This window comes from Protomyctophum parallelum, assembly GCF_964188405.1.
Source record: "Protomyctophum parallelum genome assembly, chromosome: 14".
NCBI classification, from domain to species: domain Eukaryota; kingdom Metazoa; phylum Chordata; class Actinopteri; order Myctophiformes; family Myctophidae; genus Protomyctophum; species Protomyctophum parallelum.
Genome location: NC_139709.1, coordinates 41777019 through 41921197, shown reverse-complemented (window position 1 = coordinate 41921197; position 144179 = coordinate 41777019). Strand labels below are relative to the sequence as shown.

General features: G+C 41.2%; 10 protein-coding genes across 12 annotated transcripts; 6 read left to right on the top strand and 4 right to left on the bottom strand.

Annotated features, from left to right (window-relative positions):
- Positions 1 to 956: 956 nt before the first annotated feature.
- On the bottom strand, positions 957 to 24589 carry ranbp3b (RAN binding protein 3b). Of its 2 annotated transcripts, none has more exons than XM_083782031.1 (17): positions 24538 to 24589; positions 19873 to 19928; positions 19119 to 19155; positions 18914 to 19003; positions 18746 to 18817; positions 17246 to 17311; positions 14433 to 14525; positions 13987 to 14096; positions 13459 to 13575; positions 12361 to 12461; positions 10793 to 10865; positions 10214 to 10310; positions 9723 to 9847; positions 9461 to 9581; positions 8641 to 8783; positions 6682 to 6874; positions 957 to 2437 (listed from the first exon to the last, which is right to left on the bottom strand). In XM_083782031.1, the coding sequence occupies exons 1-17, from the start codon at positions 24557 to 24559 to the stop codon at positions 2388 to 2390; spliced, it is 1566 nt and encodes a 521-aa protein (XP_083638157.1). In that variant the 5' UTR covers positions 24560 to 24589; the 3' UTR covers positions 957 to 2387. The 2 variants fall into 2 exon arrangements, with proteins under 2 accessions (XP_083638157.1, XP_083638156.1); XM_083782030.1 differs by lacking the exon at positions 24538 to 24589 and adding an exon at positions 23710 to 23753.
- Positions 24590 to 33619: 9030 nt separating this feature from the next.
- ccl25a (chemokine (C-C motif) ligand 25a) lies at positions 33620 to 35728 on the top strand. Its single transcript, XM_083781289.1, has 5 exons — positions 33620 to 33691; positions 34122 to 34208; positions 34488 to 34605; positions 34725 to 34830; positions 34917 to 35728. Exons 2-5 carry the CDS (start codon positions 34142 to 34144, stop codon positions 34962 to 34964), a joined length of 339 nt encoding a protein of 112 aa, XP_083637415.1. The 5' UTR covers positions 33620 to 33691; positions 34122 to 34141; the 3' UTR covers positions 34965 to 35728.
- Positions 35729 to 39330: 3602 nt separating this feature from the next.
- On the bottom strand, positions 39331 to 42246 carry LOC310871326 (serine/threonine-protein kinase NIM1-like; the record flags this gene model as incomplete). Its single annotated transcript, XM_083782812.1, has 3 exons — positions 39331 to 40224; positions 40381 to 40646; positions 42024 to 42246. The coding sequence occupies 3 exons, from the start codon at positions 42244 to 42246 to the stop codon at positions 39484 to 39486; spliced, it is 1230 nt and encodes a 409-aa protein (XP_083638938.1). The 3' UTR covers positions 39331 to 39483.
- A 4999-nt stretch (positions 42247 to 47245) lies between these two features.
- Positions 47246 to 50772, top strand: pnhd (pinhead; the record flags this gene model as incomplete). The annotated part of the gene is made up of 4 exons (XM_083782811.1): positions 47246 to 47351; positions 48098 to 48279; positions 50004 to 50062; positions 50622 to 50772. The coding sequence occupies 4 exons, from the start codon at positions 47246 to 47248 to the stop codon at positions 50770 to 50772; spliced, it is 498 nt and encodes a 165-aa protein (XP_083638937.1).
- A 4012-nt stretch (positions 50773 to 54784) lies between these two features.
- admp (anti-dorsalizing morphogenic protein) lies at positions 54785 to 56925 on the top strand (the record flags this gene model as incomplete). Its single annotated transcript, XM_083782810.1, has 5 exons — positions 54785 to 55208; positions 55336 to 55472; positions 55687 to 55806; positions 55949 to 56141; positions 56498 to 56925. The coding sequence occupies exons 1-5, from the start codon at positions 54914 to 54916 to the stop codon at positions 56923 to 56925; spliced, it is 1173 nt and encodes a 390-aa protein (XP_083638936.1). The 5' UTR covers positions 54785 to 54913.
- A 3612-nt stretch (positions 56926 to 60537) lies between these two features.
- cib3 (calcium and integrin binding family member 3) lies at positions 60538 to 66498 on the top strand. Its single transcript, XM_083781709.1, has 7 exons — positions 60538 to 60645; positions 61492 to 61608; positions 62276 to 62310; positions 62595 to 62706; positions 63615 to 63762; positions 65948 to 66143; positions 66382 to 66498. The coding sequence occupies exons 2-7, from the start codon at positions 61558 to 61560 to the stop codon at positions 66401 to 66403; spliced, it is 564 nt and encodes a 187-aa protein (XP_083637835.1). The 5' UTR covers positions 60538 to 60645; positions 61492 to 61557; the 3' UTR covers positions 66404 to 66498.
- Positions 66499 to 67846: 1348 nt separating this feature from the next.
- On the bottom strand, positions 67847 to 74596 carry LOC310870938 (ras-related protein Rab-8A-like). The gene is made up of 8 exons (XM_083782321.1): positions 74456 to 74596; positions 73616 to 73676; positions 73404 to 73464; positions 73159 to 73236; positions 72959 to 73048; positions 72770 to 72835; positions 70394 to 70444; positions 67847 to 69882 (listed from the first exon to the last, which is right to left on the bottom strand). Exons 1-8 carry the CDS (start codon positions 74577 to 74579, stop codon positions 69793 to 69795), a joined length of 621 nt encoding a protein of 206 aa, XP_083638447.1. The 5' UTR covers positions 74580 to 74596; the 3' UTR covers positions 67847 to 69792.
- A 754-nt stretch (positions 74597 to 75350) lies between these two features.
- tpm4b (tropomyosin 4b) lies at positions 75351 to 87370 on the bottom strand. Of its 2 annotated transcripts, XM_083782903.1 has the most exons (9): positions 87054 to 87370; positions 84485 to 84610; positions 80690 to 80823; positions 79794 to 79911; positions 79605 to 79675; positions 78236 to 78311; positions 77353 to 77415; positions 76240 to 76309; positions 75351 to 75693 (listed from the first exon to the last, which is right to left on the bottom strand). In XM_083782903.1, the coding sequence occupies exons 1-9, from the start codon at positions 87165 to 87167 to the stop codon at positions 75611 to 75613; spliced, it is 855 nt and encodes a 284-aa protein (XP_083639029.1). In that variant the 5' UTR covers positions 87168 to 87370; the 3' UTR covers positions 75351 to 75610. The 2 variants fall into 2 exon arrangements, with proteins under 2 accessions (XP_083639029.1, XP_083639030.1); XM_083782904.1 differs by lacking the exons at positions 84485 to 84610; positions 87054 to 87370 and adding an exon at positions 81987 to 82493.
- A 10026-nt stretch (positions 87371 to 97396) lies between these two features.
- On the top strand, positions 97397 to 102674 carry LOC310870449 (lipoprotein lipase). Its single transcript, XM_083781680.1, has 10 exons — positions 97397 to 97619; positions 97959 to 98146; positions 98338 to 98517; positions 99222 to 99333; positions 99722 to 99955; positions 100432 to 100674; positions 100885 to 101005; positions 101192 to 101365; positions 101595 to 101705; positions 101795 to 102674. The coding sequence occupies exons 1-10, from the start codon at positions 97526 to 97528 to the stop codon at positions 101904 to 101906; spliced, it is 1569 nt and encodes a 522-aa protein (XP_083637806.1). The 5' UTR covers positions 97397 to 97525; the 3' UTR covers positions 101907 to 102674.
- Positions 102675 to 112566: 9892 nt separating this feature from the next.
- ap1m1 (adaptor related protein complex 1 subunit mu 1) lies at positions 112567 to 125601 on the top strand. Its single transcript, XM_083782960.1, has 12 exons — positions 112567 to 112725; positions 113914 to 114070; positions 114245 to 114312; positions 114433 to 114563; positions 115024 to 115171; positions 116289 to 116415; positions 116923 to 117065; positions 117482 to 117553; positions 117872 to 118030; positions 119045 to 119170; positions 124354 to 124429; positions 124829 to 125601. The coding sequence occupies exons 1-12, from the start codon at positions 112684 to 112686 to the stop codon at positions 124849 to 124851; spliced, it is 1272 nt and encodes a 423-aa protein (XP_083639086.1). The 5' UTR covers positions 112567 to 112683; the 3' UTR covers positions 124852 to 125601.
- Positions 125602 to 144179: the final 18578 nt, after the last annotated feature.

The following is a 144179-nucleotide window of genomic DNA, read 5'->3' as shown; positions in this document are numbered from 1 at the left end:
AGGTGTAAGTATGAAGGACTAGTAGCATGTTAAAGTTTGTGCTATTGCCATAGAGAATGCATTGGGCGTTTAAGTTAAATAACTCAGAAAATACAAAACATTTCAAAGTAAAAAAGTTCCAGCATGTGTCTTCACAGTAAGCTTCAGGTTAGGATACATGGCTCTGCATGTCACAACTTTCACAAGGTCCCTTATCTAGGTGCCGGTCCCATTGTAATCCCACAAAAGCAAGATATTGAATCTATGTAGCTTACTGTAGGCTACCTAATACTAAAGTATTAAGGACTCCTGAGTCCTGAGCTTATCGTCAAAGCAACAATTAGGTGCTACTGAGAAAAACTCTCAAAAAGTAGGCCCTACATGAAATGTACTTGATTATAATTTTGAGGTGTGTTTTCTTTTTTACTTTACTGGAGTATTTCACATTTTCAATACTTACTCCCTTGCATCTCAGAGCTACCGGTAAATAGTTTTACTTCCGTACAATGATTTGAAACATGTTATTTTGCGCCACATCGTGAGTTTGTAGGTTATTATCCAATAGTATTTTGACTTTTAGCACAATGTTTTTCATGGAATACTTTTGTACATTTCAAGTAGGCCTACAGGACTTTTACTTGTAACAGAGTAGTTCTACTTTATCCTTTCTTCCACCAATGCTTATGAGCATTGGCTCAGGGGTAGAACTGGTAGAGCAGCAAGATGGCAACGAGGTTCCCAGTTCGATCCTGGGCTCCCCCAGTTAGTGTTGAAGTGTCCTTGAGCAAAACTCTGAACCCCTAATTGCTCCCGATGTGCAGGTTGGTGCCGCAGCCTTGCATGGTTTCCTCCACAATCGGTGTGTGAATGGGTGAATGTAATGCACAATCTATGTAAAGCGCCTTGGATAAAGGCACTATACAAATGCACCATTTACCGTTAAACTGTGTAACTTGCTGGGAAAAAATAAAATGGGGTCTGTCCAAAATGTTTTATTTTGTAAAGGGGCAGTCGGAGGAGTTGAGAAACATGGTGCGCTACGAAATGATAATATATTCAAATGTACATGACATTCAAGGGTATTACAGTTATCACTCAAAACGTTTCCACACAAAATAAGTGTTCAAACATGTTTTTCCCCAAATGAAAATTGATAAAAAGTTTCTATAATATTTTCAAAATAAAAAATGTATCAACACAATATAAACCTTCAGGATGTTGGGAAGAAAAAAAAACGTTACATGAGTTACATGCAGAATGCCGGTGAATGTTGAAATAATTTCTGGTTTGACAAAAATATTTTAACCAAAGGAAAAAAACAAAACAAAAAAAACATGAACGATGAATGCATCTTTATTAATCTGAGAACAGGTGAATCATTTTGCCCTCATACACATTTTCATTAGGAGCCAGCATCATGTTTAGTCCTTTTATTCACTATAGTGTAGGTCAATAGGAAATATAAGAAACTGCTATTTTCAATGACTCAGTGGTCCTGGCTAGCCTTTACAAACAGTGCATATGTGTTAAAGATGCCTCGTGGAAACGACAGATAAATCACGGCAACACTTATTTTACAATGGCCTCACTCTAGTGTGTTGATCTACCTGTGGAAGAGAATAGTAAAGCATCCTCCTGTGCATACTTAAGATGCAAATATTGATCATAGTGGAAACGTGAACAAATTAGCACTTGCAGTGTTAGGGTGGTTTTCACTGAGTACTAACAGCAGAATGATGCACTTAAAAACAGCTTTTCATCAGTTAACACAAACATCTTTATTTTTTATCAGAATAAGACCACTGTGAAATCAAGTGTTACACCTAAGTTACACTTGTCAGATGCGGAGGACTTAAAACGTTGAAACGACCTGTACAATTAGTCAAATACATCGTGAATGAAGCTCCTCTGGAAGTGTGTCTCCCGAGAGGCACAGCCGTAGAGAGTGAAGTAAAAAGGTCCCAAAGTAGTAGAAACTGCAGTCTTGACATGTGCCATACATTTTTCTTTTTAAATGTAGAGGAAAAACACCCTTACACTCATCAATATGATGAGCAGACAAGTCCCAAACCAAAAGCTTTGAAAGTCTTTTATTTTTGCTATCGAAAAAAAAAAAAAAAAAAATTATAATACTCGAAAACAAAAATAAAACACAAAACGGAGGGGGAGAGGGACAGTAACGACTCCAGATATTACGCTGAATGCAGAGTAGATGAAACTGCACGAGTTGGGTGAGACACTCCGGCACAGGGAGGGAGGGGTTATTTCCTGGAGCTAGACTTCTAAATATCCAAAAAAGTACTGGTCTGGAGGACCCACATTGGTCAAGGGGGGTGTCCATTGAGATGCCTACAGTAAAATGCCCCAACAGTAGCATCTTAACAGCAGGCCGTCGTACAGCGTTGACGCTATGTGCTTCCTGCTGCTCCTTGCTGGCTCTCTCCTCCCTCTGAATTTCCTGTAGGGAAGGAGGAGGCATGAGGTTAACAGTGCTTGGAAAATTATGTATAACATAGGTCTGTATAATTAATCAGGTCAAGTATGGAAATCTCAGGCTCGACTAGCGTACTTGCAAAAGAACATAAGGCTGAAGCATTTAATGTTGGATGGAGCGCTGTTTCAGACAGCCCATCTAGAATTTCTAGCCTACAAACCAAACTGTAACTGTCATTTCTCAACCGTTTCGGAAGAGGGAAGGCTTGCTGGAACCGGGCCAGCCCCCTGGGCATGTTCCTGGGGCTCTGGATGTTCCGGGGACCCCCGTACGGTAACGGTTGATGGATAAAAATGTATATGTTGTTTACACGTCATGTCAAGTTGGTCACTTCATCATATTCTGTTTGTCAACAAAGCTAGAACTTTGGCCCCAGACCGTGTTCCATCTTAGGTCATTCATATTTGTTAGGTTAGGAAGCTCTGATCATCTTTTTACTCCTACACTACTGCCCGTTTACACAGGGTTGTTCATCTTATCCTATTAATGTCAGGTCACCATGCACATGCCCTATTTTATTATTTTATATTATTGCGGACCGACAACGTGGGACATTGTCACATTACGGATATGAACTATTTATCAACCAATGAATTGATAAACAATCTGACGTCATATGTAGTATTAAGCCAGGAACAATACTGTGAAGAGGAGAGTTCCGTTCGAATCCATATTGGAACTTTTGATCACTCTAAATTATATTGTAATAGTACTATCTGAACTTTTAATACATTTATCTGTGAATTGAATTTATTACCTACTAAAACATTGTAAAACCTGAAACCTTTCTCAGAAACTTCTATTTTTTTATGGTCTTGGTACATTCAGGATTTAAAGGGCAATTAACTCATTTTTAAGGTAAAGTATTACAGTATTCACCTAGGTATCAATTTTTACAGAACAATGGTAACGGTCATTTCTCGACCGTTTCGAACGTGGGAAGGGTCGTCGGAACCTGGCCGGCCCCCTGGGCGAGTTCCGCCATATCTCCTCACCGCCTGCACCAATCGCTCCCACTTTTCACACAGGCATTGACCATAAAAATATGGAGGTCTTAACGAAGCCCTTTTTCCAATTTAACAAATTATGAATTAATAATGAATTTATTTGTGAATCAAATCAGGGCGCAGTACCCCCCCCGCGGCCACAAGGTGGGTACTGCGCCCGTCTCACAACGGGTAAGGGCTAGTCTATATAACTTCAGTTAACTTGCCATATCCTTAAATGTTTTATTAGATCATCGCACAATATAGCTTGTTGCACTGCAATCTCATTAAACCCAGCTGGGTGAATAATAACTAATCAACGTCACCTTGACCATGGTAAATGCTACATATAACTATGTAAACGCTACAGGTGACGTAAACTATAAGAAAGGAATTATGATGACCACGCAACGTTATAGTCCACTGTACAGGCCATTTGGTGTGCTGTGTCACACAGCACACCTCATTGTTATATGCCCAAAAAAAACGAATCTGTAAGCTGTCGACAGCGACATGTCATGATTGGTGCATTGCTGGGCTTGTATGTCTTATTTTGGACACCGTCTGTGACGCACATTACGCCTACTAGATTATAGCCAAGTTGACTGTTGACAGTTGTCAAACTCTGTTTCGAGACTGTTGCATGATGAATGATGAAAGAGTTGCATAATTTGCGAACGGGGACAATATTGGACATAACTGTCAAGACTGTCTAGATGCCCACGGTAAAACTCTGGCTTTTTGGGGTATTCGGGCCTAACATTATGGTATTTGTTAGGGTCTGGCCGAGCTTCGGGAAGGCCAAGTTAGGGTAGGGCTGGGCTTTAATTTTCAGGCCTGATGAAAACTTTAATTGAACGGTCAAATTATGTAGTGGCATGCGTACTACAAAGTGCATTTCACATTTCACACTGTACTATTTTTACTAGCAAATGCAAGTACCTGCTGTCGAGCCCTGTGAACATGCATCACAAATTACTTTCTCCTTTAACTACAGATTGGCTAGATTCCACAATAGAAAATTATCTTTATCTTCATATAAGATCACCTGGGATTTTAGTTATTGTGATATATCTTAGTCTTTTTGTGCTCTTAAAGGTTTTATTACACGTGATACAAACTTCTGAATATTAAACTGGTATATTATGGACTAGTCGAGTACATTATGGACTAATTCTACATATACCCTGTAAGGCTGTCCCCAAACATTCAAGGTTCGAATGTTCGCTCGTTAGGGTTGGCACTCGAATCTTAATTAATGGGCTTGAACCATTTGTTTTTTTAATATTATTTTTATTTAAAAAAATATTATCTTTATTAATTTATTTTTCCTTTTTTATTAACTTGAAAATATATCTCGGCGAGAATGCGATTTGAACATGTAAGAAAAAAGGTTTCTAGTGCATTCCTGTCAGAAGTTATGATTTTTTAAAGAAATCTCTCCTTGTTCTGCTGTGCACATTCATTTGGTGATTGGAGACTGACACACACACACACACACACACACACACACACACACACACACACACACACACACACACACACACACACACACACACACACACACACACACACACACACACACACACACACACACACACACACACACACACACACACACACACACACACACACACACACACACACACACACACACACACACGCAGATAGGGGGAACTGTTCTTACTAGTAGCAGCCATAATATATTAGCATATGCTCTCTAGCATGATAGCATCACATAGCCAAAAAGAAGTGAACTCTGATCATTGTTAAGCAAAACGGTCACGGAGGATCTGCTTTTTCCCTGTGCCCACTTCTTCTGAAGCCGCATTCATATACAGGTGGAACAAATTAACAAGGAACAGCTAACGAGCAACACGCAGATGAGCTGTTTTCGTGGTGTGTGTGTGTGTTGTGAGAGACGAGAGAGATTGATAAAGAGCGGGGGAGACGCGCTGCGCTCTGATCGAGACGGATATCTCAATGGTTATTTTTTTAATTAATTAGAAAAGTGTGTGTGTGTGTGTGTGTGTGTGTGTTGGGAGAGAAGAGAGGGTGAGACGCGCTGTGCGCTCTGATCGAGACGGTTATTTTTCTAATTAATTAGAAACAAATGGTCCGAATGTTCACTCGGAAATTCCTGTCGAAGTTCGAGTCCTAAAATAAGGGCTAGGGTACAGCCTTAATACCCTGGCCCCTGGGGTATAAAACATAACCCAGGGAATAGTTTTGCGGGCGATGAAATTTGGGCTGTTACAACGGTTTGATTCCTGCCAGGCCTGGCCATTTGCTGCATGTCATTCCTCTCTCTCCCCATGATTCCCGTCTGTACTGTACCAAATAAAGACGCTGAAGGACCCCCAAAAATTACTTGGAAAATAAAAATAAAAAAAATACGCCAGCCCTACAGTCAACACAGCCTCAGCTGCACAAATCTAGCATGACATCAACAAACAGAGCAAGCAGCAGTAGAAGCAAACAAATTCTGATTTCGGACATAACAAACGTCTGACAATAGAGCACCGAAGTCCTGACGTAACTCGCTCATCCCTTCGATTCCCCTGGTTCGCGGAAGTAATTTCTCTATGGAGAATAACATGGGGTGATCTTAATATCGTCTACTATAAGCGTTGTGGTCCAAAAATAAACAAGCTGTCTCGGCGTTATTGTCAGGGAGGTGTCTCTGTATCGTTTGCAACAGTCAGTCACTCATATATGATAGAGTCTGCTTCTAGCTAAAATGTAACTAATTCAGTAGCAGTAACATTAGCGTTTTCTCTCAGTCAGTTGATTCTTCATATCCATATGAGTGAAGCGGCCGGGATGACATGTTTATTTTTCAAACACAGTTCTTATATGAAGCAATCTAAAAATCCTCCTATGGCGATTTCAATGCAACTAAAAAAATACATGAACCTGGGGACTGACGCCCTCTACTGAAAGTGACGTCAGACTTCGGTGCTCTATAACAGTCTCTTTATGAAGTGTTATGGGTTGCAACCAGACTGGCAGAGTGGAAAATTAAGCAGCCAAACCTTCACAAATATTCTTCTACTCTACCAGGCCTATTGGCAGGTAAACAAACCACCAAACACAATTTGGGAGATTCTGTTCAATTCTACATATATCAAGTTGGCTGAAATGATTTTAATAAATTAAATAAAAACGTTATACACACACACACACACACACACACACACACACACACACACAGTGACTAACCTGTAGCTGGATTAGAGGCTGAGGCCGTGTTGGCCACCTCATCCTCGTCACTGTCGTCCTCGTTGGATTGGGGGACCTCTGCCTCCAGGATGGCTGCTGCCGGAGCCTCAGCCTCCTGCTCCGCACGGCTCTTCAGGGCCAGAATACGGTGGTGCAGTGCTGCGGCCAGCTGCCCTGTGTCTTTAGAGCTGGCCTGAGGGAACAGTGATGGCCAGTAAGTGAAACGTACACACAAATTGATGCGTGCGCCTTCTTCAGTGTGCCTTTATTCTGGGATAAATCAGGTTACACATAATCGTCAACTCATTCACTGCCGGGGTTGTTTGATTTGCAGTGAAAGGACGTCCGCCGGAAGTTTTATTTTGAAATTCACCCTGGTGAACCGAAATTCTGAGAAAAACGCTGCTAAAGACCACGCTTATAATTAGGGGTGCACGATTATGAAATTATGACAGATATCCGATCACCGATTATTTATTGATGCAAACAATCAATAAATGTACTCTTTTTCCAAATGTCTGTTTGGTTTTTTTGCAACTGAATGGCTGGAAAAGAGAAATTAACAGTTTACATAGTACATGCATAAACTTTCCTTAATGATTATATCTGGTTTCAGTATTTATTTGTGATGTATTTTCATTATTATGGTTATTGTAGCAGTCAATTTGTATTGGGGGTGGGGAGGGGGGCGGGGGTCACGAGACACTGCCAAAGCATTTCTGCGGGCCCCCGGCCAAAAACGTTGAGAACCCCTGAGTTACAGCACTGCTCAACAGAACATTGCACAGAGGTTCACATTTGAGAGAAAGTGTTATTCTTTTATAGCTCATTGCTGCATTGTTTTTGTTTTGCTGTTGAAAGTTGATGGTAAGCCCCTCTCTCTCTCACTAACCCTGCTATGATGAAAAATAGTATGAAATGACTACAGGCATTAATGTGGCCTATGAAACTTCAGGTTATTAGTCTTACACTGTTATTCATTATGTGTGTTGCCTAAAATAATTTGCCTCTGCTCTTAATGCAGCCCCCCTTGGCCCCTTATAAATTTCACTGTGTGTTGTAGTAGCCGTTGCTACACTCCAGTAAAGTACTCATTGCTTTGATGTTAACGAGGCAATCACGTTCGTGTTGAAGACATATCCTCCGCTCCCCCCCAGTATCACTTCACTACTCTAAAATAATTTAAGATGTACAGAAACCTTCTCCAAGTTCTGTTCTTAAGTTATTTGCTGTTTGACTAGTCGGCCTACTGCTATTACGGCATACAGCTTCTCTCCAAGTCTCAATGCACCGTGCGTGCTGCCGTGCTCTGCACCCAGCAGCGTGTGTGTGAAGGGCTCAACAGCTTTGCCTCTTAAAGAGACGGGGAGACAGCCCACTCTGCAAGTACTAAACTATTGACATATTATTGCGTCAACAGCATCAGTGAAAACAATAGTTATTTTGAGATCGGATCGATACCAATACGGCATAAATAGGCCGATATCGGCAGATTAGAAAATTATAGCATGCACCTTTACTTATAATGTAAGTGAACGGAGGGGAAACACCCCCCCCCCCCCCCCCCCCCCATGACAACAGCTGGCCTGCGGACACACAGAGCACATTTGGTCTATTAACCCATTCTGAACGGGCACCCATTTTGGTGTCAGCATCATGTTATGCTTTAGCTATTGAAAAATAGCAGATCTACAAGCTCATATCGCGCCACCGAGTGGCGCGATACGAGCTTGTAGGTCTGCTATTTTTTTTTTTATCGAAGAACGACTGACATTTTTAGAATCTGATCTCAGGTCAGAATGGGTTAATCAGACCAGTGTGTGTCCAGTGGAAACCTCGAGTGAATCTGATCTCAGGTCAGAATGGGTTAATCCTAACTCAAGGTGGCAATGCCGTCGGGTCAAATTGCCATCAGAGAGAAACTGTCCAGATGTGTCCTGCTCTGCAAAGACCTCATACCGATATTAGGAAGACCTTGACACCCTGGTCCTCTGTGTCCATGGCAGTGATGCGTACACTCTTGTCGCCGGCTTTGTCCACCTGCATCTGGGGCCACAGCTTGGTGTTGAGGATCAGCCGCAGGCTGCCCTGGGTCCTCATGACTGGATAGAGAGAGAGAGAGAGAGACACCTTTCCGTCAGGATGCTGAACTACATTTTTGTTGCATTTTCTTCCATATTTTTATATATATATATATACATACATATACACACACACACACACACACACACACACACACACACACACACACACACACACACACACACACACACACACACACACACACACACACACACACACACACACACACACACACACACACACACACACACACACACACACACACACACACACACACACACACACACTTTTTTTTAAACCAGCCTAAATGTGTTCAAACACCTTAGGCTTAAACTACAACTGAATATTGTTGTCGTTATCACAATACTGCGTAATTTCATGGTCCTGCTGATTCGCTGATCTTTACAAGATGATGTGGTGATGGATGAGGCTTTGCAAAGGTTATGCATGGATCATCCATGTCAGACTGTCATCCTTTGCGTGGCAAAATGGAGACGGACAAATTAGACTGGGATCAATTCGCATTGAAATGAGAAGCCTCTTGTAACAACTCCGCCCAGAGAAGCTTGTTGAATCACAATAAACTGTTGAAAACCAAATTTAATTGAAGGCCAATGACTTGGCGTGAAAAAAAGAGGTAAATACAATAAAACAAGTGAGAAAGTTCCATTTACTTATTATTCTGCAGTGTGATTACCTAGACGTGACTGTAGCGTGCCGTTGTCTGTGGATGCCATGTCATTGAGCCTCAGTAGACCTCGACCCCGCTCTATCCACGACTGAGCCAGCTTCTCAAACACAAATAACTTGCACTGTATCTAAGGAAACAAAGAGGGCAAACAAACCATACATCTCAAAACTGCTTTCACTGCATACTTATTAACTATGTGACAAGGACAAGGACCAACGAATGCCTCATCTAACTATGTGACAAGGACAAGGACCATCGAATGCCTCACCTGTAATACATTGCTTTCCGATTCCTCGCCCGTTTTCACATCGACTTTCTCTAAGATGCACTTCTTGGCTGTGGCTTTGGTGTACGCTGCTGCAGACTCCTCCAAAGACTCCGTCACACTGTTCACTATGTACCAAAAAGAAAAGAGAATATTAGAAAATCAGCACTTGGCCACGGAGGGAAGTTGCAGTATAACATATTTGTGTAGCTCAAATAGTCGTTTGACATTTAAACTAGTATCCAAATTTGATATTTGACTGAAAATGTCAGTGAGGAGTTGGACGTCCCAATAATCCGACAGCCATGAATCCGACAGTAACCCTATCCCCAAACCCTAAACATAACCACACGCAGAGTCTTAACCGGGCACGTAATGTTGGACTAACGGGATGCGCCGTGATATTCAATTTACACTATTTGTCCAGGTCTGGGAAACGTAATGACTTTTATTTGTACAGAGATTTGTGGTATTAGTTGTATTTGTCTGTTTACCCTTCTCTGGGGTGGCTTCCTGCGAGGAGGATTCTGACACGATAGCAGACGACACGTCTTTATTTTCCTCACATGATGACTCACCCTTGGGGGGACTCTGAAAGAACATAATGAATGAATGAATGAATTTTATTTGTATAGCACCTTTCCAAACGTATAGTTACAAAGTGCTTTACAGACAGGTTATAAAAACAGTAATCATAAAAACAACAAAACATCAGGACATCAGATATAATAAAGCATGAAGAAAATAACAGGTCAATAAAACAATAAAAAGCAATATTAGGAAAAACACTTGGCATACAGATGTTTTTAAAAGCGTTTTAAAAGAAGGCACTGATTCTGCTAATCTAAGAGCCAAAGGCAGGGAGTTCCAGAGCAAAGGTGCCCGAGCCGCAAAGGCCCGGCCACCCCGAGTGACCAGACGCGTTGCAGGAGGAACTAGGAGGGCCCTCCCCATAAGGCAACATACCGCATTAGGAACTCATGCAAAAACCTGTCATTAACGGGCTTGGCAGTGTGGTACAAGGAAACTGACAAAAAACAGCAGCAGAAGAAAATTAAAACAGAACTACTCACCAGAACTCGTTCAGACATGTTCTGTCCAAAGACAAATTTTGCTCCATCTGTATTATTTGTGGGATTTTTTGAACTGCAAGGGCAGAGGTGACAAACGAGTTAATACAAATCAACTGACGACACTTCATATTTGTGTTGGTTGCTTTCGGTTTGATTTTTGTTTTTTAAGTGGATGGGCATGAATAACTTAAAGCTGCAATCCATAACATTTTAGTGGATATGAGTACCGTATTTTATTTCAAAGCTTGGTTGAATGCTTGTTTCTGATTGATCACTGAATTCAGTGGTGTGTTATTTCTCCATAATGACATCTGGGCCCACAGACGGCTGTCTAATCGAAGGCTCAGTCAGAGCGCCACCTGCTGTGCTGCTTGATTGTTGCCATACCCAACATGGCAGCCATACAATGTCGTTTAGAGCCAAACATTGAAGCGAGAAATAGACAAGGCAGTCAAATATATTCTATTTTATTTGACCAACACTTCCTGTTTTACGAGACGACAAATTGCACTGGACGTGATAACAGAGATCTCCTACTGCTCTTCTATTGAGACATTTAGATCCTGTGGTCAGGTAGCACCACTACTGGTTGACAAGAGGTTAAACTCAAATGGAAACTAGAAAATGTGCTCCTGCCTGATGGAGGGGAAAGGAACTGGTTGGAATAACGTGTTCCTTCCACGCGCTACCGTCCAACCAGGGAAACTCCCCCCTGTCAGGTGTAAAGGAGCAACTTGGACACTCAGGCATGAAGGAAGCATGAGTTCAAGTCCGTTGCTCTCCCCTTGTCCCCCATATATGGGGACTAGGTTGGTGGAGGGTGTGTAGAACCCAGGATCACATTAGATGATTGACTCAGGGGTGAAAAATGGGTTACAAAATCGTGGGATAAAAAAATATATTTTAGAAAATGTGCTCCTCGGAGCAAAGGTGTCCACCAGGTCAGGTAGGTTTTGGGGGCCAGCAATGTTCGGAAAGCAGCAATCAGGATGGAGCATGAAAAGTCAGACGGATCCATCTCGATCACTTGACTAGAGATAATGTATACCGATTTGTGTGATGTTTGGAATACTTGTAGGAGTAAAATATAAAAAAAAGAATTCCACGGAAATCACTTGCCGTCTTCATGATTTGAGGCATTTTGTTCAAAATGGAACACTCCTACAAACTTTGGAAGCCAATCAGGATTGAATATGAAAACAGAGATTGGTACTGTGTACCAATTTGCGTGATGGTTTCCTGGTGGTGCCATAACTGGCCCATGTGAAATTTTTGGGGCAGAGGTTCTACTCTGGCATCCAGGGAGTGTGTGTGTACAGTTTCGCTGCGATCCAGCCAGCGGTCCTGGAGATTAGCTGTTCACAGACAGAGACACACGGACGGACGGACATAGTCTCCCCATGCCTTCAGCCTGGTGGAGACGATAACTCGCATCCACAAATGTGCTTAGCCAGGAGCCAGGCTCAAATCTCAGGTAGGATACGAAATTGCAGCTTTAATTAATATAATGGAATTGAACACAAATCAAAACAGTTCAAAGGTACCAGTCCTCCAGCCTGACACTTTACCTGGGGGTGGAGATGTATTGTAAGAAGTAATTAGTTCCTTCTGACTGTGAATCCGCTGCTACTCCGTCCTTCAACTTGTCTTCTGTACTGTTCTCTTCCAACTATAGAGGAAAGACATGTTAACACCCTGATCGGCATAAACAGAGTTCTTAGTCCTATCAAATAGTTACGCCCAGCACTCAGGATGGAGATTAATAAAAGGACGGAGATGCATCGATATCAAAACCGATCGCATCGCTCCACAGGCTGGGAGCGTCTGTTGGGCAACATTCGATGTCATTTCCGGTTGGGACGTCATCCAAACGCAAATGTTCCAAACACGATCACCGGATAATCAGAAATGACCTCTGAACATCGGTGAATAGTTCAAAACAAACGGACAGCGGCATAGTTTCCAAGAAAAGAGCGTGCAAAGGCCGTGACTAAAACAGAAGCTAGTGCGGGGAGGGCCCTGGCAACCGTACATAGCAACCGGAGCGGCTCCAAAACTGAAACACAGCGAGGCAATTTATTGCGATATCAAACGAGCCTGCTCGTCATGACTACCCAGCGTAATTAATTTATAGGTGTACCTGTCCTAGGGATCCAATGTGTTAATGGAAGCACATGACAGAGGCAGTGTGAACCTTAACCATGGGTATAAACACAAAACTTAAAAAATGACTCAATAGAGCACCGAAGTCCTGACGTCACTCGCTCATCACCTGGTTCACGGAAGTACTTTCTCTATGGAGAATAACATGGGGTCATCTGTCTCTGTTATTGTCAGGGGGTGTCTATCGTTTACAACAGTCAGGCACTCATATTTGATAGTCTGTTTCTAGCAAAAATGTAACTAATTCAGCAGCAGTAACATTAGCGTTTTCTCTCAGTCAGTTCATTCTTCATATCCAGTTCTTATATGAGGTGATCTAAAATCCCCCTATGGGGATTACAATGAAAATTAAATGTACATGAACCCGTGGACTTGGCGCCCTCTATCGATATCGACGTCAGACTTCGGTGCTCTATACATTTAAAATAAAACAGGATAGACAAAGCAATTTGGGGAATGGAATACAAATCACAACAGGAAGAGAAATCAAAATGTGAGAAAACCTTTGCTCTGTCTTTGATATTCTGACCAAATACAAAACTGGACGCTACATCAGACTCCTTTTCCCCTCCGATCTCATCTATGTTGTCACTTGCTCCATCTTCCTGTCTTTCATGTTTCTAGAAGGAGACAGACGCACATCATGGTCACTTCATCATAGCCAAATGAGTCTTTTCCATCTCACCCGCACATTTGTTATTTATTTAATCACCTTAACCCATTCTGACCGGGCACCCATTTTGGTGTCGGCATCATGTTATGCTTTAGCTATTGAAAAATAGCAGATCTACAAGCTCATATCGCGCCACCGAGTGGCGCGATACGAGCTTGTAGGTCTGCTATTTTTGAAAAATCGAAGAACGACTGACATTTTTTAAAATCTGATCTCAGGTCAGAATGGGTTAATCAGACCAGTGGGTGTCCAGTGGAAACCTCGTGTGAATCTGATCTCAGGTCAGAATGGGTTAATGTTGTTATTCGTGTTTTTTATTCCTCAGCTTTAAATGTATAAATAAACTGTGCGCCTTCACCTGTGATTTGGCCAAGCTGGCCAAGTGCTCCGTGTTGTTCAGAAAGAGGGACTGGGTCCCATGTGCTCCGTCTGATGACTTCTTCATTCCGTTGGTCCCACAGCTGGAGTCTATGGGAGGGGAGGGGAGAGAGAGGGTGAGAGTGAGGGCTGATTTTACATGATATTCTGTAGTGACTGCACTACTTTTTCTGTGGAATTTAAAATAAGTTAATAAGAAATTTGAATATATTTCAATTGGCTTTCATCAATCCATTTTCCGATGAGGTTTGGTCCCAGTGTTCTGTCTGTTGCGTTTATTAAATTGTAGACAAAAAAAAAGAAAACATTGTGGAGATAATATGAACTTAGTAAAGACAGATATACAGGCACATAACATCAGAGATAAAACAGGTATTCGTTGATGCCAATAGACTCAACATGTTCTAAGACAAGGTTTTTGCTTACTTGACTCTGCGTGGCTCTTGGACGGAGGTGGCTGCAGCACGGCCGGGCGGAGAACGCTGCGCTGCAGCTCCTTGGGCTTCTGACTCGGGACCCCTGAAACACAAACAGGTAACACGTTTGGTTCTGAAGGTGCCGTATGCATTCTAGATTCAACTTTGACAAAGACCATAGCAAGTCAGAGACAGCATAAGCTCAGTGGCGGCATCTTCAGATTTTTGCTTGCCCTATTTGAATGTCTTGATGTACTTTAGGGTACCAATCTTAGGGAACCGACCTTTTACACCATTTAAGTGGTATTTCAATCAGATATATAGTATAATATTTAGCATTTTTGTGACAGACATTCTCCCCTTCCTCCCCACACGCAGGAACAGTTTCAACGTGGGTTTTGACATAGAATAATTTTGGAAATATTCACTTATGCACAAGATCGGTGATCGGTCCCAAAAAACCTGATCGGAGCATCCCACCCGCCTTTTCCTCTTGCTTTTAGCCCCATGTGAGGTTGCCCCATAATTTATACTTGGCATGTCCACTCTATCATTTTAAAATCATTTTACAGTGTTTTTATCTGTTTTGTCCAGTTTGTCTTTGTTTTAGTTGTATAATTTGACGTGATTCATGCGTTTTACACTGGTTATGATGCTTTTTGTTTGGTCATCTACCTCAAATGAAAAGCACTTTGAGTCGAGTTGTCTTTAAATGTGCTATATAATTAAATGTGACTAGACTACTCGATGAGTAGACCACTAGTATACATACCAGTCCAATACGTTATTGTAGCGTAAATGTGGGGAGGCACACTTAGTTTAGACTAGTCATTGGTTAGACATAAGGTTGGTGAGGGGTGCGTTAAGACGACCGGATTAAGGTTGGTGAGGGGTGCGTTAAGGGTTGGGAAAGGGTTAAGGTTAGGTTTAGGTGTGCTGCCCCGTGGGAGGTTAGGGTTAGGGTGAGGATTTGAGATAGGTTGTAGGATTAATGACTGGTCTAACCAATGACTAGTCTAAACTAAGTACTGCACCGGTAAATGTGAATAAAGGAGGCTGTATACTTAGAAGTCAAACTTCTGGAGCACTGTGGAGCAAATGACACTCCGTTTTGCCTTCTCACGGTGTTGGTGTGTAGATCTTTCTAGTTTTTGGATACCCCCCTCGCAGCAATTGGTCCAAATCATATGGTTGGTTGCGACACGATTGCAGCCTGGGTTTCATTCATTTGGGTCATTCAATGCTTTGCCTATATAGCAACCGCATCGAGTCGTTGAGGCAATATCGTTCTATTACAATTCTAATATAAATATGACTGTGACTCAAGATTAATACTTTTGAGGAAAAAGTTCTTGAACTAGTGCAAGACTGCATAATTATCCTCAAATGATTAATCGCGCAGATTTTAAAGACCATGAAATGTACTCAAATTCCTGGCAGGAAATTTCTTTTTCTTTTCATTGTGTACTTGGCTAATGCTAACTAATTTGCTTGGCTAAAAACATGTCATCCCTTTTAAATATATGCAGTTCAGTCTGCTTTTACTTAGGTACTTTTCCATCAAGTGTAAGTATGGGTATTTGTGGTGAGGTTTGTCATTATTGGGTTGTTATATAGCATACTTTAGTGATTTTCTGTGATTCTTAACCCATTTAGGCCTGACGTCGAAATAAATAAAAAGTCTTCTGAAAGAATATTATATTCAAAGATTTGTGCAGCATTTTCACAAATTTTCAAAAATAGCAGACCTACAAGCTCGTAGCGCGCCACTCGGTGGCGCGCTATGAGCTTGTAGATCTGCTATTTTTCAATAGAGCACCGAAGTCCTGACGTAAGTCGCTCATCCCTTCGATTCCCCTGGTTCGCGGAAGTAATTTCTCTATGGAGAATAACATGGGGTGATCTTAATATCGTCTACTATAAGCGTTGTGGTCCAAAAATAAACAAGCTGTCTCTGCGTTATTGTCAGGGAGGTGTCTCTGTATCGTTTGCAACAGTCAGTCACTCATATATGATACAGTCTGCTTCTAGCGAAAATGTAACTAATTCAGTAGCAGTAACATTAGCGTTTTCTCTCAGTCAGTTGATTCTTCATATCCATATGAGTGAAGTGGCCGGAATGACATATTTTTCAAACACAGTTCTTATATGAAGTAATCTAAAAATCCTCCTATGGCGATTTCAATGCAACTAAAAAAAATCACACACGTGTGAACTGAGTGGTGCAATCCCCCCCCCCCCCCCCCCCTCTCTCTCACACTCTCTCTCTCTCATTAGAGACACAGCACTACCCCTCTCACTGTTTCTGGCGCCCCCTACTGCTATTATTAAGTCACATACTCGTGCTCACTTATACATACAAACAAACAAACAGGTACACACACAGGTACACATACACACAGGTACACGGACATTGCTGCTTGTAGGAGGAGTGGTTGCACCACTCAAAAATACATGAACCTGGGGACTGACGCCCTCTACTGAAAGTGACGTCAGACTTCGGTGCTCTATAGCTAAAGTATAACATAATGCTTAGTTAAAACACCAAAAGGGGTTCCCGCCCAGAATGGATTAACAGTGAAACATTCAATGTCTTAGTGAACCTTCATAATGTATGCGCAATTCAATTTATTGTTCAGCCCTAACGTGCATTTTTTTATGTCAACTCAAAACAACCCTATAGACCCTTAAGATATATTAAAGAACAAAAGTCAGACTGAGATCAGCACGTGGAGAAAAGAAATTAACCACTACAAATTATTCCAGGAGACACTTTGTGAAGAATCTGCTTGTGTTTCAAATAAATGTAACTTGATCACCCACCTGAACTCGGTGCCTGTCCATGTATGAGAGTCGGTGGTTTTAAACGGAAACCCACGGGCTTCTCCTCTGGTGGAAGGAAACGAAAAGACATAGCAGAAATGTAAAAACACTGAAACTGGGACTTTCATGGGCAACCTTTAAGGTTACCTTCCATTTGCCTTTCCATCTTTACGGACATGGAACTCATGACCAAGGCAATGCTGCTGAAACTTAGAGATGTAATATGGTCTTAATTTTGTGCCATAGTATGGTGGCCTCAAGGGCCTCCATAATGTACTCTACCAGTCTACCTACATCAGTTAGTTAGGTCTTACCCAAGCTTTTTTATAGGTGCTAGCTATATGTGCTGTAAAACACCTGCACCCTCCATTGTAATTGACAAGTATAAGAATACTCCTTTGGCGCCTGAATTTCCCCAGGGGAATCAATACAAAAAATCATCATGAACAGTACAGATCATAGTGACATCTCATAGGCAGCTTTGACTATGACACTGTACATCAATTTATGATATGGCTCCCTACTGAAATATTTGTTTTAAACAAGGCATGTGTTAAGTGATAAACACAGACGAGCATAAATCGAACCTTATCAAGCTCCGGGGTTTCCTTCTAAAAATGCACACACGCGTGGCGCATGACACTGCAAGCTGCTACAGGTTTAGTTTGGTAACAAAGATCATGTTTCTAACACCTTCAATTACTGTTCCAGGCTTCCAGCAGATGCAAGTGTGGCTAACACCTTTCTACCTCTCTGTCTCAGTTCTCACATCCATCTCTTCTCTCCCAACATTTTCTCTGTATTTTCTTGGCATCCTCTCTCTCTCTCTGAGTACAGAACGACAGGAGGAAATAGTTCAACATTACAACCATAGATATTAAAATAAATAGATGCCTCATTGGTTGCTGAAGTTCGTTGGAGCCATGTGTATCGACAGGAGGGCAGAACAATTTACACTATGGGGCGGAAGTGCGGAAGGCACGCCTACGCTACGCTGCCACTCAAGTGACCCAATCACAGCGCATCTTTTCCGGGACTTATCAGACCCGAACATCCGCTCTGTGACGCATGCGGAAGCTTCTGTGAAGCACCAATGTGGAAGCTTGCCCCCTGTTGGGAGTATTCGCCCCAGAGCCGGAAGAGGTGTCTACCTTAGTTTCTATGTCTATGATTACGACTCCTGAGAAACGAGACGGTGCATCCGACCTGAGTATCAACTCAACTCGGGTTCCCTGAGACAACTACTCGGCTCCAATCACTCGCTGTACAACTTGGGCCCAATTCATCCCCTCATTCTCAACACTTGTTCATCCCTTCCTCAGTGCCGTTATCAATAAATATAGTTATTAGTTTGTTGTGATGCTTGTTAGTTAAAAGTGTGCCATATATAATCTTTACAACACAAGACGTTTATCCTACACTGGTTCTCAAAAAGCACGACTGCTTACAGCAGAGCCTGCTTAAAGGAAGCAAAATGAGTGGCGGTCTGAGATGCCTCACCTGGCTCAGAGTCAGAGTTCCCAGTAGGAGACTGGCAGAAACTTGAGGGCATGAACACATTGTTCTTGGGAACTGCAAAAGAGAGGACAAACGTGATGCTCTGCATACAAATCACCGTCTAGATTACAAACAGTAAAAAGTCAAACGGCTCGCTTGTTTTGCCCTTACCAGAATGTGAGGGTGGGAACTGCTGTGTTAACGATGAGGTTCTCTCCCTTTTCATCGGGGGGCAGTAGCTTCCCTCGTCTTTGTCTGAATCTGGGGAGAAGCAAACATACACACAGATGCTCCAAATGACCCCAGCAGATGATTCATACTGATGTTTGTAAAAGCTATCAGAAAAGGACAGTCTTCATTTGGACATGAAATTTACCTTCTCCATCTTCTGCACTCGATCCCTCCGCCGACCGCTGTGACAGAAGGCAACATATGGGAGGTTATTTATCACAAGTAAGAGTGCAAATGGACCTAATGAAATGTTGATCAAATACAAATAAGGAAGAGATACAGCATACAACAAAAGAGAATTCAGAACTGCTGCTAGATACAAGCAAAGGCAGAGAGCATTGTCCCATACTGAGAATGAATTAAGCAATATTACACAAGGGGGTGGTTTCTGCGCTGCTTTCGGAACTCGCCCTGCGGGTGAGTTCCTGCAGCATCGCAGGCATGCATTAATGACGTTAAACGACCCCCTCGAGTGTAATATTAAAACAGTTAAAACTAAGAGAATCGCTGAAAGATAATATTTTTTCAATGACAGATGTAGTCAAATTTACAACCACAAAATGTCCCAAGAAACTAGCTAGCCTAGCCACCGAGTCTGCTGCGCTCTGAGAGAAAGCAAAGCTGAATTGTTTGTTTTGATTAGGCGTTGAAATAATATGGTTTGAAGCACGGCTAGAAAGCTGTTTCAACCAATCAGATTGCTTCCTCAAAACAACCGTTGTATAATTTGGCTTAGTTTCTGTGTGTGTTTCTGTGTCTTGTTCATTGTACTCCACATAGAAAGCTTAACCTATCTACCATACCATAACATACTTTACAATAAGTTGTGGGGGAAAAGTGAAGGGGTGTATTGTAATGATCTGCAATCACACGGTGTAGATGAACACATGAAGCCTTACCTTCTGTAGTTTATCTTTTTGGAAAACAAACACAGGAGGGGCTATGGCAGGCTTGTCTGTTAAGAAAAGATGTAAGCTAGTTATACAGGTTAAAAGGAAAAGACAGAGAATTTGTCTGACAAGTTCCACTTTATTTCTGGAACATAAATAGCCCAGGCTATACCCCAGTAACATCTTGGCCTAATTTTCGCATCAAAAATAGTTAAAGGGTGACTGCTGAAGCATTTACAAGGACTGTACACGAACATAATTGTCTTGGATGTTGCAAAGAATTGTGCATATTCAGGAAATTCATTCTGACAGCAGAATTGTAGATGCCTCAGATAGATACCATATCAGATCAAAATATCATGACCTCTAATCATGTAAAAGAACATATTAAACAGTGATTCTCAATTATATTTAAGATAGCATCAAAATCAGTTTAACCACTTTAACTTATGTGCTATTTCTGTGTCTTCTGTGGCCAAATGCACATCAATTTGGGGGTCCTTGACATGAAAAGGTTTGAGAACCACTGCAATATTACACCGTTTCTGCAGCAGATCAAACAAATTTGTGGGTTTACTGTGCCACTTCTCTTGTGCAGCTGGCTATAATTAGGAGCCTGTGACACCATACTGCTTAGATAGCATCATGAATGATATCAAGCAGATTAGTTCCAAACTGAATTCAATCCAAAGGGGAATCAGGGAACCCGAGTGCCCCTTTCTATCGAGTAACATTACTCAATAGAAAGGGGCACTCAGGCCTGGACAGTTAGCTCAACCGTGCCACAGGTTCGATGCCCGATCCCGACGGCCTTTGCCGCGTGTCTTCCCCATCTCTCTCCAGTCTATTTTCAACTTTTTATCCCACGATTTTGCAACCCATTTTTTCACCCAGTGTCAATTATCTAATGTAATCCTGGGCGATACACTTCCTTGCCAAACTGGGACTTGACCTCATGCTTCCTCCTATGCATGAGGAGTCCAAGCTGCTTCTTTTCACCCGACAGTGGAGAGTTTCACCGGCCAGACATAGCACGTGGAAGGAACACGTTCCACTCCATCAGGCGCCCCGGCTGGCCAGGGGGAGGCAGTTTAGAGGCCAGGATGTTTTTTTGTGAGGGCACCTCCCGTAGGGGACACGGGGAGAACATGCAAACTCCACACAGAAAGGCCCTTTCACCAACCCCGCCTCTGGTATGGGCACTGATGACACGGAGGAGAGAACACACCCCCAGTGCCCAAAGCATCCCCAGTGGGAATCGAGGCAACAACAGCACTACCAACTGTGCCACTTATCAATAAAGGCAATATCTTAAAAAAGAAGAAAGGGGCACTCAGTGGAGTAGGGCTGCAACATGTAATCAATTTAACAAATTATTTTAAAAGAAATCCATTTAAATAGAGTTGATTTAGATTGTTATTTAGTTTTTTAGGTGAACGTTGCAGGAATGCATAATAGTGTTGAACTGTTGATATGAAATGTAAACTAACTTAGCGCAGTCATTGTTTCATTAACATCTTCTTTGATTTGATTTTGAAAATTAACATTTTCAGCTTTGTGTGAGATGACCACCATGAAGTCCAATAGGGCTAGTTTAGAGGTTCTCAAATTATTTATTTCAACTCAAGGATGCCATGTGTGTACTGTGTACAAAACTACAAATAGAACCATAAAGGGTCCATTTGGTTTCATTTGTACACACAGTTATGGGGTCCTTGAAATTTGAGTCCCTAGACCCCACTTTGAGAACCACTGGGCTAGTTAATTGGACTAAACGATTAAGGCCTATTCATAGTCTGGATTTTCGGTGGTGAGGTGACCACCGCTCAGTGGTGAGCTGACCACCAGAGCTGAAATAACGTTGAGCGGTGGTGAGTAAAAACAGAGCGAAGGGCTGGAGCAGTGGCGGCGGCTAGTGACGTCATGTTGTAGTTCGGTGGTCACCCCACCACCGAAAATCCAGACTATGTATGAGCCTTTAGTTTTAAACGATTATAAATCGATTCGTCCGAATGACTATCGGACCAACGTGTTAATTCGGCACAACCCTACCGCCCTCTGTGTTGTAACTTGTGTGTAGTGCATGCCTTGACATTGTCATTATGCCCATGTACAAAAAGGCACAGGGAAAGGCTAGCTCTAATCCAGAACGTTACGTTAGAGAGTTCTCTCTAACGATCGGTCAGACGCGGTGGTATTCCCATAAACTTCCATTACCGTGTGAGGCCTCCAACTGTAGTAAAAAATAAAGTAGACAATTTTGCTACTCAACGAATCAAAGGCAGCTTTCTGTTGAAAGATTGTTCTCCTTGGTGGGAAACGTCTCAGAACAGAACCCCACCTTTTGTATAAAATCCACTTTTTTAAAACCTTTACAGATCCGGTTAATTAAAATTATATCAAATCTTTATTTACTAAGGTCTATGGGATTAGCACTACGCCTGGTAGAGTGTTCGAGAGAACTCGCCAATGCTCTGGCCCAGAGCTCTAGCTATATTATGACAAAGGATGCTGATTGTAAATACCTTTAGATTTGTACAGGGTCAGTCAGACTAGGAGTGTTTAAGAAGTAGTGAAAATAACCAATCTACAAGCTCACACCATGGCCCGAAGTGATGCGTTGTGAACTAGTGGGTCTGCTATATTTATTAGTTTGGGTGTAAATCTCTTTTGGGTCTTGAGCTTAAAAGTTTGGGAACCACTGCTAAGGCCCCGCTGAGGCCCTGTGTCAACAATTTTGAGGGTGATTGGACATTGGATCCATAATATATACAGTACATTTTGTATATAAAGAACGTCTACTCCAACTCAATTACAGCCAATTCAAACAGTTTTGCACATTTCTCATCTGTGAATGGATCATAGTTCCACTTTTCATAGAGCTAGCCTTTCATAGAGCTATACTCCCCCCAGCCCTGTGCCTTTTCATACATGGGCATAATGATAACAATGTCATTGCATGCAACAGAGAGGGAGGTAGGGTTATGCCTTGTTGCTGAGGTCCTTCAATACATGATTAACATTTGGGATATATTGGATGATGCATGCATTATTTTTGGCATCCCAGCCTCCCACAGATTTAGGATGCCATTTATAGAGTTGCAAGAACCAAAGAATACATAGGAAAGGGGTAAATTGTTCAGTCTATCTAAGTCCTACAATCAAACATAATCAATACTTGGCCTACTGGCACCGTGCACAAGAAATGTGACACTGATCAGTGTAGTAGTTTGTGAGATTAGCCCCAAACACACACACGTGAAAACAATATCACTGGCCTTTGGCCTGGCAGAGATAATTCTGCACAGGGAGGCTACTTCTATAAACATCTTTTAGTCAACCAAGAGAAAAGGGGACAAATTCAGAAAATGAGATAAGAGCCATTTCCACATAATCACAATAGACTGCCTAGCCCTAGGAGGATGCCACCAGAGTGATCACTTTTTTGTCCCACATTAAACAATATTCAGTCCAGTACCAAAACACCGTCTGTGCTACACGAGCACATAATTCTGCTCAGCGCTGATACTTTGCATGAGAACTACTGTCAACACAACACTAGAGGTAGAGGAGCAACATTGGGATCATCATGACATTATACAACGTTATACAACATTATACAACGGTTTGTTGTCCGACAGAGATAAGCCTATTTCAAGAGGCTAGCCCCATAGCTACTGTAGCTACACCCATCAAGTGCCTGCTCGGATGAAACAAGAATGCACTGCATACACATGAACATAGAGATATATTCACCAATACTGGCGCAAACCCTCAAGGCTGAGCCAGATTACCGAATTATAACAAATTAATGGCAAAAAACATGGAATAAGAAACCCATATTACACAATTATGTGATGTATCCTCACTCCATGCATCATGCAGTCATCCAGATGTGTGTACAGTCTTATAACCGTAACCCAAATAACCCGCGTGACGTTCGTTTACATTAACTAACGTTACAAACATGTTGCCATCTGATCCGTTTCAGCACATAGCCGCCACCACCATCGGTTGTCTACTCTACTGGTAGCTTGATTGGCTAAAGTTAGCTTGGTAATGCGCTTGCTGGCCCATGAGTCATCTCGTATCTCATGACATGCAACGCAACAACCAAGCTGGACATAACTGAATAGTTGCCTAAACAAGCAATACGACACTAGTGCAACACGAAAATAAAAAGGAAATGCCATCTGATCGCTCTTCAGCAATTAGACTGAGTCGTCCCCTCTGCTTTGGCTTGCATTATTCCATCTACCCGCCTGAAATGCAACTGCAGAAACCCCCTCACAACTAAGAAGTTTTCAACATTAACTAATTGATTCGACCTCTGGAAGACAACACAAACCAGTCTAGCCTACCCCTAAATCACCATACCAGACACTATTCTATAAATAACCCGGTGCATGTGTGCCAGGAATTAGTTAGCCAGCTAGCGGCGTCCTAACGGCACGCAATTTCATTCCAGGTAATAGCCGAAGCCCTAATGTAAGCTAACGTTTGTGTTGCCTTTCAAACGCAACAGAGCCTCAAATAAAACAATACGTCCATGCCGGTTAATAATCACAAAGATGCGTAGCTGCTGTTTCATTCACTGCCAGTGATATTGTTGTACACGTTTCGTGTATAAACGCCGTAGCCTTTGTTTTGTTTTCTCACACCGCCACTACTCACCTTCGTTTGCCAAGTCCGCCATTTTACTTCTACGCTCACACCCACAACCCACCGCGCAAAGAACACAAGTAGGGTTGCATCTTCACAGTATACTCCAAGTCATTCCTGTTTAAAAGTTTTTATTATTATTATTTAACTTTATATTTTGTTATTTTATTACAATGTAATCTAGATATAATCTACACTTTTGAATTGCTGCATTTTTGTTATTTTCTATTTTCTTTTAATTATAGTGCTAACATAGGTCCTGGCATACTAGCCCAGGATTCAGGATGATGTCCAAAGTGCAGTCCCATTATCAAAGTTTTTTTTTTTCTCCTTTATTTATTATTATTATTTATTTTGTCTTTTACATAAATTTACATAAAGATTAAGACATACATTTTCAGATAGGGTATAGGCCTAGCACCTAACAAAGACAAAAAGCAACTAGAAATGCACTCTCTTGAGATGCCAACTTGCCCCTAGCCCCTTTCGGAACCCTCTGTAAAGCTTTTCTGAAGTTTGGACCTCGCTTTACATAGGGTCCCTGTGCATTTATTCCACGCTCTATGGTAGGCATATGTACCCTCAGTTCAGGCCGTGCTGGCCGGCCTGGTGGTGGTGGTGAGATGATTCAAAAGATGCATAAAGCGGCTATAGGCAATAGACAACGGAAACGTGGGACGTGGTCCCTTGGTCCCTTGGTCCCTGGCTGTTGGACGTCACCGTCATACATACATACATGTATACAGTATACATACATACATACATACATACGAAGCCGATCGCAGTACTTAGTGCATAGACAAAGTGAATAGACAAAGTGCTCCTCGGAGCACAGGTCTCCGCCAGGTCAGGAAGGTTATTGTAGCCTAGCCTCCCCCTGGTGGTGCTATAAAAGGCATGTGAAAAATGCAGGGCAGAGATCAGATTGGTGCAATTATAATAATGTGAATCAGGCTTTTATAACGTTTGAAAAATCAAGTTGCATTTCTTCCTAGTGGTAAAGTGCATGCAACATTTCACGGAAATGTAATCGGACACTGCGTTCATGATTTGAGGCATTTGACTAATCTTGCAAACTTTGGAAGCCAATCTTAGTTATTTTTTATTTAGTAATCTTATTTTACTGTGAGAATTGAGGAGGCATTGAGTATGGGGTGCAGACGTTTAGGCTATCCGACATAACAAAAGTCTTACATGCGCAAATCACCCGTTGCGTCCGCGACATGCGTTGCGTCCGTGTGCGGTTAGAGTTAGGTTAGTAGGCTACTGTTTGGGTAGGGTGTCAGACTAATGACTGTCGGGAGTCTCGGGACGCATGCCATGGCATCATGGGCAGTGTGGTGGCTGCTGTGGGGCCTGTGCCTGGGGGAAGGTGAAAGGGGGATGGCATGTGCTATTCTGGGCATCACCAAACTGCTGGGCCTGAATGTTGTTCTGGACTCCAAAGGAGTTCTCTAGTCTTAGGTACCAATTAGTTTGACTGTCCATTTGTCCAATGTCCATTTCCATTGTAGCTGCCTCGATTGAAGCTGTTGCTGCCACAGTTGCTGCTGCCACCCCTGGCCTTTAACCTCCATGGCGCCTTTTATTTATTATGATGATCATGTATGATGATAATCGTTTTTTGAGCAGTACATGCTAGCCACTCCAACACGTGGCTCATGTGCCCCTGTGAGAATTACTGTAAAATTACTATGACGTCATGTAGTTCATAGTCGGTGCCCCCTTTTATTCTGTATAAACCAACCCTTTTTGAGGGGCGCTATATCCCCTCCAATGTCTGGCTTTCAGAAATGACGTCATGTGGCAGCCAAGTCTATGGAAAACAGGACCCCCCAAAAAACGTAAACAAACTTAAATGTTGAAACGAAATACCATTGAATTAACATTCATGGTATTTATAGTTAAATTTAACGTTGTTTATTTTTTAGGGGTGCTAGCCCCTCCTATGCATAACTTTTAGTGTCTGTGTAAACACAAACATTAAAGCCAAAAGTGAGGACAGAAAAGTGAAGACGCAAATTGTGATTGGCTGGAATGACATTTGTGATGATTTGATTGAGCACGGAATGTGATGTATGATAAGAGCGCCCCTCACTTCACACAGGTGTGATTTTCGAGGGGCACTCCTATACAGCTTTTGACCCCACACAATGAAAGGAGAAATTATGTCAAATGTCCGTGAAATCATGTCCCCACACGTCTCAATATTTGCCATTGACAATGAAAGGAGGCAACAGGCATTCTGATTGGCCAGTATGAGATGATGCATGATGATGTATGATGATAAGAGCGCCCCTCAATTCACACGGGTGTGATTTTTTTGGGGGGACAACCAATTTTCTTCTTGGCTTTGAGAACATGCTTATGCTTATAGGCCTCTGAATGGACTGTTTTAAACTTTTTAAACTTTAACTTCTAGAAACAGCTTTTGTCCCCACACGTCTCAAGATTTGCCACTGACAATGAACAGAGAAATTATGTCAGAATTCCGCTAAATATGACATAAATTAAACATCAAAACATTAACCGCCATTGACATTGAAGGGAAACTTTTTGTCATATGTAAACGAGCAAATCAGCTAACCAATCACAGGCAGCAGGCATTCTGATTGGCCAGTATGAGATGATGCATGATGATGTAAGTGATGATAAGAGCGCCCCTCACTTCACACAGGTGTGATTTTTAATCTTGGCATTAGACAGCAGACTGCTGGGTGAGCGCTGGTGCTTTGGAAAGGGACGACAGATCAACATATCTGCCTGGGTGACAGTAGACTGCTGGGCGAGCGCTGGCGCTTTGGCATGGGTAAGATCTTAATTTTCTGGCCTGTTAAGAACTCTAGTTTTATTTTTTTGTGAGAATTGTATATTTCAACACATTTATCAATTTATTTTTGATTTCTGATTTCTGACAAATCCACCATGCAGGCTGATACTTCTAGGCACATTTTTACATGTACCACTAGATGGGGTAATGTAGCTGACAATAACAGATGCAAAACCTTTTTAATTTCATTGCCTGATAACATTGGCGCTTATCCCCAAATGTCTGAGTAGGCTACGAAAGTGGAATATAAATTCCACAAGACCACCAGAAACCGGTGTGTGCGTATACAGATAACCTCATTATTTTTCAGCTCTTGCTTATTATTCTTTATTTACCCAGGGAAGTAGCTGAGCACAGGTGCTCATTTTCAGCAACGCCCTGCTTAGCAGATTTCTGACTGATTTAACAGGCCTAATACCATTCAGGAAATATGCTGACCAGTGATTTGAATCAATCATATTGAAGTTTTGATGAAACTCATACCAGCTAGCTAGGGTGTGTCGTGTGTGCAACTTGGAACTTGAAGCTACATTAATTATCAGGCTATAATACAAAACTGGAATATGAACAGGAATATTTCTATTGTACAGTAATATGGTGTCATAGGTTTAGCTATACCAGAAAAGAAGTGTGTCAGAAACAAATCCATATTATGTGACGGTGACCTTAGGTGGATTCCAGCAACTCTATAATGTGAAATAGATAGCTGCTGCCGTCTCCCTTGATCTATGGATTGTTTGATGTCTCCCTCAGCTTGATACGGTTACATAACTTATATCTTTCAAGCAAGGATGATAACCCCCTGGAGGGTGAAAAGCTAAAAGAAAAGAAAAAATATATAATAACTAGAAAAAGTGCCCTTCTGGGCACAGGTCTCCACCAGGATTCTTCCTCAGCCTAGTGGGAATATGCGTGCACAGTTTCATCGCAATGGGACGCTGCGTTGAGGAGTTGTGGCGATTTGTACAAAGCGGGCTACTCCTGAAAACTGTAGGAGCCAATCGTGGCCAATCAGGATGGAATATGAGAAATCAAACAAACCTGTCTTGATCACATGACTATGGAGATCATGTGTACCGATTTGCGTGAAATTTGGATAAAATCTGAAGGAGTAATAATAGAAAATGTGTTTTACATATGTGGGCCTCCTGGTGGCGCTATAAAGAGCAGATGTGAAAAATTCCAGACAAAGGTTTGTCCTTGGCCTCTAGGGAGTTGGCATACAAAGTTATCCACAGATCCGTGCAGTTAGAGGTAAAAACACTTTTCGGCCAGTTATAGCGCCACCTTGAGGCTGAGTTGAAATTGTTCATGTGGCATTTGGTCCTCGGACTAGTGGCAATGTGGGTGCACAATTTCAGGGAAATCACGCGATGTGTTCATGATTTGCAGCATTTTGTTTGAAACTGAGCACTCCTGTGAACTTTGGAAGCCAATGTTAACCAATCAGGATGGAGTGTGAGAAATCTGAAAGACCCGTTTCGTTGAATGGCTGTAGAGAGACTGTGTACCAATTTGCGTGATGTTTGGACAAAATCTGTAGGTGTACTGTGCAAAAACTTGTTTTGCACAAAGCGGCCTCCTGGTGGCGCTATAACAGGCCGTTCTGGAAAGTTTGGGGCAGAGGTTCATCGTTGGCATCCAGGGAGTGTGTGTGCAAAATTTGGCATCGACCGGGTTAACAGTGGCCGAGATTAGCTGCTCACGGACACACGGACGGACGGACGGACGGACGGACACACGAACGGACGGACACACGGACGGACGGAGTGCAAAACATACTCTCCCCCCATGCCTTCGGCCTGGTGGAGACAATAATAATAGAATCAGATTAAAGCTGCACTACAGGTTTGAGTGAGGCCCTACTCTTCTACCTAGAATTTGAACCTGGTTTGCTGTGCAAATGCTTTAATGTTATTGTTTACCATTGAGTTAATAGTCTGCTTCCTCAGGGGTTAAATTGAATCTCGAACATCATCTCTGTGAGACGTGACCTTTGATGTCTCAATAAAAGAGCAGTGAGACAAAATACAACAAACCCAATCATATACTGTAAGTTACATACTCAGACTTTTGTGAGCCCTACAGACCTGCTTGATTCAGTATTTAGATGCCTACAAACCCAGTAAATTCAAACTCTTTAATTAATCGAAAATACATTTCTGGTGACTGATATTGTCCTTCTAATGCGTGAGGGGGGTTTATAATTGCACTGTCAAATTTGTACTTGAGTTAAAGTAATGGAGTACTTTCTTTTAAAATACTTTAGTAATAAAAAAGTATTCAAGTAGGCTACAAATTAAAGTAAATAAAATAAATAATAATAAAAATAATAAAAACGATTCAATCAATCAATCAATCAATCAGTATCAGTCAGTATTCATGCAGGCAGGGAAAGCAGACATGCAGACATTTGGGAGTTTAATCAGGATGAAGTGTGAAACTGTGGACAGGATATCACTGTGCAATATCATACAGAGTTTACATGACATCTTGCACCACCAAATATAGAGTCCACAACAATACCTACTGATACTACTCAGGTGCAGGGAGAGCAGCTGGCGAACACAGTCTTAATCTGGCCTTTTTTAACATTGATTTTGACACTAACATTGTTCACGGACCGGACCCCCGTATGAAGTACTGGAGAGATATTGGCCTGAGGACGAACGTAGTTGCCTACCCATAGTGTACGCTCACTAGGCTGCACACGTATACACGTATAGGTGTCGTACAGTACGTATGTACATGCATACACCAGTAAGACGCCTGAGGGCAAGAAGTGACCTCGCCCTTTCACTGGCCATATATGGAGCGTATCTTACAGGGTGTGATGAGGTCAGATCAAGATATGGAATGTCAGAACAGGTCAGCTCCATATATGGAGATCTAAGGGTGGCAGCGGGGGCAGTGTATTGAATTTACAGGGTTTGATGAGAGCACAGGTAGGGCCGGGCCTTAAATTTCGGGCCTGTTGAGAACTTTAGTTTGAACTCTAGTTCTGGCCAGACGATGGTGCCTCTCGTCTGCACTCTCCTCCGTGAGAGTGTGGAGGACGTACTGCTTTGGCAGATCGACGTCTGAACGCTTCCGCCTGGGTGACGTCAGACTGCTGGGCGAGTGCGGTCGCTTTGGCATGGGATGAACTTTGACTAATAAATCACAATGACCTGGGCACCATATATGGGGGCTGATGTCACGTGATGTCATGATGACCTGGGCACCTGGGGGCTTGCCTGGGGTGACCAAGGGGCTGATGTCACGATGACCTGGGGGCTTGCCTGGGGTGACCAAGGGGCTGATGTCACGATGACCTGGGGGCTTGCCTGGGGTGAGCGACGGGGATTTGAGTTACTGTAGGTGATGTGACAGAGTGGCATTGTTTGTTAGGTGTCAAAAACGCAAGGTTTCATAGTTAACTGCGACCTCTGGTCGCAATAATATTACTTTAATATTACGGAAACTAGAGTTTTCAACAGGCCCGAAAATTAAGGCCCGGCCCTACCTGGGCCCTCATCAAACCCTGTACACTCGAGACACTGACACCGCTGCCACCCATAGATCTCCATATTATGCATGGAGCTGACCTTTAGGGCGAGGTCGTTTCTCGCCCTCAGGCGTCTTACTGGTATAATTATTTCTACAGAGTTTCAGATACACAGCCCAAACGTTGGTATTCAACTTAAACAGACAAGTTTGGTGCCAAAGAAAAGATTCACTCGAATTGATTAATGGCTTCACAGACATCTCATTTCAGATGGGTGAAAAAATGACAAATTGACTTGAGCTAAAGCTAAAGCAATATATCATATTGTCTAATGCTGTCATCACATGGACTCCATCCAAGCTGGCTTGGCAGTAGACCATCATCTTCATAAGACCATCATCACAATAACAAACATTATTTCCCATTGTTACCCTTCAGTGCAATTAATCCATCAGGATTCAGGAACAATGAACATGCCGTTCCAACCAGCCAAATTAATTCATAATTTGTGCTGTTACCTTTTTTACCTTTTAGTTTTAAAGTTTTTGCCAAAATACCTCCATAACTTGTAACAGAACTGTGGTTTATCACACACAAGGGCAAGAGATAAGGTGTGACCGTGTGAATAAATCAAACTGATTCAGAAGCATGTGTAGTTGTATGGCAATAACTTGGCTCACCAGTTTCTCACATTCTCCTCTTGAAACTCTGGGTGACAAGTGAGAAGAGGGCAGACAGCACACAGTTCACGGAACATGAACAGCAACACAATCCTAGAGACAGAGGAAATTGAAAGGGCATGTCCATGAAATGCCACTCTGAGTTTTAGCAGCTGGGTGGATGCAAGTGTAAACACATACAACACTATCAAGTGTCCACTCAGATGCTCAAAGACCATTAGTATTAAGTGGCGTGACTAAGCTTTAAAAAAAGAAAATCCTCTTGAAACCAAAAACATGAACCCATTTCTCATGAGTCAGTTGGAAAGAACATAGAAGGCTGCTATGCTATGAAATTGCTGAGAAGTACAAACTGTCAGAACATGAAATGGACTAACTACCACCATTGCCACAATATCGTGTAGTGATGTTGAGGATCTGGCTAATGAGTTCACAATAAGGAGTTATAACTTCTTATTCCTATCACAGGTGCACTGCGCCAAATGCAGACAGTTCCCTTTACAATGTGTGCTTTCTTATTAATCCTGTGATAGGAACCATAATGTGCCTTTTATGGTATGATAAAAGCATAAACCATCTGCCGGGGACTTCCTTAAAATGCAAATGACAGGTACAGGGACATAAAAAATATAGCAAAGATCAGAATATTGAATTTCTTTATATCTGCCTATATGATTTCCAACTGCAGAGTTTAATAGAGATAATATGACTCCTGTGATTCATCCTGCTGTAGTGGTCATGGAGGACAGGATTTCTACTGAAGCAAATAAATATGACATTAACATGTAACAAATTAGCAAAACAAATTTTTGAGCGGTGCTAACCGCTCCCCCGGTGACTTCATGTGGCATCCAAGTCAATGGCAAAATTATTTCCCCCCAGTCTGTCACATGCCACATGGTGGCATTTGCAAAGCAAAGCCACACTGATAACAAGATAGCAAGTACTTCCGACGGACTAATTGAGTCAATACTGTGTGTTTGTTTTGTTTTTATTTCTCTACTTACTTATAATGATAGCTTAAATTGTCTATAAAGGAGTATAACTTATAGAGGGTGATGGATGACAACATTCCGATTCAATCTTTACTAGCATAACCCAACTCAGATACTATTTATATTATTGTAATTATTTTATTTTATTTTTTATTGTTTTATATTGTTTTTGTCATCTTTGTTTAATTTATTTTTTGTATCCTATTGTTTACACTATTTTTTTTCTTTGTGTGTCTGTACTTTTTTTTTCTTTTTTTATATATATTGTGTGAAATTATGACAATAACTGTTGGGGGAGGGATGGGGTAAGGGAGAAAATGAAAGAAGGGTATGTTCAAATGTTTTAATTTGTTGAAACTTTCTACCAATAAAAACATATATTAAAATAAATATATATATTTTCCCGTAACTATAAACGTTTTATTCTGTATAAACCTTTTAGGCCCCAAAACTAAGACGTGATGTATGTATCACGTATATACTCACGAGTATATTTTCACCTTAGGCAACTGAAAACATAAATGTGTCAGCTTCCTAAATCCTAATGTGCCCTTTGGATTGCAGCCCATATATTTTCCTGGGCAGGATTAATAGCTTGCATTGCTAGATCTAAGATCCCTGTGAAACCATTATTTGAATTACTGGTTTTAGGGAGACATTGTACATAAGTGGTCAGATTCAGAAAGAACTAGTTATTACCACTTGAACCCTATATAGTAGCATTCATTTGGGGCTTAAATAGCAGAAATAGCAGATCTACAAGTGTGCAACTCTTCGCAATGCAACGTGTTCTGAGCTTGTATATCTGCTATTATCAGCGAGGCTATTTAGTATAGAGCAAACAGGAGGCACCTAGTATACTGTAGAGCCCTTGGGAATATGATCAACTAAGTATAGGGATCAAGTGGTTATGACAAACCTTTGAACACTAAAAGGCTGCATATGCCAATCACGGAATCGTAGCTAGAACGGCATCCAAATTCAACTTCAACAGGGGAAAAAAAACAAGACTGTTCAGGCTCAGGTACAAAGGTGAGTTGTGAAGCTTAGATGGAAATATGATCCCTTGCAAAACACCCCCACCTTGCTGCTTTATAAGAGTACCTACCTGACCTGTACGTGCAGCCAGAAGCAAGGAAAGAGCTACAATCAATATTCTCTAGGAACATTACAGGTGAGTAACATGTAGAATCAGAAGAATAAATAGGCAACTTAAGTAAAGTGTATATTTTTCTTCAGGTGCGCTCAACAAATTTCAAACTTCAAAACATCATAAATCAAACGATGGGATTTGTTGCATTTATTTAAGGCTGAAAGGAAACGTGGTAGGCTAGTACTCTACTCTTCCTCAAAGGATTAGGCCAACTATTGCAAACAAACGAACAAAGATACGGTACATCAACTTCGATCTAAACAACAGTTTTTAAAAGGGTTTGATACCATGACAAAGAGTTCAGGGGAAAGAAATCAGAGGCTAAAAGTTTGACATTTGAAAGGGCTGCATGGGGCTGGCATGGGAGTAGAATTGGAAAATTCTCTCCAACTGATAAGATTTATGTTTAGTACTGTTATCAATTAATTCTGTCTTACATTATTTTGCAGAGGCTCTTCTCAAGGCAGAACAATGAGGATCAATGTGCTATTCTTCCTACTCATGTTTGCAGCATGTCTCTATGTAACATTGGCACAAGGTAAATTACTATGAATACCATGACTCAGCCTGTAGCATAAAAACGGAAGCAATAGCAGCGCAGAAGGCAAAGATGAAATGTGGTCATTAAAGATTTACAAAACATTCAAGTACAGAAGAAGATACAGTCGATTCCTGGCTTGCATTTCTTAGGGTTATACTACAGATAACTACACTGACTGTATTTTCAATGCATATACACAGTTTTGAAACAATTTTGTTACATTTAGTTGGTACGTATAGATACTGTCTGTAACAGTACTGAATTTTTGGTCCTCAGGTTCCTATAAGGACTGTTGTCTAAAGTATGCCAAAGATGTCAAGAAAGGCCTGCTACCGAGGGTGGTGAAGTACAGGAGGCAAATAGCAGATGGGAGCTGCAACATCCCTGCTATTGTGTAAATATATTTATTCATATATATTTGATAGAAAAAAGGAGAAAAAAGGGATAGATAGATGATAACAGATTAAATCATATTGTTGTCTAATATTTGCAATATTTGCAATAATTATTTAGGCTCACAATGAGGAAGGGGCGCAATTTCTGCGCAAACCCAGACGCAAAGTGGGTCAGTGAACTAATGAAGAAGATTGACATGAAGAAGATTCCCACGTACAAAAAGGTAATAATTAACAATAATGACTTCTGTCTTAACAATTGCATTTAAATGAAAAACTGTGGTTGAAATGGATGCTTTTGTTTATACAGCCCCATCAACCAAGGCGAAAGCCTGAAGGACATCGCCTGCGACAATAGTTCTTAATATTGACTGAGTTCACCCATGGCTGAGTCTTGTTGTAAATCAATATGACATTTATGGAGCCTCACCCTTTGCTATTTGAGGGGTATGGCCATGAACAGTTCTCTGCATTACTTCTGCTTTCAGTTGTGTAATGTTGCTGGTCAAAGGCTTTCTCTGGACACAGCATGGATCGATGTGTAATGTAAGTGTGGGGTGAAAATGTGAGGCTGTTCCAAATGTGGGTTTCGTGTAAATGGTTGCAGGAAAGGTTTAATCATTGGTGATAGACTATAAATTATCTCTAATGATGAAAATAGTATTTGATTGTGTAAAAATCTTTGGTTTAATTTGTAGTCTATCATTTCTCCTTAGAAGTGACCAAAGATTTGCTTTCCAACAAACATGCAATTGCAGTATGTAACTTGTAAGTGACTTAGTAATTAGGATATAAAGGAGAATTTGGAACCTGAAGCCTAAATGTCTTGTTACAAGCACAAAAACCCCAAGGCACTAGGTAGACCTGCTTAGTACAAATGTATTGACAAGCCTTATCAATAAAGGCGAAATTATTTTTGGACTCTCCCATCCTTACAGTAGAGTGCCTTGGAAGACTTTTGTGTCTACAAATGTGTCTCCTGTTTTCCACTGAGAATAGCAGTGGGGGTTTTACTTACAGTCTTGTTATTTTGTTTGTGTATACTGTATGTTGTATCATTATTTTGATAATATACTGTTGCCACTGATGCCATGGAAATAAAGTAAGAAAGCTATAAAAGGATTATGAGGCAAAATTCCCTCTGTGAAGTTATCTCTATATGTTTTACACATTACAATGAAATATCTACAGGTACATGCACACGCTCACACATACACAGACATACAGTATATTCATGCAATTATTATTGCAATTAATTAATATTGTTTTCTAACCTTTCACTCCGTGTTGTTGCTGATTGCTAGCTTTTATGGCTTTCAAATAATGTCCCATGACACAAATTATTGGCACAACTTAAGGAGTGCATAACTCAATATACAGGTCACTGTTACTCCAATGGTTATTTAAGAATTGCAAGTTTAATTATCTCAAAATGTTAAAAAAGCACTCATGTTTAAAGGCATAGTATTTTATTTTGTGCTGTGTGCCTGTGTTTACATAACAAAACTATATATGAAGTATGCCTTTAACTATCAAAAGCTCAGAATTCATTTTAAAAATGAGAGAAAAAATAAACTTTCAACTTTGACCACAACAAATCGCTGTGTAAACAGGGCAATAGTGAGCTAAGAAAGTTTCAACACGGAGCAGCTAAAACACTTGTTATCTCGAGCTTCCTCCACCCTTAATAAGGTAAACAGTAACACCAATGGGCTTGCCTCAAATGCACTTTATGAGGCTGCATAAATGTAATGATCCCACACAATCATGTACTTTCACTTTTACATTTCCTTTTTCTGTGAATAAAGTAAATCTGTCTCCATTTAAGAGTTAAAGGAGAATACGATGCAATTCAACAAGATATATGTAACTTATATAGGCCTACTTATGAAAGCCTTTAGTTACAAGCTTGCTATAGGACAGTATTCTGCTGAAAATTACAATGTGAGATACATGCAAGGCAAGGGTGCCATACTGGGGAGAAAACTCTCAAATCTAAATGATTCAAAGGGTCCAGGGCTGGAAAAGAGCCCTGAGACATGGCAGAGATACTGGTATCTCTCCCAGTTATAGGTGTGCACCATCTAAAATACAGCAGACGTTGGAAACTGCAAGGCTGGCCCTCTGACAACCTATACGGTCCTTATCTAATCTTGATTACGGCAATGTCCTGTTCGGGATAAAAGGCCTGGACAGCTAAGCTCCAGTTCGTGTGAAACTGAGATGCAGGGGTTCTTACCCTCATCGGCCTAAGAGGCCTATTGGCTTCCGGTTGAATTACACAACACCTACAAATGCCTCCTCCTCACCTACAAATCTCACCGCACCCTTGCCCACCACATACCTATCTGACCTCCTCCACCAACACACCTCCTCATGGACCTGCAGTCCACAGACAGAGGTCTCTTCTCCACCCGTGCACCAGCTTATACTTATATACACGTGTTTATGCCCCCCTTGTGATGGGCGTGCAAATGCAGTGAAGAAAAATAATAAAAACAACCATGAGAGCACTGCATCCCATTCACCATGGGATTCAAGACTGGGAGGCCTGTAAGGATCTCCAGTACTTACCCTCTCTGCCTTTCCACTAGCAGTTCTTCTCTTGTTGTCCGACCAGCCATTGAATAGAGCCGCTATACCTGGACCATCGTAACGCACTTCTCTCATGGATAACCATCGCCGAAGCTTGCCGATGGAGGAATTCTCATGTCATCAACACTTTGGCACGGGCCACATTGCAGGATGAGTGTCAAAGCAGGTCCTGCCTGATGGAAGACAGGACAGGGGGCTCTGACTGGAGCGACCTGGTGGCGTCTTCTGCTTGGGTGGTGTGTTGAGGAGGTGGACGGCGACGGTGACCTGAACAGAGAAGCACAAGTGAGACGTGCCCAGGGCACATCCATCTTCCCACATCCAACTAAAATACTGGACAGTATATATACTATAGTTAGGTTAGCTCTGTTAATTTTAAGTCCTCCATAAAGGACAGCTGGAATTGGTTGAGTTGTAGCAGGTTAAATATACGCATTTTTTGTTGTTGCTACTTTAGTAGTCTTGTACGCATAAGGGGTAAGGCTAGATGTGCCCCTTAAGCTCAAAGCACCTTAATGGGTTGTTTTAAATCCAGATACAGTATGTTCATATATTTTGTTTCATGTAATGCATTTTTGTCAATAAAAAACAACCAATCAATATTGATATAGAACTAGTATAAAGTAGGCCTACTACTACTACTAAGCTGGGATGACATTTTCAGGGGGCCCACTAATGCACTAGCTGTGCCCCTGGAAGTAGTGCTCATCACATTACCAATAAAGGTCTCAGTGATTTAAAGCCTACAGTTCCCGTATCTGATCTGACACCATGCTGGATAGCCTCAGAGACTCATGTTCATTCACATTGTTCTGTCGTAACTATACATTTTCATATTCGCAGGCACAGGCAGGAACAACTGGGGCATGCCTGTATACTGTTAATCAAAACAAAAATGAAAAACCTACCTGTACCTGCTGTAACTCACAAGTCACAACATGCTGACGGTTAGAGACTGATGGAGACTGATGAAGACTTGCAAAGCTCCAGTGACCATATTCACAGATATTGCATCTGTGTGCATAGTAGGCTACATATTCACACGCACACGTACACACACGCCACGCACGCACGAGCGGTGTGTGTGCGTGCGTGCATGCATGCGTGCGTAATGTCGGTTAGTCATCAGTTGACAGTTGTAAACAGAACTAATTCTAGGTAGGCTGCCAAATATGCTGAAAGACATTTGTGAGCTAGTCACCAAATCAGATTCCAGGCTATTAATGTCATGGCAGCCTCAATGTTGATGGGAATACTATGGAGAGCTAATTAATGTTGGCCAACAAACTTAAGAAAGCACCTTCTTTGAAGGCCAAATACTCAAGTGTCAACGGTACATTAAAAAGATAATGGTTACCTTTTTTATCCTGTTGATAGGCATATCATTACTGAGGTGAGGAATACCCTAAGCCTAAATTATGATCGCTGTTATGGAATGCTGGGGTGTTAAGAATAGGACATCAAGGGGACTACAGTGGACAGAAAGTAAGAATAATGCATGATTTAAACCACGTTGACGAAACATAACTGAGATCTACAAGCTCACAACACATTGCAGTGTGATGAATTGTGAGCTTAGATCAATTATAATATTACTATAATGTTCCCTTCACTCTGTGAAGTAAACTGTATAGACATTATGAACCTGTGGAACATGTCAAAGAAAAAGTGGCATTTTAATAAATTACACTGTTGAAAAGGATGCATTGTGGACTGCCAGTGACATCTATAACCTGTTTGAATGGCATTTATGCTCTCACAGAATATCACAAAACCCCTGGTGTGGTCTTGTTTTTAAAATTTCGAGTCTGAGTCAAAGCTCATAAAAGTTTCGTCTCATTACTTTATTTGACATTTTTTAAATACCACTTGACGGACGCCTTTATTTAAAGCTCCTCACAGTACAATAAGGGCATGTTACATTTTTGAGTGGTGCAACCACTCCTATAGACAGCTATGTGTGTCCCTGGGTCCCTGAGTCCCTAGGTCTGTCCAAGGCTGGGTGGCTGGGTCTGTCCGAGCACGAAAATAGCACACACACACACACACACACACACACACACACATACACACACACACACAAAGGCCAGGGATGAGGGCTTGTACGGTACGTACAGCACGAGTACAGTACAGTACAGCACCACTCACTTCAGACGTTCCAAAATGCTGTCAGGGAAAAAGCAAAGCTTTTCCCTTTAAGCACGTATACAGGTATGCAGAAACAGAATCCATAGTATTTTTCCAGCCTGCTGTATGTAGGCTAATGGCCTCTTCTCGTCTGTCTACATGATGATGCAAACCACAGACTGGTAATGCTTCCTCTGGTCAGTAGCACTCCCCTGGGAGTCTTTGGGGCTCTGGCTGCTGCAGCCCAAAGCTTCCACAAGCTTCCTCTTCTGGATGCCTCGTAAGAGGATCCGGTAAGTGCCGGTGATGGGGCTCCTCAGGTCTGGACGGTTGTTCTTGAGGAGATGAATGTTGGTGATGCCTAATTCCTCCAGTGCCACCTTTACCTCCAGCTCTACCTCGTTGGGGATGTGTAAAGGACTGGCCAAGTGTCTAGGAGTGAGGACAGAGGTGGGGTATGGCTGGGGGTACTCAATTCCCCTCAGCCAATCGCTGGCCATAATCTGTGGCAAACTGAAGCGATCGGTGGGTGTGGGTCTAAGGATGCTCTTAATAATCTGTTGACATGATTCAGGCACATAGTCAGGGATATAGTAAGAGCCCTGTAGGATGCATATTTTCAGTTTATTCAAGTCTGTGCCGTTGAATGGCATGGTGGCAGTCACCATGAAGTAAAGCATGATGCCAAGGGCCCAAATATCTGTATAATGAGCAACAAAGCTTTGCTCTTTGAACAGCTCTGGCGCTGCGTAAGGTGCAGAGCCACAGAAGGTGTTCAGGGCTTCACCGGGACGGCAGGACGAGCTGAAGCCAAAGTCGCCCACTTTAATGTAATATGTGGTGGTGTAAAATACATTCTCTGCCTTCAGGTCCCGGTGGACAATGTTGCTATCATGCTGGGGGGAAAAGATAGAGAGAAGAGAAGAGAACAGTTTGAAGAAGGTTCACAAGAGACATTACTGAAACCTGTGAGGGCCGGGGTCTCTTAGCACCTCATATTTTTGTCCAAAACAATTGCAGGCCTCTGCTAAGACACTTCCATGCTGACTTACCATGTGTTTCACAGCTGACAGCACTTGAGCAAAAATGAGCTTGCTCTCCAGGTCTGACAGGCGCCCCCTGGTGCTGATACGGGAGAACAGCTCTCCTCCGCTGGCATACTCCATCACCAGATAGAGCCGCTTGAAGGTCTCCACCACCTCGTACAGACACACAATGTTTGGGTGGGCCAGCTTCTCCATGCAGGAGATTTCAGAGGCAAACAGTGTGTGTGGTCTGTTCAGGCGCCACTTATCTAGGATTTTGACTGCCACTCTTTCTGTCCATTTCAACATAGAAGTGACAAGGGAGAGAAGGACAGAGTGATGAGATGAGGCAATGAAAACATTTTCACTTAGTTCTTCCTCTCTCAGTGACCCTGTGAGCAATGCCCATGGTGAGGGTTCAAGCCCTGACAGGGACTGCTCAGAGGTGAAGAGTCCAAACTAACAACAGCAAAGTCTATATAGTTCTTTCTTTCTATTATTTTTCTTTGTTTCTTTGTTTCTTTGTTTCTTTGTTTATTTCTTAATTTCTTTCTTTATTTCTTTCTTTATTTCTTAACTCATTTATTAGTCTTCCTACAGAATATCACTATTAGCTTTTACACAAGGTACATACTATGGGAGCTCAAGACACTTTATAGGTGGAGTAGCAGGCACTTGGTTGATGAGATTAGCCATCGTCTTCTAGGTCCTAGAAGACAATGGCTAATCTCATCCAATCTCATTAGATCCATTAGATTCCTAGAATCTAGGAATCTAATGGATTGAATTGCAGCGTGAGGCTGCAGCCATTGAGCTGACTAAAGAGTCTTCCATGAGGAGGTGTAGAGTTAGAATACCTAGAGCCTGTATCTGACATTAATCATAAAGTTAAGGCAGGTCTCCTGCTAGTGAATCAATCAAGCCATGTTAACAAGTACTTCCCCCCTCAAGGACACTGTCTGGTCAAACGATAGGTAAAATATACAGTGCGGATCACTGTATGGCATTTTAGAAAATATCCTCAGGTTGAGCTGGATAGATGATACATTGTCACAGGGGGATGGCCCAGTGCCATTATATAAATAACAATACATAGGCAAAAAACAAACATGAAGATGAATGTCTTCTCTATGATTAAATCACAAAACCCTGCCCTGTCCCCGCAAAAGTGTCAATCCTGTAACAGTGATGTACAACCCCTGCCCTGGCAAGCCTTGTAAAGCTTGAATACGTTCCTAGGATTCTTTTGTATTTTGTATATATTATTTTAATTAATACATGCCTATATGCCTGGAAGCTGATTGTTCACCCTTCAATAAGAAAGGATGGGCAACATTGTTTGGGCACAATATACAGAAACATCTCGATGTCTTCCCGAAACATAAGGACATCTTTCTACTGCAGAATGTCCTTGACATCAGTCAACTTGATGTATTTATGGCAGCACACTTGCGTGAGCACCAGACATAACGGCTCCAGACCGTTCCATAACCAAAAGGTCACTTCTTCAGCTACTACAGTCCCTGCGACAATAAATGTGTCCATCAGTGACCATGACGTGTCCTTGACCAGTCAACCACCTGACCCAAACCCTTAACATTCGCCATTCTGAGTTTGCCTTTCAGAAAGCAAATAAAACCCCCAAAAGCAAAGGCTAAAATGTCTCTCACCCTTGGTCAAGTCATGAATCCCAAGTCTGACCTGGGAGAAGTTGCCAGCGCCGATCTGCCCTCTCAGCTGGTAAAGCGCCACCCTGCGTCCGAACATCAGCTCACTCTTCACTTTCTCTGAGTGTGTCAGGTCGTGAAGAGCCTTCTCAAAAGCAGTCATCTGTTTCCTCTCCTGGTCCTCGTCTCCAGCCAGCTTTAACTCCATGTTTTCCTCTGCTGTCATACTAACTTCCCTCTGCCCTCAGTCCCTCACTTTCCTCTGCCTCCCTTGGGGGCATGAGGGCAGTGAAGTTTCTTCTTCGCAGTGCAATCTTCTGATGAGACCCTTTCCCTGGGGAGGGGAGGCATGAGCATTGAGAATGTAAAAGTTGCTGAATTATTTCCTGACAATGAACAATGAAACTCATTACTGAATGTGAACCACGACTGCCGGAGCATAATGCTACAATATAGTGAGTGTACTACTCACATAACAGCTTTCCTTTGGTGCTCTTCTCCTTTCTCTCGGCTCTAATGTTGCTTCTGCTGTTTGAAATCATATGACTGGTCTTTTGGTCACCCGAAAATGAACCCTAAAATGTGAATATTACTCCAATGTCACACAAGAATAAGTCACTTCCTTGCATGGCACTGTATAAATCCAAATAGCATTCTTTAGGAATGCTCTGATAGATGTTCCTGGGCCAAACATAACTAGCCATCCTCACTGTCCTCTATGCGGAGCGCTGTGCTTGGACACAGCTTCTCTTGCGGGGCGTCAAGTTCACACACTTCACACAAGTTCACACACTAGTTCACTCCCTCGAAGGCTCCTTCCTCGAAGTCTATCTTGCGTGCCTCTGTAATCCAGCCACTGTACTCAGTTCTAATCCCCAGGTATGGAGCCTGGACTCCTTCCAAGAGGACAGGCTTTGTGGAGGCTTGTTTAAATCCTCAGACAGAAAACCTACAGTATATCACCTGGCCCAGGTAGAAGTAGAGACTGATGGGATTAGCTCTCCACTACAAACTACTGTCTAGTAGTCCTAGAACATCAAAAAGGCCTGGGGGTATGCAGATGAGCTCCATGCTAAACCCCTCATACCTAAACCTCTTTGCCTTGTTTTACTATTTTGAAAAACATTTTTTAATAGTTAAAATAGCCAATCTACAAGCTCACAACGTGTCGATGTAGTTGAACTATTCAACTATTTGGCTAGTTGAACTATTCAAAAATGTTTTTCAAAATGGTGAAAAAAAAAAAAGGAAAAAAAAGGCAAAGAAGTTTAGGGATAAGAGGTTTAGCATGGATGAAAATATAGAGCGAGAGGTCTTCTGTGGTTGACTTTTATGAATAGTTTCATATTGCTATCAGCTTTTTCAGATTGTTGTATGTAGATGATCAGAGTTTGTATCCATCAAATCGATAAAGAATTATGACATTGTAGCAAACAGAAAACAAACTAAAACAATAGAACTTTACTCTTATTATCCTTATGTTTAACCCTAAACATAAAGGAAACAAAAAAGTGGGCCTCTATGTGCACCAAACCTTCAAGGCGGAGTCCCCTAGCCCAGTCGCAGAATTAAATGTGAATTGACGCGACCGGAATGGTTTACCAGGCTAGGAGCCTGAAGTATCCCAGACAGAGACAAGAAGCCAGACGGTCTGGAAGCCAGCCATGTGAGGATCTGTCATTCCCCAGACACTCTGTCTGTCTCTTCTACAGTCCTCTGATATCTACATTGGACCTAGTGTGTAGACAATTGTTGCGGATTAATACTAACGTGTGGGTCACTGCCATTTCTATTCAGTTTTGGTTAAACGTACTATATAAATGAATGCCCTATTACACAGTAATGTTGTCCGAAGTGAGTTACTGTGAGTTATAATGGATTCATAATAATGTTAAAAATATCTTATGTCCCAAAAAACTGTCAATTGGGACGTGAAGTGTCTTCCACATTCAACATTTCTGTAATTGTAAAAATGTAATAAAAAGCATGCTGATTATAGTGAATGAATCATGGGGTGTAGTGTGTGTGTGTGTGTGTGTGTGTGTGTGTGTGTGTGTGTGTGCGTGTTTGCACTAAATGACTGAATAGATCCAACTAATTGTTAACATTAAATCAGAGTTTCGCAAATAATTACAACTCTATTTTGATTAGATTATCACCTTACCAAGTTAATGAAAGGGATTTACAAATGAAACTGCTGTTTGTAATTAACTTAATCAGTATCTGGGACGTTGACGACCATGTGAACGATGATCCGTTGATCCAGGGGGAAAATGAGGGGATCACATTACCATATCAAAAGATGTCAAACTTCTAATGAAGATACACAGGCACAATACAAAGTATTAACAGAACACAGATGTCATGTTGTCAGAATTATAATTAATTCTATAATTATGTTGTAATACATTCATTATATAGGTAAAATCCTTGTAGAAAAGTCCTTCCATTGTTCCATCCAAAATCTCACCAAAATTATGATGTGAAGCTAGAAAATACAATAATTTGTTTATTAACCCCTTTTCTCCCAGCAGAAAATGAAGCTTTGTGGTTTGTAAGGTAGATAGGGTTGGCCATGTGGTGTCAATGTTGAATAAACACAAAGGTGCCAGGGCCCAGGGCCCCATGCTGATCCTGTTTATGTTTAAGCCCTGTTTTGTTTTAAGTGGGTAGGTGTTAAACACCTACCCACTGAGATAAAAGATGATTAATGCCTTTGAATGAGGGGCGGCATTGGCTCAAGCCTACTTAAGCCCTTCATTAGGGGCCTTGATCCCAGTCAACACACACATGCCAGTCAGGCAGTCACCAGGTCTCCCACGGCAGAAGCAGACAGGGGTGAAAAAGACACAATACTTTGAGAGGAATTGCCTTTGAAGTGGTCCCTGCCTGTAAGAGCTTGCATCCATCAAGGCATTTATAAAAGCAATGGGAATTTGATTCATTCTCACTTTTTCAACTCCACGCCACTTGGAAGGACCTTGTGCTCTGGTAACATTTGGGACTAAAATACAGGCAAGCAGAGGGGAAACGCCACACCTGGCAAGGGAATAAATAATAAGGACTACAACCGCAGCCATGGATGTACTGAAGCCATGTGTGCTCCTTCTGTGCGCCCTCAACCTAACCTGTAAGTACTGTTTGCTTTCTTCTGTTGTTGTACCAGTGCTAACAAGCGTTTACACAATGCTGTACCCCCTCCAACGGTATATACTTTCCCCATTTTCAACTGTTTTGGCAATGTAAACGTATGTTTTCTCATACCAATAAAGCTCCTTTGAATTGAATTGAATTGAATTGAATTGCTAGCTATTGTCTAACTCTAACTGTCAGCTCAGATACAGACCTATTGCCAGATAATTGCAATTTGATATGTCTGGGAAAACGTATTATTAGTATTAGGAAAGCATTGACACCCTGAACTGAGCATGTCAGTGTGGTTATGTCTCTAGTCTGTTTCTGCAGCTGTGGAGAACAGATGGGGATTGGGATAATTTCACTTTCAGTTAACCCCCCCCACACACACACACCCTCACACTTTAAAGCCCCAAAACATTTAAAGGATACTTTGACAATTGGAAATGTACCAGTATCCTATATTATTATTAAATATATTATCTCATGTGACATAACTGAAAAATTAATTAATTTACTTCCATTCTGCCATACTGCATGTTTAGGTATACTAATTTCACAATTTGCATTATTAACCCATTTAGGCGTGAGGCCGATTCTCAAAATCCTGACCTAAGTTTTCTGAAAAACTTAAAATATTCATATAGCAGCATCACATTTTTGTAATTTTTTTAATACTGTACATACTGTACAGAACCCCAAAATGGGTTCCCGGCCTGATGGGGGTAAAACACCAAAAGGGGTTCCCGCCAATAATTGTCTTCATTAGAACAACATGCCAATAATATCTATGGTAATATAACTTTTGAAGACAATACAGTTGTAATAAGTTGTATATATATAATTATTTCCCTAAAAAACTGTCTGTGTCGGCCAGGTCAAAGACACGGCTGTCATTTAACCAGTACTGACTGTTATTATGTTACTATTCTCAGTGGCTGGAGTGTTGAACCAACATGTGGATCATAGGAACCTGTTTGCTCAGAGGGCATGCTGCAGAAGACAGAGTCATTTTGTCTACATCGGCCAAGGTAAAAGACCATGCCAACTGTTCCTTAATACTTGCAATGTAATATATTTTGTATTACTACATTTTTACATATTAAAAAGGTTAAAACCATAGGCCTACCTTTCTTTTTCATGTTTCATTTTACTTTTATGCAGTCCAATGTCAAGAAATGTTTTGCTGAAGAAAAAGAGAGATAGATAGTCGGAGGCTAATGTAATATTTTTCACCATATTGTTTAAAATACAGTTATTTTTGCCATGTTCTTCTAGATATCTCTGGAAGCCCAGTCACTGTGGACGTGGGAAAATGCAGGACACATTGCGGTGGAGCACCCAGGACATCACATGCAGCCGTGCAGCCAGAGTACACCAGATATTCCTCAATGCTGGAGTTTCTCAGGAACAAAAAAGTAAGTGCTGCCGTTTCCAAAAGCGCCACAAGGGGGCACTGCAACCTCATTGTTGTCGACCAAGGAGTAAAATAACAAAACGCCAGTGAAGTTATCAGTGAAGGCTTTAAAGTAGGAATGCTAAAGTTTAAACACCAAAGTACCGAAACAATGTAATTCATTAGCAAACAATATCCTGGTCATTGGTATCCACATACTCAACTTTTTATCATTATAGCTGACCATTTAATTGAACAAAAATAATTGTATCACTTTGGAAATGAACTACCGGTATAACATCTGTGGGTTTGACATAGGCCTACTGGGTGACAGCATGTTAGCATAACGATGAAGACAGCATGTTAGCATAACGATGAAGAACTTTCGCTGCGACGAGTTAGTAAACTGGCGAGTTCTCCGGATACCCATCGTGGCCTATATGCTACACACTTTAAAAACTATTTTTGTCCATAATAACATGTTTGGACATGCCTAACCTCTAATGCAATTGCTTGTGTACAGATAAGGACGCGTGGAGCTGTGTCTTCACGGGGAGCAGAGACAGTCGGGCATTTACCTTCATGTGGACCGAACCACGTGTGCGAACCCACTGGGATGCGAGTGGAACGGGTGCTTCTGTTTGAAGGACCGCGGGAGGTGGAAGTCATCGAGGAGTGTCAGTGTGAAAACAAGATGACACACTGTCTCCGCGTCCCCGCCCTGCGGACCTACCTGTTTGAGACACCATACGAGACAGTCATCGACGTGGGAGGATGCTCGACCTTCAAGGGCTCACCAGGTGTGTAGACAACATGTTACATTTTTGTGGGTGTCACCCACCCACAAACAAACACACGAGTAAAGTTGATTATGTAGAACCCGTGGGTCGCGACCCCTCGGGGGGTCGCCAAATTATTTTGGGGGGTCCCCAAATTATTTTCAAAAAAAGAAAAAATATATATTTTTTTGGTTGGCTGAATGGCTGGAAAGTGAAAATTAAGAGTTTACATATAGTGCACATAGTACATGCATACACCTTCCCTAATGATTATATCTGGTTTCAGTATTTATTTATGGTGTATTGTTTCTATTATTAAGGTTATTGTAGCAGTAAATTTATATTGGGGTCGGGAGGGGGTGGGGCGGGGGTCCCGAGACATTGCCAAAGCATTTCCGGGGGTCCCCGGCCAAAAACGTTGAGAACCCCTGGCCTAGAGGCCCTAGGCTAGAGGCCTTCACCCCAAAGGTCCTGGAAATGGTGTCTCAATTTGGACGTGAAGTGTCTTCCACAACATATCTGTAATTGTAAATATGTAATTAAAAGCATGCTGATTATAGTGAATGAATCATGGGTGTAGTGCGCGTGTGCGTGTGTGTGTGTGTGTGTGTGTGTGTGTGTGTGACAAAGTAATTTTATCCATGTCCACTGTTTGCCACCCACATCAGTGCTTTATTACTGCAGGCAATTTGTTTACACGGCCGATGCTTTTATTCTCTTGTGAACATCATATTCAAAGTTTAACATCTGAATTCATATATTCACAGAGGGATTATCCTGTGTTCCAACCACGTTTGGCTCTGCCCTGGTAGAGAGCCCTAATAAAGCAGACCTCATCCAGACAGTGTCTACCTGTGAGATGAAGGAAAGCTGCTACAGGGTTCCATATGTGGAGTACTATTATGAAATAGTAGACCATGCTGATGGAATCAAAGAGGAGAAGCTGAAGGTAAAGTATAGGCTACATATGAGCCTGTTTAATAAATATTGATTAATCTTAATTGTGGATAAAACAAAACTAGAAGTTAAATTTAAGAATGATTTACAACTTTACAACCACAACAAACGATATTTGTCCAGAAGCAAAAATCTTTGCCTGGTCACTTCAAACAGGCTACAAAAGGGACAGACACTATACTATATCTGTCCAATGTCCATACGCAAAAACCTTTTACCTGGACACTACAAACAGACTACAAAAGGGACAGTGGGACCACTTCTTTAATTGCCTTTAACCCATTTAGGCCTGAGGCCGATTCTAAAAATCCTTCTAAGTTTTACGAAAAACTTCAAATATTTATATAGCAGCATAATGTTGTTGTAATTTTTGAATACTGTACATACTGTACAGAACACCAAAATGGGTTCCCGGCCTGAGGGGGTAAAACACCAAAAGTGGTTCCCGCCCAGAATGGGTTGACACTGCAAACATCTGCATATTGCAGATGTTTGCAGTGTCTTAAAGGCAAGGAAGTGATCATTTTTGGTTATTTGTTAAAAGGTTAAAGCACGATATTATTTTGTGTTTTTTCTATCCACCTCTTTAATAAACAGAAAATACTTTTTTCAGGTGGGTTGCAAATTTCAGTTAATCAGGAGAGAGTACCCAATTATCTGATTACATTTTATAGTATTCCACTTCCAATTTTGTCTGCTCGTTTATTTGTTTCATCACTTCTTCTGTTGTCTCCTGTTACTGAACAAATACTCAATGAGTACTATCAGAATTTATAGCAATTTATGTTAACAAACTAAAACCCTACCGTTAGTCTTGAAGTGCCCAGGTATATTATATATTTTCTTTTCTTCTTGGAAACTGTTCCTTATTGTTGAGCACCAAATCCCTTGCATTTAAAAGTTGTCTGATGCTCATTGGACTGTGCATTTGGGAGTACATCTGTCCGTTATGACTAGGGTCATTCTTTTGTAATTAATAAAATGGGGAGGTTCTTGGTCCCAGCTTGGTGTGAGACAGTAATGAAGTATCTTTATTCATCATGTGGGCTTTGAAGCTTGGAAGTCAGCAATCAATCAGCCGAATCCACTGTTTAGTGGCTGGCACCGCACACCAGACTGTTAAGGATATTGTCACACCCGACACCAATACACATTAAATGTTGGGTGATCGTTTCACCATTTATACTTGGAAGGGAATACCTTCCAAGAGTAGTGTAGTGGAAGATAAAACAAATTTGGCTTGTTATTCACAATGGGTTCGTACGCTTTTCCGACATATCAATAGTCTGACAAGCAATATTGTCGCAATACCATTTACAATGTGTTGAGTCTTTGTTTTTGTATCACCTAATGATAGAATTTAGAATTTGTCCAGGAAACGCTATTTAACCTCCTATAAAAGTGTGCATGTCCTCATTGCATAATCATGAATGTATAATTTAATGACATTTATGTGCCTATTTGATAGTTAACAAAAAGTTAAAGGTATTTGTCTGGGTTGAATTTACGGCTGTTGTGTTTGGGTCTCAGTAGCCTGCCTTAACCCCTCCTTGTACAAAAGGTGTGAGCAGCAGAGAGCAAACATGGTGCCTTGCAGGTGTCGAATCAAAGCATTTAGCATGCTGAATGGCAAGGATTCGGCTCACTCAGAAGGGTCAATATTTGTGGCCAGCTGTGAGTGAATAGACCTCTCACTGTGTTGCTAATTTTCTACAGGAAATAGACGTGGGCCGATGTTTGGGAGGCTGCACCGCAGGAAACCGATGCCTTCTCAGGTAAGCATGAACACAGCTGCCAGCATGCTTGACACCATTATGTCTCTCCCTCCTTCCCCGGTCCTCCCCGGTCCTCCCAGCAGTAACTTGTGATCTCTGACACCTTCCAGTATGTCGGTTTGGGGCATGGGGAGGGATTAGTACCCAGTAAAATCCTCAGTGTTCATTTAACAACTACGAGAGTTAAACATAGGGATCCGTTGTTAGACTCTCAACATTAAATTACACCAAGGATTTTGTGGTGTCCCATTTTACTAGTTATTTTGTCATTACAGTTTGAAGTGGTCTGCAGTGCATGTTACATTTATTATATAAATAACACTTGACATAACAAAAAGTATAGGCCTACTGTATATTCTATAGGCTATGTACACGCTACAGTATGTCTCATAACAGATCTTCAGGCCATTCACTCAATTTAAACTTGCATCGCTGTGATTAAGAGTCAGCATCACATGACTTTTTGTGACACTATACTAGTCTATGATGAAGTAGGACATTCATTTACCCCCCAAAATATCATGCTGATTGTGTTTTTCCCACTTATGTCTTCCTTTAGGAGTCCGTCTGATCCGGATATTTGCCACTTGTGGGCTGAAAGGCCATCCAGTTCCTGTGTTCCACGAGGCTACGAGAGCCACACGTTCCTTAATCAGCATGGGCAGATTCGCAATGTCCTTGCCATCACCTCCTGTCTTTGTCAGAACTAAATAATGCACGCTCCATTGAACAACACATGAACTGACATTCTCAAGAACTTAATGCAGTGTAAAGCGTGCATTTACTGTATAGTGTCTCTGTATATAGCTCATTGCCACATGACAACCCTTAAACTTGAAGTTCTGATGTCTTAACAATTTTCTTAAATAGTGCTGTATTATATGTAATATATGTAAAGAAATATATATATAATTTTGTAAATAAATTTTATCTCATAATACTGAGAGTGTGCTTCCAAAATGACAGAAACACATTGATGGATTTTATTTCACAGTATGCAGAATGGGTATACATTTCAAACGAAAGTACAGGTCAATACAAAGACTGCTATATACTTGAGGATAGAACCAGAGAAAGCACAAAGACTTGTTTACATAAGGGTCCTCCATTTTCAATTAATCAGAACATTTAATGACGCACAAATATACACTTATATGAAGCAAAGTTCGCTTCTGTACACCTGTGCGCCGACTCTTGAGGTGGCTGTTGCAAATCTGTCCATTGATTTCGTCTCCCTGCAGCACGAATTAATAAAGAGCAAACTACTGCTAAATGGCACCAAAACTAAAGCTATGTTGTTCACTCCACGAGCTATTTCAGCTCAAATGAGTATCTCAACTCTCGATGGAACTCCCATTGAGTGGGTGGAACGATACAAATACCTTGGCTTTTGGTTGGATAAACACCTTCATTTCAAATTTCATATTGATTCTTTGTGCAAAAAGCTTAAATTCACTCTGGGTTTCTTCTGCAGATTGAAGGCTTGTTTTGCTTGTTCAGCTCGTAAAAAACTTGTCATTGGTCTCTTTCTGTCCCAATTGGATTATGGTGATACCATTTATAGGTTTGCCTGCTCCTCATCCTTGACCAAATTGGATCCCCTATACCATGCTGCATTGAGATTCATAACAAATGCACCTTTCAGAACACATCACTGCACGTTGTATGCTGCAGTCGGTTGGTTCTCATTGGCAGCTCGCAGGCTTCAGCATTGGCATATTTTCATTTATAAAGCCATTCTGGGTGACCTGCCGTCTTATATTTCATCTAAATTCGATCCTGTCCAAAACGGCCTAAACCTCAGGTCAAATGCTTGGCTGCGGTGTGTAGTACCAGCATTCAAATCTGAGGGAGGTAAAAAATGTCTGGCCTTCTTTGGCCCTTGGTCGTGGAATGATCTACAGTCCAGACTAAAACTGGCTTGGAAAGTTCCCTTGAGAACTTTCAAAAGGATCATCTTTGATGTACAATCCAACACTTGCACATGTTTGGATATGTACTAGCCTATGTTCATGCCTATATATTTATTATATCGGCTCAGATTGTGTATATGGTGTATTTTGCCCTGCTACTAAAAAAGTAGGACAGGTGACTTGTTGTATTTATGCATAGGTACTTTAAGGTGTATTATGGATGTTGTATTTGCTGGTTCAATGGGAATTTACACTTCGTGTAGGACAAAAATAGCAGATTTGCTTGTCCACATCTGATGTTTGTGTAAGACGAAAATCTACACTATAGCTGAATATAGGAGGGGCTAGCTCCCCTTAAAAAAGGAAAAAACAAGAAGGGGGTGGGGACTTTGACTTTTTTATACAGGCCTTCGTTTTGCAGCCGCCCGTAGGTGCATTCTGAGAGCAGTTTTGAAGGAGTCTAGGGATTCACATTTCATAATGGATGTTGGTAGGGCGTTTCACAGGGTGAAGTTAATTTAAACCCTTCTTTGAACCGAATCTGGGTTGCACGTGGTTTGTTGAACTATGGCGTTTTCTCACAGGTACATGGGTATCTTGTAGCAAATCTTGTAGACTATGCCCATTGCAAGTTGCTGTACTCTGTCGTCAACCCATAAGCCATTCCAGCCTATCAAAATGGGCAGGGGTGAGGTGGATTCGGAGAGTAAGGCCAAGTCGTAGCCTGACAAGTTTGTTTTGGGAAGTCTGGAGCCTTGTTTTAATGGTCTTTGAGGTGTTGTGGTACCATGATGAGGTGCATGCATAAAACAACCTTGTATGAGGGCTCCTGTTAGGGAGAATTTAGGCCTACTTAAGGGATGTTCATTTTATTTGTTTATTTACTCATTCGTTTATTCATTAAACGATCGAATGTATTAATTAGATTAAAAATAAATGTTAAAAAGCTCTATATTCCTAGTGTTTAACGTGTCTCTCGTCTCTCTTGCACTTTAGACTGAAAATATATAGGCTATAGGCCTACACATTTTATCCATAAGGAGAGAGATGAATGCAGGATATATATACTTTATACATGCAGGATTGCTCGATTGGAGGTGATTATACAAAATTGGAAGTAGCCTAATATACAATTGAAGCTATAAATAGGTTCTCTCTCCTGATCAAATTGGTACCTGGAACTGCAAATATATTAATATTAGTAGTAGGCTATAGTTTTTAACTGGAGAAATGGGGAGACCCATGTTACTGAACAAACACCATGCATAATTATAGAGTTTTTACTATATTTAACGTTTTTGCTTTGACCACAAAAAATAAGTATTCTACACTACACCACCTTCAAGGGGTGATTATGATTGTGTCAAGAGTTTTCATTGTAAGCCAGTTTAATAAAATCCAATACAGTAAAAAGCAAAACCTGTAATATATTACAAGCCTGCCTATCAATTTGAACAGATGTGCACACAATGGACTGTCTTGCAAAACACGTGGCATCCCGATTTTACAGATGTCCCTTAGAAAGAACACGCACATCAAAGTTAATAGCTCCTTATTTTGATATCGTGGTGTGAAACAACAATTTGTGTACTTCTGTGATTCACGCAAAACAAGATACGATTTGCTTGCTAAGTCACGTATAAAGAAACGTTTGATCTGCGTTTTACAATTGTTTTAAGTCAATTCTTCAATTGCTGTTTTTAAGTGAAGATGTGTGAAGATCAAAGGTACTAAATGGGACAGTTCTCAATTCACCAACATCAAAGCGATATAGACTTTGATAGGCATTTTCAAACGAATTTGTACCTTTAATCTAGGCCAGTGACTCTCAGACCTTTTAATTTCAAAGGCCCCCAAATTTAAATGTATTATAGGCCACAGTCAGACACTGGACTTTTATCTCTGGGACCCAATGGACATAGACATTCCTTTACTGTCTAAAACTCTAACCTATAGACTATAGTGAAAGTCTAGTTAAAATAACCTAGTTAAAATTCTTGTACATTATTTAGTTGTTTTTAACATAGGCTATATATATACAAAAATAACTTTCAATATTTAACTGGGCATCGACTGAGACTGTTCTATATAGGCTATTGTGCCATATTTAAGAAAATGATAGCGACACGTTCAGGCTGTATAATAGCTTAATAATAATAATAATAACATCTTCTTCTTCATCATCGTCATCATCAACAACAACAACAATAACGTCATATTATATCCTAGGTACGCCCTTGTGATCTCTGGTCATTTAGCAAGGCCTGCTGACATTATTTATTATTAAGTAAAAAATACCGAATCTATGTTTATCCAGGTGCACATAACTTCTAGCCTAGAAGTTTAGTCATTTAAATGAACCATATAAGCAGCAAACAGCACGTTTCTATTTATTGTAAGTAATTGGTATTCCTGTAAGACACTCCACCCATTATTCTAAATTAATGGATTCATTTAGAAGGTGTTGGCCACCCGTGGTGAGTGCACTTCCTAGAAACACCAGCTCCGCGTATTCTGGCCACAGCATTAGCATTTCCATTCAATGTATAGTCTAAAGCTAAATATGACAAAGACAATATCCCATAATATTCATCCACGAGTTGGAATTTCATAACACAAATCTCGTTTGATTGTTTGTTTTATTCTTTTACAATTTGCCATCAGACGTGGAGAGAATGAGAATGAATAAAATCTCCAATCGGGTTCACACCTTGTTAACAGCGCCATTAGCTTCCCTTTATATTCACTGATGGGTGATTTACATTTGCGACCAAATAGCATCTTTATAGCTGTTTGCTGAGAGGTTGGAGACACTGTAAACGGTTGATATAAAAAGTGGAGCTTCCTCCAGACGCCTTCACACTTCACTCTGCTGGCGGTGTGGCTTGAGGACATTTACGCACAAGGAGACTTACAACTGCAGGCTTTTATTTCCAACATGTTGCTTTTTGTGCTGAGTTGTTGTGCCATGGTCGTGTGCACCGCAGTTGCACGGCCCACGAATTATTTGGAAAACCAATTAAAAGTGGAAAACGAACCAGAGGAGGTTCGCTCGGCGGCTATCAAGAGGCTCCTGGAGGTTTTTGGGATGGAGGATCCACCGATGGCTCGAGGCCACAAGCAGCCTCCTCAGTACATGCTGGATTTATACAACACTGTTGCAGACGTCAACGGCGTTACCAAGGACCCCTATCTTTTGGAGGGGAATACCGTTCGCAGTTTCTTCGACAAACGTAAGCTTGAAATATAATTTATGAATGTCTTATGCTATAGTTTAGTTAACTTATAATACGAACCATACTATATTATTTACAGCAGATGGAACGGCCGGTGTCTAACAATATTATTTGTCTTTTTCAGTGCGCAGTGATCAAGTTCAGTTCAGGTTCAATTTGTCCAATGTTGCGAGAACTGAGAAAATTCTCACTGCCGAGTTGCATCTGTTCAAGTTGAGACCCCAGACATCAACAACGTTCAACAGACATCATTTCTGCCAGGTAATTTAATGCTACAATAATATTAACATTACCTGCCATGATTTTTCATGCTCAGCTAATCAAATTAAGCAATTATAGTTTGGAATTGTGACTCAGCAGACAATTTCTAACATGCAATTAAATCTAAAGTAAGCCTATACACTACATAGATATAGGCCATCAAGCTCAAGCATGGAACTCATAACCAAACTTTCCCCCTCTTTTCTTCATTTAGGTCAGCATTTATCAACTCCTTAATAGCAAGAAAATGAACATTACACAGAAGAAGCTGCTCTCCTCTCGGCTGATCCCCGTCCACTCCACTGGTTGGGAGGTGTTCACCATTACACAAGCTGTAAGTATAGCCTACAGGTCTGCACTCAATGCACAGCAAAATCCTCAGTGTCCATTGATACTGAGGACTTTACTTTGGGAATGTGAACATAACTACTGAATTAATCTGCAATGATGACTTAATGACATTTTGTTCGCTTTAGGTGCGCTCCTGGATGTCAAATGAAGACAGTAACCTGGGTCTTCAGGTGATAGTGAAGACCCTGGGAGGGACCCCCATGGACATGAAGCATCATGTGCGTTTCGCATCAGGACGCAACCACCACCTGAGCAAGCAGCCCATGCTGGTCCTCTTCACTGATGATGGACGCCGTTCAGCTACCCTGGAGAACAAAGGTACACTTCATCGCCATAAGTGAACACAATATCACTGTGCTTTACATTCAGATCTAAGGGCTAGGCTATGGTGGGAATTGGATCAGTACAATTATTGTAATGAGTACAGATTGCTCGGTGCTTGTATCTATATGCTCCATATACCGGTTTAAATCTGTAGTACCTTTTGTTGAGTTGACCATTGCTATTTTCGAACGAAACAAACCAAAGGATACAATGTGTGCCGATAGAACATTGTTGTGACAGTGTCATCGCATGACACTGTCGTACAATGAAGTATAAAATAAGGCTTAGTGGTTAATAAATCTAAACACAGAAACTAATATATACACAATATATACACTCTCTTCCATCAGATCCCAGTGACTCAGTGGACTCTCCCTCCCTGCCCCAGCGCCCCATGAAGGGGGCTGCCTCCCGGGCTGCCCGCTCCTTAGACTACTACGATGAGGAGATCATCACGCCAACGCCATGCAAGCGACAGCCCCTCTATGTGGACTTTGAAGAGATCGGCTGGTCAGGCTGGATCGTCTCCCCACGTGGCTACAACGCCTACCACTGCCAGGGCTCGTGCCCCTTCCCCCTGGGCCAGAACATGAGGCCCACCAACCACGCCACGGTCCAGTCCATCATCAATGCCCTGAAGCTGACCAAGGGCATCGACATGCCATGCTGCGTGCCCGATAAGCTCTTCTCCATCAACCTGCTGTACTTTGATGATGAAGAGAATGTGGTGCTAAAGCAGTATGACGACATGGTGGCAGGGAGTTGCGGCTGCCAATGATGATATGTGTTTGGACAACCAATAAGACTATTAACCAGCCACTGAGGACATAACACAGTCATGTGAACGGAAAGCTACAATGTGAAAATCAGTCACGTTTTATAAAATTGTAACAATCTCTACAAACTATATACAAACTACTAAGTTTTTAGATGCGATAGTAACAGTTGAGTTATGTGCACGATGGCAAGTGGCATTGTAAAATATGTAAATATGCAGAAATTATAATATATAGCCGTGAAGGAAGTAATATCCTGTGAAAGATGTACATGTATATATTATGTTATGATATTAATTAAATCTTAATAAATGTAGAAAAACAAAAAACTAGAGAATGAAAATGTGTCCATTGACATTTATTTATTTTTCGTATAGTGGGGATATACACCCACTCATTTCCGTGCCCTTTTTCCATTGTAGTCTACATCAGGTTTTTATCTCTAATCATCATTTAAGAGCCCAGCTAAAAAGGCCAGCTAAAACAGTAAAAATTGGGCTACAGTTGTTTGAAATTAATTTAATTATATAAAATAAATATGCAATCTGTACATTTTTGAACTGAATAGTTTTGACTATATATTTATTAACGCATGATCTTGAAGAGTTGGTTATACTGTCTCCCTGCTCTTCTATTGGAGAAAAAACATGTCTATACCGGAGAAAGCAGACAGGCTCTATTAGCTCAATGGTAAAAATTCAGATCTTGCGCAGGAACGCCAGGATTCAAATTTGGAGTTACAGATACACAGCACAGCTTTAACTTCATAGTCTTTATTTACAAAGTCTCTATAAATCCTGACAGTTTATCTTTCAATCCAATAGAACAGAGGTTCACATGTCCCCTAGCCTAGCACTTGCTTTTGATTGTCTGTTAATAGGATTAGGACTGAGAGAAACTCTTTAAAGTGAAAAATATATGTTAATTATTTAGAACACTTTCCTGGGGGTCTTATAATATTAAATGCAGGTGAGGTTTACTTGAGAGAGAGATTTCCAACCCACATAAGCTCATGCATATATGGTTAAATTAAGTATAGGGATGTCCCGATCAAATGTTATTTTCAAATCTGGTCTTTACCGTAATTAAAATATTTAACATGTTGCTGTATTGTTATTGGAACAAGCTTTTCAGCAGCTATACTCTATTACGGAAATATTTGATTAGTGATTAGAGACATTTTAGCCACTGGAAAAGGTTTAAAAACTCATTGGCTTAATGACCAATGGCCAATACTGATTAACATATACCTTGATTAGATCCCTAAAATGAAGCCCAGCGGAATGGGTAAATTCACCTGAGAATGGACAAGCATTGCTAAGTGCCAATCCACATCTGTATTTTGCACACAGCAGTGTGTCTGGAGAGAACAAAATTAAGTGTCTAAAGGTGACAAGTCTTCAATGAGTAGTGTGGATTTGAAAATGTATTGTCTCTCTAACTGTCCAGCAGTAGACATGCATTTGGAGCAGGCTTTTGGGTTGACTCTCAGATCATTATTGCTTCCCTATGGCAGGGCCTAAAACCAACCATTGAATGCCTACCATGTCATTAACTACTATTCAGAGGCAAGTATTATAGGAATAACATATGTGAATTATATTTTAAAGCATATAGTCCCTTTAATATAAGGTAATATCAGATTAGTTTTACAGCATTTCCGCTTTACTAAACATTTTACTGGTGAAAGGAAATGTGGAGTGTAGCTATATAAATGTGACATGACATGTGACAAGTCATAAGGTCAATTTGGCTTCTGAGGTCAAACATTAAATTGTAACAGAATGACATTCACATTTTGTACTGATTTTTACTGCTGTTTGTATGTTTATTTTACTGCCACCAATTCACGTTATTGCCAGCACTGCAGCCCCTTAGGTAACTGTTCTATTATACAGAGAGACAGGTGACAAATGAAAATGAAAATATCATGTAAAAAAGGTGTCATGGGCCACCAGAAAAGCTTCAATGTCTTAGCATTGATTGTCCAAGTCTGTTTAACACATCAGTCCAAAATCTCTATGTTGAGACCTGGTGACAATTAACGGAAGTCATGGCATATGACCACCTCCAACCATTACAGATGTGCTATAGTTAACACAGCCATAGCGATTGGTTACAATAATGTTTTATTCGTTTAAATAAGTTACGGAACATTTTAAACTGTTTTAAAATCAATACCTGTAATAGATTGAACAAAAAATAAAATAACAATTGCAATGAGAACCAGAAGAAAATATCACCTGTTAAAATCATACTTTCATCAAATTAGAAGGGAACAGTTAATTTTTTGAAAGATATTTTGATGTTCTACACTACAGTGAGTCTGCACAGAGAGAGTATTACCACCAGAGGGTGATGAAACTTTGATGAAAGTGTTGGGTAACCCCTTTGGATACTATGCCCTAGATCTTGCGCCACCCCTTACCCCTTATCCCTAAACTTATTTGCCATTTTTTACTATTTTAAAACATTTTAAAATAGTATAAATAGCCAATCTACAAGCTAACAACATGTCGATGTACATTGGCTAGTTGAACTATTTTGGAATGTTTTAAAATAGTACAAAATGGCAAATAAGTTTAGGGATAAGGGGTAAAGGGTGGCGCAAGATGGAGCCCATAATCTATGGATACCGGTAGGCCTATATGGAATGAGAATGACAAAAAAGGAATAAATAAAAACAAAGAATTAAAATATAATATTTAAAAATGTGTTTCAAAGATTGGTTTAAATGTATTTTTTCTTATTATATTATATTATAAACCAGGAATAGTCTGGAGAGATGGGGGACAGACAGAATGTAGACGGCGCCCCAGCCTGTGTCTTCCGTGAGGAAGAAGCCCAACAAACCCACGGTGAGGCCATTCAAACCGCAAGTGGAGCCTGCGGCACCACCATGGGCTAGGTGGAGCCTGCAGAACCATTGCGGCTCGAGAATCCACCATTCCTGGGAGTCTGGTGGAATGCACAGGGGCTGGACCTCGTGAGAGCAGGAGTGGACCTGGTGAGACGTAGGAGGGGCCCGGACAGGAATCAACCTACAGAGCCTAGTCCTTCCACGTGCCAGAATAGTGCCTTCCAGTCCCGGCAGAGTTTTTCGGGAGGAACGGATTGTGTGGCCCTAATGGGACTGATCGAGGGTAGCTACTGGTACGTAAGTCAGGACTTGATCACCCCAGCTGGGTCACCCGAGTGAGGGGTATGATGTTGGGAGACACGAAACCCTGATGACCTTGGGATACATCACTGAGAATACGTCCCAGGTGTATCCATGCGATGTAGTTTTGTTTTATATTTTGCATGCTATGATTATGCATGCACACACGCACATACACCCACCCACAATATACTGAAATAAGACCCAGGCTCAGCTGTTTCCTAATGTCACCTCTGACAGCAGCTACAGTGAGAAGAACAAAAGCTTGTGTCCCGAGTAAAGCGATGATATGAGGGATATACTCTGGGATGGTGATCCATGACCAGATGACTTGAAAGACTGTTGTTGTCAGAGCTGTCTGTGGCTTGTCTGTTGACAAAGGGATATTCTTACTATCTGGGTTCTCCAGGCATGTGTCGCTTCCTATTAAAAAATAGTGGATCTGGTCCTGTAGGCAATTTGCTACTGATCGGTCCAGCGGTTTGCGAGATTAGCTTCGAACACACCGACCAACGCTCTTATAGATCACCTGACTCCTGCTGAGTCATGCTGTGAAACATCTGTATGACTGAGATATACTGAGATACTTTTGTTCTAATCTTGGCAAAAGAAATATGATCAAATGTAATGTTTAATTACATTTGTTTGTTGTACATAGAAGCCATATAGCAAGCTTTTCAAAGTTAAAAACAAACAAACAAATACTTCCAATTAGAATAATTTAATAGATGCACGTTATTAGTACTGAAATTAAGTGTAATTGTTTTCCTGTCCTCATGCCTTATTGTCAGCTGCAGGAAACTATTCTTCCTAATAATCCATCTTGTTTGTTCACTACCTTAATAGTATTCCTTTTGTCGTTTGCTCATCATGCATATTATTTGAAAAAGTATAGTGTTGCAACCTTAGCTAATAAATGGAATGCAAGAAAATGGCAATTAAATGTCTGTCTAGCATGTTTGGTTTGCATGAAAAGGGGAAACTATTCTACTTCAAATAACAGCTATAAGATTGGATTTCGTTTAAGTTTAGACCCCTTTTCAAACCATCACATTACTTCTGACCTCTTGCCAAATAAATGCACAACAATGAAATTCTCAGCTAAAACAATGCTTGTCACCCATCAGAAAGCCTAGTCTATTTGTTCTAAAGCAATGTGTAACCTGAGTGCTGAGCGAGGCGTTGGCCATAGTGTTGCACTAAGGGGGTTGATACCACTCGGCATGATGCCGGACGACAGCCCCTGCTCATTGTCAAAGGGGCCGCTATTCACCTTGGTGAAAACGATGAAATGCTGCCATTATAATGGAGAACCAAAGGGCTCTATGGCTGCCTGACACCTGATACCCTCTTTGGCACTGGCACCCCTTCCTTTTGTCCCACTATTTAATATCTGACATATCCACAGGCTGTTCAAAAGCATTTCATGTTGGAGCTGCAATGGCCATGAGCTTAGGAATGTGTCCGCTTAGACATGGGGAATAAGCAGTCCATCTTTACAGCGCAACAGCTAGATGCATATCAGGTTAGTGATACCCCTTTATACTTTTACTTTTACTACTAAAAGAGACATTTGAAACAAATTGCTTGACTCGGTTTGCACAGCGCTGCTATTTCACCAATTGTCTAAATTAGTGATGGGCAATCAGATGGGATCAGAGGTATTGACAGACTTGTCAAACTGCGTTTGTTCGCTTATCTGTTTGCTCACCAAACAGAGGTGACCAAAAGCAGTGAGAGGGACCAGGTGTTTGTGATGTCACAGGTCACAGCCCCCTGTTGGCTGCATTCAAATCAAAAGGCCCCAAAAGGAGGACTGCTGGCATTTGTTGATTTATCACAGCCTCCTCTGAAGTTCAGGGCTCATTTAGAACTGGGGTTCATCTTTAGAAGTTTTCCAATTAACATCAAAGTAGCTACACAATCAAAGGGCTTTGCAGTTCAGAAGAAATTACTGTCATTGCACATTATATGGATACTAAAAAGGACATAAAATGACTGTTAATCTGTAGAAATGTTGCTACGGATATTTGTTTATATTGTAGATAAAATGTATAAATAATGTTTACAACATAAAAAGCTATAGCCTGCAGTTGCATAAAAGTGTATTAACTTTCGTTTCAATCTCATCTATCCCATATTGTTGGTTTCATAGAAGTACATATTATTTAATAACATATATATATTTGCAGGATTGTACATATTTTACAAGAAAGGAAATTATCAGGTAAGTTAATAACAAAATTCTTTAAAAAAAAAGGGGTTTTGGCTTACTAACATGTACTAACTAAATATTATTGTTGCTCAAAGTTTAACAGTTCAATATCAGGAGTCCAATGTGATTACCTTCCAGTAGCCTTCCCTTGAAATCAATTAATAAATACAGTAGTGTGTGTGTGTGTGTGTGTGTGTGTGTGTGTGTATAGTATACTATACACACAAACACAAATGTTATGCAATGTTGTAATCCAATACTAAATGTAGCATTTTTCTAAACGTTTCTTAAAATAGGCTGTTCTATCGCTATCGGGATTTGGCACCACAGCTTGTGCCACTCGACTACACCAGCCAGCCAGATGTGAAGCTACCATATGAGCTGATTGGCAGCATGCCAGAGCTGAAGGTAGATCCAGTGGCCCTCACGCACCCCACAGATCCCGCTCTCCCTGTGTTACTAATTAATAATTAATGGCCAACTAATCGACGGCGGTCCTTGACCGGTTATGTGTTATCCGACTCTTTTAAACTTGAAGAAAGTCCACTCGAGGGGACCCCGGTCAATTATGCGCCTCTTTACACACTGATGACGTGCTTCAAACCAAAAAAGCGGTTCAACTGCAGTTGTAACTCAGGTCCATTTCACTAAGACTACTAGAGGGTTTAAGTGGTTAGGCTTTAGGGACCGTCTGAGAGCAGGGAGGCATTTATGTAATTAACACTATTTTTAACTTTAAATGCAGCAGAAAACTTTAACAGTTTGGCTGCTGATGGCCACAAAACACTTGCCCCGATTTGTTTTGCAGACTGCTCCACCCAGCGGTTCCTGTATTATTTTTTACTGTGGTTAAGATTAGGAATACGTTTAGGGTTAGGTATAGATGTACTGAGGTTAAGTTTAGGAATATGATTAGGTTTAGGAATAGTTTTAGGCCTACTAAGGTTAGGTTTAGGAATAAGGTTAGGTTTAGGCATAGTTTTACTGAGGTTAGGTTTAGGAATAAGGTTAGGTTTAGTTTAGGCATCGTTTTATTGAGGTTACATTTAGGAATAAGGTTAGGTTTAGGCATAGTTTTACTGAGGTTAGATTTAGGCATAGTTTTACTGAGGTTACCTTTAGGAATACCTGGTGGCGACCATTCTGAATATATAAGAAATAAAGGAAGACATACACTTTGGACACTGTTGGTTTGTCTTTCTAACTACATCAAATATTCACAATAGCCTACTGTACATGGCAATAATTAAAAAGAAACAATTCCAATCCCATCATGTTTACCTTTAAGAGCAGTTGTTGCTTTCTCTTGTGATTAGGACAACCCATTCCGTCAAAGGATAGCTGAGGTATTCTCTGAGGATGGAGAAGGAAACATGACTCTGGATGACTTCCTGGATATGTTCTCAGTTCTGAGTGAGATGGCTCCACGTGACCTGAAGGCATTCTATGCTTTTAAAATTTATGGTAAAACATAATTTAATTAATTGTCCAAATGATGTAGCCGCAACAATAACAAAAAGCCAAATATATTGTAGTACCCTAAAACAAAATCAAGACACACTTGGAATTAATTTGTTTTTCTGATTTTGATCAGGATTGGCTAAAGATTTTCTTCCATTTGCAAATTTTGTTAAGGGAAATGGATAACATATTTGAATTGCATTGCCTGAGATAGAATTGTCTTGTTTCTGTATCTATCGTTAAAAGACACATGTTATTCATTGTTATTACTACTATATTGTTCGTCTCTGTCGTGTGGAAACTTTATACTGTATGTCCAAAACTGATACTCTCTTCGCTTCTTTTGATGCTTTTGTGTGTAACTGTAGTATGATCAAGTAGTAAAAAACCCCACAAAACCTTTGAATATGGTTTCTGCCTGACCGGTTTCTGCCCGACAGCAACAATATTTTTATATTTATATTGGAGTAAGTAGTGTCTGCAGTAACAACTATACAATGAATGTACAGTAACTACAATGCCATAACTCTTGCAAACAGAGGGGGCACACCTAAATAAAAGAAGCTATAGAGCATGATGTACAGCCTAGGGAAAGTTATAAATTATTAAATAGCCTATTATTGAGAGGAACGGCTTGTGAAAGCCCAGTTTGTGCTCAGTGCCAGTGTCCCCCTAATTAACCAGCGCCGACAGATGAACTTGTTGCATACACAAAGTCATGGTCATGGGTCAATGAAAGTTTTCATCCATTATTCAAACCCAAAGTTGAAAAAAGGAAGAAAATCTTCAGGTTTTCAGCTACTGTAACTGTAATGAGGGCATAATCAGGGCCGGTTGTAGCCTGCTAGGGTCAGAGTGACATTAGTGTGGGCAGGTATAAATAATATGTAACTTGGGGCGATACATAGCCAAGAGTTTAGAGAAGCTGTATCCATTCCAGAAGGTTCCAGTTCCTGAACAAATGGCACGACAAAACCATGCCAAAATGAGAAGCAGACAAGTATCCATTCCAGAAGGTTCCAGTCCCTGGACAAATGGCACAAAAACATGGCAAATTGACAGCTGGCAAACAGCCAGCTCCTGCCATTGTGCCCTCAGGCCTGTCCAGTTTATGGCTGTGTTTGTGTGGCGTTATTGGATGGGTTCAATGAGGCCTGTCCAGTTTATGGGTGTGTGTTTGTGTGTGGTGTTATTGGATGGGTTCAATGATGGCTGTGTGTTTGTGAGTGGTGTTATTGGATGGGTTCAATGTAAATAATCAGTTATCCTTGGGGTAGTGTTTCTATTTTATTTTACTCTAATTTTAAAAGAACAGAGGTTTGCTGCTACCCTATGGTTGAGTCAGTGAGTAGGTGGAGGGCAGATTGTTTTAACCTAAAATAAAATAGAACTGCTTCATCCATATTTGAACATATAAACATTGTTTTGATCATTTACCAAAAACAGAACTGGCTCCATATCCATGTACCTAGTAGTATATATTATTCAATATTAGCCTCCTGTTTCCTTTGGAAAAGATTCAGACAAATCACCCATAAGGAATTTGGTTGCTCATGTTACTCAAGTCATGACAAACCTCTCACGCTCCGAGAGACACTGAGCAGGAGACAGGTCTACTCTGTACAGAATAGATGCATAGCATGAACAGACAGGCAGACAGGCGTGTAAACACCCAGCGCTCAATGTGTAAACATGCATAGCTTCTGTGCCCCAGCCTACTGTATCATTGCCTTTACAACCGTGTTTTCATTATAGGCTATAGCATTATTAAATTCTAGGTTCTAGAAGATTTTCCTGTATATGCTAATAAATCCTAGTATATCCTATAATACAAGTTCAGTCTCTCTCTCCCTCTATTGATGCACTGGATGTCACTCAGAAAAACATTATAGAAAATTCAACTGTGACATCTCCCAGGCGAAATTAATTGTGTTGACTCAATGTGTCGCTTGTGTCAGCCTACATAAATGGGTGGAAACATCCATAATTATGACAAACAATTTAACAAACAATACCATTCAGAGTTTCAGCTAATGGATTCTCTCACTCTCTCTCTCTCTCTCTCTCTCTCTCTCACACACACACACACACACACACACACACACACACAGACACACACACGTGAATACTGAAACTTGTGGCACTAAAGAATGCATGACCAAACACACTTTGTTTTACTTCCGAAAAGATTTCAACGACGACGACTTCATCTGCAGGTCTGACCTGGAGAAGACCCTGAACAGGCTGACCCGCAACGAGCTGACAGAGGATGAGGTGAAGATGGTGTGTGAGAAAGTGCTGGACGAAGCTGACCTGGATAACGACGGCCGGCTGTCTCTGGAGGACTTCCAGAACATGATTGTCAGAGCGCCGGACTTCCTCAGGTAAAATAGTAATAACAAAACCACCATTTGATTGGGGGAAATATGTTGCCTTAGAGTTGCAGTAGATACATTATTAGTTAATGTATGTGAAGCTGTGTTATTGTATTGGACTATTGTTATACAGTATTGTTAATAATGTTCTTATTTGGGTAGAACTATAACTTTGACCACAAAGAAATGAAACCAGGAGTGGAATAAACCTGGACTATTTTATATTATATTACATTTCTCTCCACAGCACCTTCCACATAAGGATATGATGCCATGCTGCCATACTTCCATCTGTCTTGCACTCAAGAGATGAACTGCTGCATCTGCAAATGTATTAACTAGTTTATACTTCATCATATGACAGTGTTGAGTTTTTCTTTAAAACAGGTTATTTTCCGAAAGCAAGTGTCATCATACCAAGTATAAATTAGGCTTAAAGCTGGCATACCTACAGTATATAAGCCTCCTCGTCTCTGCATTTACAGAATTTCCACCATAATGTGAAAGAGAGGACAATGCCACCAAAGTTAGCTGATATTATGAAGCTTAACGATGCTGAAATATTTACAGTAAGTCTACTGCAAGCCCAGGATGTTTTGTCACTCACACCTGTAAACAGCGGTGTTGAATAATGCTACTCTGGTACTGTACATCCCTCATTGACCCTTCAATCAGGACAAGGCTCATTAATTATGACCGTCAACATTCGTGTTGGCATTTATCAGGCTCAGTTACATCCGTCCATAAAGGAAACATCTGCCAGAATATTTCAATGGGCCATAGAGGGCCAATGGAGGGAGACATTTGTGTCATTAAAGCAGTCACGCTCCATTGTGACACCATAGGGTCAACTGACAATGAGAACTTTCCGCTATCATTCTGACAATTTGCACTCAAACCAGTAAGGACATTTCAGGTGAAATAAAGATGTTTTTCTTTTTTAAGAATCTTATTTTATTAAATCAAAAGTACACATATCTACAAATTGTAGATCCATTTTCCATGTGGTTTTAGAAAGTATACAGTACAATTAAAGAGGTTCTCTTTATGTAATGTGATATTTACAGCGGTTTACTTTGTTGCTCAAAAGTATTTTTTCCTCCTCCTGCATTCTTCGTTTCAGTGAAATAAAAATGTGGTCACTTATAAAACAAGGGAATGTAAATGACATGAATTTAACGACAATCACTAAAAACCAAGAGGGAAGCATTTGACTATAATGCTAAATACAGTCTGCATTGTACATTTAAGATTTAAAGCCATCCTTCAAATGCGGGAACCACAGTTTATCTGCAGCTTAATGGACTCACTCCTACATACTGTACCAATCTTACTAAACCAAGAACTAACTTTCACTGATGAACCACTACAGTTTTCTACTAATGGGGGTCTCACCCTAGATCCTGTTTTGGCTTTAGTGCAACGAAACAAAAAAAATGACGAAACACCCACTTTATCAACTGTGTTGACGAGGATGTCTGAAAACACAAGAGGTCCAAATTTCACAATGCATAGCTCAAATAAGGGAGAAGTTTAGTATTAGGCATTAAGACAAAATGGTTGTGGTGTGGTAGTCATAAGGTCCTTGGATACTGAAAGGTGCAGGCTAGCAAAGAGGATCTCATCTCAAATATTGTGCATCTCGTCAGAAGCTTGTCTTTTAGACAAGGAGCAAATATGGGAAGGACAAAAGAAAAGGAGAGAAAATGCCATCAAATGAAAATGTTTAACACTCACCAAGAGTCAAAGGTTACATCACACATGAATACATTTTAACTTTCATTTAAAAAATAAAATACTGTTTTGATTTTGGATGGTGACAATAGTGTGCCAATGGTGCCACCTAGCTGTCAAACAACAGACTGGACTAACACAATGCTCAGGGGGAAAAAAATAAAACACGTTTAGAGATCGATGTTGACTTGACTTCATAAGCCAAGAAAATATCACATTTTAAGTAAAGCAGAACCTGGCAGAGCAGTAGCACACACAAGTTAGCAAATTCTCATTTTTAACGTCTATACTAACATCCTTCCCAATGAACACAGGGACCTTGGAACAAAAAGGCATGGAATAGCAAAAATGAGCATGTTCATTTATAAAGTTATAGTCAAATTGAAGGAATAACTAGGTATGCCCAATATAGCTACCATTATGATCCATTAGATTATCAATTTGCTTGTGTTGCAAAACTATCACTTGGCACAGACTACACACAAAACACACGTTACTGGTAAAGTGCAAGGAGGATTGCATGGGTAAGACGAGGGAGACCTGTTCACACTGTAACATGTCAGTGACAATGCCGTCAGTCGATACCCCAGAGTGAACTGTATACAGTTTGAATTGCTGCTGCTGAAACCAGAGACGTCATATAGCTTGAACGTGAATCACAGCTAACTGAAGGCTGCTGCACCTCTAAACAGGTCAAATACAATGCAAGCAAACGTGTCTTTACAGTGGTCTAATCCATGGGTATGGATAAGTATAGCAAGTACACAGTAATATTGTGCAAGTACTTAATGCATTATTCATGTACAATTGTGTAGCAACATAACTTATGGTCAGGTTTATAATTATATACATGCTTACAATGGTGTTCCTGTGCGCTTGTAAGACAGAACTGAACATTATGCATTAGGAAGATTTAAGGACTTGCACAGTATTATTCTGTACTTACTGGGACTAACATTGTAATATAAAATGTTATCCATTGTAACAATTATCTGCAAAGCATGAGTTGAAATGTCTTTGATATAAGAAACTATTTTAGAAAACAAAATCATGTAAAACTGGAATATTGTCCTACTGTAAGTGGTGCCAACCAGGCTTCAAGCACTTGAAAGTTACTTAAGGCTAGGAGACACAGACGTGAGGTAAACATCTCCATCATCACAAAATAAGTACATGAATAACGTTAAGGGCACGAGGGCAGGATGTGGAACAGGATCTGTTCTCTTACAGCCACTCCAAATGATTGTCAAGGACTACATGCAAACCAAAAAAGGTAGAATTTGGTTGAATTAAGAATTATTTTTAAAATAAATTCTTCGTTCCTTGACTGCATTATGCTACCGATTCATTACCCTGCCCTTTCCTGAAATAGGATGTAGATGTGCGCAACCGTTTCCTTAGACGACAAGCCAGTCAGCCTCTGGTTGGCATTAGCCACAAGAATGAATGCAGAGGACTAATAAAAATAGATCTAAATATCACATTATTACAATCCCCAAATATTTTAGATCAATTAAATATTTTCATTGTCTAATTAGGGGCTCCACCATTAAAGTTGTGCAACTAGGTGGCTGGAAGAATGACCATGAAGCAGAGAGACTTAACAACAGGAAGGAAGAGCCCGCCTTTTGTGTGATATGTAATATCTGGACAATACTCCCGCAATTGTCCTTCCCCAGTTAATAGGCAGTCCAACCCGTGGAGACGATGGTGTTCTGCAAGTCGAAGGAGCAGCACCAAAAGTCTTCAGAGGAGAACGGAGGGGGAGAGGCTCCCCTCTACCTGCCGGGACAGCTGGGGATGGGACTGGGAGGACAGGCCAGAGTTAGGCAAGGACAGGGCGAGGAAGTAAAGGAGTGCTATAAGCAAGCACAGTCCAGGTGTTACCAGCCTGCTGGTGGCCGGCATCTAAGGCCCTCCGACCTCAGAGCAATGCACAGCGGAAGAAGCTGCTCTTTTTCTGAGGCTCAGAGATCTTGACCCCATGGCTACCCCCCGCCGGCGCGTTACCCTCCTGGAGGACAGACATTAAAAGAGAAAAGAACAGGTCATCGTTCTGCTATTTTTGCGAGGAACTGAGCACATTGAAAGTAGGAATTGAGCACACTGACACTAAGGGTTTCTTCAAAGTGGTTTCTCTTGGGGTGCATACTTAGTTTAGACTAGTCATTGGTTAGACATGGGTTAAGGTTAGGTTTAGGTGTGCTGCCCCGTGGGAGGTTAGGGTTAGGGTGAGGGTTTGAGATAGGTTGTAGTTGTAGGACTAATGACTGGTCTAACCAATGACTAGTCTAAACCAAAAACTGTCTAAACTAAGTACTGCACCCGTTTCTCTTAGCTCAAGCAAGTTGTTTGGGTGCATTTATATACAAACAGAAGTGGAAGTTGCTGGCCAAACCTCAGAACTGTATATGATAGCATAGCGCATAAATACAAATTTGTTCATATAAATAAGCCATTCATATAATCAATATAACAGATAGATGTACGCAGTAAAATAAACTGATAAAAAGGGTAATTCTTACCAATTTTGTGTCCATTTTGGATTTGATATCTCTGGCAAGTGTCAAAAACGCCTACAAGCAAAACAAGGAAATGCAGTTTGAGGAACTACTACTATTTTAAAACGTTTTTTTTAATATTTAATATCATTCCCCACGCAAATCTTTGAGTCATTATAATACAGACACTAAATAAACCCAGGCTCGTTTCTATTCCATGCCAGCTTGGTCCAAATAGACTTTAATTCTGTATTTATTTGGAAGATAAAACAGAAATATGGACAAAGAACTATGACATAGTAAGCTAAACTTATTTGGGTCAAATGCACATTAAAGACAATGGAAAGGAATGTATGGGGGATGGGTAGGGGTTCTTCATGCTCATTGCTTGAAGCAATGTTTTTATTGTGTTTACATGGTGCGACATGGGGTAAAGGGGATTACCGACATTGTGCTTAGAGCTATACATCTCAAGAGAGGTGAAAATGTATATTGAGGCGATCCAAATGACAGTGCCCAGTGCCTAGATCAAAAGGGTAACCGGAGAACTTTATTTAAATTGCACTGAATGGAGAGAGAGAGAGAGAGAGGATAGTTGTTTAGAGTTTACACTAGATGAAGTAGAAATGCTAAAGTTTAAATACCAATACCACTTGTTTCTCCACTTTTCGCTGCGGCAGGTTGGTAAACCAGCAAGTTGTAAAGTAAAATGTGAAGTTGAACCTACACAAGACCAACCCGACACGCATTGTCCATTTTATGGACGTTCTCGGTGATCGACAATACATTACGCTTAAGAGTCAATAATGTGCTTGCCTTTAAAAAAAAGTGGGGATGTGCATATCCGACACGTTTTTTATCATTTGCCACCATTATTTCATTAGGCTGAAACATGATTACAATGGGTAAACAAAAACTGCCGAGTTTTCACTGCACAACAGCACACAAAGTTAACAGGAAAGTATTCTGAAATACTACAGTTAACAGATTGTACATTGCTCTTGGTATTGTTCTCCTTTTCAAAAGCTTTTTCCCTGCAAAACCAAACTGCACGCGAAACATCGGATAAAACATGTGTATTTAGTTACTATAACCTTTTTTATGTATAGAAAATTGTTTATAAACAAGCTGCTAAATAACGAGCCGTCTGCGCGCAGTCCCTTACTGCCCTCTCTGTCCGACTGAGGAGGCTTTGCACTGTGTTCCACTCTGCCAGAAATTACGCGAACATAATAATCTTAATGAAACAGCCTAAACGAACTAGTGCACAAGAACCATGTTGGTACAAATAAGAGATTTCGATAGGGAATCTATATTTTATATACAAAAAATTAACAAGTAAAAAGAAACAACATGTTGCGATGTTTCCTGGTTTTAAAGCGGCTAGTGGTCTCGACTCCTACCAAGCTCCCCGCTTATGTGTTGCTATCGTGGGGCACAGGAGGGGTGTTTGTCTCGATTCCTCCACGTCGCAATAGAGCGTCGCAGTCCCTCCCCCTTTCAGAACAACGAGTGGCCCAGGAAATGAAACCCAATGCATTTTTCCCATAGGCATTTCTTAAAGTATTTATTTAAAGACGGTTACGCCACGGACAAAGCCAACTCGGATCGTGACAAATCATGACAATGAACACAATGTTTTGGGCCGATCAAATAATTTATAAGAAGAAAAACAAAACAAATAGTGTTGTCTCCTGCCTTTATTTTCTTCTTTCTAATGATTTGATCGGCCCAAAATATTGTGTTCATTGTCATGATTTGTCACGATCAGAGTTGGCTTTGTCCGCGGCGTAACCGTCTTTAAATAAATACTTTAAGAAATGCCTATGAGGAAAATGAACGGCGATTTATATATATATATATATATCTTGAGGGGGCGGGACTGCGACGCTCTATACCTCTCCCTTAACCAGGCTACATCTCCCCTCAGCCTATCCCCCACCACTGGTCCACTCCTCAGCCCTGTGTCCTTTTCCCCTGGGAGAGAGTTGGGGAGCGGACTGTCTGCCTGCCACACAGTCCCTGAAGTTCCCCCGCTGTGGTGAGAACCAAGGGAGTGGACTGTGTGGCAGTCAACAATGGTGGACATCGTAAACAAAGTGGAAATGCTAATTTGGAACTGAAGACTGAAGAGGGGGAGGGATTAGTAGTGATGTCATATGATGTCCATACGACATCACTGGTACCACCAAATCAGATGGCCTGTTCTGAGACCAATTTCCATAATAGCCCATATATGATGAGAAGGCCTGATTGTTAAAAATTGTGCATTAGTGTTGAAGAAGACACATAGGGGAGCCCAAAAAATTAAAGTTTAAATTCATGGTAGGACCTTTAAGTTTCCTTCAAAGTTTCTATGTAAAACACACACACACACAACTAAGAGGAAGGGTTACTCACATTTTCCACATTGATATTGGCCTTTGCACTGGTCTCCATGAACTTGATTCCATACTCTAATGCCAGCTGAGTGCAAACAAGAACCATTTAAAAAAAAGAAAAGAAGAGTCAGAAGTCTCATCTCATGAGGGTTAGTATCACACACACAAAATGTTAAAAAATATTCTTAAACTCATAGGAAAGCCTCACCTTTTCTCCCCTCTCTTTCGACACTTGCCTCTTGTCGTTGATGTCACACTTGTTGCCGAGGACCATCTTCTCCACGTCTGCAGACGCATGCTGATGAAGTAGAAAAAGACACAGACATGATAAACATGTCTATCATTCTTCAGCCTCACAGATTTAGTAGTAGTTTTAGTTCAGGCGATGAGGAGTTGCATTAAGGTTACCTCCTCTATATTCCTTATCCAGTTCTTGATGTTTTCAAAGGACTTCTCATTGGTGATGTCGTAGACGAGCATGATGCCCTGCCATCAAAGAAGAAGAAATCAAGTTCTTACCAAAAACATAGGAATGTACAATAGCCATTTATTGTGCATTTGTCAACCCTGACAAGTAACAAACAAGGATGGAGAGTTTGCCAACCACAATAAAATCCCCAAAAGAGGAAGAAGAAGGCAACCAAGACACTTACCATTGCTCCTCTGTAATAGGCTGTTGTTATTGTTCGGAAACGCTCCTGTCCTGCTGTGTCCCTGAAAAGGTCATGTTCAACATTTGACAGTTACAACAGAACATCATGTTCGACATTTTGAGTACAAAAAAAGCTATCCATACAAACTAGTGAAATCTTGTGACAATAAGTAAGTCGGTGGCATTGTATTACTCAATGTCTGAATAACTTACCATATCTGTAACTTGATCTTCTTGCCATCTAGCTCTATTGTTCTAATCTTGAAATCGATGCCTGGAAGGAATACGGGGACAACCACAATAGTCATTATAAGCATAAACTGATGTTTTGATTAATTGAAAACGGTGGGCCCTATTGTAAACAAATGTAATGCTTTATGGTGTCGTCCACTCACAGTTAAGTTTTTTGTATTGAGTTGTACTTGAAATGCACTGTAATTCTGCAAACTGTTACTAAATCAATCAATCAATGTTGAATCGTTGATAGATAGATACCACTACCAGATTGTCAAACAGGGGGATCTACATACAGGGTTAAGTTATTTACTGGTCTGGAACTATAGCCCAGTCATCCACTAGTCATCAAGACAAACTGGACATTAATACATGAAGAGAAGGAATATAACTCGTATAACTGCCACGCATTAATCAGTTAGTGTACTATTTATATCATGACTGTGCGGTTTCAGTCCAGACTGTAGACTGAGCCCAAGTGTTAGCCGCTGTGGGCTAGCTGCTAGCTGTCAAGCAGCTGCCGGGTGTGAGCGTTTATTACAAGCTAATCGGCTCCTCGTTTGTATTAAACAGTCCTCCTGAGTCCTGACACGGCATCATTTAACTGCGAATATATCGCCACACATGTCATGATGAAGTAACCACCAGCAAACACCAGTATCACACCACTGCTAAAGCAGGAAACACAAGTAGCATAGTAGCTAGCTAGCGTAGCTTCCCTTCCCTTTCCAGCAAATAGGCCTGTCCCCCCGTGACAGAATATAGATGTTTTGTAAACACACACGTACAACGGTCAGTTTAGATTATAAAAAGACGTACCTATGGTTGAAATGAACGTTGAGTTAAAGGCATCTTCCGAAAACCTGAAAAGAACACAGGTCTTCCCGACACCGGAGTCCCCGATTAAAAGTAATTTAAACAAATAGTCGTACGTCTTCGCCATTCTTGATATTGCGGAAATCCCGCTTGACGAAGATCTGAACTGAATGTACAGAAAAGACGCCCCCTATCGGTGGCTCACTCATCCACTCCTACTACTGGCTCATTGCCACCAATATAAGGTTCTTTCGTTTTTCAGCATAACAAATGAAGAGTGGGCACCTCAATGTTAAATTACTGTAACCCTGAACTGCTTTTATAGAAATATAGGATAAGCCAGGTGTGATATTTCAGGAGAAAATGGCAATTAATGTAGCCACACAAGATTATTTCAGGAGCAATTAATGTAGCCACACTGTGTGCTTATGAGTGCTGCACACAAACACATAGAGTAGTAAAGAGTACAGTAGGAGGACTACAGATGAAATGTAGCTTTGGCTAACTCTGTCCCATTTACATTGAGGTGAAAACTGACATGTTGATTAATGAGCTTTGTCCCTGTCAAATAAATAAATAAAAGTAGTACACCATGTGGTTTTGAACTTTTTCAGGTCGTGGCCCCCCAAAGTAATCATATTTGAAACTGGGGACAATAAGCAGTTGGAATGTAGGAGTTAAGGCATTACATTTAGATTGCCTCCGGTTCCAGATAAATAGTGAAAATAATATACCTCTTTATTATTTCACAATTTGTGGGGGTTTTGTTATAAAAGGCCATGTCACTTCAATGCCCACCCCCCCACTACACAGAATGAATCATTTTATAGCTCACACATATGTATACTCAAACTACACATACTTGCATAAATACACTCATGCACACAGTACACAATGCTTCAATTGTTCCATGTCAACTTTATTTTTTTGTCTACAACACAATTTACAGCACCAACATTGAATTTCACGTATTGGTAATGGGCCCCAAAACATTATAAAAACATAAATATAAAAAAGGTGGTGGGTAAACAGCCAAAAATAAGCATCTAACCTGGTTATAAAGAATGTACGGAATGTTGAAAATATTTTAAACAACAATTATCACTTTAAATAACCATGGGCCATTGGTTCTTCCCCTTTTCACTCTTCCAGATATTTTCACAAGCTACCCAGCTCTTGGAGTGTTTGGTCCAGGACTTGGTGCATTTCCAGGTTCTCGTCTTTTGCACTTGTAAGGCTCACTGAAATAAAGTGTTGAGATTTAAAACTTATTTGACAATTTGGTTACAAACAATGTAAGATTTGAGCCTAATAACACTAAAAGTAAAACAAACAAACAAACAGGACTGAAACCACAAGATAGATTACAAATATATTTATTGAAGCTTCATATTGACAGAAAGATGAAAAAAGTAAACAGGGAAGAAACAAAAAGAGAAATTGTTTCCAGACAAGGCAGGAGAGACAGGAGGAAGAATCAGGAGTAAAAGCTAGCCGATTTCATACACTTTACAAGGTGTTCATATCATTGAGGGCATGGTCCAGCTCCTCGCTGATAGCCTTGTATTTCAGCTTCTGAGTGTACAATTCATCTGAAGGGCAAAGAGCAGGCAGGTGCAGCAGGGAGAAAGTAGAAGTGACAGGGAAACAATGGAGAGGGAGATTGAAAGAAAGTTAAGAATTATAATAGTTTGGAAAGGTAAAAGTTCAAAAGAGAAACATGGCAGAGCACCACAGGAATGAGAAGGAAAAACATGTTATCTTGAAAATAAATCAATTAAGCGTACCTTCTAGGTCATCAATGCTCTTTTCCAGTTTAGCGACTGTCCGTTCCGCAAACTCGGCACGGGTCTCAGCCTATGGAAAGATGTTAAGATGTTAACTCACCTACTGCACAATCAATCTTTATTTCAGACTAACAAGGTCCATAACAATAAACAATACAGGGGACAACAAAAATTTAAAACAGCAACAAAAACATATACAACTAGATAAAGTGCCCCTCGGGGCACAGGTCAGGGGCAGGTTGTGGCCTCCTGGTGACGCTATAATAGGCCAATGTGAAAAGGGTGCCATTTCTTCTTACGCCTTGGATGGCAATTGTTTGATTTGAAGCATTTTGTTCCAAAAATGCGTTTTGCAAAAATCCACCTGTTGGTGGCACTATAACAGGCCAATGTGAAAAGGGTGGGATATATTCCTTAGCCTAGTAGGAACGTCTGTGAAAGATTTCACGTAAATTGCACGCTGCGTTCATGATGAGGCTTTTTGTTCAAAACGGGCCAATCCTGCAAACTTTGAAAGCCAATGTTAGCCAATTAGGATAGAATATGAAATATCGGACAGATGCGTCTTAAACACATGACTATAGAGATACTGTGTAATGATTTGCGGGATTCTTGGACAGAATCTGGAGGAGTAATATAAAAAAAAATGTTTTTGCAAAATTCAGCCTCAGGTGGCGCTATAACAGGCCGTTCTGGAAGATTTGGGGCAGAGGTTCATCGTTGGCATCCAGGGAGTGGACCCGTCCGGGTTAACGGTGCCGGAGATTAGCTGGTAACAGACGGACAGACACACACACGGACTCACACACGGACGGACGGAGTGCAAAACATACTCTCGCCACGCCTTTGGCCTGGTGGAGACAACCATAGACGTATATCTATGGAGACGACAATCTAAAAAACATAGACACTCTCTCCAGTGTTTCCAGAAACAGGAAGAGTACCTGATGCTGCTCTTCTTAGGCATGGTCAAAATTATTATGATTTCATTGTTTGAGTCATTCAAGCTTATCATAAAACTGTACATTAGATTCCTGAGAACAGCACAGACAGGACATGCATTGTAAAGACTGCATTCCACTTAAAACACAATCAGGAAAGACATGAACTTGCCTCTTTGAGTCTGTCGTTCAGCACCTTGATCTCCTCTTCATATTTGTCTTCTTTCACAGAGTACTACAGAGACAGAAACCACACAATAAAATCAGTTTGTCTTTTTTTTTGTCAAACTCAGCTTACCCACATTTCTAACCATACATAAATATGTATCGTCTACTTTTATATTACGCTTTATGGTAACCGATACCGGACTGAGACAGGCCAAGTTACATTAAATGGCCACTTCACCCCTTTGGCAACCAGATCTTATTTTAAAGATGGAGTGCCATGATTTTTTTCCCACCCTAAAACATGATCATCAGGTCTTATTGTTATATAAGGAGGAAGAAGTTTTTCAAAAAAGTGTACAGTATTTGTTAAATTGTCGTTTTTATGTGGGCACCCCCACCAGTTCATTAAGTATGCCTGGTTTGCCTGGTATGGTGGGTGGTGATCCACCTGAACTTAAGCCACACCCACAGCTGTAGTTGTATGATAAAGAGTTAGGGGAGGGGCTGATAATGTGATGTCACTATATTCTGTTTTTTTCATTGGCACGTCACGTTTGACTGTCAAGGGTTCAGCCTCCAGGAAGAAACCCTAAATACAAAGGGAATACATCATTGCACATAAAAACGACTCCAGGGTGTCTAATGAAGTACTGTCACCTCAAAGACAGGCCCCCAGCTTTGGCTGGCCCCCTTTGAAGCTTCCCCAACTCAGGAGAAGTCCCTCGCCTTTGCATCCAATTAATTAGTTTTCTTCAATAAAATCCTTAAAAACGCATGTGTGGCTGTTTGCTTTTTATGATGATCAAAGATTTCATACATTATCACAGGTGTTTTTTTAATCACAGGTGTTTTTGTCACCTCAGATGAAGAAAATTTAGCTGGCTCACCTTGTCAGACTGAGCCTCTAGAGACTTGAGGTTGTTGGTGACATTCTTCAGCTCCTCCTCCATATCGCCACATTTTCTGCATGATTGAAGAATTATGTCAAAATGAGCATTTACTGAGGTTGAATGGGTTTATTAAAGCCTGTTGCACAATGTATGACTAAGAGTATGTTTCCCATTCAAAGTATGACTGCCAGGGAGTGGATTTTAAATGAAATACTGTCACAAGGCCTTAAGGTGATTTGTCATTGTCTGACTGTCATCAAAGGGAAGATTTACTGCACTTGGCCTACTGCCCTAGACAGTGAAAGCATCAATATGTACTCATTCCAGCTGCTGTGAGACACCAACTACCAACACTAACAGGATATTGTAAATATTACCGCTGTTAATAAAGGCCATGTCAAAAAGACACTAATGTATTATGAATATGGCTTGGTCATGGCATGATGTGACGTTTTATAATGCCTCATGAGCGGGGAAAAAAGTACTTGATACTTAATTACAAGTAAGACGCGCAAACGCGTGAAGCGAACGCAGCTCGTATATTGCAATAACAATTAGTGTGCGTGTGCTACAGCTGCGCCCTCTGGTGGCGGGTGGTGTCACAGCAGGACAGACAGACACACACACACAGACAGACAGACACAGACATGATCTGCAGGGTCTCATAGTTAGTGCTCATTGCGTTCGCAATAAATGCCTCAAATGAAGGGGCACGTAACCACATTTGCCATTGGGCATAATGGAGTATTACATAGCATGTGATACAAGTAATTAAATGAGATACAAAAAATGATTTTTTTATGAAGTTACTCAAGTAATGTTTTGATAGGTACAGTGGAGAGACAGAAACACTAGGGGAGAGACATGCTCAAATGGTCCAGCCAGCCGGGAATCAAACCAGGGCCGTCAGGGATTTGAGCCCATAGACATAGAAAGGTAGACACCTCCTTCGCTGCTGCAAGTCATTGGAGCGACCTTTCTTGCACAGATGGTGGAAGTGCGCCCATAGTTATATGGACATGAGTGTCATGGCAGCATCCAGTCATGTGATTCACGTCCCTTCCTTTCATTACGTTCCTTGGCACCAAGGTGGAAGCTTGCCGTCCACCCCAGAGCCGGAAGAGGCGTCTGTCTACCTTTCTATATCCATGTTTGAGCCCATGAGGTACGTGCCTCAACAACTTTTTGCCGTTTGCTGAAGAGGCACAGAAAGATTTTCCATAATGCTATGCAATACTCCACAATGACAAGTAAACAGATTCTGATGTCCAAAGTTGGCAAAGTTCCCCTTTAGTTGTTAAGACAGGCGCGCATGCACGCACACGCACACACGCGCGCACACACACACACACACACACACACTTACAGTTCTGATATTTCTGCCCTCTCCTCTGCTCTCTCCAGCTCACCCTCCAGGATAACCAGTTTGCGGGCAACCTGAATTGGAAAAACAACCATAATATAAATGTCATTGTTGAACTGTACAACAGAAGACTTAAAATCACTTTTTCGCTCCTCTATTAAGTAACAAAAATAAGAAACCTCTTGTGTTTACCTCCTCATATTTGCGGTCAGCCTCCTCAGCGATGTGTTTGGCTTCTTTCAGTTGCATCTCCTGGATCTCCATCTTCTCTTCATCTTTCATTGCTCTGTTCTCAATCACCTTCATGCCTCTGAAGAGTAACAACATTCGCACAGTTAGACATTATCTCTTAGATTTAAGGTGTTTGCACACTGGTGTTTTTTTTTTTTGGCCGAATATCGGCGTAAAAAATAAATCAACGATGTAAAAAAGAAAAAGAATTCCCTGCCGCCGAATATTTCGTCCGTATACATTTTTTTCAAGTGATAGGATGACATCCCCCATCATATATAACCCTCACCCCTCCTGGGAGGCAGACGTCAGTCCAACGTACCAATAGTCCGACATATGTGGCCGGTTAAGACTCACCTGTGACTCCGACATGTGTGGCCGGTTATGACTCACCCGTGGCTCCGACATGTGTGGCCGGTTAAGACTCACCCATGGCTTTCACGTGCGGTTAGGGTTAGGTTAGGGTAGGGTGTCGGACTGTTAGTACGTCGGACCAAAGATATGCACCTGCCCGTCCCACAGGGCAAAACATCATTATACAATATGCTCTGGCAACACCAAACTGAGATTAGGTCAGATTTCATGTTTTTCAAGAGCCAAATTAGCAAGCCAATCTCTGAACCACTTAGCAATGTTCAGAAATAGCAGATCTACAAGCTCTTACAAACTCAACACATTGCACAATTTTGACTCGATTATGCCTATGACATGCCCAAAATAGGTAGCTCAGGGTTAATGTGCATTGTGCTAAAGTATTTATTTATTTTCATTTTGAGACTAGAACGGAAGCAAGTTTTCCCAGAACTCCAACATCTAAGAACGGTCCAGTTTGGGTTCTACTGAGGCCAGATTCTAACCTCTCGCTCTCATCTGCCGCCTTCTCCGCCTCCTCCAGTTTCTGCAGTGCTGTAGCCAGTCTTTCCTGGGCTCGGTCCAACTCCTCCTCTACCAGCTGGATCCTACGGTTCAGACCTGCCACATCGCCCTCAGCCTGGGGGGAGGCCAGGGAACAAAGAGAGGTCAGAGGTTAAACAGCAATCCTGAAAAACTTGGTGGAACAAGCTTTTGGGGCAACCTATGAAGCCATTACTGTTGAAAACAGACAGCCACAAAATCTATTTACTGGTTTTATAATTAAGCTTTTGTGGTCGTAAGTTATCGAACTGTACTCTAGACTAGAGAAGTGGTTTCTCAAACTTATTTATTTCAAGACTTACTTTACTCAGGCAGGGCCATTTGGTTCCATTTTGTACACTCCTCTGACTCTCATCATTACAGACTACAGACCTGCAAGATCGAAGGGTCCATTTGGAAATTGGAACCCCCTCAAGGAACCCTGAGGGTCCTTGCTTGAGAACCACTGGTCTAGAGGATATTATTAACTATTAGTAAAGCAGCAGACTGTGTGTATTTGATCAACACACCTTTTTTGACAGTTCACCAATGATGGCAAATAGGAGCTGACCTTTTTAACACGGAACTCAACCGTGATCAAGTTGTAGCCTACATGTAATGTAAACATAGTGGCTGTGTGTACTAACAGCATGTTATTTTTCAGTCTGTTTCCTGTGGGACTGATAACACAGATACGTTCTCTTCCTGTGTTGGCTACTAGGGTGGGACTGCAATACTGCATGGGAGCAGGAGAATTGCTCCTCTCTCAAACCCCATTCATTGTTCAGAATGTTTAAAATCCATTAAAGAACTCAGCCTACTTGACAAAAACGACGCCTATTTATTTAAGCACTTGCAAACACACTTTGAACGGGATCATTTATCTATCTATTCGCACTCTAAAGACATGTTTGTTTTACTTTCGATGTCCGATATGACGACCTTACATTACAGTTACAATTGAGACATTGGCGTAAAGTTGCCTAGGCGAGGCTGACGCGCCCTGACCAGGATATTCGAGTTTATGTTTCTTCGTACTGACTGCAGGAAATAGGCGAACTACAAGCTCACAACGAATGGCAAATGAAATGCCTTGTGAGCTTTTTTACGCTATTTTCACATTAAGTGACACTCCCGGGGGTGCTAGACCGCAGTACCTGCCCAGACTTTTAACCATTATTTACTTTGTAACAATTATTACTTAGCCTTCACGTGTAACGCGTGAGTTATCTCCAAGTTCTTAATGATGAAACATCTCACTCTATCTCGTAGTTCTCGTTCCGTGTCCAGATCTCTTTGTATAACCAGTGCGCGATCCTCTGCATCATCCGCTTGTTGCTGAAGAGCTTGGATCTTCTTCTTAATCGCTTCCATTATCCAACGATTTGCTTCTTTCTTTCTTCTTACAGGTAGTTAAAAAATGCGACAAGAAAAAAGGCAACCCCCGGCCCCTTCGAAGCCAATTCGGGTTATTTTAGGAGAAATCCCACCAAATCTACAGTTGATGAGCGAGTTTCTGAAGAAAAGTTGGAGTTCTACTACTGTTTCATTAGACGCAAAACTTCGTTAGGGGGGAATTCAAGGAAGTGCAGATAAAGGGTCGGGAGTTTCCAGGAAATTTATGGTCAGATCATCCAATCCTGGGAAGAAGGCAGAAGCTCGTCTCAAGATGACATCATAGTGACGGGGGAGGAAGGCTGAAGCTCCTAGTCTTTTTCTTTCCTCCACAAAAGAGGTGTGTGAGGAAGGATTTGACTCTGCCATTGTGGACTTATATGGCATGCGTAAAGTGTTGCCTGGTCTGCATTTTTCATGCACTGATTAGTTTGTGTGTGTGTGTGTGTTAGTGTGTGTGTGTGTGTGTGTGTGTGTGTGTGTGTGTGTGTGTGTGTGTGTGTGTGCGTGTGCGTGTGCGTGTGTGTGTGTCCGCAGGCGCGCCAACTCCTAAGTATGTGCCCAGACAAGTCAGTGCAAAACAAACTAATATACAACTACACCCACTTCTACAAAATGAAAGGCCATCCAGAGGTTTACTTCATAGGAGGCTCCCTCACAAAGGAGTTGGACCTAACCGGCTCTAACAAGGTTTCTTAAGTTTCCTCTTGGAATGTAAATTGATTTGGTTGCAGGCATGACCTGCAGCCATTGGGTGGCGACACATTCTTACTAGTGTGCTACACCGACCTATCTGTAATTCTGTATGCATCATGATTGTGATTATAGATTTTATAAAACAGGACTATTTGAAATGATCACACACACACACACATGTATACACATTAATAAGTCATAAGAACATTGGGATTAGACATAGGGTAAAGAGTTTGTGAGCAGATGGGTTAGGTTATCTGTGACGGACATAGTTGTAAACTGACCTTTGACATCAGAGTCCTTATCTGTGCCGTCACTGATATTTGTTTCAGCGATACAACGGTGGATTGCTTTCATTTTACACAAGGTCATGTTTCACAAACACGTGACGTGAGCGCAATTTAAATAAGGCCCTTAATCATATTGAAATGCATGTTTATCATTAGTCAACTCAACCAGGCCAGATCAGCTATACCAACTGGTGACTCAGCCTTTACTGATAGATAAATAAGACCAGAGTGGTGAAATATTTACTCAAACCCGCCCCACTGCCCTTCCTGTCTCGCCCTGCAGCTCTCACAGGAAAATGAGTATACCACAAACTATTTGTTGCAGAGGGCAAAAATATTGCCTGAACCAGTTTGAACAGACATGGTTGCATCTGAGCAATATAAATGTGATCATCACGGTTATTGCCCAGTACGTCAGTCACATGCAGTAGTAGTACATCATAAAATCTCATCATTTATGACGGCATATTGTGTAGCTACATATGCCGTAAAGCCATACAAGGGGAGAATGTCTGCGATATACCCACAGGAAAAAGCCTAGAGCATTGATTTCATAAGACACTGGAGTATGGGTTCTCTGTTTGCTTAAGCTGCATTCCAAAGATTCCTGGGTGGCTACAGGGTAGCCAAGCTTGAGAAATAGCTGTGTTGTTACACAGACCACTGTATGAATCAATGGTAATTAGCAATAAATGAATACATGTGAAGAGAATCAATCATCGCTAAAGGATCAGCATTCGATGTACTTTTTTATTTTCTTCTTCTTCAAATCAGCCCTTTCAGAGAAAGTTGGATTGTGTTCGACCAGTTCGGGTTTAATAGCTGCTATTAGAGCAGATTCAAAAATGGAGGCCTGTAACATGGACTTTACCCACCCTAAGTAGTTCTTATGTGTTTGAGACGGATATGCAAATAATGTCTCTGTTTAATGTATACAAATCTCAGAGATTTGGCCTTGAATGGGCAATCCTTTCGCTAATCTATTGTAATTTGAGAGGGGCAATCTATGCGTTCAAGCCACAACAGTGAGTCACTGTGAGAGTGTGGGTTATAGAATCACCTCGACTGTGAATCACAGTGATAACCGAGTAACTTCAATGTCTTTTCCTCTACCCATTCTAGGCAAGAGATGTGCTGTTTGTACAGCTTGAACTTGCCTTTACAGGTTAAACTATTTAGTATGGAATGTTAACTGGTTCAACAGAAAGCGTTAGATTTTTGCTAATAGTATATGACAAACCCTTAAATGGGCGGTGATGCTGTGAGGTGACTAAAGGCCAGGTGGGTCAGGACTCTTCTAATTTATATGACTGATTAATTGATTGTAGTGTGACTCTTGTTTTAGACAGGTCCTTGCTTGCTTTATGGTGCACTTACGTCTGTGGCCTTTTTCTCAGACAGCTCCAGTTTCTCCTGCGCATCCTTTAGGGCCTCAGAGTACTTGTCCAACTCATCCTCTGTTCCCTTCATCTTTTTCGTCATAGCAAGCAGCTCATCCTCCAACTAAAGGACAGAAAACCAACAAATAGGAGGAAGTCAGGAAGTTTAGTAAAAGCCATGGTATAGTGCTGTGGTTTTTGTGACATTCATAGTCAGGGATGGCCAGGTTAGGTATTTGTCAAACGAATGAGATTTGGAATGTTAATTACCGTAGTAAGAGCTTTCAAACCGTAGCCACTTATAGCGGGACTTTGTTAACACCCATAAGTAGGGGCTTGATAAATACCAACACAGATTTCTCCTTGCTGGTTCTGGATGTTTTACCTGGTTTGCTGGGTGTATTGATACTGAAGACAAATAGTATTTGTAGTGTTTGAATGCGGAAAACACAAATTGACACATCAGTCACCCCTGCAAAATAATAATAAAACATCGAGTGCTCCAGCATTTTATTTGAGTAGTCTCTTTTGAAGTGCCTAGGTAACTTTCTTGTAGTGTAGTTTGTGCCCTGTCTCAGTCTCATGCTCTGAGGTTGACTCCCCCACTGGAGCCAAGAATAGCAAAGCGAGCATCACTTAGCACTGTTGGACCTCTTGCCACCCAAACACACTACACAGATCTGCAATAACCTCCTAGGATTCCCCCAAGACTTGCCCTTGATGTCCAAGATATGCTGGCGAGTGCATGTGTCATGGGAGCTTGACAACTGTCAATACCTTGCACTCTCTGTGCATGAGGGACCTAAACTGGATTCCTTCCATTCTTTCTAATGTAGATCCTAGCAGTGCATGTGTCACACCAGCTTCCCCACGCTCTGGCATCCCCGCCCTGCTGACATCATCTCCCACAGTGCCGTAATTGCCTTGACTTAGACGCCTCACGCGTATTATTACACCTCTAACTTCTTGATTTGCTTTTCTCATGTGGTTCCACAAGGCATGCTTTATCTATACACACCTCCTTGAAATATCAAGTCATCTACCATTGCCCCACCACTGATCATTTTGATGATGATGCGAGAGTGTGGACTTCATGAATTGCCGCTTTACAATTCACATTAAAGACACACCTGCCTTTAGCTCAGTCTAAGGTTGCCCCATGGTTTACATTTTGTTAAGTCCACTAAATGTTTTTTTTATTACATGTATTTGAATACCCTTTACAGTACTTCAATTTATTTTATTTCTTTTTTTCTTTTTAGTTTTTACCTTTTATAATGTTTATAATGTATGAGTTTTAAACCTTAGTCTTGCTATTGTGGATTATGATTTATTATGTTTTATGTAGTCAATGGTCATCCTATAGGTCGGAAAGCACTTAAAGTAAACTCCTATATTATTTAATGTAGCCTAAGCCTATCAGCTACAATCCGGCCGATCACTTTTGGCGTCTTCACTTTTCTGCCCTCACCTTTTATCCTCAATATGGACTTTGCTCAGCCAATCAACTCATTGCTATGGGGTGATCAGCCAATCAAATCATTGTGTTTGTGTTCACACAAACAGACAATGCTGTGCTGGGCATAGGAGGGGATAGCGCCCCTCAAAACAGATGATTTGAATAAGTTGATAATCAAGTCTTAGAACTAAATATGGGCATGTTTCTGGTCCCCCCATTTCCATCATTCCATGTACCTCTCTCCTGATCAGTTATCTCCTGACCCTTCGTAAGCAATCAATCTATGATCACATTTATAATGGTGACATAGAGTTGGAAGTGAAGCTTATTCTGGTCAACCTACAGTAAGTGATGCTGTGTCCCCATGGTCCTGTAACTCCTCACCACCACCACCACCACCAAAGTGGTCGTGGGGAGCAGGGCGGCAGCTGGGTTAGTCCGATTTTATTCAGGCTTCCATGTCTCAGTAATCCCTTTGGTGTACTCAGTATGTGATGTCTCTAGCAGCCATCAGTCTGCCATTCTGTCTGTACGTCCCTGTGGGGCATCCTCCTCCTGGCCACCAGGAGAACACTGGGCTTGTGGGCTCAACCTCAGCTGTTCAGCATCATTTGTTGCTCTGAGAGATGCTTGACATATTTGTTTTTTGGGGAGGACGGTGGGAGGTGGGGCGGAGGGTCTCACAACTGATTGTAATGTTATGGTTTGTTTATACAGTATACATATAAATATATGTATATGAGAGAGAGAGAGAGAGAGAGAGAGAGAGAGAGAGAGAAAGAAAGAAAGAAGAAAGGTATATGAGACATTTAAGTGAAACTTATTTAAATGATCCTAAGGTGGATTACTAGTGTCATTAAGACGTTAAAATAAGCATTCAAAAATGAATTCCTTCCTATCTATATAGTCTGAGGTAGAAAGTAGCATGTAGACAATAACACAAGTAAAGGATTTTCATTAGAATTAGATTTACAGACAGCATACACATATACACAAATAATGTGTAACCCTAACCCTAATGTAATGTCACACGCTTCCAGGACAGCTTTAACACTGACTGGACCCATCCATCCTGCAAACTCCACCAGTCCCACCAACACAGTCTCACCAGTTTGCACTTATCCTCTGCTGCCTTCTTGTCAGACTCGGCCTGCTCTGCCCTGTCGATGGCATTCTCCTTGTCCAATTTCAGCATCTGCATCTTCTTCTTTATGGCCTCCATGATGACGGTTGGGATTCCCTTTGAGTGTCCTTCGCAAAGGTCCTGATAGAGAGGGAGAAGCCAGTGGCCACGGGAGGGGACGAGAGAAGCAGAGACGATAGTGGAGCAAAGGAGGAGAGGATGCAAACTGAGCCCTCAGTACAGCTCCTGCTGCTTTCAACTTGTCTGGAGGTTTTGGAAACGGCCCCAGTCCCCAGTGACAGCCCTTTCCAGCCGTCTACCCCTTTTTGCCAATCCCCGCCCTGGCTACCCCGAGAACTTACTATACCCCCCCCACAACCACTACCTCCCTTCCTTGCCCTCCCCTCCCTGTATAATCTAAACCTCTCAAGAGCTCTCAGGAGAAATGTCTCAGTATAGCGGCGTTGGTAATATTCTGCCTATCTCCTTATTTGGATTGTTTTTTCTTCACCTTTTTTTCTTTTTTTAAGCAAGAGAAGAATAACAGATAGTAAAGAGTGAGGCCCAAAACTCTGGAAACCCAAAAGGACCTTGTTTCAATTAACAGAGCTGCAATCGGAGTCACTGAACACTGTGTGTGTGTGTGTGTGTGTGTGTGTGTGTGTGTGTGTGTGTGTGTGTGTGTGTGTGTGTGTGTGTGTGTGTGTGTGTGTGTGTGTCGATGTTGGAGCAGAGGAATGTTCAAAATTGATGTTAATACCAGAGTTGGTTGGAAAGGACATAGTTGTCATTCTAATGCTGAATGAAAAAGAACTCTGTGGAAAGAAAGGACCCAGCCAAAGAAAATGAAGAGAAAGAGTTCTCTACTTGAGGCTTTTACAGTCAAGCTATAAAGGCATAAACTACAGCTCTTCAGCAATTAAGATCTATTTAATTACTACTGTCTACACTTAGATTGGTTTCCTGGAATTCCTACAGCATTCAGTATAATTGTACTTGTCTTCCAGAGTGGTTGGCATAGAAATAAATTGTATGATAGATTAGAGAGACCAAGCTTTTGATACTATATGTTCATCCATAGCCACACTTACACAACCGAGAAGGAAAACATTATACATCTGTAAGGAAGACAGAGAAGAAGACCTAACAGTGCCTATGGCAGTGTTTCACCCAAAAAGAAATAAAGAAAAATCAGCTTTTTCTCGTCAGTACGAGAAAAAGCAACATACATATTGAGCAATAAGGGGACATCAAATAAACTACCACAGTCCTCAGGACACTAACGATTAAAAAAGGTGATGTTTGTACTTACATGGGTAGGTTTGTGTGTCTATAGTGACGTCAACCCTGACGAGTATGCTTGTGTTGCAGCTTAGCTTTTACCAGTAGCTTTAGCTACAATTAAGGAATGGCAAAGACAGCAATCCTCAATACGGTACAGTGGCACTTGAACATGAGGACAAGTTATACAGCATTTGTGGTTTATCTGTAATTATAATTGTATGTCCTACAAAGCAACAATTAATCACTTGCCTTATTGCCTATCACAATAACATCCCTTCATAAGTTAAAGTCATGTTAACTGTCAATCCAACCAATGATGACTTTAGATAATAGTACTACTACTAATACTCAACGCACTTACAGTAACAAGCATTGCTAGATGTTCTATTGGTCAATTTGATGCCACATCAATTGTTTGTGTATTTAGTTTCGTTGTTGTTTTCCCCGCAGGTATTTATGTGACCCCTAGCTGCAGGTCTTGTTTGTCCATGGTATACTGCAGTGGGAAACTGACGCATGTAGCAGGTAAACCCCACCAAATGACATCATGATCTGTCTGTGCCCACAGGCACTTGAAACATGGGAAGCAACTATGTCACACCATGATGTGCCTGCAATGATCATGACAGAAATGACAGGTGGATCGCTAGAGAGCCTTTCCGACTTAGATGGATTAACACTGTGTAATCATAGCCATATGTCTTGTATCAGGTTAGTATTTCTAGATCTTTGTTTATAACTTAGTATTGTTCTATCTATTCAGGACAAACCATTGAGAAGATAACAAGATGTGATTTGTTTCTCCAAAAATCTATACATAGAGTCTGGGAATTTTAAACACCTCTATGTCTCAAAATGCACATCTTATTTTATGCCTGAGGAGTGTCATGTATCCTGCTAAGCCCCGCTGTGTACAGTAGATGACTCTGAGGTCTTAAGCTGGGAAAAGAGCCAAAACCATGTCAATGGGTACCTAGAAGCGCAACTTGTTTACTCTGGTTTATCTACTGTCCAAAGGTATGTGCAAAATCGCAATTCCCCTCTAACCAGTGTAAGGAAATGTAGACCTAACCTTTTTCGGCAGCCACAGCAACTTTTAGCTACTAGCTTTTACAATTGTGAGTGAACTCAAGCTTACAACATTGCATACTTGCATGACATGAGTAGCAACTGTATTGGATCTCTGCCTTATTTGGTATGTGTGCCGACTGACACACTGTCATCACTACTATACATTACTCAAATCATTGTATAGTAGTGACAAATAAGTATCAATGTCAGTGAAGAACAAATATACATAAATGGGACAGACAGGGAGAGAGAAACAAATTGTATGTGTGTGTGTGCGCGACTGTGCGCGTGTGTCTGTGTGAGAGAGAAAGGGAGAGAGAGAGGGGTAAAGATAGATTGAGAGGTACTAGGTAGAGTACAGAGAGAGAGAGGGAAATGGAGCGTGTTGACTTGAGTGTTAAGGGAGAGAAATAGAGAGGGAGTGAATCAGACAGAGAAATCAGAACCCTCCCACAGGAAACCGAGCTCAACTCCTCTTCTCCTTGTATGGTAAAAACTCCCCCAAAAGCCACAGGATCGCCTTGGGAGTACAGTCAAAGTACTGCTAAGTATAAATCACAAAGCTATGGGAACAGTGGAGTAGATTGTGAGTGTGTAGTTAGCAGCATACTGTACTGCTGTGAAGAATGAATAGACAATCTGTTGTTACCAGGTGTTTGTAAGAGAGGTGTAGGACTAAGGACACACATAGTAGTCTTATTTGGTATGTGGTCATTGATATGTGTGAAGTCTGAAGTGTGTGACAGACTAGTACTGGGGTTCATTGCTTTTGGGTTATTTGGATGTACAACGTCAATTATATAATCATGGGCGTAGGTTTAATTTATACTTTAAATGGAACACCACTGCACACACCATTAAACAACCAAACAGGTTGCTTTTAGCCAGTGGGGATGCTAAAGAAAAATGACAGTATTCCTTTGACTCTCCTCACACGACATTTACAAGCTGTTACATGGTAGATGTGGTTCTCAAAAAAAAAAAAAAATCTTGAGGACCTCTAAATTGATGTGTTTTGGCCACGGACCACCATCAAAAAATATTTTGTACGAGGGTCGATCCCCTGTACAAGGTTTGTGTTGTTAAAATGTTTCCAAAATATTCAAAATTCTTCAAATTGTTCAAGATGTTTTGAAAATTGCAGATCTACAAGCTCACATGTCACATCGCGAGGTGTTGTGCGCTTGTAGATTGGCTGTATAGCTAATAGGTTAAAGTGGTTAAACATTTGATGCTATATTAACTACTTTTGCTGGGAACCTCCTGGAACCCCCTCAAGGACCCCTGGGGGTCCCCGGACCCCATTTTGAGAACCACCGTGGTAGACTTCAAAAGAGCTCCACTGCATGTCCTCTCTGAAACCATCCCATCCACCACAAGTGCTGTCTGGACCATGCATACTGTGTAAGCAAAACCAGAGGCGAACTGTGTTAAACAAAGACATCCTACAACATTCTGGATGTTGTTGTCAATGAATACCACTGTAGACCGCAGACAGAGTGTAGCTTGAAAACACTCAAGCACATTCATTCACTTGAATGTGAATGTGTTGGGTTTTTCGGCCGTGCTGCTGAGGCCGGTGGCGTCTCTACACTACAGTGTGTCTTGTGCTAATGTCGAAAGACTCTTCTCAGCTAAAGAGTCAGTGCACAGTTACTTTCATGTAGCCTCGGAAAACCAGACATTTTATTTCCTGGAGACACCAGACATCCTTACACACGCCTGAATCACTGTAGGTCCAGACTCCAGAGGACCATGATTCTTTAAGAAATTACACCACAGTTATGTCCTTAGGTTAGTGATACTCTATCACTTACTCACACAATACATCTTACAACTAGAACTGCCTACGAGTGCCTACTTGCTCGAGTGCCTACTTGCTTGTTGCACGCCTACTACGTTTTTGAGTTACGTGGATTACAGACGTACACACGTACCTACGTAGACTGGGTGCATTTATAGATGCTAGAGCGGTGCCCATTGGAGCTCTATACAGTGGTGCCCATTGGGTATGGGCACTGGCCTACTTGGAACGATGCAAGTTTGAAATGAATGCCCCACCCAGATATTATGTCTGTGTCCCTTTATGCCCAATTGCCCATATATGGAGTTCTTTGTCAGACATGCCCTGGCCTGAAGTCTATGTAGACGTGACGTCAGGGGGCGAATTTGAGTTATGTGGATTACTATTATTGATGCATTTATAGATATAATGATGTATTATGTCATTAATCTTCTTATGTTCACACATAATGTTTGTGCAACTGTTGTTCAGTTCCTACCCAGATGTACTTATTATGACTACTACCTGGGAGTTAAAATAAACAAAGAGGTAGGAGCACACGCCACACACTAGGGAGGTGCTGACCACGGGAGATAAACTTGGACAGAGAAGAGAGGTTGCAGGGTATCAATCATCATGCCCTGATGAAGGCCTTTTTTGTTGAAACGTTGGCATATTTGCATCGTGACTATGAGCTGTGCGACCTCTCTTCTACCTGGGAGTTAAAATACAATAATAGACAGTAATAGGTCAATCAGAGGTGGAAAGAAATGTTATGACTTTTATTTATTTTTTAATTGTGTCTGCTACTTTTCTAATACTTTAACTAGTTTTATTTCTGTTTGAGTAATCTAAATGATTTACTCTCTTGTAGAATAGTACATTTAATAGTACAATAGTATGTGTACCACAGAGAATGAGTCAAGAATTTGCAAACCTTCAAAGACACAAAATGAAAGGAAAGAGTGCTCTCTTGTGGTGACTTAGGGATGATGATAATGATGATGCTTTTTTGTGGCCAAGTGTTTATTACTTATTCTAAAATGAGCAACCTGTTTCACACAACATTTTTTTTTACAATATACAGTATGGATACAATATTAACCTACATGTACACAGACACGTGTACATACTGGTAACTACTTTATCCAGACAATTAAAGAGTTTTGCATCCCCAATGATGATGATGATAATAATAATTATAATAGTAAAAAATGAACTAATAGGCCTACAAACTATTACTAAATAAGTAAGTAGGTCGGAGAGACTTATCCTCTGTATCTGCTGAGAAGTCTATCCCTTTTTCAAGGCTAGGCCCCTGCGAGATAGATTTCTGAGGTGGAGCGCAACACTGAACTCCCTGTGGTGTGGTGGTGTGGAATGCATGTGTCGAATTTGAAGACGGTGGCCCACCGTCGGTCGGTGGGGCAAATGGTTCTCGAGTTTCGTGGATTACAGACGTACGTACACACACAGAGAGATTCGGTACATTTATTGTAAGACTATAGACCTGTGCCTGCTGGGCACCGGCCTACTTGGGAACGATACCCCACCCTAGTATGCAATACCCGTTATATACATAGTATCTGTTTTAACCTTCTGTCTGTGTGTAGACCAGTGTAGACGTCCTTCTCCTGTGTGGAGAGAATGTCTGAAGAGTGCAAACTGAAATGGACTGACTACGACAAGTATATCAAATGGTAGGTGTGGGGAATAAGGCTGCCATGGCAATCAATTACTCTGGCAGAGCCTGGACATTGCACAGATGTGGTGACTTAGGCTCATTAGGGCCACTGGCAGAGCCTGACCGGAGCCTTTGTGGCGGTTCTGGACAACCGTGTATCTGACCGACTCAAGGCAGTGTAGTGGTGAAGTATCTGGCAATTGAAGTGATTAGGAAATAGTGGAACAATTTAAAATCTGCTCAGTGTGTTTAAGCAAGCTATAATCTGAAGGACATCGACAATTAACATATATATATCGATTGACTCATCTACCCTTTGGTGTATAGCATTGTGACTATTTGCCCAAAATACAAATACCTGGCCAAAACAGTGACTGGCAGTTTGATAATTTGATAATTTAAATAATTAATGCAAAAGAAAATACTATTATTTGCAGTAATCAGTCAGTACAAAACTACAATCTGTGAATTTGAGCAGCTTTCTCTTTACTGCAGAGGGCGCTACAGGACAGCATGTGGACTCTGTACAACAACAATGTAATTGAAAGCCATTCTGTATATTGGCCACAGTCTATGATATTGGCCTACCTACATGGTAATATTATGTGTGGTCTACACATACAGTATCTATTGTATTGTCCTGTGCAGTCCCATTGATTTAAATGTGAGGTATGATGAACCATCTGTGTCAATTACATTACAAAAATAGTATTATAGTAGACCAATTCCTGAATAATTATTCCACTTCCATTGAGCAAAGTGATTTTAATTTGTACAATTTGCTCTGGAAAAATAAAGGGAAGCTCCGCACACTCAATTTACACTCAAATTACAATTTGCTCTGAAAACAATGAAGTGCATTATGTGCACCATCTGCAATCTTGCATTGCACTCCATTAACTCCATTCCACTAACTTGTGGTATAGCCAGAAATGTCACACATGTCACTCTGACAGGGACAAGTTGTCTTGTGCTTATGGGGCAAGTCGCCACATGCCAATGAAGGTTACTTAACTTATTTATGTTACCTAGGTTCTCTGAGAATATGAGGTGCTCACTGCTCACACACAGTATTGGTCACATGGCCACTACACATCACGATCACCCCATCCTGTAGCCACAGGCACAGCCTCACCAGGTCACAGCTCAACCAGGTGCCAGCTCAAACCCTCCAAGTCATATCAGAACCGAGCTTAGGTTTTGAATTGGAACTAAAAAAGGAAACATATATAATAATTATTATTTATTTGGGTAATTTGTTATTGTTTGACATGATTGCCTGATTTTTTTTATGCTCTATGCTATTGTTGTACTGTCTTAATATTAATGTTGTTTTTTTTTGCTTTTTGTTAATGCTATAGGCCTAGTACATCTGTGTTTTTCTCTTTTTTTTGCCCTGTAAAGAACTTCTATGTAGGGCTGTCCCCGACTAAGACTACGACTTATAGATGACTAGAATTGAATTGTCTATAGTTGACATATTTAATTATATTCAAGGGCTTTTGGAGAGAAATGCAACTCCTGTCACTTTACTGCAGAGGAGAGGGGTGTGTGTTTGTGTCCAGCTCGTTGACGCTCGTTAATGCATCAAGGGAGGCAATTATGTTTCTGCAACTGTCTAATACGTCTTCTACATCTATTCTGTTTTTTTATCAAAAATTTTATCCCACAATTTTGCAACCCATTTTTTCACCCAGTGTCAATTATCTAATGTAATCCTGAGCGCTAAACACTTCCTCTGCCAACCTGGGGGGCAGCGGACTGGCCTCATACTTACTTCTATGCATGAGGAGTCCAAGCTGCTTCTTATCACCTGACAGGCCAGACGTATCACGTGGAAGGAATATGTTAATCCTGACCAGTTCCTTTCCCCTCCATCAGGCGCCCCGGCTGGCGAGGGAGGTAGTTTAGAGGGATTACTGCACACACATGGAGAACACACAGAAAGGCCCTTTCCGAACCCCACCTCGGGTATTGGCACTGATGAAACGGAGGAGAGAACACGCCCCCAGCGTACCTAGCGGGAATCGAACCCAGGACCATCTAGCTGTGAGGCGACAGCACTACCGACTGTGTCACCCTTCTACATCTATTCTAACTAATGAAATAATATTTTTGTGGCACTAAGCATGTCACCCATAATGCTTGTTGTCTGATTTAACATATACTTGCTTGGTTTCTCCCGATAAATCATGATATATAATATTACCTATTTAATAAATATATCTGTTAATATAACAAATTAGGCCAATCTCTAAATTGAATCATGAATAAAAAAGCATCGACTAAGAGATTGGTAGTTGACTGTAGGATACATAAGGAAAGATATCAGCACATATTGAAAATGCCCAATAGGGACAGGGTGTAATCATTTCTTGTTCGTCTCATAATTCTCCAATCTTTTGCCTGAGGGTTCCTAATGCCTCATTTAGAGTTAATAGGCCTATGTACAGTATGGACTGTAATCTAAGAATCCCTGGAATTCTACAGAAACCTTGCTGCAGGAGATGGAGATTTCGCACAGTCTGAGCTTTTAGCTTTGGGGCTACAAATCTGTGTGAGAATGTGTATAAAACATATTATTAGATTCAATTAGATTCAATTTATTGTCACTGCACATAGTATACAAATACTTTGGCAATGAAATGAATATACTGTACATTCCAGCACATGCTTTCTAGCAATGTAATAGCTTGGATTAGCTGGCACAGGCTCATATGGTTTGCACATGGTCAGAAATGCCTGTTTGGAAGGAGGTAGGTGCAGGTACCATTCTTTTGGTAAAGGATTACTTTATTGAAAAAAAAACTATAATGATCCAAATGGATCTTCGTCAGGTCAGTACCAAAATAATGGTGTGCCCTACCTCCTTCATTGGCCCTGCAGCCATACTGTCGAGGTGCGTGTAAATAAGTATGCTCAGAAATTCCTGTTTCACATTAACTGTGGAAGGAACAACTTGCGCACATGTTGAACAACTTGCGCACACGTTGAACAACGTGCGCACACGCGCACGCACAGCACGCACAGCACACACACAGCACACACACACACACACACACACACACACACACACACACACACACACACACACACACACACACATTAACAGCTTAAGCCCTATCACAGACGAATAGCTACATTTGGGAAATGTTTTGCCTATAATGACACGCCCAAAATAAGGACGACATGCAGGTTAGACACTGCCAATGAGTGTGGTCACCTTGTGTCACTCACCTCACAGAGAGGACATGTGTTAAAGATATTAGAACACAACATTATTTTTGCCATTGTGCAATTTTGGTTTACACATACAAAAACAAGTCACCTTTTGGGGCAACATGCTAAAGTATGCAGGGAAAGAAAGGATTATAGATTACTATTCAGTACAAGGGATGGTATATATTATTATGTGACTTATTGTATAAGTGTTAGCTACTTTAAACAGTCCTTCACCAGTGAAAACAAGATAAACCTGTATGCACTGTACTGTAGTAACTGTATTAGTCATGCTCTGGAGGAGATATATGCAGACATACCCCTACACACCTATCTGTTTATGCATGGACACAGCAAAATAGTCAGTATTCATGAGAGAGTTAGGCTATACATTTGCAAAATCTCCAAGTTACAAATGGCTAAATTAACAAATTTACTGTGCAACATCAAAGGCATTCTCTGGTCAGAAACGTGAACATTTGCTTGGAAGCCACACTTCTGATTTATGTGTGTCAGTGAGCATGTGTGTGTGTGTGTGTGTGTGTGTGTGTGTGTGTGTGTGTGTGTGTGTGTGTGTGTGTGTGTGTGTGTGTGTGCGTGCGTGTGTGTGTGTGTGTGTGTGTGTGTGTGTGTGTGTGTGTGTGTGTGTGTGTGTGTGTGTGTGTGTGTGTGTGTGTGTGTGTGTGTGTGTGTGTGTGTGTGTGTGTGTGTTGTGGGAGGGTGGTGAACCTTGTTTTCATTGGCTCACATTCAACCCTAAAAAAAATCTGGCGTGAAAATGATGATGTTCCACAGTTTCCAAGAAACTGGATGAGGCAAAAATGAAATGGCTGTGTCATGTGAGACATTGTACAATCTCTAACATTTAAACATGTCTGTTAATAGAGAGATTGCAGCATGGAAAAAACTAAACAAAAAAAAACATGAGGTCTGTCTGTCTGTCAATATCAGTCAGATGGTCAGACCAATCACATGTTTGTAGGACAGTAGTCAGTATAGGGGTCTGTGCCTAGTAGCCTACACACTGCAGGACATGATGCAAATTGGACCTGCAAATAGTCACAATAGAACATAGTTCAAGTTCAACAGGTGTGGCCCCTTCTGAGTCTGTGGTGGACGGTACACAACACCCACGTGATATGTTGACATTGTCCCAGTTTGGGAAGGTTGGACAATGGCCACGCCCCGTTCCCCCCTTTTAAACCAATGGTAAAAAGTTGCGTGTCGCGCCAGCTTCGCTATAAATGGAGGGTCATTCATTTTTTTCATTCATAAACAACATACAACAAACGTGGTGATAACATTTTACGAAATATATTGCTATATATAGTGGCAATAACGTTGGATTTGCGGGGACAACATTCTTTCCCTCATTAAAGTTCTCCAAATAGATAACGGTTACTGTAGCGGCCTACTATGCAGGGACAAGTGCTTTGGCCTACCTGGTTTTTCATAATTGGGATTGTATCATGTGAACCTGTCTTCGACACCACCGAAACTACTTATCAGAGTAAGTTGTCGTTCTGTCACTTCAAATAGCCTATAGCTAATTTTCACAGTTGTCTGCATGGCGCATGCTATTAACATTTGATCTCTGTCACTGTAATTGTAATGCGATTGTGTGTAGTAATTTGCTGATGATATCTAGCTACCAATGTAGGCTATGTTACTGAACTATATAGGCACAAGTGCAACAAACGTTAGGTCGGTTTAAACGTCTGCAAAATTGGCTAAAGTTGCCTAAAGATATAGCTAGTCGAAATAATCTTTAATTATTTCGGAAGGCAATCTCGGCATGCTTTAAGGCCGTGCGTAATTGATTGACTCAGTGATCTCTCATCTCTCTCAGTCATAGGTAATACTACTGCTGAGGCGGTCGATGACTACACTGATGACATTGAAACAAAGTTCTCAGTGCGCAGTGCAGAGGAACCAGAGGAGGACCTGTGTTACCTTGTACCCGGGAGACCGGAGACCGCCTCTCTGTGCGGATTTAACACGACAGCAACGACATTTGCAATCATCCATGGCTGGTCGGTAAGTAGCCTTCCCTAGTATTTCAAGTTGAAGCTGCCGATACTTGATACAAAAAATTGGAATGTAGCCTATTTAAAAAACTAAAGCTATAAAGCCAGAATATATTTTTATACCATTTAAATATCCTACAATATATATTTAATTCCCAGTCTATATGTCCTTGGTAACATCAATTTCTTGTTCTAATCTAGTTAGCAGGGTTGTTAGAAGGCTGGATCCATAAGCTTGTTGCTGCCCTGTTTGAGCGGGAGCCTAGTGCCAATGTTATAGTGGTGGACTGGCTGGAACGAGCCCAACTTCACTATCACAACTCGGCAGAGAACACCAAGCTGGCCGGCAAAGATGTAGCCAAGCTGATTGACTGGCTAGAGGTGAGAGTCTTACCATGATGTGACCAACAAAGTGCATATAGCCTACCACAGTAGGATAGGTGAGGGATAATGTATGGCTGGGTGGTCATTATTGATAGATAAATCACCGGTTAATCACCCTGAGGGTGATTTATCTATAAACAATGACCACCAGCCATACATTATCCCACTTATTACATGGCTACTTAATACACAAAAAACTAAGTATTTCCTTGCTTACGGTAATGTGTTGATCAAATGGAATTCATTTTTGGTTACTGTGTCGTCTATTTCTCGCTTCAAAAACATTCTTGAAAGCATGTTGTTTAGTTCAATGACATTGTGTGTTAGTTTACATGGCCGTCATTTTCAGTACAGCATAAAATCCAAGCAGCGCAGCATCGCAGCCAGGTGTTATAGAGCAGAGTGGTCCGTTATCAAGAAATAACACACAGTCAAGCATTCAACCAAGCCGTGTAATAATGTACGATACAGTATATGGATTGAATGTAATGTAACTACTGTATAGATTTGATTATACAATTGTATTTGTATAGTTCACTGTTGTTTGTCTTGTGTCCTACCTTTGCACCTATGCTAATCCTTCGTGCATATTGTGTACAGGAAAACTGTCCACTCCTCTTTTCACCAAGGTTACCAAGATAAACTCTTTTGGGCCCAATCGATTTTTAAAAGTTAATGTAATTCTTGCTTTTATTTTGCAGACTGGACTGAAATATGACCTTTCAAAACTTCATATACTGGGATATAGCCTGGGGGCCCATGTGGCAGGAGTCGCAGGGAACCTTACCAACAACAAAGTTAACAGAATAACAGGTGTGAGCCCCCTACCCACACAAACACAACTTTCCCTCGCATAACAAAACATGGAAACACTGCATTGAAAAGAGATTAGTAACCCCACAGGTTGGTATTATGCCGGTCAGAGCTCCAGTCTGACCTGGATATAGTACACGTGTTCTGTGTTTACTGTTTGTATCTATTATATATGTCAGTTACTGTACAACCCCTCAGTTTCACTAGGTGACATTTTCATTTACGTTTGACATATGTTGTTTGATTCACCTTTGTATTCACTACAACATTGATATGTATTCTGTTGTAACTTTATGTACCAAAGGCAATTTTCCCACAGGGACCTTTCTTCAAAACAATAAATTGTCTTTGGAACCTTTTGTCCTTATATCTCTCTCCTCTCCACCAGGCATGGATCCTGCTGGACCCAATTTCGAGTATGCAGACGAGTTGCGCAGGCTGTCTCCTGATGATGCCAACTTTGTGGACGTTCTCCACACAAACACCAAAGGAAGCCCGGACTTAAGCATTGGAATACAGAGACCTGTGGGCCATGTAGACATCTACCCCAATGGAGGCACTGAACAACCTGGCTGTACATTTCGCTATGCCATAGACATGATTCGGCAGTTCGGCATCAACAGTACGTTTTTCATGTTCACTGTATGGTTATAGGTTTGGCAGTGACCCCAATAGAGCTGCAGTCATTGCAGAGGATTAGTCAGGACCAGTTTAATGAATGTTAAATAGTATACTTAGGATTTGTTGCTGACCCAGACAAGCTGCATGCATTTAAGTGTTAAGCCGTTTTGATAGTCAGTAACATATAGCAGGCATTAACATAATTGTATAGATCGTTTTAATGTAAGCTTCATAGGTGGCAGCAAAAACCCTGCTGTACATGGCTGAACAGTTAACACTATGACATTTAAATGTGTCATGAACTCATGATAGAATCTATGTAGGGAGAATCTACCATTACTCACTGTGTGTGTGTGTGTGTGTGTGTGTGTGTGTGTGTGTGTGTGTGTGTGTGTGTGTGTGTGTGTGTGTGTGTGTGTGTGTGTGTGTGTGTCTGTGTGTGTCTGTGTGCCTGTGCGTGTGTGTGTGTCTTAACAGATTTTGATCAGATTCTAAAGTGTGCCCACGAGCGCTCCGTGCACCTGTTCATTGACTCTCTGGTGAACCGTCAGCAGGCGAGTATGGCTTATCGCTGCAACTCCCAAGATGCCTTCAACAGGGGCTTGTGTCTGAGCTGCCGCAAGAACCGTTGCAACAACGTAGGCTATAGTGTCAACAAGGTGCGAACCATCCGGAGCACTAAGATGTATCTCAAGACTGGAGGGAGGACGCCATTTAAAGGTGTGGCACTGATTTAAGTTTGAACGACGCAATGCGTTGTAATTATAAGATCAGATAATTTTCCGCAGTGTTGTTGGGCATGCAAATCGGCGTTGTTTGGCATTTGCCATAAGGTTGAATGGCCACACTTGCTTTTTTCCCCTGATGTTCCTGAAGTAATTCATAATGTGCCTCTAAATGTAACCTAGAGAGAACATTGTGTTTCTCCAGTTTTTCACTACCAGATTAAGATCCATTTCTTTGGACAAAAGGACCTGAGCCTCATTCAGCAGCCTATCCTTGTGTCCCTCTATGGAACCCATGGAGAAAAGGAAGATATTACCATGATACTGTAAGGATGCCATGACTTTACATGACTTTGCATGTATGACAAAACTTAGGCGATGCTATACTGATTGTGCTTATATAATATGCCATGCAGGTTTTATTATTCTGATTGAATTGATATACCATGCAGGTGCATTTACTGTTTGTGTCTAACTGATTTTACAGTATGTCCCAACTGTGCTGTCCTCAGGCCCAACCTGAACACCAACACCACAGTTTCCTTCCTCCTCACCACTGACGGTGACATCGGAGAGCTGCTGAGGGTGAAGCTGAAGTGGGAGAGCGATTCTATCTTCTCTTTCCTGAATGGACATGAGCTGCAGATCCGCAGGATCCGCATCAAAGTCGGGGAGACGCAGGCCAAGTAAGGATCTCTCCCTCTCAATATAGTTTAGCTTCAGCTAGTTTATCTTATATACAGATTAGTTGTATCATAGTAAAATGGAAGGAAATTGATTTAAAGAATGCACAAAGGGAGCAGGATAGATAAAATAACAAAACCAACCAATGTAAATATGAACAGGAAGATTTTCCTTCTAATATTTTCTTATCAATAATAATGTGTTTGTTTTTCTGTTTTTTCCCCCCTATAGGCTTATTTTCCGAGCTCAAGACACAGATCTGGCCAGACTACTTCAAGGCGATGATGATGCTGTGATCTTTGTAAAATCCAAAGAGGATCAAAACAGCAGGCGTCTAGAGAGGTGAGCGAAGCTGTGTGGACATTGCACAGCCTGGAATGGAAATAGGATCTAAACTTTGTTTTTGTACTAATTTTTGTGTCACTTTGCAGATTGCACAGACTCAAGACTCATGGGAGCTTCTTTAAACAGGGAATGAATGAGGCAGCCATAGAGGTTTCCACACTGTCATCATCATCATTAACATCATCATTATCAACATGAACAGACCTATATTATAGTTGTACATAATACTCCTGTCCCCCTGACGCCTCTGTATGTTATGTCTTGTGTTGAACTTGTGACTATTGTATATTATTTTGACATGTACTATCCAAGGCTACAGCTCCTATTTGATTTTGTAAATCACATGAGGCTGTTTGTTTTGGGCTGAATGGGTAGACAGGCCGCCTGGAAAACAGAACGTCCCAGGTTCGATTACCGGGCCCCTGTGGGATCAAATTCATTAATTGTACAGTAGAGCAGGTTATGTGTTAGTGATATATAACGTTTGCATATTGCATTGGATGCAATATGCGAGACAACATTCCTACCATGAAATGATGTGTGTGTTATCGTTTTATCCTATCTATGACAATGTTTCAATATTTCATTGATTTGTTTCAATTGAGTTGTTTAACAAACTGTTCTAGTCTATTTATGGTGCTTTCACAATCAGAAGTAAATCAAATCAAGATAATCTCCCACCAAAGTATGTAAATAAGTGTAATTAAGTATTTAGGTTGAACAGTATGTTTCAGGTCAATTTTAAGGTGTAAACTATTATTATACATTATAGTTTATTTTTTTAATCCCAACTCAATTATTGATGCAAAAAGTGTAGCAATGACAATACATCACATGAAGTGAAGAACTATTATGATATATAAAGTATGATGTTTTGGTTTCCGGTGTTATTTAACTTTTATATATTATACATTTCAGGGTGGGTCATTACAGGGTGTGCTTTAAATAAATACTGTGCATTTCTAATCTATGCTGAATATTTTCTTTGAGTCTTGACTTTATTTATTTAATAACAATCATAATGAATGCATACATATAGACTATAGCCAATGATATTTCTTACTTTTGACCAACGTAGACTAGGAGTAGAAGGAGTAAAAGGTAGTACATGAAGGTGGTTGCACACTGAACGTGTTTTTCAGAAAATCGATGGAGAAACGCCGCTACAAATCAGAAAAACGCGCTCTGTGTGCAGGGACCTTAAGTCCCAGCTTTTATTGTTATTGCAAACACCAAGTGAATTGTATTCATGCAATGTTTTGACCAGTTCTTCATCAGGTACATATTTTATGTACCTGCATCAGATAATAATTTGCCATGAATTCTGAGTGAAAAGAATTTAGTCCCTTGTTTGTGCCGAATCTGGGTTGTACATGGTTCGTTGCACTCCCTCTGGTGTTCCAGCCTGTCAAAGTGGGCAGGGGTGAGGTGGGTTCAGGGGTGTAGGAGCCTAACCAGTTTGTTTTGGAAAGTCTGGAGCCTAGTTTTAAGGGCCTTTGCTGGGAGTGTGACACCTCTGTTATGGTGTCTTTCATTAGTAAATACTGGTAGTGACGGGCCATAATGGTCACAAGATGGTGGGAGTCATAAATCATTGTGCTTTGGTTTATTCCATTTCATATGGTTGGGTGTGACTTTGGGTGTGGTTTGAAACTTTGAATTGTTGGGCTGTATGCACCAAGTTGCACCAAATAAACACAAATTAGCTCATTTGTAGAGATATGAACAGATAATAACAAAAATATGGTTTGGCGATGACATTAAGAGCTTATGATAGTAAATGATGTATCCCAGTTGCCATTAAATAACACCCGTATTCGTGTCTTCTTTGCTGGCCTAACGGCCGCAAAGAAGATGGTTGCTTCGCACTGGAAACCGCCTCATACATTGTCATTTCGCCAATGGGCTTTGACCTTTCTAGACATCATTTATCTAGAAATGTCTACAGCAAGATTGCATGGTGCAAAAGAGGAAAACATTGAGATTTGGTCTGGTATTGCAGATTTGGTTAAGGGCATGGTTTAATCATTATTATTATTATTATTATCTATTTATTTTTTGTCTCCATTGCACAGTAGTAGGAGTAATGACATTTTGTGGCATCTTTGGTCTCGGGGGGGAGGGGTGGGTGTTGTTATGTGTTGTTTTATATGTGTTTTGTTTTCTTTAAGTCATTCATGTTGTTAACGTGTATTATTGTGATTTTTGTCTTAAAATAAAAAACATTTGATAACAAAAAAAGAGCTTATGATAGATTTACTTAGAAGCAAAAGGTAGACATGTGCCTCCCTGGTGTTGTGGAATGTGTAAAACCAATAACGGAAAGGGTCACAGAAAAGTGCGATTAGCCGACACATATGGCCAAAGAATGAGAACACAACTGAACTTAGATGACGCACATGACCCACTCCCCTCCAATCAGCCAATCACTGTGTGCCATGAAGAACACTTTAAGAAATAAGTGACACTGTACACTACAGCATCTACAGCATCAGCACACAGAAGCTACAGTGCTGTCAAGTGTGAGTTGACAGTTGAAACCTGATTGATTGATTGATTGAATACTTATACTATTATTATAACTATTAACAGTTCGCAAAAAAGAAAGTACAGTTCAATACAAGGTCTGCTAAGAGGATTTTAAACCCAAGAAAGCCTGTGATTTGTTTCCAATGCAAATTGAGCAAACAGTTGCACGACACTCATAAATACACATAAATACTAGAACTAGAACTGTCACTATAACCACTAGTACCAGAATTAATAAAATTGTTATTCCAGTATTATTTGGGCCTACAGTAACAGTATTAACAACACCATTACATGTATTTCAATCAATTGAACATGACATTAACCATGATCATTCCATTCTGGGGTAATTAAAACAAACATCTTTCGTTCATAATGTACATTTCTCTGATATGTAGGGAAATCCCAGGGAAATCTTAAAATAAAATATTATTTCCAGATAAAGAAAAGGCTTATGAACCCTGATATATGTACTGTATCTTACAATGCAAGCCAAGGTGCCCTCTACTCTACTGCCTACAAGATTCTTATAGTGGCATATACAAATCACTGTGGTACTATTCCAGGCAAATCAACTGCCATGGAAGACAATAGATTGTTATGCTGTATCACCAGAACATATTCAATGTACCATTCAAAATGTTGTTGTGGAAATTACGGTACAGTTACAGTTCTCTATTTTGGATAAAGCTAAGGTATGAAATCCTTCATGGTCTGAAGTTGTAGCCATAATATCAGACATCCATGACATTGATTTCCCTGACTATATATATTTACTTGCGCAAGCAGAGCGTGCAAGTAATGTTATCAGTCAGGTGCGTATGTCCCTTAGCAGCATATGATATGCTGGCACGAAGCAGACTGTGCAGGTATGTTTTCCGTCATGCTACGAAGCGTATGTCCCATGACGTGATGAAGATATGTACCAATGTCCCTTAGCAGCATATGATATGACGTCATATGCTGGCACAGCACATGCGGAAGCAGACCGTGCAGGTATGTTTTCCGTCATGCATCCTAAACGTCACCTCAGTAAAACTATGCCTAAAACTAACCTTATTCCTAAACATAACTTATTTTTTTTAATTTTATATATTTATTTTATCCCACGATTTTGTACCCCATTTTTCACCCCTGTGTCAATCATCTAATGTGATCCTGGGCTCTACACACCCTCCACCAACCTAGTCCCCATATATGGGGGACAAGGGGAGAGCAACGTATACTTGAACTCATGCTTCTAACTCTAAACATAAATTCAGGCATAAACTTGGGCACATCATCAGTGTTGTAAACCTGGGATCGTTGGGTGTTTCTGAGTCTTACAACATACACCCTCCTCCAGGCCACCCGACCAAGGCTGATCAGACTCGGCCCGACCTGAGTCCAAGTGGCATGCTACAGCCCCAGCCCCCCACTGTCTCCTGCGAGACAGCCAATAGGGAATATGGCTGATGAGATGTTGGCGACACTAAAAAGGCTCCTGGCACTGTGGGTGTCCGGGCCTGGATCCTCCTTCGTCTGATCAGAAGTGCAGAATCCTTCTGTGTGTTGCGTCGTCTTGCTACTGAACAGCACACATCTCAGCCTCGGCGCCACTCAAGGCTGATTTTAAACCCTCCTTGCAGGTTTTACTGCAGCCTGTAGCTTTTGGTTCCTCCTCATAGAGGAAGTGGTTTGGGCTGCCAAACCTCACTACCCTAGACCCGGATTACCGTCTCTCCGGCCATCCTCTGTCTCTCCAGTTGTCACCACACTCGTCGTGGTCGTCACCGAGTCTGTCCCTGGTTGTCACTGGTACTGCCACTCCCAGAGTTTTTCAGTAAATTAAACATCTACAGATGCATAAACCTGGACACATCATCAGTGTTGTAAACCTGGGATCGTTATGTGTTTCTGGTTCTTACAACATACACCCTCCTCCAGGCGACCCGACCAAGGCTGATCAAACCCCGGCCTGTGTCCAAGTGGCATGCTACAGCCCCCACTGTCTCCAGCGAGACTGAGAGACAGTCAATAAGGAAGATGGTTGATGAGAGCAGGATGTTTCTCGAAGGACAATTGTAACTGTTTGGATTTGATAAGTAGGAGAGAGCAGACAGTTATTTGAAAGACATTGATAAGGCATAAGGTTGCCGAGTGATTACAGGGGCATTATGCTCAGCTACGGCTAGCTTAGTACAATGTTGTACAAAGCAATGCACCCCATTCTTTTCCAGCCTCTGGTTCGATTCCCGGACGGACGGACGGACGGCTGATTGTCAGATCTTGCAATGTCACTTTCAATAAAGGCCAAAAATCTTAAAAATAAAAAAATAAAACAATGCAAGATAGACAGCATACATATGGCCTAAAAAGTATACAAGTAACATTAAATTAAACACTACAAGGTCGCAACCAACGTTGTATGTCCTTTGTATAGAACTGATTATAAGACTTTCCTGATCAGCTTAAGCATGGCTAGGTCTGACAAGTTAGGTTAATATGAACTGGTGTGCACCCTTAGATCATCAGGTGAGGCCCTTCAGGCTATTTCATAAAAGGAATTTGTTTTGGGACATATCCATAATGTAATGTGAAGAAGCGTAACCACCTCACCAAGAACATGCACACAGCAGGTCTTACAGGGTTGTTTTGTCTCCTTTTGAAGAATGATCATGTAATGGTTGATCATTACACAATGTTTGACGATAACACATCAAGCTAGCTAGCTATAGCAATGCAAGTGATTAGGGGCTATAATATCACTCTGTGATGCGACATTCGGAACACATTACTGGCAGTCACATGGGCAGACATGCACAGTGGGAGTATTAAAACATGATCAGGGTATGAGACATTCTCAGACAAACGGTCCAGATGGATATGGGTCGGAGATTCTGCAACCAAGTTCAAGGGTAACCAAAGTGGTGCAATTGCACGCTGAAACAGAGTCATAAATTGACCAAACAAGTAGACAGCAACTTGGATTGTGCATTTCCCCCCTGTAACATTATCATCATCATCATCATCCTTGGGGAAAAGAGGCAATTTGTTCTTTTACTCTGATGTAAAAGAACATCATACATTTACACTGTCAGAAGCTGTCCCTTCACATGGGGACAGCTGGAGAAACTGGCCCAGAACCTGGATATCTGTTGAGCTCTTGTTTGTGCATGGCCTAATGGCCTATGGCCCTATATATATGCCCAGTAAGATTGTCAGAACATAGTGTGTTCTAGGGGCAGCGGTGGCCGAACGGTTTGCGGTGCGGTCTTGATATCGGAAGGTCGCTAGTTCGTATCCCCGGACCGGCACGTTAAAATTACCACTGCTAAAGTGCCCTTGAGCAAGGCATTGAACCCCTACCATGAAATGTTCTATGAGCAGGGCCTGGCTGTAAACAAGTTATTGAGCTTAGTCCAGTTACCCTGGCTTTGCTTTGCTTTGTGTCATGTACGTACTTGTATGCATTTTTCTCAACCACATGACACAGAGCATAACATCACATTTTCATGTATGCAGATTTAGTTCTCAAGGGCAGTAGCAAGAGGTCTGAAGCTGTAAAATCAATTTATTGGATTCAGTGCAGTGTTCACAGCTGCGGGGTCAGCTCAGCTGTATACTGTATGCTGAGAATAGAAACTTGCCAATTCCAAGTACTGTACTACATGCATACTACAAAAGCAGGCAGGGAAATACACACACAGGCACACACCACACACACACACACACACACACACGATTTGTCACACACGTGCGCACGCACGCACACACGCACAAACACACACACACACACACACACACACACACGTGCACATGAATACACACACGCCCTCTGACAGCATCTACAACACAGAGCCTCTTTTCTACGTTTGACAGGGCAACTGTCGACACCTGCTTATAGCTAATCCTGTATTACAGGATAGACATTCTGTCCTAGGAACCTATAGTGAAAGACAGCAGTACGTTTCTTCTATAATGTACAGATGCTCTCTCCATAACTGCCTCTCCCTCACGCCTTGGGTTACATCGTCATGTTTGTCTCAGACATCCAGTGTTGCCACATGGAACGGCCATTACTTCAGAAAGGCATGGGTTCCACTCATTCCTTGTCATTCTCCTTGTGATTCATCTGAATCTACAACAGTATACTTTCGCTATAAAATGGTAAATGGTGCATTTATATAGCACCTTTATCCAAGGCGCTTTACATAGATTGTGCATTACATTCACCCATTCACACACACATTCATACACCGATTGCGGCGGAAGCCATGCAAGGTACCAACCAGCACATCGGGAGCAATTTGGGGTTCAGTGTCTTGCCCAAGGACACTTCGACATGTAGACAGGAGGAGCCTGGATTCGAACCGCCGACCCATGGATCATTGGACGACCTGCTCTACCTCCTGAGCCACAGCCGCCCCTATGTGCTATCTAAGGATGAAGATTGTTTTTGTCGCTCGGTGTGTGTGTGTGTGTGTGTGTGTGTGTGTGTGTGTGTGTGTGTGTGTGTGTGTGTGTGTGTGTGTGTGTGTGTGTGTGTGTGTGTGTGTGTGTGTGTGTGTGTGTGTGTGTGTGTGTGCGTGTGTGTGTGTGCGTGTGTGTGCGCTAGCAAACTTAGTGGGAGGGGCCTATGTAAGTTATTGCGGCAACCACACTTTTCTAGTTAATTCATAATGATGCCGGTTCTACCTGAAGTTCATGTAGTCTGTTACCCGTAAGCTAGGACCCCAAATTAATAATTGCCGTAGGGATTTTGGGAAGGTATACACACCTGTATATGGCAAAACACACATTGCAAATGTAGCCTATACCTGTACATAGAACCGAAGCATTCTACTCTAAACTGATGATTCTTGACCATCTCTTTTTGAAAAAAACGGTGAGCATGTATGTATGTATGTATTTGGTTAAAATGGGTAGGGTTTAAAAAAAGGCAAGAGTTTGCTCTGGTGCACTGGCCTAAAAGTGGGTCCTTAAAAACTGCTAAAACTTCTGAAATGTATGTATGTAGGTATGTATGTGTGTATGTATTTTAAAAGGGGAGGCTTTTTTGTAAAAATCCCTGCCCGCAATACCTTCATATATTTAAAATGAGTCCAAAATAGGGTTACCAGTGAAGGGCAAACTGCCTATTCACTGGGGACTATGCAAGGCAGAGGCGTCCACCCCCCTGAGTCCAAGTTTAAGCTAGACCGCATACATATGTACATATGTATGTACATATGTATGTATGTATGTATGTATGTATGTATGTATGTATGTATGTATGTATGTATGTATGTATGTACGGACGGACGGATGGATGATGAGCATAGCTCAGACTATATGTAACATAGTGACCAAAAATTACACAAAAGATTTACATTATGTTTTCAAGATGTTGCACCAAGGAAATGCATTATGAAATCCAATAAACTAAATATAGCTTAATGTAAACGGTCTAAAGGCCTATTTGTTTTGTCACTGACAATTTAACAAATCCACGGAATGCAGCGAATCAGGCTGGAACCCAAGCTAAGGATAAGTCGCTCACCCCTCATTTATCTAATCGTGATAAACCAGTCCGCTAAGCTTTGGCCAATAACTTTTGAACCGTAGGACGTTCAATGGACATTTCCTCTGGATTCCTTGGATCATGACGCAACACCCCATATAAGCCACACTAATTTGCTCTGGAGGTGTGTGATAAACATGTGTCATTCATATTTTTGATATTCCAAGTGATTTCACTTAGAACCGGTGGTGTCACAAATGTGACAAATATCACTGTTGTTTCAGAAACATTCTTTTTTTTTGCTGTTGGGAAGACACCTTCAAAAACTAATTATTATATACTCATTATGATATTTTCTTTTGCATAAATCAGTGCTATTGAACACCCAATAGCACGTACGTCTATGTGTTTGTTAAAAACAAATTTTAACCAATTCAAAGTAGTAAAAAGCACTTCAGACAAAACCTCTTAACTTCATTGGACCCTCAAACTTTCTGCTAAAGCAGCTAACTCCACCCCTCCCCATCTAATGCAATGAATTGACAATATATAAAGTCACAAGACCAACGTTGACAGTATTGCTTTGTCTTAAAAATATAAGGTTTTCTTCATTTCCTGGAAAAGAAATATTTTCATTTCCTGAAAAATTTACATTTTGAAGTTAGGTGGTTTCTTCCCAACAGCAGAGATATACTTTTTCTCTTGTTCCTGTTAACGGCTTTGTGATTAGTGTAAGGCCTTCAGTCCAGAGGTGGCACTCTAGGCTGAAAGATAGCCAGGTATCTATGACTGAGTCATAGACTAAGCATCCTTCAAACATGTGCAACATGTAATGAAAGCATTGTGTTTCCAGGGACAGAGGACAAGTACCCATACATTCATCAGACCAGAACCCCATGCTGTTGTGGATTAGTAGCACTTTATGTAGACATATAGCACTTTAAAGTTTCATCCACTGTTACGTTCTCAGCTTACGCATGTTTCATGATGAACTACTTTTTATGTATGTGATGTATAGCCATGCTTTTTGTTCTTGCTTAATGTCGCTCTGGATTAAGAAAGAGAGTCTGCTAAATACCTAAATTGTAGTCTATTTACAACAACAGAATTAGTGCATTTTTCTCACTTAAAGCATGAGTGTCCAGTCCACACCCCCCCAGACAGAGTAGACAAAAATGGTGTGTTATAATAAGCCTTATAGTGAAGATATGAAGATAGGTTGAAAATGTGTGACTTTGTCCGTTAAGTAGATAACATGGACACTACAGTTACGCTACTGTGTGTAATGCATATTTCTGTCCGCATCTTCTTTTTTTTCCTTTCTTTTATTGTTTTTATTATTATTCGCTGTGTGGCTATGGTGCAGGAGCCAGGGTAGGGGCAGTGGAGCAGGTTTGGCAGAGGCTTTTTGTTGTGATGGGAGGAGGGGGGGGTGTGTGAACAATTTATTATGCCTTTACAAGATCGACAACTCAGAAGCAATATATTAAAGTGTATGAAACTATGTGAAGTTGTGAACAAACTATATGTAAAATGTATCAAAACACACCCATCTGATATCCCATATTTGTCAAAGCAAAACATAGAATCCATTTAAACTGTATATCCAGGTGAGTATGATGATAAGATGCTTTAATCCTTTGTGTTTACATTTTTATTTATTTAGGCCTATTTATTTTGATCCACAACTGTCTTTGCACATAGCACCACAGGTGTTAGAAAGGTGTGAGCCAGTCATTAAAATGATTCTTTGACCGTCCAAAAATAAACATATGACGTCAAAGGCATTCCTGTCAGTGGAAGAACGTGTTATATAACATTGGAAGAATGGCATCCAAAATGGCTTGTCATAATGCTTGTAACAACAACAACAACAAAACAGGAATAATGATTATGATTATTATAGTTATTATTATTATTATTATTATTATTATTATCATAAACAACAAGGGTGTCCTTAAAAAATCTCTTTCGCCTCTCTTTCACTATTCTTTGGTGAATAAGAGCCTTATAGGCTAATAATAATAATAATAATGGATTGCATTTTTATAGCGCTTTTCTATTCACTACATGCTTACAATGGTCCATTCATTCATACATTGGGAGGTGAAGCGGCGAACAGTCGATGCCAGCGTCCTCACTAGTCACTTCCCACATTCACAGTTCACACACCAATGGTATGTGGCTATTATAAGCATTCCTGATTAGTTAATATGTGGTTATTACTTTGTATTTCCTTTTACACTTTTAATACTGTGGCGGTGTCAAAGAACCCTGGCTGTCCTAAGTGTTTCCCTCGAGCCCTTGTCCTATTCACTTACTCCCTCTAGTGCCAACACGAACGAACACACACACACACACACACACACACACACACACACACACACACACACACACACACACACACACACACACACACACACACACACACACACACACACACACACACACACACACACACACACACACACACACACACACACACAGAACAGAACCCTGGCTGTCCTAAGTGTTTCCCTCGAGCCCTTGTCCTATTCACTTACTCCCTCTAGTGCCAACACGAACACACACACACACACACACACACACACACACACACACACACACACACACACACACACACACACACACACACACACACACACACACACACACACAGGGTGAATGTAAAGCACAGTGTAAAGCACTTTGTATAAAAAAGATCAACCAACTAATTACCATAAAGCTCAATGATATATTAGTATTGCACCCTCCTATCCACCAGAGGGCACTGAAACAGAGGGTGACAGTGGGTGGCTGCCCCAAAAGGGGAAGGATCCTTTTTTCTTCTCATTTCAGTATTATGATTCATGCAGGTTGTGTGAATTTAGCCTCAGACGACAGACATCATCCATAAAGCCTGATAATAAATAAATAAAAACCAACTTGTATATGCAACCGCTGTAGCGGTATACTTAGTTCAAGATGTCTGCAAGCGCCGTGTATGTCTTGGATTTAAAAGGAAAGGTAAGATAACCGGACCGACGCTACGTAGCTAATGTGCTAGCTAGGCTAACAGTAGCTATAGCTCGGTGGCATTCCTCACTGACAGCTTGATGTGGCGCTGGCCCAAACCTTTGAAGACACCGGAACGGTAGCTCTTTGGGGTAACTGTTGAGTTTCTGGCTTATACCGCCAGGCAACAACAGGGCTACATTAAACAGTCATTGTGGCTAAACCAACCTACCTGACATAATAACTATCATCAATAACACTTGACAAACAGCTGTCAGTCACCATAAGGGTTCTGAGGAGGGTGGCACTTTGCAGCCAGCCAGGACCACCAAAAGTAACGGATGGCATTACCAACGTCATCATTATTAGTCCCATCTGTAACCTCACCCGACGAGCTACATCGTTGGGTAAGGTCACAGAAGATGAGCGGCGGCTATAACGTCATTATAGCACCCTTGATGAATTGAATACACAGGACCACAATGGAAACAAGGGCTTTTGCGTTATCCTTTTAGCTAGCCGCAATTTGCAACACTAGATTTTTTGAATGGGTTGAATCTAGAGTTCCAACACCAGCCACTGACAGCCCATACATCCAAACAGAACAATCTGATTGTATTTGATTGATTATTGATTGAAATATTTATTAACAGTTAACAGCAGAATTACAGTACATTTCAAGCACAATTCAATACAAAGACTGTTAGCTGTGAGTGGACGACCCAATAAAGCATTACACTTGTTTACAAGAGGGTCCACCATGTTCAAATCATCAAAACATTTAGAGACGTACAAATATACACTTCTATATAGCCAACAAAATGAGAACAGGAATTCATCATAAAGGAGGTAAAAAGGGAAAAGAAACATATACAGTGAGGGGGAAAGGGGGGGGGGGGGTATTAAACTATGTTAAACTCACCAACATTGCAGCTGTACGAACATTTTGGAAGCTTGGAAGCGCTTGTCAAATCATTCAAAGGCCCTGCATAGTGTGCATACCACCTGTTTTGAAATGACACATAATGCAGGAGGCAGCATGAGGTTGCATTATTGAAAATGAGCACTTCCAAAAAAAAAAACTTTTTTGTAATGTCTTTTTTTTGTACAAACAGACAATACAACAGAACAATACATAATACATCAGACACTACAATTACTTAAAAAAACACACAGTCACTATGATCATGTTCGTTTCAGGTCTTGGTGTGCCGCAACTACAGAGGAGATGTGGACATGTCAGAGATTGAACACTTCATGACCCTTCTGATGGACAGAGAGGAGGAGGGAGCCCTGTCTCCCATCCTGGCCCATGGAGGAGTCCGATTCATGTGGATCAAACACAACAACCTCTACTGTATCCTTAATACGCTCTCTAGTCTCTACGTCTTAGTGCAAATTAGTGGTTGAAGATAAGCCCTTGACTACATATTTTACTCACTGCACTGCGCAGAACCTTGGTGTAAATTAGGAGCATGAGCATATTTGTTGTCTAAACCGGGCCTGTTTTTCTTAACAATTATGCCCTCAGTGGTCGCAACATCCAAGAAAAATGCTAGCGTCTCCCTGGTGTTTTCTTTTTTGTACAAAATTATCCAGGTACTGTATGACTTAAGTTCTTTAACTTGCAGTTTGACTGCAGGTTTATCCCGTATACATTTCATTCTATGACAGTAGTCATGTATTGAGGTTTGTAAAGGTGTTTTTTATTCTTCTCAGGTTTTCTCTGAGTATTTCAAGGAGCTGGAAGAGGAAAGCATCAGAGATAACTTTGTTATTATATATGAGCTGATGGACGAGCTGATGGACTTTGGATACCCCCAGACCACCGACAGCAAGATCCTCCAAGAGTGGGTATCCTATCCTCTCAGTCACACTGACACATGTCATATATGCCCTAAAACGTCTCCTTAGTCCATATTACTGCCATACCTGATACTTACATTTGAATACTTGGGCATGTCAATGATGTCATAAGGGGGGCTTAAGTGTTATTACCTGATCTGTCAGTACTGAGTGATAGACATCATTTATGTATATTTTACTAATATATAGTATATTTGACTACTCGTCAGGAACGACAAACTTGGATCTTTCTCCCTCGTCTTGCACGGCTGACCTTTTGATCAGAGGATTGTCGTTTTAAGCAGACAAGCTTAGGCATTCTCAGTGTTCTCCAATAATTGTAGCCACAAGTCAGACAGGTCCATCCTTGGTAATCACACAGAGCTGCTATGTCCTCTCTTTGATGTTTTCCTTTTAGTTCTTCTTTCGTTTGCTTGACGTTTGTTTTCTTATGTTTTCTCCCAGATACATTACCCAGGAGGGACACAAGCTGGACACAGGTGCCCCACGTCCCCCTGCCACAGTAACCAATGCTGTGTCCTGGAGGTCGGAGGGTATCAAGTACAGGAAGAATGAGGTCTTCCTGGACGTCATAGAGTCGGTCAACCTCCTGGTAGGAACTAATGCTTTTAGAAGCCGTCGGCGGCTGGAGGCATAGTGGTTGAGGTGTTGTAAACTTCCTGTGTGTGTGTGTGTGTGTGTGTGTGTGTGTGTGTGTGTGTGTGTGTGTGTCACACCACAGGGGACATGCTCAGCTCAACTTCAGACGGATGCTTTCCTCAAAGCCCCTGAAGTTGCTGACACTGTGTTTCACAATAGGCTTGTTGCGGTTGGCAGTCTTTACTGGTGGCAAGGTTATAATGCTGTAATTTTCTCCACATCAGTCCTAACGTACATGCTTTAAAAAAAACAATGCACAACGTTGTAAATATGGGTGCCATTTAAAACCAGGAGAAAAAGGCAAATGTGTGCTGTGAATACTGGATCTTTCTTTGCCCAGGAATGTTCAGAATAAAGGCGGTGTGTCCAGCAGATTAGGCAGATTTTACAGTGAAAAGCCCCGCCTTCCATTACTCCCCAAAACAGGGAGACATAATCTTCCATTATTACGTCGCACTAAACTCACATCTAAACTCTCTCTAGAAGCGTTTATATTCCAAACGAGATGCTAGGTTAAGTCAGAAATGAAGACGGAACATTGCCATACTTGTACTTTTGCTGACATTTCAACGTTAGCAGACATAACTAGCTCAACAAATATACAGCGCATGTAACATTGGGGCTTATGTGTCGTTAGTGTAGAGATTTGAAGAATTAAGCTTCAGAGAGCTCTCTTTGAAGCTAAGGTCTGGAGTTCAATGCCAGTCACTGTACTCACATGGCATGCTATTCTTTTATAGGGCTTATGTTCTTGAGTAGTAACAATGCTGTACCATGGTCATAAAACAAGTTAAGACCCACACTGTCGCACTTTTCTCAAAGCTATGTAGCACGCTACTATGTTGGGTAAAATCCTTTAGCTTTCTTAAGAAGAAAGGATGCTGTTGAGCTTTCTTGATAGAGTTGTAGTTGTTAAACCAAATCATCAGAAAGCCTGATATCTCAAAAGTGAAAATTACACAGTAGTTTTCAACTCAGTCTCAGTCTCAGTCTCCATATGGTGAAAATAAGCTAAAATCTCTTTTGTGTTCATTAAAATATTGTCATTTCTCTCTTTCTCTCTTCCACAGGTTAGTGCCAACGGTAATGTTCTACGTAGTGAGATTGTTGGCTCCATCAAGATGCGAGTCTTCCTCTCTGGGATGCCAGAGTTGCGCTTGGGGCTCAATGACAAGGTTCTGTTTGAAAACACTGGACGTGAGTTGAACTACACTCATAACAGACCTGGATCAAACAGTGCTGGCAACAATGGTGTCTGTTTTAATCTACTCAGGACTCCCACATTGGTACAATGCCTACAGTATATATGGGCGTAGAGGTCAGATCGGTGGGTCTGAACAACAGACAGTGCCTATAACTCACTTTCAAAACAACATGACAGAGAGAATAGTTGGCAGGGATTGGAATCATAATGTTTGTGTTTATTTAATTTGCAAAGCCTCTGAGCTTTCAAATGAATCTTTGACAACTGCCAAGTAGTAAAAGAACATTTCAAAAATCATACAGTGTATGCTGAGTTTAGCCCCAGATAACTTTAGTACAACAATATTAGACTTCATAGCCAGGGTATATGGCTATTATACCTTACCACACCTATCAACTGCTGGGTGATTTTACCAACTGATTTGACCCAGGTTCCAATTTGTAGTAGCCAACATAATGCAAATACAATACACTTCTTCTACTAAATGATCTGTTCTTCAGGAGGGAAGAGTAAATCTGTGGAGTTGGAGGATGTCAAATTCCACCAGTGTGTTCGCCTGTCTCGCTTTGAAAATGACCGCACCATTTCCTTCATTCCACCCGATGGCGAGTTTGAGCTCATGTCTTACCGCCTCAACACTCATGTAAGTTGCATTATTACTGTGTGTTTGTTGGCAAAGTGTAGTTGAATTCTTATCTTTAACATGGAGAACAAGGGCCAAAACAAATGAATGGTTAATGTGGACCATGTCCTGTATTCAGACATTATTTACAAATGTAAGCATTTGTCAGGTTGGTAAATATGTTGAAGTTTAAAAAAAAAAGTAGTACAAGGGGACCATGAAAGGTTTTGTGCAGGCCAGGGCTGTATATTTATATTTAAGGCCATGCTGTGGCTGTCATGGCTGTGCAAAGTAATGTACACGTTTTTGTTAATTGGTTGTAGTAGGATCTATAAGCCACTAGGGGGTGACATTGTAATGTATTGTTACATTGTACACTGACATCTGTTCAATATGACAACTGATATGCTGAGTTGAATATGTCTGTTCTGTCTCAGGTGAAACCATTGATCTGGATTGAGTCTGTTATTGAGAAGCACTCCCACAGTCGAATCGAATACATGATCAAGGTTTGTCACTGTTTGCTGCCATATATAATTTACAATAGTTGTATTTTAAATATAATATAAGAGACGTAATCCCGTCATCACCTATTAAGATATTGTGCTGGATGTTTGTAGCCAAAGGAAATGGACTCAAATACTTTCCTGTGATTCCAAAAAATATCCTTACTCTTACTATTGTCCAATGAGGTTTAACAACTACAAGAAGGTTAAACATCTCCTTGGAATTATATGCAAATATTATTTGATCCGGGTCTCTTTGTAATGTACGGTGGCACCATTATTTCAAACTTGATCTGCTTGTTTCCTCTCTCTCTCTCTCAGGCCAAAAGTCAATTCAAAAGGCGTTCCACAGCCAACAATGTAGAGATCCACATTCCTGTGCCAACAGACGCAGACTCGCCCAAGTTTAAGACCACAGTGGGCAGTGTGAAGTGGGTGCCCGAGAACAGCGAGATCGTCTGGTCCATCAAGTCCTTCCCTGTGAGTACGAGTATTAATGACTCATGACTATGAGGATCATATGGGCGGTTGTGAACTGTAGTTGCTTTATGCTCTGCTGTTGGATAGCCTTTTAACCGTGAGATCATGATCACGTTTGTAAAGCTATTACAAAGTGTAATTCTGTTTGTGTGTGCGTGCGCACGTGTGTGTGTGTGATATGTAAGCAAACCTGGTTTCTCAATTAGGACGGTAAGCCCTTAGAAGTTTTAACACTTTTTCTGCCCCCTGAATCTTTCAAAATAAAGGCGCTAGAGTGCCCAGCAGATGAGGCAGATTTTACTCTGAAAAGTCCCACCCTATAATGTTCCATTACTACCTTGCGCTAATAAGTCTGATCTCTCTTTAGAAGTGTTAATATTCCAAACGAGATGCTCAGGTTTTATAATAAACTGGTGGGTCAAACTGAACAACCAATATGTAAATTTGAAGCTATTATTCCCTGCTTTCAAATGACATGAAAAAAACAAAAATTCAAAAATATCCAATGGCAGTCAAATTTTGTCACATTATTGTTAAAAAGGAGGAAAATCTGAGGAAGAGCCACGCGATTCAAAACTGATTGTTTTTTCAGTGTCTTACAACAGTGTCACGCTCATCAGATCTTGATCAGGTCTTGATCTGATGAGCTTGATGCTTATTGCTTAAGGCTGAAGACAGAGGAGGCTAGCTGACCAGCTTGACGTTATGGACTTAATTTAGTTTGACATTGTGTTGTAATCCAAGTAAGGCTTTGGAGATGCTACCTCTTCTAGATATTCCTTGTCACTGTCAGCACCTAGTACCCATCCATCCACCCTAGAAGTCAATTGAGGGTCTAAGGACAGGGGAATGGGGATGTCATTTTGGTGGGGTTTTTTGCTACAAATTTGAGGGACTGTGAAGCCCTGTCTTTGAGACTCACGGTGATTAATTGTTTAAAAACCTAATTGACTCTGAGCATCTCTGGTGACTTCCCCGATATGAAATAAAAAGTGTTTGTGTGACTCTTAACAGGGTGGAAAGGAGTATTTGATGCGTGCTCACTTCGGCCTGCCCAGCGTTGAAGCAGAGGACAAGGAGGGGAAGCCGCCAATCAGTGTCAAGTTTGAAATCCCTTACTTCACCACTTCAGGCATTCAGGTGTGTTTCACTCTCTCTCTTTCTTGTTCTTTATCACTCTCTTGCTTTCTTTCTGTGTCTCTCTCTCTCTCTCTCATACACACGCACGAACATGCATGCGTGCATACTCGAATCTGGCTTCAGGATTGTGTGTGAAAATGTATTTCACAAAGTCAGCCAAAAAGTAGTTGATGAACTGGTAGTAGTTGATGAACTGGTCAACAATTAAAGTATGCATATGACTCAATTTAAACCACATACCAAGAAACAGGACTATATTTCACAATATATAAAATTAAGGGTTATGTTTTGTATTCATTAATTGGAGTGAGGAAAGTAAGTCTATGACAGGGGGTGTGCCCATGCTTTCATAATGTGTCATACACAATAAAAGAAAAGTAATCTCTGTGCGTTTTTAGCAACTATGTAATTACATTAGTCAATTAACCAGTTATGTCAGCAGTTACAGTACAGGTATGAAGGTCAGTCGTAGGGTTGCACCTTTTAAGTTTCTTTCTCTTAAGTTTCTCCTACCATTACATTTGTGTTGCAGCTTAGAATTTCAGCTCTTTACGTTGGTGAGGTTGTTGTCCAAAGGGGGCAGTAGAGGTGTAATGTTAACAGCATCCCTGTGGCAACTCATTTACACATATCTTGAAAAAAGAGTAAGAAACATCACTGGACGATAAATACTGTATACACATCTTTGTTGAAGGAATGCACTCTGCAAGCCAGTGTAATTTTTTTATCCCAGTGACAGTGTCTCATTTTACAGGACAGGATTTTGCCGTTCCAGCAGTGCCATCTCTGGACATTATCACTTCATTTTGAATGGTTGAGGAAAATAAATTGACATAGATAACATAAGTTGTACTCTCTTGAGTACAAGAAAGTTGACCACCACCACCTTAGGACAAAGAGACAAAATATTGTTTTCTCACTTATGTGGCACATCAGTTGTACATACTGTAATAGTACCTGCTGCTGCTCAAAGTTCACCCATACTGTATCTGAATATTCACCCAAAAAGGTTAAATATATTATAAGTGAAAATACTTCGGAAATTGATGGTGGTTTTCACTGGTTCATTGCTATAATTGTACCTCTTATTTTAGATTATTCATGGCCCATTTACCATTGCATGGCTTTGTTATCATGATCAGAAATCCACATTAACGGGAAATCATACGAGGCACTGCTGGCTTACTCGATGCTAGTGGGTTGATAAGCAACATCTGTGAATTTACAGCAATTAAGTTCAACCTCATGTACTACCCTCTGAGAATTAATTTAAATGCTACTTATCTGGGAGGTGGCTCACAGTTATTACTCAAAAGGGGAGGCAAGGAAGCAATTTTGATAGATAAATTGATTGATTTAATTTAATTATTACGGTGAGTTTGCAGGGACAACTTATAGCTTGGATCGAAAACTGACAAAATTAGCACTGAATCTTTTCCTCATATTTTAGCGGGCAACATGACATATGATCGGCTATAAAAGATTTCACATCGGTACACTTTCACTCTACAGCATACACACATGCGGTCATGAATTCTATAATAAACCATTAGTAACGGTTACGTTTTGGATGTCATTAGAAAATGTAGGCAGTCATATTTTCCACAAACAAAATATTATTAGATTGTATGGACATGCAGCCCACTCGGAAGCAAACCCAAAGCTAATTAAAATTTATGTAATTGAGGTGAGGTTTTGGCAGTATAAGAATGTTTGTCATTTTCTGAGGTAATTGGACAGCTGAAAGAAATAATGCCCTTTCCCTCCCTTCTTATTTTAAATGTTCCCTAGTCATTTCATGAGCAGATGTTCAGAAATAAGGAGAAGAAATGACCATACGTGACAGTAGTCACGTATGGTCTTGAGTAGTAATGATAAGGAACACCTTATCATTACTACTACTCATTACTGTAATGATAAGGAACACCTTATCATTACTACTGATATACAAAATATAAGATCATTATGCTATTGCTAAACATAATTTGTTTTGATTATTTATTTTTATATTAACTTGAAAGTTAATTACACTCGTATGACAGTAATTTTAAAATAGAACGTCTCATCGACAAATCCTCTTGGTTGAAGAATATCAAGGTGTGCATTAAAGAAATCTTGCTTCGGGTTTTAATGGAAGTTTTACTGAAGCATCCACACATTCATCATCTGTAGCCGGACTCTCTGTCAAAAATGAAGCGAACCCATCGTTTGAGTGAGTGCCAACCGTTTGGTGTTTTTTTTTTTAACAATATATTTATTGAAATTTCTTTTTTTTTGACAAACAGACAATACAACAAAACAATACATGATACAGACAATACAATACAATTACTTAAAATGAAAAACAAACAAAAAACTAAACAATAACATACATATATAAGTACAGTATAATAAAATAATGGCACTTAGAATGGTAACAACAACAACAGAGTCCTTATGGCCACAAGACCAAACAGCTGCAGAGAATAAAATTAGACAATTTCCACCGTTAAATAAGATAAATCATTAACCGTAATATATTGGATAAACCTTCCCCATATCTTATCAAACATCTTCTGTTTATTCTTCAAAGTATAAGTAATTCTTTCCAGAGGAAGACACAATGATAACTCCCTAAACCACTGAGCAATACTGGGTTTGCCTATCTTTTTCCACGATAAGGCTATAGCCCTTTTGGCTTGTAGTAAACATAAATCCAGGAATCTTTGTTCGCTACTCTGAATCTTATGGCCAGGTGGGTAAAGAAGACCTAATAGAAACAGTTTTGGGTCAAGCTCAATATCTATCGACAATATCTTCTGAATCTCCCTCCTCACTTCTTCCCAGAATTCTTTCACTCTTGGACATGCCCACAGACAATGGAAAAGTGTACCTTTGTCTTTACCACATCTGATACAAGTATCTGGAATATCTGCACTAAATTTATTTAATTTCTCTGGATTGATATAAACCCTCATCAGCCAATTATATTGCAACAGTTTTAACCGAGTGTTACCCGTCTGGGATTGAGCATCCATACAGGCTGAGCTCCACTCTTCCAATGTCAATTCCTCTTGTAGATCAGCATTCCATGCATTATATTTGGATTCAGAGGATTCAGGAGAGAATTCTACTAACAGAGTATAAATCAGAAATGATGCCCCTATTAAAGGGGTTTCTGATAAGCTCTTTTTCTATTATTGACAGGGGAGGGAGTGTCAGAGAATTCAACCGTTTGGTGTTTAAACTAAAAAACACTTTTCTTGATGTTCGTTAAAACCCTTGTGTGCACTTGCGGTTTCGAAGGTCAACCGCCGAGCAGCGTATTCCCATCAAACTGCTGTTGCCGCGTCAGTGGCCTTTTCTTATTACAGGGCCCAAATAGACCTGTTCTCAGCCACTAATGCAACCAGTAACACCACTCTCTACGTGTGAGAAGACGCACTCCAGCTTAATTAGACAGATGCAAATATCAAAGCATGAGAAAGTTCCTCTTAAGTCCACCACTAAATGTAGGGGTCCACACATATGAAATGTGCATGATGCAAGTAACTCCCCCTTAGGAATCTAACTAGAAATAGACCTGAGCTACATAACCAGTCAGCTCTTGACGTTGCAAGTGCGTTGATGAGAGGAAAGCTATAGTTTATTAGTATAGTTCCCAATGCTTTTTTCCCCCCTAGGCGAAGTAGAGACCCCAAACAAGTCAACAAACTCATTGGCTGTAGCGCCTACCAAGAGCTTGATATCCCCACCAGGCCACACATGTAGCCTGTACTTAGTTGGCCATATACAACTAGCATCTTCATTTTCCCTTCGCAATTTAAAGCCATAATGATATTTTGCGGAGGACGGCTTTTGATGCCAGTTTTTGCTGACTACGGTGCCACGGTCAAGCCAGTTGCATGTTTGGCTCTCGGCTTTTGGCGAGAAGTGCTGCGCCGGCAGCCTCGGTGATCCCGCGTCTGCGTGTTTGTCGTCATGTGTCTGGTATAGGAGCGCTCTCCCTCTCTATGACCTCACTGTGTAGTGGAAGGTAATGACAAGGCGGCCAGTAGCAAGGCCTTACCAGTGGCCCGCCAACCGCTTGACCCACAAAATTCCAGCCCTGTCTGTCCTGGTTCGGCTGGGAACGGGAATTAGAATCAGGAGAGACGGAGCCATGGACCCGTCATCTCTCAGAGAGAGATGGTGTCGGTCTCGGCTGCTACCATCCTGCATGTTATGAACACAGTTGTACGTGCATGAACTTTAGTGAGTGGATTTCAGTTTGTTCGGGTGCAAGTTTCCGCTTTGTAATTTGTCTTGCATGCCATCCAAAAATTGAAGTCTTGATTTGAAAGCATGTTGCAGTGGCAGAAAGTATATTATATTTTTTTATAAACAAATTACTAAGAATTGGACTCTCACACTAAGAAACAAGTTGCAACAACTGCATGCAGACTGCAACAATGTATTAAATGTAAAACATTAGATTACTTAGATATGTGCACTCTCGAGTAGTTACGTGTCCAGATCAGTGTATTTGTGTACTGTATTACTTTGAAATGTGTGGTAACACATATCTGATGAAACATGAGTTGTGAAAGTTGTAACTCCATTCTGCTGACATGTACTGTATATCTTTCACTCCTTCTGGTGTTTTAGAGAGTACAGTTATCTAAATAAGCGCTTCATGTGTCCCCAAAAAGCAGAGGCCAGCTCGTTTGTGGGAAACGGCTTCCTTCTTCTCAATATGACTCTTCACAACACTTCCTCATGTATTGCAAACACTCTCACTCTCACTTCAACTACAAACATTTGAAATCCACCTGTTATGTACTGGATTTATGTATTTCATGTATTAGAAAAGGAATACTAATTTCTAGCAATAGCAATGTGAAATGCTTATAGAAGCAGCAAGTGCACTAAGCCCTATGTATACTTTGTTGTATGATGTCGTGCAGAAATATAGCCGGTCTAAAAGCTCAACACATCACATTCTGAGCTTGTATCGTGAGCTTGTAGATCTGCTATTTTGTCTATTTCTGAAAATGTGTAAAGTGAAGCCCAAAAAACAGGTACAACCAGGAAGTTGTTTAGTTGTGTAACAAATTTGGCTCATTATTACAAGCATGTAAGTTTGATGCACCTGCTGACGTACCCCCATTCAAGTCAATTCAAAGGGGCACTAATGGCTTACTGTCTTTGCTTTCCCATGACAGGTGCGTTACCTGAAAATCATTGAGAAGAGTGGTTACCAGGCCTTGCCATGGGTGCGATACATCACCCAGAACGGTGGTAGGTTTCACAGCTTTCACTAAGTCATGTGCAGAATGCCCACATGGTCAGGTATTGGGTAAGAATTGGGCAATACAGTGCAATGCGATGGGAACCAAATCCGAACTTATGCAGTTCTATGAAAACAGGATATATTATAGAACAAACGGCCAATGTGGCAATGTCAGTGAAATGCAAGAAAGTTTTTTTTTGTTTCACTGACTGAAGTGAACTCTGACTCCTTACTAAGATTAACCACAATTTCACATGTTGTCCTTTTGCTAATGTCGCTTGCCACTAATTGCTAAACATCCTCATCTCATTTCCTTTGTGTTCCATTCATTCTGGGTGGAAAGCATCAGCTGCCACCACTTTATTTTTTTTTGTCCATTTGATTAAGGCTGTCCATTTCCTCCTCAGATTATCAACTCCGAACCCAGTAGCCGACCGGGGCCTCAGCCTGCAGTGCAGTGGGCAGGTGGAACGCAGCGGGGGCCGATTCATGTCGCTAATGTGCGATAGCGACATGGCAGGTGTCAGTCCATGACACACAGCCTGTGTCAACTTTCTTTTTTGTCACATTTCTTTTTAGTCATGTTGATTTTGTAATCGATGCAAATGTATGGAGGAGCCTTTGGTCAAGCAAGGCTTACAGAGATTGTAAAGTCTGATTTATACTTGCGTGCTGGAGTCGCGCACCAAAATTATTCTATCTACAAGCTCGCAACACGTTGTGAGCTTGTAGATTTGCTATTTCCAGTGCATGATGACAGCAGCGTGCAACTATAGATTAGGTCTAATGTCAAACTACTGTGTGGCTCCATAAGACAAAGGCGGAAACAAGGAATGGTGCTGTACTGTTTACATCCAAGCAATTCAGTTCAGTGTTACACAAAGTCCTGTATGTCTCATTAGGTCAAAGGGTTGGTAAAGGAGATGGTCATTTCACGTTTTATGTCACAGCAATTATGTCCACACAGGTCAGTAATGCATTCAGTGGTTAGATTTTCCTTTTTTGTAAGTGAAAACAGTGTTTTGTCATTATTTGTTGATTATTTGTATATATTTGGTGTATGTTCATGCACTTCAATTCAGTGTTATCTGACCACTGTAATTTAACGTTGGCAACATCCGTTATAGCGCCTCTTTGAAAATGAGTGTGAGACCTGTGAATAAAGTATGCCTCTGAATAAGTGCTAGTGCATTGATTTACTTCACATTTGGTCTTTTTTTTATTTCAGTTTGTCAGCTTGGTATACAGACAGCCATGTGCTTCATACAGTTTACTGTAGTATGTTGTGCAGAAAACCAAATGCCAATCCCCCTTCCTGCACCTGTTACCCTTTCTCTGTCTGTAAACATGCGCCGTTTTAAATCATTAAATATCTATTTAGAGAAAATATTTCCAACGCCTCCTTGCGTCATTTAATTTCTGATGTAATTGGGGTTTGTCAGCATGCATTCAGTAACGGCGAGGAACTGAATAACCTCACCCGTGTAGGCACCTGTCCCACAAACCAACGTGGAATGCTGAATGGAGGGGAATGAGTTAGGGTGGGTGAGAAGGGGGTGTTCCTGACTGTGGGTCTAGCCAGCCCTCGATGGTTCTTTCCACTCAATCCTGGAGGTCTTCGAAACAGTGCCGCTCTTAATACCCAGGGGTCGTGATGTCATCAGTTATTTGGCGCCAGCATTCCGTAAACGTTGCAGGAGAAGCAGGGAAGGACGTGACTCAAGCTGCGGTCAACCCTCTTGCATATTCAACAGGCACCGTAAGATGGGCCCGGCACAAATGGGCCATTGTTCAGGTCAAAGCCAGACAGCAGTGGTCCCATATGAGGTCATGCTATAAGTTTGTCTTGTAAAAGGATTCTGATAGTTCAAGTCTTGTGAGTCACTGCGAGCAGGTGCTGAAAGCCGTAAGCTTGTCTTTTAGGTTCTGAAATGTCAAGAGGTACGTTCTGATTCTCTGATGCTATGTGCTGGTAATGCTTGAAAGAATTTCTGACAGCTCCTGCACCGTTCCCCGAAGGGATTAATATGTCAGAACGCTGGCTCCAAAAAACACCTACACATCAGTTGTGCGTCGTCCAACAAAATGTGATCGACGGGTCTCTGTTTTTCACTGTAGCTGTCTAGGAGTGTGTTTATTTAACACCTTCATTTTATAATGTCAATGGCAGTCGAGCTCCAGATAAAGTCATACGTCATACATAGGTCTGACATCATGACTGAGATCACAGAAAGTTATGCTGTTATTATATTATTTCTGTTTTTCTCCGGCATTACTGCTTTATTTCTGATAGTTACAGGAAAGGCGGTAGAGATAAGGGATGACATGGGCCACCCACACTTGGTCGTTTTGAGCAAGTGTGCCGTACTTCTTACATAATTTATAAGAGAGAGAGATTTGCCTGAATATTAGTTGTTGGTGAATTCTGATGACAATATGCGATAATGTCAACTTGATAGGATTACTAGCGGCCTCATAGCGTCTTTGTCCATTATGTGTGTCAGAGAGCAACACTTAACTGATTTATTTTTTAGCAAACACTCCTACAACTTGGTGATTGGGGGATGATATGATATGGGAATGTGGTAATACCCCAACTATCACCAGATTAAGATCTGTCCAGTCTGGAGTTTGCATGCCCCCTAGGGTAGGCACCCTCACAAAAAACATGCAGTAATCCTGATCTCTAAACTGCCTCCCCCTGGCCATCCGGGCCACCTGATGGAGGGGAAGGAACTGGTTGGAATAACATGTTCCTTCGACGCACTACGTCCAACCGGGGAAAAGAAGCGGCTTGGGCTCCTCATGCATCGAAGGAAGCATGAGGTCAGTCAATTGCTCTCCCCAGGTTGGCAGAGGAAGTGTAGCACCCAGGATTGCATATGATAATTGACACTGGTTAATTGAAAATGGGTTGCAAAATGGTGGGATAAAAAAATTATTAGAAACAAAAATTAAATCTGTCCAGTGTTCTTAAGTACCCTCAGTTAGTTGTCTGGGGTTAGTAAGACACCAGTAGGCTCAGGCACTGAAGTAAACTTGCACCCACAGAGAATTTTGCTTCTTGCATAAGTTAGGTTCTGGCTGCTCTGATTCAAAGTCATAAAATGTACCCACAGCACAGTCGTTGGTAGCACACTTACTGGTTGACCTGAGTTCTTCTCCGCTGGCAAACGGTCCCTGTGATGTTTGGCAGAGGATGTGAACATAGTATTTGGCACGCGATGAGAAGGTCACATTCACGAAGCAAGTTTGACCCTCTGAGGTTCAGAGGAATGCCCAAAGAGATATTTCATGTCGTAAAATTGCACCCAGAGGGTCTGGTTGCAGCCTAGGGCCAGTTGTGAATATCCTCTCTTATGTTCACAAACATACACTGTACAAATATACCTTATGCTCTCCTGAAGGAGACGGCGGTATCTTGGTAAAGTGCCTTTCACTGTACCTTCCTTAGTCATAAAAATGTTCTCGATTCCACTGTCGCCCGCATCAATTGAAAATTCTGAAGAATCTGCAATTTAGTTTTAGCTTAATATATAGTATAAATAAATGCATCTTAAAAGTTTTGGCCTGTGTGGCATGTGGTTGTCTACACACTCCCCCAAGCCAACAGTGGAAGTTGGCTGCAACAGGGACCACAGTTTTGGGAGAAAATAAAATATACAAAGTTGCAAAAAAAGAGAGGCATATTGTGACTGAATAGCTAAGAAGTATGAGGTCAGCCCGTTGCTCTCCCCAGGTTGTAGAGCCCAGGATTACTATATTATTAATTATTATTAGATAATTGACACTGGGTGAAAAAATGGGGTTACAAAATTGTGGGATAAAAAATTATATATAAAATGAATAGCCTTTTTTTTTTTAAACCTTGCTTGAATTAACTAGAATAAAAACATATACGTAACTAGAATAAAAAACTGTACTACACCCCCACACGAAAATTTGATTTGATCGTGACAGCACGACACTTGGCTTCAGCTGACTTATGCAACACGTACATTTATGGCCAATGGAAAATAACTATGGTTACTCAACCGTGTGATGAAGCAACAGGTAACAGATACAACTCAGTATACAGCGTAGAAGTCTAGATTTCACACACAGGTGTGCCACGAGGAACCCCGTGTTTACATGGTTTCCCTAGCAACGAGGGAAACCCTCGCGTGTCACTCTAGGACTCTGCTCCCTTTGTGACGTCAAAGTGCCAGTCGTTGCCCTCTTTGGAACGCCAAAGGGCCCCCGCAATCTCCACGTCAAGAATTATTTTCACCTTCACTTGCGAAACACAAATAGTTGATGAGTCACTTGGAGATGGTAGGTGAAGAAAAGATAACTCGCTATAGTAGACAACCACAAAATATGAGCTATACATCCTCCCACAGAAACCTGAAATAGCCGTTATGCCGGTAAAAAAACAGTGGCTGTCTTAAAGGCTTGGTGTGTGGGCCATGTGGACTTCATAGAAGGGTTTTCCTTAAGTGCAGGGAAATTTCCATTCTCCAGCATAGGTATTAGGACATAAGACAATATTGGTTTAGAATACTTATAGCTGAGCATTCAATTTACCAGGCCTGCCCTTGAGAAACCTTTATTTTTGTGGAGGGGGGGTTCTCTGAGTCTATATAACCTGCAAATCATTTAGCCGAGCGTGTACCATTGTGTTGAGGTGGACAAAGTACAATAAAGACTTGTACATGGCAGTAGGTCACTCAACAAGTGCATGAGAGCAATCACGTTGGGTCATTAACTTGGCAGTGACACTGGGTCCGAGGGTGTGCACGCAGCCACGCAGGTAAACATTTGGCACAGTTGCCATATTTACTTCCGGCGGAAAAGCAGTGTTTTGAAATGCTGTTGCCTTAGAAACTAACTCATCATCAGTAGTTCAAAGTCTAACAGCTCGGCGAGTACAGGCGTGTATGGTGGCGCACGTCATGCACATACTGTACCTACAACACTGTTTCTTATATGAAAAGTGCTGTAGTCAACAAAAGAACTGTAATTAGAATAACATTATAAGTTATTGGATGTTCTCTGAGAAAGAACATTTATGACAGTTACATCAACTTTGATGGCCAGCATACTACACCTCCATTAGTACAGACCTGTTAACCACAAACAAGGTCAGTATAGTTTAACTTCATTAATTTTTTTACCATTTATTTTGAGATTTTTCAAAGAAACATTTAGATAAGACTACAACAGACTCAGACCTACATACAAGACACAAATAAATATTGCAATATACAGTGTAAGGTAGTGTCAAGGTTTCAGATGGGTAAGGAAGATCCTGCCCTCCATCGTAGAGCAGAGCTGAATCCCTGCAGTGCACAGGCCTGTCAGGCCCAGGCCCAGAGGTCCAAAGGCCAGCGGGGCCTCAAGAAAACTGTTCCATAGCCTGACCCATAATTTCAGAAGCTTAACTAAAAAGGCCCCACATAACAGTTACATTTTATGAAAGGGCAAAGTGACCCAGAGCAATAACCCCTCTCCAAGGACTCATTCAAGTCAGTCAGAATAATATTAAGTGCACAAGTCTCTGCCAGGTCAGGTAGGTTAACAGATAATGTGTAGAGAGATAAACCGATTTGTGTGATGTTTGGACAAAATCTGTAGGAGTATAATAATATAATAATAATTTTATGGCGCTATAAAAGACTGAGGTTTTTCCTTGGCCTCTAGAGCAGGGGTGGGCAAATTTAATGATGGAGAGGTCCACTATATTTTCACACTCCATTGCATATACCGTCAGCAGAAACCTCTTAATGCCCAACTTCATCATTCTATCACGCAAAAATAGCCGATCTACAATATATATGCTATTTTTGCTATATTTGAATTGGAATCCTGAATAATTTGTTGTTCTTTTTTAATACGAATCCTGGAAAGTAACATATTTATTTAATTTCAAATGCATTTACCGGTAGTTATACTTGTATTTATCCATCCATCCATCCATCTTCAACTGCTTATCCGTAGTCGGGTCGTGTGGGCAACAGCTCCACCAGAGAGCTCCAGACTTCCCTCTCCAGAGAAACATTAGTGACTTCCTCCTGGGGGATCCCGAGGCGTTCCAGGCCAGTGCGTTGATATAATCCCTCCAACTGTACCTTGGTCTGCCCCGGGGTCTCCTCCCAGTGGGACGTGCATCAAGGACCTCCGTAGGGAGACGCTCGAGAGGCATCCTAACCAGATGCCGAACCACCTAAGTTGGCTCCTTTCCAGGCAAAGAAGCAGCGACTCTACTCTGAGTCTCTATCGCGTGACTGAAATTCTCACTCTATCTCTAAGTAACCTCGGTCCCAGGCTTACTCATCTGCGAACAGAAAAGCCTGGTCACAACCTAAGGCAGAGACATTATTTTTCCAATCAATCACAACACTTTTTCATTCACGGAGAATGTAACTCCTCATTTCAATTACACCAAAATGACTACATTGGCTAAACAATACAAATAGACACATATTATGTCCTAGAAGTACATACGGGAGTGTGCATGCAAGGAGGGGGGTAAATGCATCCCTGTAAAGTTAGCCTTGGCAGGAGTCACAACATGAAGAATGGTTTTCCAGACGCTGCCATACAAAACCAATACACATCTGTTTTTGCATATTTGTCTTTCCGTCTTTGCTGTAGGTTTGCAGTGCTACAACATGCCCTGGCGCTGGTGCGGGATTATGCTAGAAAGACAGACTATGTATAGTGCTTGTCTTGTACAACCTGAGGCTAAAAGCATAGAAGCGTTTTGAAAAGTAAGTTTCAATGACCCTCTTGAACAAATAGCGGCGTCCGTGTGTTCAGGGAAGGAAGTAGCCATATGAGAAGATGTGTCCCTTTATTAAATGTCTAAAAGGATTTACTTTATGTGTTCACATACCATTTAGCGGTGTATCCGCTCTAGACAAATCAGTGAACAAAACTGTCAAAATAATTATGGCTCGAGGCAGCAGGGAAATTGAGAAGCCTCTTCTGGTAACACAATAGAGCAGAAAATCCTTGTCTGTCTTCTTTGAGACCGCACAGGACACCTGGCTGTTAGATGTAAGAAGTTCAAAGGCCCTTTGACCACAGACCTTTCGGGACTTCATATTTTGTTCCACTGTGGAACACACAGACACCTTGCACTCTCTTCCCATTCTCTAAATTGCCATATTCAAAATCCAAAAATGACGGTACATCTGGAGACTATGAGAATAATAACAGCTGTAATACACATACAGGCACTCATCATGACACCCCTAATTCATTTTGATTGTCCACCCGGGCGCCTTCTTGGTTTTGCTCCCTGCTACTGAAAATATTTGTGTTTTCCCTTCTCTCATTCCTCCGGACATTTGATAGGCCTTGGACGACGTTCCCCCGCATACTTTCGGCTCTCTTAATGCCGTCCCTCTGCACCAAATGATATTTTAGTGCAAGTGCATGGCAACTGCAAAACAAAGAGGCACAGGATGAATTCTTTGGCCGACCACTTTTTTTGAATTACTGATCATGTAAAACCCCACTGTGGCTCCCAGATTGCAAACATCAGTCCTTGGAGCCTGCATGCAAACCATCCCTCTAAATAGGCTTGTCTATTTCTGTTGGGTTGTGGGGGGAAACATGTGTTTGACATCAGTGTCACTCTAGAAGCGTTTTGCAGAGGGCCCTTTTTTTTGTCCCCTTACTGCGGGATTTGGGGGGGGGGCGGGGACGGTGGTGGAGGACGGGACGGGCCGGGACGGGTGGGGGGGGGGGGGGGTGTTCAAACAAACAATCACAGAACAATCAATGTGCACACAATGTGAAGACAGTGCAGCTATACAGCATAACTGAGGTGAGGTGGTTTTGGATCCGGCTTTATGTTTCATTTTCTGTTTGGGGGCTACTGTTTATACTTTCGCTCTTTTGAACGGGACTTTGGAGAGAGAGCTGTGGCATAAACACATTCACAAAGTACAGTGTGTTCCACGCCAGCTATACTGCTATATTCCCCGACCATGTTCAGAACAAAAGGATACATTTCCCAGGACTGGATTTAAGCCAATTGAATTGTTTGATTTCTCACAGATAACCCCCTCAACGATGACCTTTGTTACATTTGGGATCACTTTTACACTTTTAGAGTTGAATCAACACTGAGGATATGTCCGTGTTCCCTTGAGCATGGCACTTAATTAACTCAATCACTCCAAAGGTGCTGCGCATCCAATAGCAGAGAACGATATCTCTACTGGGCGGCTGCCAGCAGGTGTGAATGTGATTCAGTGCAGCTCTGTAACACCAGTACGCAGGTTGCATTAGGACAGGCACTGCAGTTTCTCACCATGTCAGTCAGTGAGTGCAGAAACCTTGTCTATTTACCCAATCAGCTCCTAGTGGAGTGGGGGAATGAGAGGCCTGTAGCGCCTATACAACCCTCGCTCCCTCTATAATTTAAGTCCCCGTTTTCCACCAAGACCACTCAATCTTACAGCCATGTGGCGGTTTGGTGCCGTAACCATTCACAGCCGAGTAAAAATAAACCTCGGGGACACATCCTTTCGGGACGGGAGGGGGATGAAGAGCGTCTCAATGCGCCCCGCTGGCTTTTGTGTCAGTTATGATAACCTACAATGATTCATGCTATCTACGGATGATTCCCCCTCATATAATTTGCACTGGGAGTATGGTCAGGGGCACATCGTAAGGGTATACAATATCACTTGGTTAAAATTCGAGGGTGAGGTAAAAATAGAAATTTCTACCACATGAAGAGTCTTAGGCCAGGAATAGCTTATTTGAGGGGTATATATTTCAGTGGTTCAGTGAATGGGGTCTCTCCAGATGTCTCCAAGACCCCGATTTAAGGGTGGTGGTGGTGTGTGTGTGTGTGTGTGTGTGTGTGTGTGTGTGTGTGTGTGTGTGGGAGGGGGGGGGGGGGGGGGGGCGGGGTAGCTTTTGGTGTATTGTCTACTATTTGAGTGCATATGCATAGACTAGAAAGAGTTCTTGCATTGAGCAAAATGTTGTACACCCATGAAGGACTGCGTCTATATGTGTTATTATCTAGGCCTAACACATACGTTGAGAAATAAAACAGCCATGTTACTACCCACATGATTACTAATAAACCCTTCAAGGGTAACCGCCTACACATCTTGCGTGATTCAAATTTAAAGTAAATTTAAGAATGTCTTCACCCCACCACGTACTGCAGTTACACCTTGATAGTTACTACATCATTCGGAGGTGTGGTCCGCCTACAAGTACATCACCTAGTAGGTGTGTAGCAAGTCTATGTTGTGAGGTCTTTGCAGGCATGCGGTATGCATTGTGCAGAGATAGTTGGACTGTGTGGGAATTTATGAAAACATACAAATTATTGCCCTTTGAAATACTTTTGTGTAAGTACTCTAGAGTGAGCTACTGTAGGGATGGAAACAATTTTGTATTGTTGTATTGGCGTATATATCACCTTTTGGGAGTTTTAAAACAACGTTATTTTAAGATCATTGACCATGCAGTTGTTAAATTATACGAATGTTTTGAAAAACATTCCCAACATCAAAGGTAATACAATCTTCCCCATGTAATCCTTCAGTTCAAATAAAAAACACACAAACAACAAATTGGGGTTTTGAAGTTTTCCCCTTTCAAATGCTACACGATGTGGCATGAATAAAAAGCCAGAGGGCCAGAGCTGTACTCAAAGTGACCTTTTCAAAACAGGTTAATTGACTTGTTGGCTCTCAACACTTTCGAGTGTCTTAAAGGGTTGAACTGCCAGCTGTCAGAACACTAAAGCCGAGGTTGTAGTCCTGTGATTTTTATCTCATCATCTACACAAGAGTGGCAATTTACTCCCATGCCCACAGGAGATCGTAAGTGAGGAGAGGGATAAACTACAGATCTAAATCAAACACTCTTGTGGCTCTGAGCACGTTAACAGGAAAGGTTTGCTAAACACTGTACGACAAGCCAACACATCTGCCTTCAGGCAAAGGACCAGAAGAAATGACTTTCTTCTTACTGTAACAACTTAAGAGTATGTGACCCATACTGAAACTTCTACTGTATTTATATTTACTGTTTATTTCCATGGGATTTCTGAAACAAGGAAGGAAATCTAGAAGGTTCTGCAGGTAGTCCTGAAGGACAATGAAAAGCACTTCCTTTGAACTCCAGGCTGGATCTATTGTTCTGGTGAGTATCCTCCAGGGATTTAAGGAGCAATGGATAGACAGGATATGAACTCCTGGCCCCGCAATAGCTAACTCTGCTGTAGTTGTGATGCAACATCTTCAAGTCAAACCTCACAGATATACCTTGGTGAGTCATCCTAGCTTGGGAAGGGATGTCATGCTGAACATGATGAACATTCGGCTAATGCAACTTTTATCACAACAATAATGGAAATTCTACTCACTTTTGCAGAATGTTATGTATATATAAATATGAACAGTAGAATAAATTAGGAAATGTTGAATAAAGGAGTGATGGAATATGAGCTGATTCAAAGTTTGTGTGTGTGTGTGTGTCCCTTTCTTTCTATCTATCATGTCAGCTTCTCTCTGCTTTCTACATCTCATGCTTCTCAACATTTCTTTCCCTCACTCACATCATTTTTTTCCTCCCCCCCCCCCCTTCTGTCTATCTCCCCCTGTCTCTCCTCCTCCACCCACACACACACACACACACACACGCACACACACACCCCTGATGGCAGAGGTGAGTCTGTGCGGGAGCTGTCCGCGACCCTCGGGGCTGAGAGTCCCTCTCCTTTGATCCTCCACATCAGATATCATCATTGACGGTAGTATCTCATCAAACGCCGTTAGACACTCAATAGCAGCGCCACCAATTCAAGCTGCACTAATCTTACTGATCTCACTAGTCTGAAAGAACTAAAAAAGAAGAAGAAAAAAAGTATCTTCCACTGCCTCACAGGTGTCAAAGTTCAGGGGGGTCACTCAACCTCCAACCTAATGAGGAGGGGTTCTCACAGCGGCTCCAGGATGAAAGAACTCTGCTCTGCCACCTGTTCAAGTCCCACTGCAGTCCAATTTGGCAGAGGAGAGTCTGAGGGCTTGCCATGAGTTCCCCAATTTGTGTAAGCTTGTAGCTTTTAAACAGATGCTAGGCCTGCTGTAGCCAAACCAGCTTCACTTTTAGTGTTGACCCATGTGGTCAGTCTATTTAATTTCCACAAACCCCATTAAATTCACCCTTATGACTCAAGCCAAATAGCCATTTTCAGTTTATATCGAGGTTAATTTTATTGGGTAATTTTTTAAGATTCCCAGCATACACGGGTTGGTTTAACCACTTGAACCCTAGCATCCTTATTCTGGGGGAACATTAGCTGAAAATAGATGATCTACAAGCTCACAAAGCATTGTGCTGTGAATCATTGAGAGAGCTTTTAGATCAGCTGTTTTCGGCAAAGTGGTTTGTGGTGTAGAGGGAAACAAAGAGCTGACCAAGTACAGAGCCGAGTCGACCCCAGTCAGTCAGTATTAGTAAGTATTACTTATAAGTAAGTATAGAGGATTGAAGTAGTTTAAAGACAGCTTCTAAGGAAGGAGATGTTTTTATGTTTTTGGTTCTTTGGTTGAGGATGTCTTAGTCAAGGGAGTTAACCACTTAAAACCCTATGTACTTTAGTTGACCGGGGCCCCCCAGGGCTCTATCCTGGGCCCCCACATTATTTGCTTCTACATGTATTCTCAAAGGAGGAGAAATGTTAAGATGGTCACTTTGAGTTGCGTTATCAGAATCTACACAGCTAGTGTGGCAAAGTGCTCACATATAAATTCCCTCTGTGAAAAGATGCAAGGGGCTGAACATTGAGTCACACTGTCTGGAATACAATGCAACTGCAATGCAACTGTATACACTCCCACTGTCACTGACAACAACAGATGAGTGACAGTTTACATTTCAGTCATGGCAGGGAATTAGGGGAGTAGGCGTGCTGTGGAAGGAAGGCATCCGTCAAATGTGCTTGATTGTCTCTGTGTCCAATTTGGCACAACATCGCCATAAACCATCACGTCCATCCCAGCATCCCCCTCCCTCCTAATCGCCCATTACCCTCCTACATGCGTACGAAACGCAGCGGTCCATTCCCCTCAAAGGATGGGTAGTTTCTGTAGTGTTTTCTTTTCTTTCCTTTTTTAATGGCTTGCCTTACATGTTGAAATGTCCTCCTCCTGTGTTTTATAGAGAGAAGAAGGAAAAATAATAACAGCAGCATTCCAGAGGGGCTGTAATTTTCTTCCGGCAGGGTAAAAAGTTGTCCATTATGGTCAGGGTCAAGGAACACGTAGAAACCCATCATCAGGGCCGCGCGGTCGGCCACATCAGAACCGCCGGTCACAACCAAATGGAAAGGCCCTGTCTCTCAGAGCAACGCTCAGCCAATCAGCACGCCGAAAAGAGCCCAGCGCCTCGGTACATTTGCCCCCCCTAACCGCGCCATGTTCTAATTTAAGCGAGTGTATTCCATTGAAATTACAGTACACGTACCCACCCGTCCCTGCAATTTACATGATTTGCACGTTGATGGGAGAGAGCTTAAACAATGCTGATATGGTACAAAGCACCAGGAAGAGACTTTCTCTCCTATATATGTTTTGTTTTGTGCAGTTGACAGAAACAAAGGCTTGTTGGGATTGTTTGGAAATACATTAATGTTTGATGCAGTGATGAGCAGGGAAGGCTGCTATGGGTCCCAAAACACCATAGTTAATATGGTCTTCGTCCGATATGACTCACTATGCTGGGTTGATGAACATTCTTTCAATAAGAAACACTGTAACCAAATGCCAAATGCCAAATATATATTACAGACAATCATCAGGCAAAATCATACATAAACAGCTGGGGTGGCAACATAGAGTTATAAAGGATAGAGTGCGGACCGGGAGCGACAGCCCCACCCCCCACTATTCATTTCAATGGAAGTTGCTCAGTGTCGTTTGAAGAACGTGCTGCAGTTCAAGTCTTGGCCAGTAGGGTAGTCGCAGCTACGTTGGCCAGCCGTTCTGGGGGCTTGGGTGGCAACAGCAGAGCAGCAATAATGTAGTCTCGTGTAGCCAAACAACTATTCCACAATCTCCGAATGCTATATAGAGTCTGGAACTACACCTCCCGAAAAACGAGCAAGGAAGCTGCTAATAAAATGTCTTTACATTTTCTTTTTTATTTCCTATTCTGCTAAGCAACAAGCTATATATGCTTAGTTAGATGATTTATATTTATATTAGGATAGATTTGCGCTACTGTAAAGGCGAAACTGAAGTGGGGAGGAGGCTCCACTTCTGTTTGATATTTTACTCATGATAGAGCTTCCGTTGCTCCTTGCATTTGGAAACAGTCTGGCAACGTGAGGTCTAGCAATAATGTAGCCTGCCACAATCAGATCACTTGATCAGTAGTTGGCACTTGGCACTGAGTTGTCTGCCTGAACTACATCAGTAGGCTTTGCATCATACTGTATTACAGCCCGTATATATATATTACATTAGGATACCCGGAAAGTTGCAAATCCCCATTGACCAACTGCTGCACGGTTGATAGTTATGAGAATGTCAACATGAATGAGAACATGAATTCCGATCTGGCGGCTCAGGCTGAGGTTGTATTGCCATAAATCATACATGTACTGATGTACCAGATATAAAAATCCCAAATTGGAACTTGCGTGCATGTGTGTGTGTGTGTGTATCACATGAATTTCAACATAATTATGAAAGGTGTTAAATGCTTTACAGTGCTCCAGGCGTTTCTGGCCATCCCATCATGTCAGTATCATGGTCTGTGGAGGGGGGGTACATATCTCAGTCACGTGGACAAAAAGTGCATACTATCAGAAGAGCAAATTAGCGCAAATTATTATGAAGCCACGTGGAAATCTGCATAGCATGTTATATCTAAAGTATGAGTGGCTTCCATGAAATGTCTTTAAACTACAACAATTGTACAGGTGGGAATGTCGGCAGCAGCACCCCTCTCTGTAAAACCACATACATGTACATACACCAACTACTCAAACCATCGCACCGTCCTACTGTAGTTGTTGTTGGCCGTGAAATGTGTCGGAACTGAGAGGTGTTGACAGTGCTCAGTGTCAAGTGGAACCGTCTTACAAGGGCTGACTCTGTTGTGCGATTGGCACGAATGAAAGACATGACAATTCAATGCGCGTACGCACACACGCACGCACGCACACGCACACACACACACACACACCTGAGAATGCCTTTAAAAAGAAAAAAAAACAAGGAATGCTCCTGAGGTTCATCCTGCCATCGATGGTGGTGGCGATGACTCATTGAGGCATGCTGGGAACCTGCACGCTGAAATATGTTTTGGTGTCTCTGGGTATTTTATCAGACCCAGACATCAACTCTGATGACATATGTTTTTATTCTTAGAGTCAGCCTTCAACTTGTATGTAAAGCTCCCTGTTTCGTAGAACCTGCAGGCTCTGAGCATCCATTCAACACAGTGCCCTGCCCTTGGAAACTGACAGGTCCCCTCAAAGAAGGCAACAGATGTGCATGAGGACTTGGCAAGCATCTGACACAGGAGGGGGCGGATTTTGCTGGTCACTGGGGAAACTAGATAATGAAAAGCTAAAAACACAAACAGCACTCACAGGTAATGACGGAGGTTTTAATCCCTGATGAAATATGTTTATTTTGGGTTGATTTTTAGCGTCTCAAAAACACACCACAATTTAATAGATGTGCAAATGAACAAAAAGACAAACAAACATGGCCTTAGCCCAGCTAACGTGCATCACGCAGGTAGGCCCAAGTCACGTTTACAGTTCAAGGACTGCTTTGTTCAACATTGGTGTGGCTCATTTCTTTACTCAGGTGCGTTGAATGTGCCACAACACTGCGCTATCACACAGTAAGTGCTTTTCAATAGGAATGCACTCATTGTCACATAAGACGGAGAACCGGGACAGGGAAGGGGAGGGGGGGTCTTTCTTGGCATTTAAAAAGGGCCATATTTGAGGGCCTCCTCTGCGAGTGTTTACCTTTAAGGACAAATGAAGCCATTGAGTCACTACGAGCTGTGAATGAGCTCCTTCTGCACACACAGGCTTTTTGAACGCACTTCAAAACAACCTCGGCAAACCCAGGGACACATTCCGCTGGTGTTTAATGTGAGGGCAAATAGGCAGCCACTTCAATAAAATACCTCTTGCATTGGAATTGCATAAGTCAAAAGGCAAATGGCGTCCGCGCCGGGGGTGAAACGCAGGGAAACACTACGATTGAAGGCCTACCTACCTGAAGGACTATTTTAAGAGAGCTATTTATTGTGCTGACAAGTTTATGGACTATATACTACATGCCACTGGTATGCATACAGGAACAAAGGCATGATTGAAATGCTGCCAATGTTTGTACTGTATCTCTTTTGCTCGAAAAGACATTTTGATCACCACTGTCACCATCTCTACCAAATTCACTCATCAAATCACTGTATCTTCCTCTTTTTTATGGAGCCAAGATTGCAAATGTTTGCGCAAGCTAATGCGTTCTCCTGAAACCCTCTGCTATATCTCTATTTTTACATGCCATCATTTTGAGGTTGAATGTACAATAACAAGTTGGGTCTGGTGAAGGCCATCCTATTTTAATTATATTACACCAAGGCCCCCTCATCACCCTCCCCTTTCCGCAACCCCTTCCCTTCACAAACACACAAAAAAGGCATCGCATTACACACTAACATCCTTGCTTCTCTGCGGCATGTAATTATACAATCGGCAGAAAACATGTATTTTTAGGGTCCGTAAATGTTTGACTTCTGTTTGAGTTGTATGAAGTTCGGAGAAAAGGCAGGGGTATTTCGCCATAAAACTTTTATAACAGCTCCAGCTTCATTGTCCAGCTTTGAGATTTTATGATTTTGGAGGCATTTACCCAGCCTGAAAACAGTTCCAGTTCCAACATCATCAGAAGCAAAAAACAAAACAAAAGGACCGTTCTAAACAAAAAAACAATAACCTCCTTGAGAGTTTATACTACTAAGTATTACTATACTACTAAGTATTTTTTGAAAACTTTTCTTTTTACGCCACAATTTTTTTATTTTTCCAGTTTTTCATGCGTCTATGAGGTGACAGCACTTCATTAGACACCCTGGAGTCGTTTTTAGATGCAATGGTGTATTAAGGCCCAATCCCAATCCACTCCCTTGCTGACTCAATGAGCCCTCACTGACTTAGCTGCGCGTTCATGTGAAGTCTGCGAGGGCTTGAGGGATGTCCCATTTGAAATCGGTAAGTCAGTGAGGGCTCAGCCCCGCCCCTTTATGTGCCCTTTGCCAAAGTCAGCGTCGATGCTGACTTTGGGCTGACTTTAGCAAAGAAATTACCCACAGTTCATAGCGTTACCAGGGGAATGAGGGGGATCCTCCGAACGTCAATAATTTAAATATGCAAATTAGTTATGTATCGCGATTAGAATGTAAACAAACACAATAGTGCTTTCTCACTGTTCTCAAAAGGAGACGGAATGGAAGGATATAGGCTATATATTTAATAACAATAATAATAATAAGGGAAACATGATGAGAAATGACTAATGAGCAAAGTAAAAGAATATGGAAATGAAATGTATAATGAATATTATTATATATGAATATTACAAGTGTATTTATGAAACTAATAATAAAACGATCAGCTTAAATACTAAAATATACATGATAGACATGTATAAATAGGCCAAGCATGTAGGTGTAGGCACTGGCTGTGAATAAGGACAGTTTTTATAAAGTGATGCAAAGTGTCATGGACTCATGCATGGCGGACTCATCTTCAAAGTACTGTCCCATTTCTTTCACAACAATTTGGAGGCCTTGCACCCTCTCACCCTCAAGCACTTACAGCTGACGTCATTAAAGTCAATGAGGGTCCAGGGCTCAGGGCTTGAGGGAGGCAATTGGGATTGGGCCTAACTTTGTATTTAGGGTTTCTTCCTGGAGGCTGAACCCTTGACAGTCCAACGGGCCAATGAAATAAACAGTAATATAGTGACGCCACACTATCAGCTCCTCCCCTAACCCCTCCCCCTTTATCATACAACTACAGCTGTGGGTGCTGCTTCAGTTCAGGTGGATCACCACCCACCAGGCAAACTATAGGCATACTTAATGAACTGGTGGGCGTGTCCACATAAAAGCATGATTTTAACAAATACTGTAGACTTTTTGGAAAAAGTTATTCATCCTTATATTTATAATAATACCTGATGATCATATTTTAGGGTGGAAAAAAATCGTGGCACTCCATCTTTAAGTGATTTCAGTATTCACTCTACTGGATGTAAAAGTATTGAGTATGATATGATATAGAAGTTGAGTACTTTTAAACGTGTGACCCCTCATTTTATATGCAACTGAAGCAATATTTATATATATATATATATATATATATATATATATATATATATACATATACACACAGTATATATGTATTTCTTATGTTATTCTGGGGGCTTTTTGCCTTTATTGATAGATTAACAGTGTTTTGACAGGAAAGGGGAGGAAGACACGCAGCAAATGTCTTGGGGATCGGGACTGGATCTGGCGGCGCTGTCAGGCTGGATTACTAGCCCAGGCCCAGCAATATCTATCTTTGAGTATTGAAATTGACTTTCACTACTCAACAATATTTCAATATTGAAGAATGCCTGGGAGTTATTAGGACAGTGGTGCACGACACCAAACAATCAAACAACTCATCATTTACAATTCTGTAAACAAGGCTGGTTTATTGTAAATACCCCTACTGTATAAAATGTACAATAATAGAAATAGAGACGGAGGGATGTTGCAGTACATCTCAACCGAATAGCAGAAAAATCAGGTTTTCAGGATTATTACCTTAAATAGTTATAGAATAGGGCAGGCTCTCCCTCTCTTTCCCTTTCCATCCCTCCCTCCATCTCTCTCGGTTTCTATTAAGGTCCTGCGTCAATTCATCGAGACACTGACATCATACTGACCATGGAAACTGACATGATACTTATTACTGACATGATACTGACATGATATTGACCATGCTTATGATCATGACATGATAGCCTACTGACCATGACACTATGAACATGATACTGACATGATACTGTCCATGATACTGACATGATACTGTCCATGATACTGTCCAAGATACTGACATGATACTGACATGATACTGACATGATACTGTCCATGATACTGTCCATGATACTGTCCATGATACTGACATGATACTGTCCATGATAATGACATGATACTGTCCATGATACTGACATGATACTGTCCATGATACTGTCCATGATACTGACATGATACTGTCCATGATACTGACATGATACTGTCCATGATACTGACATGATGGGATGGCCAGAAACGCCTGGCTCTAGTGCACTAAATGTACTGTAAAGCATTTAACACGTTTCATAATGTTGAAATTCATGAGAATTACACACACATCCTGTTTCTAATATTTAAATTCATTAGAATTACACACACACACACACACACACACACACACACACACACACACACACACACACACACACACACACACACACACACACACACACACACACACACACACACACACACACACACACACACACACACACACACACACACACACACACACACACACACACACACACACACACAGTTTCTAATATTTTCTAAGGATGTCAGCACACAAGATTATCCAAAGCCAATTTGGAAGTCTACACTGTACGTGTTTTGAGCCTTATCTGTTACCAAACCAAATAAAAGATTACTGTAGAAGTTATTGAAGTTGGTAACATGCCAATGTTTAATCTAATCTGAGGTAGAAACCAATTGACCCTATGCCAAGGAGTTTTACAACACAGCCCTGGCGACGTATTCAGTTAGCCATGTGTCATATATACTGTATCTTATCTCAGGGTACTTTATCTATTGGTTATGTGATTGCCAGAGAAATCATTTGGAGATTAAGACAGATTTCATTCAAAATGTGCATTCACTAAATACATCAAAATAAAACAAATATGATCATATAGTATGTTTGATCGGTAATATATTTGCACATTTTCATTCCAAAATCGAATATAAGGAGATTTACCAGGTGATTACACTTCACCTGCCACCCTACATTCAAGAATTTGCTTTAAGGACTGCTTTTGTCCCCCCAAATCCTCCCCCCCCCCCCCGTAAAAGTACCAATACTGCAATAAGCCTATAGGCATACTCAAGTTACAAGTAAAAGGTTCATGTAGCCTATGTTTTGTAATAATAATAATCAAAATCTACAAAGTAACTAGTAACTAAAGTTTTCAAATAAATGTAGTGGAGTAAAAGTACAATATTTGTAGAAGTAAAAGTACTGGAAATTGGAAAGACTCAAGTAAAGTACAAATACCTCATAGGTGCGGTACTTAAGTACGGTAAATGTACTTAGTTACTTTCCACCACTGCTAATCTCTAACTAAAAATCCAAACTAGTTCATTAAATATTTGACTCAAAATAAAATAAAAAGACAGATTTTATGCATGTGAATCTAAATCTGAATCTCAGGTGTACTGAAACATGCTGAACGTAGTTTGGTGAGGGACAATAGACGGCACACCCATCGTTGTGGTCACGGTGACTCATTCTCATACAACAGAAATGAAGCCGTCTGCGCCACAAAATTACATTTATTCCATCAATCAGTCCTCACACGTACTGTAACGACCAAGCAAGACGTTAACCACTTAAACGCTATTTTATACGTTGTACGA

What these genes read in the sequence shown, in the direction of transcription:
- ranbp3b (XM_083782031.1), bottom strand. Translation starts at nt 24,559, where the DNA reads ATGGCGGACTTGGCAAACGAAG. An exon ending in AAAAAGATAAACTACAGAAG is followed by an intron (nt 19,156 to 19,872) that starts GTAAGGCTTCAT and finishes CTTCTGTCACAG; the next exon opens with CGGTCGGCGGAGGGATCGAG. An exon ending in CACGCTACAGTCACGTCTAG is followed by an intron (nt 8,784 to 9,460) that starts GTAATCACACTG and finishes CTCTCTATCCAG; the next exon opens with TCATGAGGACCCAGGGCAGC.
- ap1m1 (XM_083782960.1), top strand. Translation starts at nt 112,684, where the DNA reads ATGTCTGCAAGCGCCGTGTATGTCTTGGATTTAAAAGGAAAG. An exon ending in TTTTGTACAAAATTATCCAG is followed by an intron (nt 114,313 to 114,432) that starts GTACTGTATGAC and finishes TATTCTTCTCAG; the next exon opens with GTTTTCTCTGAGTATTTCAA. An exon ending in ATACATCACCCAGAACGGTG is followed by an intron (nt 124,430 to 124,828) that starts GTAGGTTTCACA and finishes TTTCCTCCTCAG; the next exon opens with ATTATCAACTCCGAACCCAG.
- ccl25a (XM_083781289.1), top strand. Translation starts at nt 34,142, where the DNA reads ATGAGGATCAATGTGCTATTCTTCCTACTCATGTTTGCAGCATGTCTC. An exon ending in CTATGTAACATTGGCACAAG is followed by an intron (nt 34,209 to 34,487) that starts GTAAATTACTAT and finishes TTTGGTCCTCAG; the next exon opens with GTTCCTATAAGGACTGTTGT. An exon ending in TGCAACATCCCTGCTATTGT is followed by an intron (nt 34,606 to 34,724) that starts GTAAATATATTT and finishes ATAATTATTTAG; the next exon opens with GCTCACAATGAGGAAGGGGC.
- LOC310870938 (XM_083782321.1), bottom strand. Translation starts at nt 74,579, where the DNA reads ATGGCGAAGACGTACGACTATTTGTTTAAATTACTTTTAATCGGGGAC. An exon ending in CGAAAGAGAGGGGAGAAAAG is followed by an intron (nt 72,836 to 72,958) that starts GTGAGGCTTTCC and finishes GTTTGCACTCAG; the next exon opens with CTGGCATTAGAGTATGGAAT. An exon ending in CCAATATCAATGTGGAAAAT is followed by an intron (nt 70,445 to 72,769) that starts GTGAGTAACCCT and finishes TTTTGCTTGTAG; the next exon opens with GCGTTTTTGACACTTGCCAG.
- tpm4b (XM_083782903.1), bottom strand. Translation starts at nt 87,167, where the DNA reads ATGGAGGCCATAAAGAAGAAGATGCAGATGCTGAAATTGGACAAGGAG. An exon ending in GCGGCAGATGAGAGCGAGAG is followed by an intron (nt 79,912 to 80,689) that starts GTTAGAATCTGG and finishes GTTACTCTTCAG; the next exon opens with AGGCATGAAGGTGATTGAGA. An exon ending in TAGAGGCTCAGTCTGACAAG is followed by an intron (nt 77,416 to 78,235) that starts GTGAGCCAGCTA and finishes CTGTCTCTGTAG; the next exon opens with TACTCTGTGAAAGAAGACAA.
- LOC310870449 (XM_083781680.1), top strand. Translation starts at nt 97,526, where the DNA reads ATGCAGGGACAAGTGCTTTGGCCTACCTGGTTTTTCATAATTGGGATT. An exon ending in AGCTGATTGACTGGCTAGAG is followed by an intron (nt 98,518 to 99,221) that starts GTGAGAGTCTTA and finishes TTTATTTTGCAG; the next exon opens with ACTGGACTGAAATATGACCT. An exon ending in AACAGCAGGCGTCTAGAGAG is followed by an intron (nt 101,706 to 101,794) that starts GTGAGCGAAGCT and finishes GTCACTTTGCAG; the next exon opens with ATTGCACAGACTCAAGACTC.
- cib3 (XM_083781709.1), top strand. Translation starts at nt 61,558, where the DNA reads ATGGGGAATAAGCAGTCCATCTTTACAGCGCAACAGCTAGATGCATAT. An exon ending in GCAGCATGCCAGAGCTGAAG is followed by an intron (nt 62,707 to 63,614) that starts GTAGATCCAGTG and finishes TCTTGTGATTAG; the next exon opens with GACAACCCATTCCGTCAAAG. An exon ending in AGAGCGCCGGACTTCCTCAG is followed by an intron (nt 66,144 to 66,381) that starts GTAAAATAGTAA and finishes TTCTCTCCACAG; the next exon opens with CACCTTCCACATAAGGATAT.